The sequence below is a fragment of the Rattus norvegicus genome, chromosome 10 (genome assembly GCF_036323735.1).
Source record: "Rattus norvegicus strain BN/NHsdMcwi chromosome 10, GRCr8, whole genome shotgun sequence".
In the NCBI taxonomy this organism is placed as follows: Eukaryota; Metazoa; Chordata; class Mammalia; order Rodentia; family Muridae; genus Rattus; species Rattus norvegicus.
In genome coordinates, this window is record NC_086028.1 from 13,228,895 (window position 1) to 13,363,224 (window position 134,330).

General features: G+C 49.7%; 10 protein-coding genes and 1 long non-coding RNA gene across 51 annotated transcripts in view; 3 read left to right on the plus strand and 8 right to left on the minus strand.

Moving 5' to 3' along the window:
- LOC120095041 (vegetative cell wall protein gp1-like) overlaps positions 1 to 244 on the minus strand; it is a 3,150-nt gene extending 2,906 nt beyond the window's left edge. Inside the window, exon 1 of the mRNA XM_039087075.2 lies at positions 1 to 244. This exon is cut by the window's left edge and continues 530 nt beyond it. Within this exon, the coding sequence (XP_038943003.1) occupies positions 1 to 180 (180 nt within the window). The 5' untranslated portion in view covers positions 181 to 244.
- Positions 245 to 2,860: 2,616 nt separating this feature from the next.
- On the minus strand, positions 2,861 to 24,306 carry Grep1 (glycine rich extracellular protein 1). The gene is made up of 41 exons (XM_063270082.1): positions 24,165 to 24,306; positions 17,020 to 17,052; positions 16,205 to 16,234; positions 15,386 to 15,415; positions 15,257 to 15,289; positions 14,800 to 14,832; positions 14,664 to 14,711; positions 13,924 to 13,953; positions 13,802 to 13,834; positions 13,655 to 13,714; positions 12,911 to 12,943; positions 12,761 to 12,796; positions 11,800 to 11,829; positions 11,648 to 11,680; positions 11,503 to 11,562; positions 11,392 to 11,424; positions 10,464 to 10,493; positions 10,325 to 10,375; positions 10,123 to 10,152; positions 10,001 to 10,033; positions 9,854 to 9,913; positions 9,419 to 9,448; positions 8,025 to 8,060; positions 7,876 to 7,908; positions 7,587 to 7,616; positions 7,476 to 7,508; positions 7,351 to 7,386; positions 6,885 to 6,938; positions 6,504 to 6,536; positions 6,373 to 6,408; positions 5,897 to 6,028; positions 5,708 to 5,752; positions 5,324 to 5,365; positions 5,176 to 5,208; positions 4,162 to 4,221; positions 4,040 to 4,069; positions 3,889 to 3,948; positions 3,606 to 3,683; positions 3,329 to 3,373; positions 3,179 to 3,232; positions 2,861 to 3,039 (listed from the first exon to the last, which is right to left on the minus strand). The coding sequence occupies exons 5-41, from the start codon at positions 15,273 to 15,275 to the stop codon at positions 3,014 to 3,016; spliced, it is 1,578 nt and encodes a 525-aa protein (XP_063126152.1). The 5' UTR covers positions 15,276 to 15,289; positions 15,386 to 15,415; positions 16,205 to 16,234; positions 17,020 to 17,052; positions 24,165 to 24,306; the 3' UTR covers positions 2,861 to 3,013.
- Pkmyt1 (protein kinase, membrane associated tyrosine/threonine 1) lies at positions 23,911 to 34,690 on the plus strand. 4 transcript variants are annotated; one of them, XM_063268549.1, is made up of 9 exons: positions 23,911 to 24,152; positions 29,668 to 30,780; positions 31,740 to 31,832; positions 31,940 to 32,233; positions 32,875 to 32,981; positions 33,109 to 33,281; positions 33,469 to 33,626; positions 34,287 to 34,364; positions 34,441 to 34,679. In XM_063268549.1, the coding sequence occupies exons 2-9, from the start codon at positions 30,503 to 30,505 to the stop codon at positions 34,550 to 34,552; spliced, it is 1,293 nt and encodes a 430-aa protein (XP_063124619.1). In that variant the 5' UTR covers positions 23,911 to 24,152; positions 29,668 to 30,502; the 3' UTR covers positions 34,553 to 34,679. The 4 variants fall into 4 exon arrangements, with proteins under 4 accessions (XP_063124619.1, XP_063124618.1, XP_017452548.1 ...); XM_063268548.1 differs by having other exon boundaries at positions 30,298 to 30,780; XM_017597059.3 differs by having other exon boundaries at positions 31,740 to 32,233.
- On the minus strand, positions 34,665 to 38,343 carry Paqr4 (progestin and adipoQ receptor family member 4). Of its 3 annotated transcripts, none has more exons than XM_039085852.2 (3): positions 37,799 to 38,343; positions 36,072 to 36,293; positions 34,665 to 34,859 (listed from the first exon to the last, which is right to left on the minus strand). In XM_039085852.2, the coding sequence occupies exons 1-3, from the start codon at positions 37,962 to 37,964 to the stop codon at positions 34,849 to 34,851; spliced, it is 399 nt and encodes a 132-aa protein (XP_038941780.1). In that variant the 5' UTR covers positions 37,965 to 38,343; the 3' UTR covers positions 34,665 to 34,848. The 3 variants fall into 3 exon arrangements, with proteins under 3 accessions (XP_038941780.1, XP_006245933.1, NP_001017377.1); XM_006245871.5 differs by having other exon boundaries at positions 34,665 to 35,957; positions 37,563 to 38,343; NM_001017377.2 differs by having other exon boundaries at positions 34,665 to 35,957; positions 37,799 to 38,279.
- A 748-nt stretch (positions 38,344 to 39,091) lies between these two features.
- On the minus strand, positions 39,092 to 43,209 carry Kremen2 (kringle containing transmembrane protein 2). Of its 2 annotated transcripts, NM_001395107.1 has the most exons (10): positions 43,056 to 43,092; positions 42,684 to 42,852; positions 42,267 to 42,441; positions 41,463 to 41,554; positions 41,263 to 41,387; positions 40,943 to 41,096; positions 40,286 to 40,618; positions 40,081 to 40,206; positions 39,918 to 39,999; positions 39,092 to 39,692 (listed from the first exon to the last, which is right to left on the minus strand). In NM_001395107.1, the coding sequence occupies exons 2-10, from the start codon at positions 42,772 to 42,774 to the stop codon at positions 39,482 to 39,484; spliced, it is 1,389 nt and encodes a 462-aa protein (NP_001382036.1). In that variant the 5' UTR covers positions 42,775 to 42,852; positions 43,056 to 43,092; the 3' UTR covers positions 39,092 to 39,481. The 2 variants fall into 2 exon arrangements, with proteins under 2 accessions (NP_001382036.1, XP_063124620.1); XM_063268550.1 differs by having other exon boundaries at positions 42,684 to 43,209.
- Positions 43,210 to 46,716: 3,507 nt separating this feature from the next.
- 9530082P21Rikl (RIKEN cDNA 9530082P21 gene like) lies at positions 46,717 to 47,641 on the plus strand. Its single transcript, NM_001134569.1, has 2 exons — positions 46,717 to 47,190; positions 47,280 to 47,641. The coding sequence occupies exons 1-2, from the start codon at positions 46,815 to 46,817 to the stop codon at positions 47,309 to 47,311; spliced, it is 408 nt and encodes a 135-aa protein (NP_001128041.1). The 5' UTR covers positions 46,717 to 46,814; the 3' UTR covers positions 47,312 to 47,641.
- Positions 47,642 to 50,337: 2,696 nt separating this feature from the next.
- Flywch1 (FLYWCH-type zinc finger 1) lies at positions 50,338 to 70,061 on the minus strand. Of its 10 annotated transcripts, XM_063269299.1 has the most exons (11): positions 69,862 to 70,060; positions 68,432 to 68,529; positions 67,229 to 67,380; positions 63,012 to 63,088; positions 61,573 to 61,930; positions 60,779 to 61,195; positions 59,300 to 59,758; positions 58,819 to 59,082; positions 54,726 to 54,989; positions 53,727 to 54,056; positions 50,342 to 51,395 (listed from the first exon to the last, which is right to left on the minus strand). In XM_063269299.1, exons 5-11 carry the CDS (start codon positions 61,823 to 61,825, stop codon positions 51,379 to 51,381), a joined length of 2,004 nt encoding a protein of 667 aa, XP_063125369.1. In that variant the 5' UTR covers positions 61,826 to 61,930; positions 63,012 to 63,088; positions 67,229 to 67,380; positions 68,432 to 68,529; positions 69,862 to 70,060; the 3' UTR covers positions 50,342 to 51,378. The 10 variants fall into 10 exon arrangements, with proteins under 10 accessions (NP_001385721.1, XP_063125369.1, XP_063125375.1 ...); XM_063269305.1 differs by lacking the exon at positions 67,229 to 67,380 and having other exon boundaries at positions 68,432 to 68,525; XM_063269301.1 differs by lacking the exon at positions 67,229 to 67,380.
- Positions 70,062 to 74,451: 4,390 nt separating this feature from the next.
- Flywch2 (FLYWCH family member 2) lies at positions 74,452 to 82,783 on the minus strand. Of its 13 annotated transcripts, none has more exons than XR_005490045.2 (4): positions 81,954 to 82,110; positions 77,105 to 77,533; positions 76,920 to 76,981; positions 74,454 to 74,638 (listed from the first exon to the last, which is right to left on the minus strand). XR_005490045.2 is itself a non-coding variant. In XM_039087079.2 (4 exons), exons 2-3 carry the CDS (start codon positions 77,424 to 77,426, stop codon positions 76,271 to 76,273), a joined length of 375 nt encoding a protein of 124 aa, XP_038943007.1. In that variant the 5' UTR covers positions 77,427 to 77,533; positions 81,954 to 82,110; the 3' UTR covers positions 74,454 to 74,638; positions 76,248 to 76,270. The 13 variants fall into 13 exon arrangements, 11 of the variants coding, with proteins under 11 accessions (NP_001386528.1, XP_038943007.1, XP_017453077.1 ...); XM_039087079.2 differs by lacking the exon at positions 76,920 to 76,981 and adding an exon at positions 76,248 to 76,323; XM_017597588.3 differs by lacking the exon at positions 76,920 to 76,981 and adding an exon at positions 77,639 to 77,701 and having other exon boundaries at positions 81,954 to 82,106.
- Positions 82,784 to 90,129: 7,346 nt separating this feature from the next.
- On the minus strand, positions 90,130 to 91,479 carry LOC134480759 (uncharacterized). Of its 2 annotated transcripts, none has more exons than XR_010055534.1 (2): positions 91,341 to 91,479; positions 90,130 to 91,246 (listed from the first exon to the last, which is right to left on the minus strand). It is a non-coding gene; the product is annotated as an uncharacterized LOC134480759 (long non-coding RNA). The 2 variants fall into 2 exon arrangements; XR_010055533.1 differs by having other exon boundaries at positions 90,130 to 91,281; positions 91,341 to 91,473.
- Srrm2 (serine/arginine repetitive matrix 2) lies at positions 91,165 to 124,443 on the plus strand. Of its 10 annotated transcripts, XM_063268912.1 has the most exons (17): positions 91,329 to 91,466; positions 93,088 to 93,209; positions 97,671 to 103,798; positions 106,557 to 106,827; positions 107,684 to 107,791; positions 107,960 to 108,124; positions 109,106 to 109,183; positions 109,570 to 109,632; positions 109,880 to 109,912; positions 110,205 to 110,255; positions 111,415 to 111,507; positions 112,206 to 112,395; positions 114,828 to 121,408; positions 122,120 to 122,407; positions 123,501 to 123,614; positions 123,716 to 123,823; positions 123,933 to 124,426. In XM_063268912.1, the coding sequence occupies exons 4-17, from the start codon at positions 106,586 to 106,588 to the stop codon at positions 123,940 to 123,942; spliced, it is 8,124 nt and encodes a 2,707-aa protein (XP_063124982.1). In that variant the 5' UTR covers positions 91,329 to 91,466; positions 93,088 to 93,209; positions 97,671 to 103,798; positions 106,557 to 106,585; the 3' UTR covers positions 123,943 to 124,426. The 10 variants fall into 10 exon arrangements, 9 of the variants coding, with proteins under 9 accessions (NP_001264083.1, XP_063124982.1, XP_038941781.1 ...); NM_001277154.1 differs by lacking the exon at positions 97,671 to 103,798 and having other exon boundaries at positions 91,165 to 91,466; positions 123,933 to 124,443; XM_039085853.2 differs by lacking the exons at positions 91,329 to 91,466; positions 93,088 to 93,209 and having other exon boundaries at positions 102,660 to 103,210.
- A 75-nt stretch (positions 124,444 to 124,518) lies between these two features.
- On the minus strand, positions 124,519 to 129,590 carry Elob (elongin B). 4 transcript variants are annotated; one of them, NM_031129.3, is made up of 4 exons: positions 129,282 to 129,324; positions 129,043 to 129,177; positions 127,620 to 127,725; positions 124,523 to 124,692 (listed from the first exon to the last, which is right to left on the minus strand). In NM_031129.3, the coding sequence occupies exons 1-4, from the start codon at positions 129,282 to 129,284 to the stop codon at positions 124,580 to 124,582; spliced, it is 357 nt and encodes a 118-aa protein (NP_112391.1). In that variant the 5' UTR covers positions 129,285 to 129,324; the 3' UTR covers positions 124,523 to 124,579. The 4 variants fall into 4 exon arrangements, with proteins under 4 accessions (XP_063126026.1, NP_112391.1, XP_063126028.1 ...); XM_063269958.1 differs by lacking the exon at positions 124,523 to 124,692 and adding an exon at positions 126,598 to 126,744 and having other exon boundaries at positions 129,282 to 129,590; XM_063269957.1 differs by lacking the exon at positions 124,523 to 124,692 and adding an exon at positions 126,720 to 126,744 and having other exon boundaries at positions 127,511 to 127,725; positions 129,282 to 129,590.
- Between the last annotated feature and the right edge of the window lie 4,740 nt (positions 129,591 to 134,330).

Here is a 134,330-nt window from a genome sequence, read left to right on the forward strand (position 1 = left end):
CAGGGACTCCGCGGGCGGCGAGGTGGGCGGCAGGGACGCGCGAGACCGGCTCAGGCGAGAGTGCAAGCGGCCGCGGTCGCGCCGCGGGTGCGAGCGGGAGCGGGACCACCGCGCCGCCAGCTTGGCCGCCGCTGCTACTCCAGGACCCAGTGCACGCTGCCCGCCGCAGCCTATGAGCATGGGCTACGAGTCCGCTAGGTCCGCCCGGCCTATTGGAGTCGCCTGCAACGCATGCCAACCAAACACAAGCTGGTGCGCTTGCTGCCTCGGCACCCCAACCAATCACCGTGTCCCGCCATGCTCCCGCTGGTGCATACGCGCCCTGGGCGCCCTCTCCTGGTCGGACGGTGCTCTGAGAGGCTGCAATCTCCAGGCCGTGTGGCACCGGTATTGAATGAGTCGCCGCTCCGCAATTGTTGCTGTTTGTACATGGTGACTCTGAAATGATGCATATTTTCATCCCGTTTTCTGTTTTGAGAAAAGGTGCCCCAGGCTGGTATCAATAAGAAGCTCAGGATGCTGTTGCACTCGAGGTCCTCCTTCTTCCTCTTCTTGGGTCTGGGATTACAGACCACCAAGTGGGTAAAGTTACTTACCTCCAAGCCTAAGACTGAGTTCAATCCGGAGATCCACATAGTGGAAGGAGAGAACCAATTCCTATTAGTTGTCAGAAACTAGAGCGAGCGCGGAGGGTGGCGGCGGTCCCGAGCTCAAGCCCGGCGGTGTCCCCAAACCCGTGTCAGGAACACAGGTACACATACACTAAAAAATAAGCAAAATGTAAATAAAAGCACTCAGATGCAGTGTTTTGGGTTGAGTGTGCAGCTCTGCTGATGAAGTACTTCCGTAGGTGTATGAGGCTCTGAGTCCAGAACTCAGCCCCACGCAAAGCAGGTATAATGTCTGTAATGCCAGAACTCAGGAGAGATGGAGGTGGGAAGATCAGAAGAAGCTCAAGGTTGACCTCAACCACATAGCCAAATTCAAGGTTAGTCTTAGCTAGGTGAGATCCTGAGAAGGGAGTGGGGGAGATTGGTGGCCATATGCAGTATATACGTTAAAGTTCCCAATAATTCTGAATGGCAAATGGGTGGGATTCTGGTAGAGAAAGAAAATAATAAGTAAATAAAACTCAAGCCTGTCATTCTAGCACTTGGGGGTGGACACAGGAGGATCAGGAGACCCAAGACTGGCCTCAGCTATACAGCTAGTTTGAGTCTGCCTTGAACTGCCCAAGAATCTACCTCAAAAATGAAATGAAACAACAAAAGAAGGAGCAGAAAGGAGAAAGGGGACGATCTCTGCAAAGTCTGAACTGGAGGGCAGTGGTTAGACGGTTCCGTGGTTAAGAGCACTTGTTGATCCTGCAGAGGACACAGCGTTCAATTCCCAACACCCACTGGGTGTCTCCATGTCTCATCTGTAACTTCAGTTCTAGGGGGTCGGGTGCCCTCTTCCAGCCTCCCAGAGCTGTAGAAGGAAAATCATCCGAAATGGTGAGAAGGAATGTGTCCCTGGGAAGTGCTGCCCAGAAGGAGCCAGGGCAACAAAGATAAAATATAGAATTAAGAGGGTGTTAAGCCAGGAGTACCAGAGAGAGATGTGTGCTAGCTGCTGGGAGGATTAGAACTGCCCAGCCTTTGAGCTACTCAAGGCATATTAAAATTAACTGGTGTGTGTGTGTGTGTGTGTGTGTGTGTGTTTCATTTGAGAATCCAGACACTGCAATGAGAGTGAGAGACCTGCCAGAGCAAAGCAGTTAACTCTGTAAATACCTCTACAGCTCAGGAGTTCAAACCAAGCCTCAGCTATACAGCAAATTAGAGCCAGCCTCTCTCACTTATGTAACTGTAAGATCCTGCCTCAAAACAAAACAAAGACAAGAACAAGGAACCAGAGCACGGCTGACGAGCCGGCTTGGCCTGGGATCCTGACTGCAACCTGACTTTGAGGTCTGGAACCCACAGTAGAAGGGAGAACTGGCTCCTGGAAGTTGTCCTCTGGCCACTACTTGTGAGCAGTGCCTGCCATTCACGCACCTACCATCACAGACAAGCCACACACGTGCAAGAATAATAAGTCAATTAAGCTAGGAAACATTTTTATTTGAATCATTGTTTCATGTGCATGGGTATTTTGCTTGCATGCCAGTCTGTATGCTATGTGCATGCGGTACCCTTGGAAGCCAGAGAGGGGGGCTGGATCTCTTGAGTTACAGACAGTTGAGAGTCACCATGTAAGGGCTGAGAATTGAACTTGGGTCTTCTAGAAAAGCAGCAAGCTCTTAACCACGGAGCCATCCCTCCAGACCCCAACTTTTTTTTTTTTTGAGATAGGATCACACCATGTAGCCTGCGCTTAGCCTTGAAGTCTGAATTCCCATGCCTCAGCTTTTCAGTCTTCCTGCCTCCCCTGTTCAGGTGGATGGGGCCATCACACCCAGCCTCTTTAGCAATCTTAGCAAATGGATTACAAGTTAAAACAAGCTATAAAGCATTCTTTTGCATGGTGAAAAACAAAAACAAAACCCAAACCTCCCTACATCCTCCACTTCCAGGACTGGACCTCAGAGTGTGACCCCATTTCAGTGCTGGAGCACAAACCCAGGGTCTCGAGCATTCCGGGCAGTACTGAGGTACATACCCAGTTGAAAGACCCCTCAGTTGGCATTATTTTTCTCCATTAGATTGTGACCAAATGACACCCCTCCCTTGGGACAGGTTTTATGTCTGTTTCGTTGTCTTCCGTTTGGAGGCCTCATCACCGAGCCCATTGTCGCTTGATGGGCGGATGATGATGAACGGAGGTGCCCTGTGCCACCCTCCCTGAAGTCGGCATCCCTCCACAGCACACAGAGGCAAACGGGGAACCATATAGCTTTTATTAATACTTCAGCCCAGAGGAGACAGGGACAGGGCAGTGGCCTAGGCAAGTGTTGAGAAGATCCTCCTGCTGTGCTTCTCCAGCCAGGCTGTAATGCAGAGACCCTCAGGGTAGGCAGGGAAGCTTCCATTCAGCATTCCCCAGAGGGGCAGTGTCCTGGGGAGAGGCAGAACAGGGTGGGGCACCGGTGATGTCTAGGGTCGATACTCAGCACTCTAAGGCCTTGGAGCCTGCTATCCCTGCCAAGGTCTGGGACACCTGGGAGGAGCTTATGAGCCACCAAGACTCCTCTTACCTCTGTAACCATTTCCCAATGGGCTCTTGGTATATGTCTTCAGTTCAGGATCCCCTACAACATGGTCCACGAAACAGGGATATGTGTGACACCAGGGACGTCTGCCTTCCCAGCTCCTTCATCCCAGGCTCATAAAGATGCTCAACTCACCCAAATGCTCCAGACGCAGCTCTGGCCTCAGCTGCCCATAGGGCCCTGGAAGGGAGGGGTTACGGTTGATTAACCTCATATCCTCCAACTTCTTCTTTTCCTTCAAACTTCAGTGCAGAGTTCAGGCTGGGCTCAGGGCCTCCACTTAGCCTTATGGTACCCTCATGCCATTCCCTTAGCTATGGGTATGTGCTCCTCCCCATCCCCCAGCGCTGTGTGTTAGGCCTGGACTCAGGGCCCACCTGCCTACCCACCCTTGTTCACATACCCCACTTACCTGTCTGGATCCCAAGGCCTGCATATCCATATTCTGGCTTCACTCCAGCCCCCCAGGGCTGGAAGGCCCCAGCCTGACCTGCAAGAGGAGAACTAGTGTAGGTACACCATCCCCCCAGAACTGGGTGCTCAGGAAGCCCCAGTCCTCGGACTTTGGAACCCTCTTGACCTCCCTTGCTGGGTGGTGGTTGTTGTTATTGTTGTCGTTATCACCATCATCATCACCACCACCACCACCATCATCATCATCATCATCATCATCATCATCATCATCAATATTTTACCATGTCTCTCAAGGGTTGGAACTGTCGCTTTAGGGTAGAGAAGAGTCTCCTCCCTGAGTCCTGCAAAGGATCAACTCGTTATTCCTATCCGACTGTTTGATTACGACCCATCCTCTTCCTCATCGTTTCTGGTACCCTGAGCCCAACTCACCATTACTAAAGCCGTTGGCTGTGGGGAACCCTGGAGGATGAAAGAGAAGGTTTAGAGGGGGCAGTGCTGACGACCTTCCTGTCCGCCATCTCAGTCCCCAGTCCCGTCCCCTCCCCAAGCACCTGACTGCAGAATCTCTGGCAAAATTCCAGCTTCCAGAGCTGCATTTCCATAATGGAAACCTGCACGAGAGAGAGTGAAGCAGGGAGGGCCAGAGCAGGGCAGCCCAGTAGCCAGCTCTCAAGCAAGGCAATACAGAAAGATCAGCTCAGCTTGCAGAGGCAGAGCGCCCCTTGGTGGTGTAGGCGTGTAACACTTGGGAGGCTGATGCTGATGGGTAAAGCCCAGGTGTGCAAGCCTGAGTGTGATTTCTAGAAGCCACACAAAGGTGGAGAGAGATGACCCCATAAAGTTATCCTCCGAGCCCCATATGTATGTCAAGGTACGTTCACCACTCATAACAATACATTTTTGAAAAGAGTGAAAAGGCCTGGTGTGGTAGTACACGCCTTCAATCCCAGCACTCAGGAGGCAGAGGCAGGCAGACCTCTATAGGTTCCAAGCCAGCCTGAGATCCAGAGTGAGATCCAAGACACCAGGGCTATGTAGAGAGAACCTGTCTCAAAAGACCAAAAACAAAACCTGGTGGTGGTGGTGGTGGTGGTGGTGATGATGATGATATAAAAAAAAGTTTTTTTAAAAAAAGGCTGGGATAGTGTTGGCTACATTCACCCTGACCACTCTTGTATTCCCAAGTTCAACTTTCCCACTGTCACCTCCAGGAAGCCCTCCCCGACTTTCCTTCTCAGCAACTTTTAGAGCTGCTTTCTTCCCAGTTTCCTTCACGTCAGGCAGGGTCACCACTGGCCCTGGCCACTATCGTGGAGGCCTGGGTGTTGGGTGAATAAGGAACAGAACAGTGGTGGCACATGCCTGTAGCCCCAGTGCTCTGCAGCAGAGGGGCAGAGGCAGGCAGAGCTCTACGAATTTCAGGCCAGCCTAGGTAGTGAGATTCTGTCCAGACAAACACAAAAGGACGACAAAGACAGAAGGGGCCGGAATAAATAGAGAGGGTCAGAGGGTCTGCCCTTAAGATAGACTTGCTTGAGCCCAGATGGCCATTTTGGAGGGCTCACCAACTTTCTGCAGCTTGAGGCCACCATGGAAGCCTGAGGGGAGAGAAGACGGTGGGTCAGATGTGACTCTGGCCTTTCCCTCCCCACTTTTGGGAGGTGGAATGAAGAGAAAGAGATATAGGGGAGGGGGAGGAAACAGCCTTCTCACCCAGTTGTGCTCCAGCTCCATAGCCATCGGAGGGCTGGTAACCTGTGGAAGAGTAGAGGTCAGAGATGGAGGGCAGAGACCGTGTGATCTCCTTAGGGGCCACATTTCACCTACGGAACCTTGAGGAACAGGCAGGGACTGGCCCCGTTTGCATGGAATAGAAACTCAGGAAGACCTTAGCAACAAGAGACTTCGAGGGTAGACTGTAGGAGGGCCTTCCTGGCTTTAGGGTCCCTGAGGCAGCTTGAGAACAGGGTGGGGTTCGGTCCCCAGCTCCGAAAAAAAAAAAAAAAAGAGAGAGAACAGGGTGGTGGATGCCCAGATACCCAGAGACAGGCAGAGAGGACTTGTCCCTCTGAGATTCAGGACTTGGGACATCCATACCTGCTTTCTGAGGCTTCGGTCCCCACTGAATGGCCGGGGTTGGTGCTACAACGAGGAACACAGAAATGAGCCCAACACAGTGCCTCTCTGAGCTTCAGTTCAGCTATGACACCAGAATATGTAGGCAGGCCCAGTCCCTCCCAGAGCCACATGCCTGCTGGTACCGCCTACCCCAAGCTCCACACTGACCTGGGAATTTACCATTCTGCACTGGTGGTGGGAGCTGAGATTTCAAGCCCCAGCCACCTCCTTTATCTGAAGGGACTGTCGTGGGGGGCCCGGGGAGGAATTGTGGTGGAGCAATGCCACCATTGCAGGAACCTAGATTAGAGAGAGACAGAGAGAGAGAGAGAGAGAGAGAGAGAGAGAGAGAGAGAGAGAGAGAGAGAGAGAGAGAAGGAAACTGGTTGCAGGTAGCTGCTTGCCCTGTGCCTCTCAGGACACCTGGACCAGGACAAGCCTTGGTTTGCAGTGGCTCCGAGGACATTCCCACCATTCTCAGGAGACATCTACTAGGTGAGAGACAGCCCAGCTTCAGTGGTCCACACTGCTCAGGGGGATAAGGGAGCTCACATAGGCAAAAGGGTCTTACTGTCAGCCACCCAACACCTCTACCTCCTGGCCATGCCATCTCACCCCTCTCTCAACTTGGCTGGAGCACTCACCTGGCTGGGCTGCCACTCCATTTCCAAGGTTGTATCCTAGAGAAGAAAGAGGGTAAGGGAGGGGCAGGATGAGGTGGATCTGCAGGGAGGGGCAGGGACAGGAGGCAGAGGTGCAGGGGTCTCTCACTTGCCTGCCTTTGGAAGTTTCATACTCACTCCCAGGCCTGGGGGAGACAGAAAGAATTGGTCAAAAATACACACACACACACACACACACACACACATACACACATACACACACACACACACACACACACACACACACACACACACTCCCCAGCACTCACCTAGTGGGATTCCCAATCTGTACCCTGGGAGGAAGGAAGACTATGAGGACGGGGTGGACATTAGGGGTGGGAATACCAAGGGAGGCAGGAAGAGAGACAGAAAGGGTTTCACTTGGCTTCAGAAGTTTCCCAGCCTCTCCCAGTCCTTAGATGTGCAGGGGACAGGGAACCCCACCTTGCCCCTGCCCCTTCCCAATTGTACATGAGGTGGCTTGTTCCCCTTACCTGGCCGTAGCCCCTGGCCTTGGAAGGTTCTAGGCCCCAGCCCATTTCTGTACCCTATGGGGAAAAGTGGGGTTACCCCTCCTCTAAAGACCTTTCTTCCCATCTCTATCTACCCTCTAGCCTACTGCACCTCCGCTCTGCTTCCTGCTCCGTAGCTGACAGGAACTGCAATGTCTATTTGGCAGAAAGAGTCTGCTTCTGGTTTTGCAGAAGCCATGGGGTCCCTCACATAGGGCCTAGAGTGAGTATCCATCTGTTTCCTTTTCTCCACCTTCCCAGCCACCACCCCACCCCCAGCCCCTAGTACCAGTTTATTACCGTTCTGAACTGGGTGGAGCTAAAGTTAGGGAGGAAGGGACTTTAGACTCCTTAAAGACTCAAGCCAGAAACTGGAGACTTTTTTGGACTTGCCCCTGCTGACCTGAAAGGGGACAGTGTCAGAGGAGCCAGACACAAGCTCCCTTACCCAGCTGGACTCCAAGGCCATGGCCATTCCAAGATCCTGGGAATACAGATGGAGGGGACATTAAAAAGGTGACAAGAGGGTAGGGCTTGTGGCCAGGCAGAAACACAGGCTAGAGCTGGGCTCACCTGGTTTCTGAGTCTTCAAGTCCGTTCCATAACCTGGAAGAAATACAGGGTACAGGTGAGAGCTGCTACATTCCCTGCCTCTCAGCCTCATAAGCCTGACCCTGCTCCTACCTTGTCGGTAGCCATTTTGAGCAGCAGGGGCTGTGAGAATATAGGGAAATGACATCAGTGGACCACAGAAGCCGAGGCCAGAGCGAGGGGTCCCTTAGCGTCCCTTACCTCCTTCCCCAGCTCCAGGATCCCCACCAGTTCTACCGATTTATATACTCCCTTCCGCTTTTCCACTTAGGAACTAAGGTTGACTTCTCCTTGGAGTCAAGCACAGAAAAACCACTCCCACCATGAGCTTAAGGACCAAGGACGGTGACAGAGACAGATAGAAAGGACAGGTTCTCCTCACCTGTCTTCCGAAGCTTCCCACCTACTCCTACATCTGTCAAGAAACACTTGTGTCAGAAAATCCCCTCAACCCCCTGTCCTCCTGATACCTGCCCTAGCCCTTCTCTCCCTCTGCCTGGTTTCCCAACACTCGTGCCCAGAAGACCACACCTGGCAGGGCGTCCAGTCCATTTTTGTTCCCATATCCTGGCGAGAAAAGGGAGTGGGGTGAAATGGGGCCCTCAGGAGGAGGTAATCTCCAAGACAGGCAGGGGAATGAGAAGACTTTCCCCTCCCCTGGACTCCTAGGTGTCCAGCTTGGGGGCTTCATACTCCTTCCAGGTCTATGAAGGAAGACCGAATCCGAGCCTCAGGATAGACCACCTATCTGTTCACCACTCAATCAGGCCTGCGTGGTCCCAGCTCCAGACCTCCAAGAGGCCTGTCTTTGCCTAAGGCCTTCACCAGGTCTTCACCTGGCTGAGATCCTGTTCTAGGAAAGGCCCCAGCGCATTTCCAGAGAGATGGGAGTGGAGGTGTGTGTGGATTCAAGAGTGCTTGGTCAGGGCACTCTGTTGGTTGGTTTTTCTCAACTCGACACAAGCCTAGAGTTTCTGGGAAGAGGGCCTCTGAACTGAGAAAATGCCTGCATCAAATTAGCCTGCCTGTGGGGCACTTTCTTGATTGCTGACTGATGTGGAAGGGTTCAGCTCACTGTGCACAGTGCTGTGGTCCTGTGTACAAGAAAGCAGGCTGAGGAAGCCAGGAGGAGCAAGCCAATAAACAGCACACCTTCAAGGGCTCTGCTCCAGTGCCTGCCTCTTTCCTGCCCTGTCTTCCCTTTATGAAAGACTGGGATCAGGACATTGAAGGCTAAATAGAGCCTTCCCTCCCTACGTTGCTTGGTGCTACTTTTATCATGGTGTTTTTTTGTTTTTGTTTTTGTTTTTTTGTTTTTTTTTGTTGTTGTTGTTTTTTCTATTCTTTTTTTCAGAGCTGGGGATCGAACCCAGGGCCTTGTGCTTGCTAGGCAAGCGCTCTACCACTGAGCTAAATCCCCAACCCCCGTTTTGTTTTTGTTTTTGTTTTTGTTTTAAGATTTATTTTATTTATATGAACACACTGTAACTGTCTTCAGACACACCAGAAGAGGGATGGTTGTGAGCCACCATGTGGTTGCTGGGGATTGAACTCAGGACCTCTGGAAGAGCAGTCAGTGCTCTAAACCACTGAGCCATCTCTACAGCCCTGTCATGGTGTTTTACCACAGTAATAGAAACCCAAACTAAGGCAGGGACAGACTCAAAGTAGACAAGGCCCACCTGGCTTCTGGGGTTTCCTGCCCTCTCTGAAACCTGTAGGAGACATGCACAGCTGGTGAGCCCCCCCCCCATACACATATAAAAGACTCCCAGTCGGGGTTGGGGATTTAGCTCAGTGGTAGAGCGCTTGCTTAGCAAGTGCAAGGCCCTGGGTTCGGTCCCCAGCTCCGAAAAAAAAAAAAAGAAAAGGGAAAAAAAAAAAAGAAAAAAAGACTCCCAGTCCCCCGGAGTCCCTGCCCCTACCTGCTCCAATTCCATTCTGGGCTACCAGGCCTGTGTGAAGGAGAAAATAGGATTTGGGGTTCAGCAGAGGAGAAGGGGAAGGTTTCCTCTCCCGAACAAAACTAGGAACCTAGAATCCTGGCTCTCGGCAACCCCCTAAATCTTCCCTTCTGTGGCCTGGAAGGGGAGCACAGGACACCCCAGATTGGGTCCCTCGGGTTCCTATCTCACCAGGCTGGGTTCCCAGTCCAGCCCCATTCCCAAACCCCAGGGAACATCAAGGAGCCAGCACTAAACTTGGGAGGAGACAGAGTCACTGGCAGGAGTGACTCTCACCTGCCTTCCGAGGCTTTGCTTGCAAGAGAGAGAAGTGGGGAGCAGTGAGGACTCAAGAAAGCCTCCCTCAGAACCCTAGCGCCCTGGCTCTGACCTCTCCCAGTTCCCTGGGTCCCTCACCTGGCTGGGCTCCAACTCCTGGGAGGGCCTCAGCTCCTATTCCGTTCCCATTGCTGAACCCTGGGAGACAGCAGAAAGGCGTAAGGGAGTCCAGGCTATGTGGGGTGAGTGGGCTGTCCACGGACACTGGCACAGGGCAGACCTCACCTGGCTTCGGAGGTTTCATGCCCTCACTGGTACCTGAGAAAGACATAGGGAGCAGATGAGGAACTGAGACCTCCCCAGAGCCCCAGCCTAAACACCCCAACCCCTTTCACTCCTTCCTTTACCTGGTCCATGGCCATTCTGAGCTGGGGGACCTATGGGAAAGAGAAGGATGAACAAAGGACAAAGTCCCCACTTTAAGGCCAGGTGAAAATCTAGGGCACCTGAGGACTTCCCTAATCCTCCTCCTCCCTGACTGGCCTTGCCCCTCAAAGCCCAGGAGGGAAAAGCAAGTTATAGGCATGGGGAATACACCCCAGAGCCCACCTCCATCACCTGGCTGGGCTCCCAGGCCAAATCCACTCCTGTTCCCGAATCCTGGGGGCACAGAAGGGTGTGACTGAGGGGAGGGAAGCTAGGGGCTCCAGGAGAGATAGACAGAGAAACAGGTCAGAACAGGGTTTACCAGATTTCTGGGACTTCACAGCTTCGTAGCCTGGAAGAAAAACAGATCAAGGTGAAGGACCTACATTCCTATTTTGGGACCTCCCGAGGAACCCGGCCCTGCTCCTGCCTGGTTGGTAGTTATTCTGAGGCACAGGGCCTAGTAGGGGGAAAGAAAGAGACTCTGAATGTCAGGCTCCTCTCTGCCCAATCCTGGAGCTCTGTCGCAAGCCACCCACAGACAGCTGTCACACGTGTGCTGGCACCTTGTACCTTTCTTGTTTTCCTTGCTCCATCCTGGAGCATCGAGGCCTAGCACCTTCTCTATGCCCTAGTGGCCTCTGGGTAGTCAGACCCTCACTGCATATGGCAGCCATGCCTGAGCTTCTGTTTCCCCTAGGTCTGGGTTTTGGCAGTCCCTCACTTTCTGTCCCTCTTCTGTCCTCTGCTGCTTCTCGGTCTCTTCCTGGCTTTTCCTGGGTCCCTTTCTTCTGTTCATGCTCTAGAAGGTGATGGTTCTGTCGTCTGTGGTAATGGGCCTTTTAACCTTCTTCTTAGGTCTTGCCTCTCTAAAGCTCTGGAGGCCATATCCACTTGCCTGGGTCCTTCTTTGGGTATCACATTCAGTCAAAAAAAAAAAAACTCTCCCTCCTCTTCTTCCTCTTCCTCTTCCTCCTCTTCCTCCTCCTCCCCCTCCTCCTCTCTTCCATCAATACTCTCTCCTGCCTTGTTGTTCCCTCAGCTGTTTCTTGAGCCCACAGCATCTTTCTGTGGACTTCTCTGCAGTGTTCCTCAAGTTTTCACCAATTTTTAGTGGACCACAGCCTACTTCCTAGCTTCTACTTCTGTTCTAGAATGCTTGGCTCTTGTGATCTAGCCTCAGTACCATGCTGCAGGCGTGGTTTGTTGACGGAGTGTTGGCTGTGTGGGGTTAAGCCAGTGGGTCTCACCTGGCTTCTGGGGTCTCAGTCCTCCTCCAAGGTCTGGGGAAAAAGAGAGACTTTTAGGCCTCCACATTAGCACTCCCATCCAGGGGTGCTTGGAACATCACCGGGCTTCACCTGGTTGGGCTCCAGTTCCCGGGATGGTCCCAACTCCCTGCTCATTTCCGTTTCCAAGTCCTGGGGAGACAGTGAAAAGGAATGAGATTGGAGTCTGGGAGGAGTGCAGCTGTATATGAACGAGAGTGGGTGCAGTAAGTGTCACCTGGCTTCTGGGCTTTTCCAACCCCTCCAAAGCCTGGAAGAGAGAGATGTAGAGGTGGGTGCCCCCCTCTCTGAGGCAGCTCCCTTCCAGAAACTTAGCCAAGGACACCATGCATCTAACCCTCTCCCTGCTCCCCCACCCCCACCCCTTACCTGCTCCAAAGCCGTTCTGAACTGCAGGACCTGATTAGGAGAAGAGAGAGTTGACACAGGAACTGTGTGGATGCACCTTTTTTTTTTTAAAGATTTATTTATTTATTTTATGTACAGCATTCTGCCTGCATATGTGACTGCAGGCCAGAAAAGGGCACCAGATCTCATTACAGATGGTTGTGAGCCACCATGTGGTTGCTAGGAATTGAACTCATGACCTCTGGAAGAGCAGTCAGTGCTCTTAACCACTGAGCCATCTCTCCAGCCCAGTGGATGCACCTTAAGGTGTGTGAAGCCACAGCTCAGCTTGCTCTCGGCTTGGTCTGCCTTGCCCGTGGACCTGTTCTTCTGCTTTAAATCCCTTCCCAGTTGGATGTTCGTTCGTTCGTTCGTTTGTTTGTTTTTGAGACAGGGTCTCACTGTATGTAGCCCCCTAACTGGTCTGGAACTCTCTCTCTCTAGAATAGGCTGTCCTTGAACCCACAGACACATGTCTGTTTCTTCCGTGTGCTGGGGTTAAACCTTTGTTTTGTTTTCAGGACAATGTTTCTTGTAGCTGAGGGCCTCTAACTCATATCAGCCTAGGGCGAAGAGGGTCTCTACCTCCCAAGTGCTAGGTTTACAGACTTGTACCACCAAGCTCGTCCTCGTTACTCAGACTAGCCTGGGATTCGCCATGGCTCCCTGGGACTCTTGATTCTCCTGCCCTGCCCCCCCCCCCCCATGGAGATTCCAGGTGTAAGCCAACATGCCCTGTAGGAGCTTTGGCTCTTGACCTATAAAGTGAGCCCCTCAGCCTGTGTATGAGTTGAACGTGGGCTCCATGGTGTCCATAGGACTCGACCTCAGGCCTGGCTGAGGGATGAACTTGGAAGAGAGTGGTCAAGTGAGTGAGCTCCTAGAAACGCCGGCTCCAGGTCCCCAGGCAGGGCCTCAGACATGCCACCATCACCGTGCTTACCTGGCTGTGCCCCCAAGGTGTTTCCATTGCCAAATCCTAAGGAGAAAAGTGGGTGTGAGCAAAGGGTTTGAGGAGGGCTTGGGAGTAGAAGGTCTCAGGTGGGTGGGGACACAGCCAAGAGGACAATGGGACAAACAGGGGCCTGCTCACCTGCCTTCTGAGGCTTCGCACCAGCTCCCAAGCCTGGGGAAAGACCCAGGGAAACTGAGCCCTGTGCAGACCGTAACTACTCCTATTGTCCAAGAAATCCATTTTCTTGTTTCTTTTTCTTTTCAGTACTAGAGGTTAAATTTGAGGCTCTATGCACACCAGGGAAATGCCCTTCCCACTAAACTATATCCCATAACTTTATTTATTTTAATCTATTTTAAAGTTCTTTGACGATTTTATCCATGTATTTAATAGATTTGGTTATTTTCTTACACACGCACGCACACACACACACACACACACACACACACACACACACCTTTACCTTTTTGTTCTCTTTCCACTATTTTGGGACAGAGTTTTTCAGGGTAGCCTTGGCTATCCTGAAACTACAGCCTGGCTGTAGACCAAGCTGGCCTTGGACTCAGAGATCTGCCTGCCTCTGCCTCTCAAGGGCTGGGATTAAAGGTGTATACCGCCAATTTATTTTTATGTGTTTATTTACTGAGAAAGTCTCACTATGCAGTCCTACCTTGCATGAAACTCTCTCTACATACATATATTAGACTGACCCAGAACTCACAGAGATCCACCTGCCTCTGCCTCCTACGTGCTGGTATTAAAGACGTGTGCCACACCAGGAACCAAGAGTCAGCTTTTGCTCTCTCAATCCATGATTTCCTGATTTCCCTTCAATTATCCCTTACCCTCATCTCCAGAGCCCCAGTTCCCTGGTTCCCTCACCTGGCTGGGCTCCAACTCCTGGGAGGGCCTCAGCTCCTATTCCGTTCCCATTGCTGAACCCTGGGAGACAGCAGAAAGGCGTAAGGGAGTCCAGGCTATGTGGGGTGAGTGGGCTGCCCACGGACACTGGCACAGGGCAGACCTCACCTGGCTTCGGAGATTTCATGCTCTCGCTGGTACCTGAGAAAGACATAGGGAGCAGATGAGGAACTGAGACCTCCCCAGAACCCCAGCCTAAACACCCCAACCCCTTTCACTCCTTCCTTTACCTGGTCCATGGCCATTCTGAGTTGGGGGACCTGTGGGTAGAGAGAGGCAGAGGCTACAACCTGGCTGGTATGAGGCTAGACCACTCTTGTGGAATCCTACCCCAGACATTTGTGTCCGAAGCCCTCAGCAGTTCTCTTAGGGAGCTAAGAGATCAGCACAGGAAACCATCCCTAGACTGGGCACGACTTCTCAAGGCAGCCAGTGAAGGGACCTGTTCTTGGGGGCTAAAGCACAGACAGAGCTGGGACAAGGAGAGCTGGAACCTAGAGATGACAGAGCTGAGCTGGGAGATACAGCATCACAGGGAGGAAACAAACAACAAACAAACAAACAGACAAACAGAACTGGTGCAGAAGGCACCTGGTTTCTGAGGTTTCGTGCCCCCTCCTGGCCAGAGAGAGACATAACAAGATTGACATCCTGTCCTCTTCACACCCCTGCTCCCCCACAATCCCTGCTCAGTAACTCTCACCTGGCAAGCTTCCTGCCTTAGGGGATGCACTGATGCCCACGCCATTCCTGCCATTAAATCCTGGGGAGAAGGCCGCGGGGCACGGGTGGGCATATTTGAGGAACACAGGGAACCATGGGAAAGAGATGGAGATAAGACATGGGTAGGGAGGAACCTCAAGCCCCCATCTCTGAGAGTTTCTCTCCTTCCAGGCCTGGGCTGGTAAAAAGCCAAGCCCTGCCTTTGTCCAGAACCAGCGTCTTTCCTTTTGTACCCAGTGGTCCTTACCTGGCTGAGCTCCCACTCCTGGAAAGACTCTCAGCCCAAGTCCATATCCTAGGATGAGAGAGCCAGGAAGAAGAATAAAAGGGTGTGGGGGGGGGCACCAGGCTGAGAGAGGAACAGGCCTGGAGACAGCTCTCACCTGATTTCTGGGGCTTCACAGCCACTCCAAAGCCTGAGGAGAGAGGGGGCCGATGACTGAACCCCTGGGACCAAGCCTCCTCCTGGGCTCTCTGTTCTGTATCTATTGTGAACTAAGGTGGTGTCTGGGGCCCAGCTAAAGCAGTGGTGAGACAGGGTGTCCTGTTCTCCCCTTCCTACATCTGACGCCAGAGGCTGCCATGCCTCCTGTCTGCCTTCCCTAAGCCAGCAGGTCTATCTTCTTGAGGCTCAGGGGAATAACTTAGTGGCACCGTACCCCCAAACAGGAACACCCCCCATTTTCCTACGGAAAGTTCCTGCTTCTAGAGCAAGGCCATTACCAAGGTAGGGTTGTCAGGGAGGCACATTTTGGGGGGGGCAGAGGTGGGGAAGGTCTCAGGGATATACAGGGAGGCTGCAGAGGTGGGGAGAACAGGCAGCAGCTGAGGAGGGCTCACCTGGCTTTGGGGGTTCCATACCGCCTCCAACACCTGAGAAAGAGATGAAGGTCAACTGAAGGTCACAGGATTCCCTCTTCCTAAGGACAACCCTTGATTTCTTTCTCCCCATGGCAGCCCCACTTCTACCTGTTCCATAGCCATTTTGACTTAGAGAGCCTGTGAGGAGAGAAAGTGCAGAGTTGAGGAAGTGTGGGGTCCCAGCTGAAGTGGGGGTGTGGGAGCCTTGAAATTCTTCCCTGAGATTAAACTAGAAACAAAATATCTTAAATGTCTCCTCAACCACCAGTTTGCCTCAGAGACAAGAGAAGATCTCAGATGCTGACATCCTCCCACCATCTGATGCTCGCCTTGCTGGGGGGTTCCTGAGTCTCCTGGTTAGAGATGGGAGAGTGTGAGGAAGAGAGACAGAAAGGTGGAGAGCTAGGCTGGTAAAGCTCACCTGACTTTAGAGGTTTAGCATCTCCTCCAAAGACTGGGGGAGAAAGAAAGCATGTGAGTAGCTAGGGGTACCAGGCTGAGAGTCTCCTCAGAACTACCCATTACTTACATAGTCATTCTCATCAGTGGGTCGCCCCACTTTCTGGGACTATGCTTAGATCCAACCACGTGAAGAAGAATGGGTATCTACCCAGTACCCAGTGCCCATTTCTATATCCCTACCTTCCTCTGGGAGGAGGGGATGGAACAGTCTTACTCTGCAACCCAAGCCGGCCTGGAACTCACACTCTGTAGTCCAGGCTCACTCACTTGAGCTCTCAGACACCTTCCTGCCTCAAGTTTTGAGTTTGGGGTTTTACTGGTGTGAAGCACCACACCCAGCTTTCCACAAGTCTGAGATGTTTGATTGCCTGTATCCTCTTTCTCTGCTGCTGTCTTGACCTCCTTTGTTGGGGAGAGAGACCAGAGTGTCCTGGCCCTGGTTCCTGAGTTCTCCCTTCATCTCACCTGTTCCCAGGCCACCGGAGGGGCTGTATCCTGGAGGAGAAATGAGGGTTTAGTTTAGGGACACACAGCAGGGCAGGAGCCTCTGGCCCACTCTGCTTATACCTCTGAAGACTTAGTTCATACATAGCCATCTGGCCTGTTGAGTGGGGAGAATTGAGAAGGGAACCAGGATGCCGAATCTCTGCCTCAGTTTCCCCTCTGGCCACAGGAGGTATAAGGACAGAACCGGGGATAGTCTAGGATTGGGGGACTGAAGATTGTTTCCTGGCATGGATGGGGTGTCCAAGTTATACCCCTGGATATTTGAGGGTCAGAGCGCACTTCACTCTCCTATTCACTGTGTTAGGGCCCTCCCCCACCCCCATCCTCATCTATGGATGCTTCCTGTTCCCTCTTCTCCTCTTCATTCAGTCTCAGGGATCCCTCCTCCTACCTTAGAACTCCATAGGCCCCCTTCATGACGCTCGGTCCCAAAGTCTTGAAGCCTCTCAGCTCACTGGTCCCCCTCCCGTTCCACTCCAGCACTCTGCCCTTGGATGCTGCCAGAGCCTCCTTCCTCCCTGCTGTCCCAGCCCCCTCCAGGCCCCTCCTTCAGGGGCCCTGTGTTCTCAGGGTCAACCCCCCCAACTCTCCCAAGACGATGAGTTTCTGAGCTCCACATCCTCAAGAAGACATTGCTACTGCTGCCTGCTGGGAGGAGACTCCTCGCTCCCCTGGTCTTCATAACTGGAATCTCAGAGCTGAGGAATCTCTAAGGGAATATCTAGAAAGCTCCAAAGGTCCCTGGGGTCAAAAGTGTCCAGAGGGCCACTTACCTTTCCCCAGGTTGGGAGGGAGTCGGGGAAGTCCTAGGGAAGCAAAGGGTACTTATTATTCAGGGCTGTGATCTCAGAAACTGAAAGGAGATAAGACTCAAACCTACATCTGCCTCCAGTGCAATGCCCCCAAAATCTGAATTCTCTGCTTGCCCAGGCTCCCCTAACCCCAATGCCCACCCAACCCTGATCATGCTGGAGCTCAAACTTTTGGGAGAGGGCTTATGTACCCCGGTCTAGCCTCAGACTTGCTCTGTAGTCATATAGCCATGAGGTCAAAAATGATCGTGAACTTCTGGTTATATTGGAAACACTACCAACTGCATTCATTCCATCCCCACCCCCCCAGAAACTAGTCATCTAACTCATGTTCTAGTCAAATCTCAGCCCCAGTTACAGCCTGGACCCTCCTGAGAAGCCCACCCTCACCGCCTTGCAGGCTCTCAGAAGTCAGGCAGAGCAGGAAGAGGGCAATGGGAAAGACCCAGATGCCCATGATGTCCAGAGAGTGGGAAGGCTCAGCACCCTTTGGGCCTTTAAGCAGCCTTACCGGGATATTCCTCAGGTCCCCAGCTGTGAGGGGCAGAGACTCTGCTTGTAGACCCCAGGAGGCCAGTCGGGGGGGGGGCTCCCCCCTGGAGCAGAAAAGGCGCCTGATCTTCTGGGCCTCCCTATAATGTACCCCCTCATCCATCATTGGTGCTGACAGCTGGGATAGGCCTCCCTGGGGCTCCTCCACCCTGTCAGACTGGCACCAGACTGGAAGGGTTCAGATGTTCCCCCAGCAGCTGGAGAGGAGCAGGCTGGCACTCTAGGCTCAGCCTAAACACAGCTGTGGGAAAGGTGGGAGCAGGGCCAGAGATCTGAGCATAGCTGGTCCAGAGCCCTAGGAAAGTTAACTATGTTACTAGAAAGGCAAAGAGGAGATGCAACAGTGTATCAGAAGCTATCCAACCCTGAGATATGTGAACTCTTCACAAGAGACTTGCTCTTATCCTGGCTGATTTCCTCCATGGAACGCTAGAAACAGATCTTTCTGCCCCTAACTGAGGACTGGTTTACTAGAGGGGCACCCCAATCTCCAATCCTCATCCTGTGTTTCTCCTCATTCCCCATGGGGGGCAGTGGCACACAGGGACAAATTACTCAGTTTTCTGCTGTCTTCTCTTCTTTGTCCAAATTGACTTTAGGGGTAAACTCAGGATCTGTTGCTTAGGATGGATGGGGCAAGCTGTGTGGGTGCTTAAGGACTGGGAGCACCTTTCATTCTTGGGGCCTGGGCAGTTGAACATGGAGCTGGGCTTGCTTCAGGGGGCCTGGCAGATTGTGCTTAGGAGAGGCAAGCCTGGGATACACAACGATGGTGTCTGGCTAGGAAAGGTCCCCACTCATAGCAAAATGAATCTGTGGACCCCACTGAGCTGGCTAAGGACAGCATTGACTCAGAACCTGGACCTTGGACTCAAGTCCAGAAAGCCCCACATCCTGTCTGTCTGTTGGCTCTTCTCAAACTTCAGGCCCTCCTGGAGCTTCTGGCTGAGGAGGCCACTTTGCCAATGCTGGCTTCCAGACAGGGTGGAGGTCTGGAGAGCAGTAAGGACGAGACAGTGGGGACCTCTGAGCCCACCACACTTTGCAGCCAGCAGCCAGCAGACTTGTGCTCAGCACCCTTCACTCATAGGCAACCCCAGTACCAAGCTAGCTCTATAGATCACTCCATTCTTGGACCTCCTGAATTCAGGGCTATGCCCCACTGGAAATATCGCCCTACTCTGGACTACTACAGACACGCATTACATATGACCAGTCCCGTGGTGTCTCTCTGTCTTCTCCCAAAACTTCACCTTTTGTGAAAACCAATGGCAGGGTCCCTTAGCCCAGCACCTCAGTACAACAGCACCCCACTTGCCCATTTCCATCCTGCTTGGAGGAAAATGGACTGTATCTTCCACTAGTCACCGAGAAGGATGCAGGTGTGTTCTGGCCCCAACCACTACCTTCGAGTCCAGGACAACTGGATAGAAAGAACGTTCACGCTACACTGCCTGCAAGGCCATGGACACTGGTTCCTTGGTTTTCCTGATCGATTTCCCTGAAAGGCCAGCTCAGTGGGTCCTAGGCAGGGTGGTGAGTTGACCTTGGACCTTGAGGAGTCATATGGCCTTTCTGAGGCTGAGTACTGGCAGTAAAAGCCAGGGGCCAGGGCCACTGGGGTTTCTTGTTTTGTAGGTGGGGAAACAGAGGCGGAGAAGGAAAGGTTTTTGGTCCAAATGGTACAACTCCTAAGTTGGCCTAGAGTCAGATCCCAAACACTCAAACCAAGGGGTTTTCTCTCCTGCTCTAAAACTTCCCCGCTCTCCTGAGCAGGCCCAGGTCCAGTTATGTCAGTAAGACTCAGAGCTGGGGCAGCTGCAGGCCCCCTAAGCAGAGCCAGACATACAGACACACAGTACTCATTGCACGGCGCCAGGGAGGTAGAGGGAGAGATTCCAAGGGGCTACACGGGAGGTACTCTGACTGCCTGCTTGGCCAGTGCCAGGCTGCCTGGGAGCTGGCACAGCCCTGTGGAAAATACCAGCCAGTCTTGGTCCTCAGGTCAGCTTGATGTCTGCTCAAGCCCTGCAGAATCACCACACCAACTCCATCCAGGTAGTCTAAGAACACAGAGTTGGGAGCTCAAACCTGCTAGAGCACTAGTCTGGGCTGCTGAGCACCCTGAGCTGAAGGGGACAAGGGACAGAGTATCTAAATATCTAAACAGGAGAGGTATGTGGCAGGGATCAAGGGCAAGGAGATAGTAGCTGCTGGATATGCAGGACTGATGTCTAGGACAAATGTTACTTAAAATGGCGGTCTGTGTTAAAGGATTCCCTCACAGTTGTTTAACCTCCAGCAGCACCTGTGAGGGTGGGAATTTGGGAGGACAGCTGGAGGCACAGTCAGGCGCCTGTGTGCAGACACCTCCTGTACCAGCAGCTGTGCTGGTGCCCCTCAGCTGCCCCCCTCCACCCTGTGTCGGCAGCTCTTTAGGCTGGATCTGAGCTTCCGATTTCCCTTGGCTGCCTTTGGGACACCTTCCCAGACATTACCCAGTTACCCACAAATGGGTAAAGCTGACCTCTATTAACCTCCTCCCCCACTCCTGTCAAGTATTAGAATTGTTGCAACCGTGAAATGTGATATACATAGAGAAGCGAGCATACACTAGACAGAAATATACACTGTAACAAATGCTCGCAAACACTATGCAACAGAAATAGAAGGTAGCCAGTTCTCAGAAGCCACAGTCAAGGCTTCCTTCCGTTCTCCAGGGTTCCATTAGAGGATCATCTTTGCCTTCCTTTCTTGTCACTCCACTCCTTTTGTGATCCCATCTGAACAAGAGAATCTTCCTAAGAGTCTGGAAGTGTGTACAGTTCTGTACTTCTGTTGTGGTGAAGTGCCACACTGGCAGTGCTGGATGAGGGGTGGGGCTTATGGAAGAGTACCTAGAGGAGGTTTGAGGTCTTCAGTGCAAGAGTCCTAGTGTTTTGTTTTTTGCTTTTGTTGTTGATGAGACAAGGTCTCTACATGTAGTCTTGGCTGGCCTGAGACTTGCAATGAGATCTCTGAGATCTGCCTGCTTCTGGCTCTGAGTGCTGGGATTAAAGGCATGTACTGGGGCTGGAGAGATGGCTCAGCCGTTAAGAGCACCCGACTGCTCTTCCAGAGGTCATGAGTTCAATTCCCAGCAACCACATGGTGGCTCAACCATCTGTAAAGAGATCAGATGCCCTCTTCTGATGTATCTGAAGACAGCTACAGTATACTTATATATAATAAATAAATAAATCTTTAAAAAAAAAAAAAAAGGCGTGCACTGCCATGGCCAGCTAAGAGTCCTGGTTTGCTTTTTAATTGGATATTTTAAAAATTTATTTGCATTTCAAATGTTATCCCCTTTCCCTGGTTTCCCATCCATAAACCCCCTATCCTCTCCCCCCTCCCCCTAGAGTCCTGGTTTTGATCCCTTTGGGAACATGCCTCTGTCTGTTGTCTGTACCATTGCAGCATGGGTAAAGGTGACTCCCGACTTACCCAGCAGCTGCTCTTGCCTTGACCGATGCAACCTGTGGGCCCGTTTTGCATCAAAGGGAGAGAAGATTCTTACACTAGATCAGTGGTTCTCAACCTTCCTAAAGCTGCAACCCTTTAATACTTCTGCTTCATGTTGTGGTGACCCCAACCATAAATTTATCATTGCTGCCACTTCATAACTGTAATTTTTCTACTGTTATAAACTGTAATGTAAACATCTGTGTTTTCTGATGGTCTTAGGCAACCTCTGTGAAAAAATCGGGGTCGGGATTTAGCTCAATGAGGGTTGGGGATTTAGCTCAGTGGTAGAGCACTTGCCTAGCAAGCGCAAGTCCCTGGGTTCGGTCCCCAGCTCAAAAAAAATAAAATAAAATAAAATAAAAAAATAAAAAGATCGGTAGATGGTTCTAAATGGGTCGAGACCCACAGGTTGAGAACACTAGTGGGTCTCACCCATACTGATAAAAAGCACTAAACCAACTTTGGCGGATATGTGTGTGTGGGGGGGGAGGGGGTCCTCTGCTGCTTCTCAGTGTTAACTTTCACTTTCTAAACCAAACTTGCTTGCTGGCTCTAGTCATGTTTTCTTTTTCTTTTTTTTTTTTTCCTTTTTCTTTTTTCTTTTTTTCGGAGCTGGGGACCGAACCCAGGGTCTTGCGCTTGCTAGGCAAGCACTCTACCACTGAGCTAAATCCCCAACCCCCATGTTTTCTTTTTAAACCAATGAGACCATGAACCTGGGCAGAAAAGGGCAGACCTCTGATCTGCCTCTCTGCCAACAAAAGCGATTCATGTACATTTTCTCAGTTAGCACTCATTCCTTCAGGTAGGGAGGAGCTATTATTCATTTTACACGTGTGGAGACTACAACCTTCAGCTCCCTAATACAACATCTGTACACTTTTACCTGTAACCGCTACTAATTTATATTGATTGCATCTATAGTATGGTCTTTCCCTGCAGAGTGCGATGTTGACTGCTGCCGTATGCCACTGAAACGGTTTTATGTCTCACTGTAATGCTGGGGATGGAACCTAGGGCTTCACACCCGCTAGCTACCACTGAACTGACATCCTAGCTTTTTTACTCCCTTTTCCCTTGCCTTTAAGAAACAGGGTTCAAATTGCTAAAACTGCCCCAGGGTTTTGAGACAGTGTCTCACTATGTAGCCCAGGCTGGCCTGAAGCAACAACAACTTCTCCTCCTTCTCCTTCTCCTTCTCCTTCTCCTTCTCCTTCTCCTTCTCCTTCTCCTTCTCCTTCTCCTTCTCCTCCTCCTCCTCCTCCTCCTCCTCCTCCTCCTCCTCCTCCTCCTTCTTCTTCTTCTTCTTCAGATTTATTTATTTTATGTATAGGAGTACATTGTAGCTGTCTTTAGAACAGGGCTGTGAGCCGCCATGTGGTTGCTGGGAATTGAACTAGAGCCTCTGGAAGAACAGTCAGTGCTCTAAACTGCTGAGACATCTCTCCAGCCTGCCTTCCTTCTTCCTCCCCTCCCTCCCTCTCTCCCTCTTCTCTTTCTCTTCCTCCTCCTCCTCTTCCTCCTCCTTCTTCTAAAGGGCCTGGAACTTCTGATATCTATTATGGTAGCCTCAAACTAAAAAAATTCTCCTGCCTTAGCCTCCCGTTCCTCAGTGCTGGGGTTACAGAGCTATATACCACTATACCCAACTTTTACTTATCGTTTATTTGATTGATTTTAAGATAGGGGTCTTGTTATAGTGCCCAACTGGCCTCCAGTTCCTGGGCTCATGTGTTCTTTCTGCCTCGGCTGCCTCCGTGCTTGGGGTATAGGCATGTACCATTGCAGTATTTTTAGTTATTGTGTTTGTTTGTTTATTTGTTTGTTTTAATCATTATGAATTAGACTTTGAGGAATGAATAGTTAGAAGTGGGCAGGGCCTGTCCAGAAAATGGGGCCGGCAGAAAGTAGTTCTAAATAGTTGGAGAGGGACCTGCCTGGGGTCCTCAACAGGGACTAACCCAAGTCACAAGGTTCTGGCTCTCGGAGACGCTAATGCAAAGGGAAGGGCTTGGAAGTGTGCTGCTCTTGATCTTGGGTCTAGGTAGGGCCTGGCCTTCCTTCCTAAGAGATTGCCAGAACATTTTAGGGAGACTGGCTGTAAAGCATGATACCTCACTTCTACATGAAATCGATAAAGGTCCCTTTCCTGCAGAAGCAAGCTCCATCCCACGTTTGCTCACGCAGGCCTTCTGCAGAAATCATCTTAGGTTCCTTGGCTCCACGTCTCGAAGAGAGGTGACAATCTCAAGCTTGGGAATGCCCAGCATATACCGGCAGTTATGAGGGCAGGAAGAGACTGAGAGGGGTCTGAGTTGAACACTAAGTTCAGAACTAAAGGATGTAAACTGCCTCAGAAGTAACTGAAGTAAGGAGACTCCACCTTAGACGAGGCACTCTCAATCGCGATCCTGTGGTGAAGAGAACAGGTATCTGAATGTGCAGAAGATCATGCGTAACGGACATTTGATTGAGCTGCCCCAGTGGCAACTTCCTGAGGAAATGCCCCTTTTATGGATATGAATATTAAGGCAGCCAATGGAGAGCAGCGGGTAGGAGGACCATAGTTTGAAGGCCGACAAATGTCCGGAGGACACCGACGGGTCAAGGATCATTCCCACCTGGTCTCTAGGACTAAGAATTTAGCTACCTAGTCGGCAATAGTCCCCGAAGAGGTGCGCCTGCGCAGGGAGAGCGCTTGGCCAAACCTCGGGGGCGGGGAGACCTCGGTGCGCACGCAGGACGCGAGGCGGAGCCAGTGCCCCGGGCGCCTGACCGGCTGTACCAGGAGGGGGCGGGGCCACAGACGAGCCTGGGCGGGGCCTCGAGGCCGGTTTGGAATTTTTGGCGCGAGCTGGCTCCGCGCGCGTTCACGGGCCGTTCCCCTTCTTGGAGGGTGCTTCGTCCTGGTGTCCAAAGGCCCCGCTGCCCGATCCCGGCCTGCCTGGCTTCTGCGAGGTCCCCAGCGGCCTCCGCCGACCCGGAACCTGGGACCTCGCTGCTGCGCCGCGCTGCGCCCCGCCCAGCCTCCCCAGGTGAGCCCATACCCGAGTGAGATCTCCCGGCCGCGCCGCTCTTCTGCCCGGCGCCCTGGCCCGCGCTCCTGCTGCACTGCGCCCCGTGACGGACCCCCAGCCTCCCCTCAGTGTCCGGTCGCACCCCTGCAGCAGCCCCACCCCTCCCTGTTTGTCACGGGCTCGGCTAGCCCTCAGATGACGCCAGGTCAGCGCTGTCGTCCACGCCCCGCCTACTTCCCCCGGGCCCTCTGTCCCTTCCCACTGGGTCTGCCCCTCTCCCCCCCACCCCCCGCCACTCTCTGGGAAGAGCCCCTTGACCTAGTGACAGCCTGTCTACGCAATTGTTTGTCAGAGTTCCCCAGCCCACTGAGCGAATTTAGCAGCGGCCCTGCACGAGAGGAACTCAGTCTAAGCTAGGTGGTGGTCATCAGATGTGTCCACAGCTCAGTAAGGGTGAGGCCCCTGGAAACCTCGGAGGTCTCCTGGCTGACTGGTGGCTCAGGACCACTCTGGACTCAGCCAGGACTCCACTACCAACCCTTTTCACCCCATAAAGGCTGTTTGACCAGGCCAGAGGTATTATAATGTAAATGACCAGTGACTTTGAAACGAAGATGACATTAAGAGGAGAGAGCCTTTCTGGCTGAAGACAGAAGGTGATGGACTCCTAGGTGCTAGGCATGGAGTCTGTATTCCTTCTTCCTTTAAAAAAAAAGTCTTCTTGTTATTTTTTTTAACATATGGGTATTTTTGTCTGTATGTGTGTTTGAGCACTACGTTTGTGCCTAGTGCCACATAAGTCAGAAAAGGGTGTCAGAACCTCTTGGAATTGGAGTTGCAGATGCTTATGATGTCAGTGTGTCAGAGAAACAAACCTGGTCCTTTGGAAGGGCAGCAAGTACTCTTACCACCCACCCCCCTTAAGGTTGTCCCTTCACAGTTGTAGGTTTAATTAATCAGCATTATCATGGATCGTGACAGTCTAATTCCTTCAAGAAGACCTGGGATGGGATTTGTGTTTGTTATCTGGGGGTGAGGGGGCATCAAACCCAGGACCCTGATTGTGCTAGGCAGGTACTCTTATCACTAAGCTAAAGGCCACCTCTGAGATGGGATTCTTGAAGTAAATAGAGCCATAACAAGAGAGCCTTCCAGCCAAGCCTCTTAATTTAAGTACCTAACCTAAGTAGTAATTTGATCTACCCAGCACCAGAGGCTAGGTGTGGCATCTTTTGATACATTGTGGCTTCCCCAAAAATGGACTCTTTCTGTTGCTTTCTTACCTTTGTTTCAATTACAACATTGTAGCAACCTTCTGCCCCTTCTGTCCCCCGGGCACACAGTTAGTTAACTGACACGGTTACACTACTATACTTGAGTCATTTCAACTACTATCTAAAGCACTGATTAAGACAGCAGTTAGCATTCATGCTAGACACCAGTCTTAAGTCCTTCAACGTTCTGTATGTCCGTGCAGAGCAGATTTAGGGCCTGGAGTTAGATTAATAAGTTAGTTGGTTTAGCATTTGCCTAACATGAATCATGCCCTAAGTTCAATATATAGCCCCACATGTAGTGGGACATGGCTATGATCCTAGCTCCATAGAGATGGTGTCAGGAGGATCAAAACATCACAGTTTTCCTTGACTGCACAGCCAGAGAGCTTGAAGACAACCTACACTAGAGAACCTGTCTCAAAACACAAAACAAAACAAAAATAAATCTCAGATTTAGAAAGCGCAGATGAAAGCCTGAGGTGTAGTCCTGCTAGAATGCTTTCCTGGCATGTTAGCCCCTTGGTTTGACCCATAGTGACTAATAGCTTTTAAATAACAGTTTGATCCATAAATGAATAAACATCCTAAGAAAGCATATATATATATATATATGTATATATGCTTTATATAATATATATGCATATGCTTTTTATATATAATGTATTATAATGTATATGTGCATATATATATATATATATATATATATATATATATATATATCCCCACCCCTGGTGAATCTGGGGCATCCATTCCAAGATCAAACACTAATATTTCTGTCCTTGAATGTCAGCTAATGGTGCTAGCTCATGCTTGTAATTCTAGCACTCAGAAGGCTGAGACAGGATGATTGCTTCAAGTTCAAGATCAGTCCAGACTACATAGACTTTTCTCAAAACAAAACTATAAATTTCTGGGTGAGAAAACTAGATAAAGTTGATTTTTTTTTCCCCTGAAGTAAATTTTTTTTTTATGTAGCTACCCAGTTGTTGAGAAGATTCTGCTTTCCTGTTGGATTGTTCGGCATCCTTTTTGAAATAAGCATTTCCAGCTCTCTGGAGGTTGAGGCAGGAGGCTGCTCAAAGCCAGCTTGAACTACATAACGAGTCCTGTCTTGAGGGGGAAAAAACACAAAACAAAAAAAAAAAATTTTAAGACAGGGTCACTCCGTGTAGACCTGGCTGTCTTAAAACTTGCTTTATGGGCTGGAGAGATGGCTCAGCGGTTAAGAGCACCCGACTGCTCTTCCAGAGGTCATGAGTTCAATTCCCAGCAACCACATGGTGGCTCACAACCATCTGTAAAGAGATCCGATGCCCTCTTCTGGTGTGTCTGAAGACAGCTACAGTGTACTTATATATAATAAATAAATAAATCTTTAAAAAAAAAAAAAAAAACAAACTTGCTTTATAGACTAGACTGGCCTTGAACTCACAGATCAGCCTGCTTTAGCCTCCCAAGTGCTGGGGTTAAAGGTGTGTGCCACTGTGCTCAGCTTCAAAGAAAAAATGATTTAACCACAAGTTTTAGAACCCTTAGTTTACCCCCTTCATCTTTATGCAAATAAACTTTCTTGATTACTGTGGCTTTGTAGAAAGTTTGAAAATTTGGAATTATGAGTCTTCCAAATTTAGTCTTTTACGAGAGTTTGACTGGAAGTGGGCTGCTCAGGTCTCCTGAACTCACATACAAATTATAGAAGCAACTTGTTATTTTTTTTCCCCACTTTCATTTTTCTGAGACAAGGTTTCTCTTTGTAACCCTAGCAGTCCTGGAACTCCCTCTGTAGACCAGGCTGGCCTCAAACTCACAGAGATCCGCCTGCCTCTGCCTCACAAGTGCTGGGATTAAAGGCGTGCACCACCACCGCTAGGATGCTCATTGCTTTCAGTGATGAAGCCATCTGGGATCCTAGCGGGGATCCGGGATTGTACAGTGTGAGCTGAGGAAAGTCTGGTAACACTGTAACTGTATACCAGTCTGCAACTTCAAGACCATTGCAGTGAACAGGTCTCCCCTTTTAGTTAGGCCTTTAGTTCTTCCTATGTGCATGTGTGTGTCAGGGTGGGCGGGGGTCTCTGCAACCACTAGGGCCTGCAAAGGGTTGATCTCTGTGAGGCAAAAAGAAAATCCAGTTCAACCCGACTCAGTAGCTGGTGTTGGTTCAAACTTTTAGAATTTGACACTGGGTAGTTTATTATTGGTATATTTAACTATAATACAGTTTGGAACGGGCTTCCTGCTGTAACAGAATCCCCTCTGTACAAGGAAGCATAACTAGATCAAAACTCCCCTCAGTTCTGTAGATAGGCTATATGTGTTATCTTAAGGCCTAGGGGAGGAACTGAGCTATTAGCCACCTCCATTCTGCTTGGGGAAGCCTGGGGAGACAGGTGTGGCCAGGCTCTCTAGCACAGGGATTAGACTACTAGTCACCTCTATTCCTAGCCTTCTGAAAAGACAATGATGTGTGTTGAATGTTCTTGGTGTCCCTAGTGCTGACTGTGAGTGCAAGGACATCTGTGCATAGGTCCATTCATTTTGGTTTGGGTAATAGGGATCAAACCAGAGCCGGTCACATGACAGGGAAGTGCTCCTCCGCTGAGCTAGTGAGCTACATTTCTTCTCTTGATCTTCTTCCTCCTCTTTTTCCTCTCCCTCTCCCTCTCCCCTCCCCCTCCCTCTCCCTCTCCTCCCTCTCCCCTCCCCCTCCCTCTCCTTCTCCTCCCTCTCCCTCTCCTCCCCTTCCCTCTCCCTCTCCCCTCCCCCTCCCTCTCCCTCTCCTCTCCCCCTCCCTCTCCCTCTCCTCCCCCCTCCCCCTCCCCCTCCCCCTCCCCCTCCCCCTCCCCCTCCCTCTCTCCCCCCATCTCCTTTCCTTTTTTTCTAGACAGGGTCTTACTATATATGTAGCCCTGGCTAGCCTGGATCTCTCTGTGTAGACTAAGTTGGTCTCAAGCTCATAAAGATTCTATGCCTCCTGAATGCTAACATTAAAGGCATCTGCCATCATGCCCAGCAGTTCCTCCTAGTTGCTTGTTTGTTTTGTTTATTTTATGTATATGGGTGTTTTGCCTGAATGTATCCTGTGGTTTTTTTGTTTGGTTGGTTGGTTGGTTTTGTTTTTGTTTTTGTTCTTTTTCGGGGCTGGGGACCGAACCCAGGGCCTTGCGCTTCCTAGGCAAGCGCTCTACCACTGAGCTAAATCCCCAACCCGTATCCTGTGTTTTATAAGTGAGTGGTGTGGGTGGAGGCTAAAAGAGGGTGTCAGATTCCTAAGCAGCCATGCCAGTGCTGAAAATTCTAGACGAGCAGTCGCTCCTCTTTACTGCTCAGCTACCTCTCCAGCCCCTTTTTTCTTCTTTTTGAGACAAAATCTGGATACTTGGGTTTTAAACTCGTGTTGGTCTTGAATTCTATCTGTAGCCAAGGACAGCCTTAAACTCCTTATCCTTTTGCCTCTGCCTCCCAAGTACTGGGATTATAGGTGACAGTCACTGTGCCCAGCTCCTTTCACCCCTCCACCTTACTCTTTTTTTTTTTTTTTTTTTAGATTTATTTATTGGGGACTGGAGAGATGTATCTGGTGTATCTGAAGACAGCTACACTGTACTTACACATAAAATAAATAAATCTAAAAAAAAGATTTATTATGTACAGTGTTCTGCCTGCATATCTGTCTGTACAACAGAAGAGGGCATCAGATCCCACTACAGATAGTTGTGAGCCACCACGCGGTTGCTGGGAATTGAACTCAGGACCTCTGGGAGAGCAGTCAGTGCTCTTAACCACTGAGCCATCTCTCCAGCCCTCTATCTTACTTTTTTAAACAGTATTGTCAGATATGAACATCTCAGTATTTCAAAGTCAAGTTTCCCTGGGCACAGCCTCAGGGCTCTGTTTAACAGATTGCCTCTACCCTGGGCAGTATATCTAAGCTGGACTGTGGGACAGTGGTGCGCTTTTTCCTGGCTAGCCCTCTTGCCTTAGAAGCAGAGTGCTGGGCTGGGGATTTAGCTCAGTGGTAGAGCGCTTACCTAGGAAGCGCAAGGCCCTGGGTTGGGTCCCCAGCTCCGGAAAAAAAGAACCAAAAAAAAAAAAAAAGAAGAAGAAGAAGCAGAGTGCTGAGACATGCCGAGGCCTCTGGCATCCCTCACTTGCCTCGTCTAATGTGCAACTCTCTTCCTGTGAATGAGCTGGGGCTGGAACCATGGGCTTCTCACCCTGCTAGCCCGATGTCGAACTTCCATCTTGTCTTTCAGGAGAGAGAAGAAAGGTCTTGGCTAGTCTACCACTCAACTGAAAACCAGCCTCTGCCCTGTGGAGTTGCTGAGAGACTGAGTGATGCCGAGAGCCTGCTCTTCCAGGCAAACACTAACTGTGACAGGGAGCAGAGGCAGCAGAGCCTCACCTCCGGGCCCTGCACACAGCCGGCGACCATTTCTCCACATTCTCAGCAAGATTTGCTAGATTTTCTTCTGTAAACCCTTCACTTCTCTGTCTGTAGTACTACATTCAGAGACTTAAGATGAATAGTTCCCCTCTATTCTATTTCTGAGGAGAAGTCCCCAGGTCTCATATTAAGTAGGGATATTCTAGAGGAGAATCAATTCTAGTACGATAACTCTGAAAATAGAAGAAGGAAGTTTTGGAACTCAGAAGTTGTTTTTACTGTTTTAAACTGGTGATGAGGGACCTTGGGAGAGGCTTCAGGGAGGAAGGCTGAATGGACAACTGTGGGGCTGCCAGGCTTAGAGTTTCCCTGCCGAGTATGAGGCCCTCAGGGATCCAGGGACACAGGATATGGTCCTGACTTCGTATAAATGCCACCTCCCAACCTCAGATGGCACTGATACAGGTGTGTGATGGCCTGTCCTTTTTCTTCTCTGCAGGTACTTGTGTCCTATACAACCTTCATGCGGACAATAGAACTTGTGTGTAGCAAAGAAGTGGCTCTCTTGTGGGCCACAGGATCCAGCTCTGTCTGAGGGGACACCTTGTGCTCTGACCCTCTAGCACTGACCATGTCCATGCCCACTGAGGGCACCCCACCACCCCTAAGTGGTACCCCCATCCCAGTTCCAGCTTACTTCCGACATGCAGAACCTGGTTTCTCCCTCAAAAGGCCTGGGGGCCTCAGCCGGAGCCTTCCACCTCGGCCCCCTGCCAAGGGCAGCATCCCTGTCAGCCGTCTATTCCCCCCTCGGACCCCCGGCTGGCAGCAGCCCCAGCCCCGGAGGGTGTCTTTCCTGTGCGAGACCTCAGAGACGTTGCAGAGCCCTGGGTACGACCCGAGCCGGCCAGAGTCCTTCTTTCAGCAGAATTTCCAGAGGCTCAGCCGACTGGGTCATGGCTCCTATGGAGAAGTCTTCAAGGTAAATGAAGGGTGGTTTCCCAGGCTTCTCCAGGGAGCCTCTGCCGTGGGGTCCCCTCCCCCATCGGTGGGATAGTGTCCTAGGCATCCTGCTGCCCTTTTTCTCTGACAGCCTGCCTCTCTAGGGCTAACAGCCACTTCCCCATCCCAAGATTAAGTGCCTCCGAGAGCCGCCTCGTGCACACTGGCCTTGTGTCCAGGCCCTAGCACAGCGCACAGCAGGTCTCCGCTCTGCCTAGAGATGGCTGTGCTGGGCTCCATGACTGGTCTGTCTGACTGGAGCTGATCCCAGTGCCCACCACAGTCCCTAGGCTAGCAGGCTCAAAAGCTGTTCCTTCCCCTGGTCCATCATCATTTTCTTTTCTATTAAGATTTATTTTATACACACACACACACACACACACACACACACACACACACACACACTGTAGCTGTCCTCAGACACACCAGAAGAGGGCACCAGATCACATTACGGATGGTTGTGAGCCACCATGTGGTTGCTGAGAATTGAACTCAGGACCTCTGGAAGAGCAGTCAGTGCTCTTAACCACTGAGCCATCTCTCCAGCCCATTATTTTCTTTAATATGATTTTAATTTTCCAAGTATATATCTTGTGAAATAATAGCTTTCCTTTATGCAAGCATTACATGGAAGCAATTTTATTTCAAAGGCAAGCAGCCCAGGCCACGGACCAGCTTTCCTCAGCAGTGGAGAGCTCAGACAGCAGAGCACACTGCCACGTTTGGGGACTGCTATATCCTCTTGGCACTAGACCGGTCAGAGCATAGGTCTAACCTGTTGCTGGGTCTCTGGTGCACCGTCCTGCAGTGCACATGCGTCCAGTTATCATGCAGAGGTCTAAGGCTGACATGTATTTCCCTATATTGTGCAACTGTGACAGCATTCTTTGACTGTCACCACCCCCCAAATTCTGCTTCTGGGCAACGCTTCCCTTCCAGGTGCGCTCCAAGGAAGATGGGCGACTCTATGCTGTTAAGCGCTCCATGTCACCATTCCGAGGCCCCAAAGATCGGACTCGTAAACTGGCTGAGGTAGGCGGCCACGAGAAGGTGGGGCAGCACCCACATTGCGTGAGACTGGAGCGGGCCTGGGAGGAGGGTGGCATCCTATACCTGCAGACAGAGCTCTGTGGGCCCAGCCTGCAGCAACACTGTGAAGCCTGGGGGGCCAGCCTGCCAGAGGCCCAGGTCTGGGGCTACTTGCGGGACACTCTTCTGGCTCTGGACCATCTACACAGTCAAGGCCTAGTTCACCTGGATGTTAAGCCTGCCAACATCTTCTTGGGCCCCCGGGGCCGCTGCAAGCTGGGCGACTTTGGACTACTGGTGGAGCTCGGTTCAGCCGGTGCTGGCGAGGCCCAGGAGGGAGATCCTCGCTACATGGCTCCAGAACTGCTGCGGGGCTCCTATGGGACAGCTGCAGATGTGTTCAGGTGAGGCTGGGATGGGGACTGTCAGCCCTTTATTGGTAGCTGATCAGCAAAAAGGGACTGCCCAGTAGAGGAGTTCTTTCCTGGCACTAGGGCAGGAAGGCATTCAGGCCCGGGAGGTGCTGCCCCTCCCTGCTAGCTGAGAGGTTTCCAGAGTAAGCATCAGGCCTGCCAGAGGCCCCTTTATGTTGTGCTGGCCACTTCCTTGCAGCTCCGTGGCTGTGCTCCAGGACAGGGAGAATAATGAGGCAGAGGGACTTGTCAGGTCCACAGTTGACATCTGGGACTACAGCCAGGCCCAGGGTTTTGAGTCCATACTGACTTCTACTACCCTGTGTCAGTGTGTTCTGCATACGACTACAGAATGTTGATGCCAGCCCTAATAAGCATGGAAACCAATTTGCATGTCAGTGTGGTTCTGATGGACTCTATGCACTGGGTTAACTGCTTGAATGTGGGGTCCACATTTCACAACACAGGGAATTGCTGCTCACTGGCCTTCCAGGGCTCTCTCAAAGCTCCTCACGTCTCACTAAGGTTTATAGTCGAAGAGAACAGCCCTTTCCCACCTAGATGCTGAGTAGGACTTGGATCTGCATCACACAGCTGACTGCCTCTTTGTCTTCATGCCCTGTCCTTCCTAGTCTGGGTCTCACCATCTTGGAAGTGGCCTGCAATATGGAACTGCCCCACGGTGGGGAGGGATGGCAGCAGCTGCGCCAGGGATACTTGCCGCCCGAGTTCACTGCTGGTGAGTGGGGGTTCAGAATAGCCAGCTATCACAGCTCTGGCAAGGGGTGGCAAGTACTAGGGGGCGCCATTGCAGCAAGGGCCCAGTCAGTACCCTGACCCCTGACGTGGCCCTGCCTCATTGGCAGGTCTGTCTTCTGAGCTGCGTTCTGTCCTCACCATGATGTTGGAGCCTGACCCCCAGCTTCGAGCCACGGCTGAGGTCCTGCTGGCCTTGCCCATGCTGAGGCAGCCACGTCCCTGGAATGTTCTGTGGTATATGGCTGCAGAAGCCCTGAGTCGAGGTTGGGCCCTGTGGCAGGTAAGCCTTTATGTGCTGGGCTATCCTACCTGTACCTTGCCTAGGGGACCTTCCTGGTCTCCTGAGGCTCACTTCTTCTGAACTTACGGTATGGATCGGGTTGTCCTTGAACTCATCTTCCTACCTCAGCCTCACAAGTGCTGTGATCTGTCACAGGCTTGGTTTCTGAGGCTCACTTTTTCCTTAGGCTCTGGTCACTCTGCTCTGCTGGCTCTGGCATGGCCTGGTTCATCCTGCCAGTTGGCTGCAGCCTCCAGGCCCACCAGCCACACCACCTGGCTCTCCACCATGCAGTCCCCTCCTGGACAGCACCCTCTCCAGCAACTGGGATGATGACAGCATAGGGTGGGTGAGAGAATCCTGGACACAGGGGTGGCATCTGTGTACATCACTGGTCAGTGCAAGGGGTCTTAGGCCCTATGCAGAAGGTGGGTGAATGGGCCTCTGTCACACTCAGGGGACAAAGACTGCCAGTGTAGAGGTAGCTTGTGGTCTGTGTGGGCAGCTGTGACATTCAGTGCAGGATTGCAGTCCCACCTCTGCAGAGGCCACCCCAGTTCAGATATAAAGTGCTGTCTTCCTCTGAGTGGATGCCTCCCAGCATCTGGTAAGCCCTGCCTGAGAGAATTCCCTTGCTCCCAAGTGTCTGCTAGCCAAGGGAGAGTGCATATATAATTAAGAAACTGCTGCAGTGAGACACCATGCACTCTCAGGACTCCTCCCTTTATAGTGCCATTCCCCGCACTCCGAAAGCTCACTCTAACATAGCAAAATGCTAGAAAAGCTTCATTTAGCAAAACTTGACACCCAGCTCAATTGAACCTGAAAAGGGACAGAGCTAGCCCGTGAACGTGGTCAGATGGGAGGACTTGTCAGCTGCCAGTGTTTATTTCAGTTATGGCCTTGTTCCTTCACCAAACAGGGGCCTGGAACTCAGAAGGATCAGAGCTGTTTTTATCCTGCTTTGCCCAATCCTCAATGCTCTGCTTGTCCTCTTTCTTGTAGCCCCTCACTTTCCCCAGAGACCATCCTGTCCCGGATCACGAGGAGAACCTCTACCCCTCGGGGCAGGTACACACCAAGGTGAGGAGGTGAGCCAACTGTGGGCGGTCAGAGTTGTCTGTAGGATCCATGTCTTACAACTCTTTTCTCCCCCAAGGGATGTCCTGGACCTAACTGATATGGACTCAGAGCCTCCAAGAGGTCCCTGCCCCACCTTTGAGCCAAGGAATCTCCTCAGCCTGTTTGAGGACTCCCTAGACCCAGCCTGAGCCACAGGCCCAGTCAGCCTTGGTGCTTTTAAACCTCTGAACTTCTTGCCCACCTCTCCCCCTGAAACTTCTGTATCTAATAAAAAGTAATGAGTCTTGGGAACACCCAAGGTTGCTCATATGGCAACAGAGTGCTTCTTGTCCCTTTATTGATGTTGCCTAGGGTCTTAGGCCTTTGGGATGTCTGGCTCTGAGTCGATCCCCTGCTATAGAGTGCCCTTGGGCCAGCAGGCTGGAGCCACCCACTGTGTAGAGGTTTCCTGAGCAGACAAGTCTCTGATGGGCAGGTCAGTCAGTCAGACCATGGCTGTGAAGAGATGAGTTGTTGGTCCAGTGAAGCCTGAGTCCAACCCCTCCATTCCACATCTGCGCCTTTTGCCTAGGAAAAGCAGCAGCTCCCCTCGTGTCTCTTGGTCAGATAATACAAGCAGGACCAATGCCCGCTTGGTTCTGAGAGAAGGTCCTGGTCCTCTCCTCTGCACCCTCACTGCAGGAATGACAGGGACAGCAAGATTCTGGCTGCTGAGAGGTGTGGCATGCAGAGCAGGAAGCTGGAGATCAGGAAGCGGGGTCAGAGAGGCTAGTTCAAGAATCCAGGAGGTGTTGGATGGGAGCAGCAACATAGGGGTAGTGGTTCTGGGCTGGAGGCTTGGTAAGTTGGCAGGACTCAACTGTCAGAGACTCACAGGTCAAACAGGGTAAATTGAAAAAAAAAAAAAATGGTTTCCTTCTAATGACGGCAAACCAGTATGCTGGAGGGAAGATGACAAGGAGAGGGGTAGCTGGATTTGAAGGCCTGGGTGCAAGAAGAGGTTAATCCATGGGGAGGAACGAAGAGTGGTCTCCCAGCTAGGAAGTCCCATGTGCTGGTTCTTCCAGGGAACCAGCCCCTTGCAGACCAGCAGGAGGAAAGGTGGTGTAATTTGTCCCAGAAAGCTGTGGGCAGGCCAGTTTGGCAGCTAGGAGGCAGCTCAGTCTGGGGGACAGGCATGGCGCGCAGCCCAGAGCAGGTCAGGCACAACCCCAGCATGGAGCTGGAGGATGGAGCCCACGCTCAGCAAGTGCATGATTTGGTGGGAGTTGCCCCAGTAGTCGAAGCGGCCAGGCCCCCAGCGCTCTGGCAGGCGTGCCACATTCACCAGCCCTCCCAGCAGAGCCAGTGCGTCCATGCGCAGGTAGCAGGGCAGGGAGCCTGGAGCCCCTGAGCCCAGCCCCACTCCACGGGCCCCAAACACCAGCAGGCGGGCCCCAGCTTGCCAACCAAAGGCTCGAAGCCGGGCACTGGTGGAGGGGGCAGTGAGGGCTCTCCAGCCGGCTACACCTGACAGTGCAGTGTAACCCATCAGGGCAGCTGGGCGAAGCCAGGGTCTGCAAGCCAGAGTGCAGTGGATGATGGGTAGGGCCCCTGCAGAGAGAGAGAGAGAGCAGAGAACGGATTTAAGTCCAAACTAGCTGACCTTCCCAGCCCGGGGCTCCCACCAGTGGCCCTTGCCTCCACCTTCCTGGGGCCCAGGCTCACCAAGGGTGTTGACAAGACAGACTCCACACATATCCAGGGCAAGGAGCCGGGTGTACACAGGACTGCCTCCCTGGTGGCACATGAAGAGGTGATAGAGCACAGAGGCTGCAGGGGGCGCCAGGCAGGCCACACAATGTGTGCCTCCTAGCCAGCCATCCTTGCCCAGCTGACTCCAGGGCATGGTCATTGGCACTAGCACCAGGAAGCCCAGCAGGGCTAGCCCTAGACGGGAGGGAGAGTTATACATCAGACACATTCAGCGTAAAAGGAGAAGCACATCCACAAAGGTATCCGTGGGAGCCAGGAAAACAGCTTAGTTGGTGAAAGCTGTTTAAGCCTGACAACCTCAGCTTGATCCTGGACTCCCCGTGGTAGGAGAGAACCAATCCTCACAGATCGTCTTCTAACCTTCATTCCTGGGCAGAAGTACACCCACCCACCCAGTCATACACCAATATATAAATGTTAAATAAACATAAAGACCCAAAGCGGCCTGACTATGGAGAACAAAGGGAAGACGGAGCAAGGCAGAATTCAGTGCTGTTGCCTGCCCACACAGAGGCAGGTCTTGTGGGCTACAAACTTTCAGAAGGGATCCTGTCAGGGTGGAGGAAGCAGAGGCAGTGAGCCCCACTTTGCAGGTGCAGAAACAGGCTTGGAGTAACCCGTCCCAGCTGAGCCCAGTCAGTAGGCAAAGCATAGAGGATGATGAACCAGGGCAGCCTAATTCCTACCTAAAGCCACAGCTCCTCCCTGCCTCACAGGCTAGACCAGGTCTGTCTGTCTGTCCTGGAGTGTCTTCAGAAACCTGGAGAAGCATGACCTCAGCCTGAGTTCTGATTAGGACAGGAGGGACATACCAGCCTCAGGGTTACTTAACACTGTCAAATGTCCAGGCAGACGGAGGCTTTGGGTCTTTGTTTTCCATAAAGAAAGCAAGCCAGAAAAGGCCAGAAGGAGGGGAAAGGACTGGGAGAAGCCTATCCTATCTCCACTGGGGTGCTTTCAGGAAGGAGCTCGGTTCCTCCCAATGCTGGCCTTTCTTGGACATTCCCACCGTTCCCCACAGGCAGTTGGCAATGCCTGGATAGAAGACAAATGCAGGCATGAGCCCCACTCTTGGTGGGGGTCTGACTGAACAATAGCGCTCTTCCTCTAGAGAAAAGCCCGATTCTAAACCTAGCTGGCTCTAGTTCCCTCTCCCAGCTGGGGCGCCTCAAGGACAGGCCAGGGCTGTGTCAGCAGAGCTCTAGGGGCCCGCAAGAAGTGTGTTTGGGGGTGGGGGTGGGGAATGAGCCACCAGGCGGAGCCCCACGGTACTGCTCTGGTCGCGGGGACCCTAGGCTACCGCGAGGAGGGGCTAGGGTCAGACAGGGGCGGTCTTCTTCTCTCTGACTCCTCCTAGCCAGTGAACACCCATCTCCAGGATGAGCGCTGGAGGGGGAAGGTGCCCAAAGCGCAGGATTACCAAGGGGATACCAAGATTCTTACCTCTAGAGCTCAGCCGGATTAAGCTGGCTCCCATTCTGCTCCCCTCTCCTGCCTTGGGGCACTACTGGGAAAGCAGAAGCTGGCAACGAAGCCTGGGACAATGGCAGCTTTGTCACCACAGCGCCTGACCCAACCAGGGCAGGGACAGCCGAGGACTTGGGCTTAGGGGGCTGCTGTGCTCCCAGGCAAGGCGGCCGCGAGTGCAAGAAGCATGAATCGGGGTGCGGCTCACCTACCGTGTGTGTAGATGTTGCCCAGCTCGTTGTGTAGGTAGAAAAGACTGCGCAGGCAGCCCGAGCCGCTGCTGGCCGGCCGGTAGCCGGTCAATACGAACTTATTGAACTGCAGGTGTGGCGGCGAGCTAGCCCAGTCCAGAAGACGCGGCCCGGTCAGGAACGCCATGGCCTCACGCACTGCGGCCGACCGGCGACCCTCTGCTCCTGGATTTCCTTCTCAGTGGAGCTGCAGCGCTGGGAAGCTCATCCCGATTCACCTCCCGCTGTCCGGTCGCCCTGCCGGGGTCAGCCGGGGGTCCTGGCCCCCTTCCCTTACACGCTGCGCACGCGCGAGTTCGACGCCCCCGCAAGGGAGAGGAAGCTGGCAACCCCACTGTCGGAGCTCAGTGCATTCAGCTCCACCGTGGCAAAGCGGCGGAGGGAGAGCTCCGGAGGGCCGCAACAGCAGCCGGGCGTCTCGCCGCAGCCCTGAGGACGGGCGCGGCCGGACGCCGGAGGGGACAGCAAGCTCCACCCCGGCTCCTCGCCCCCGCCACCCTGGCTGTGTTTCGCGCGCTAGATTCCTGACGTTCACGTTGCAGGGACCAATGAGCACTGCGGGCGGGGATGCTCCGCCCCGAGACCGCCCAGGCCTTCTCTTTAACATATGCGGTTCCAGCCTTCTTTGCTTGGAGTGGCTATTGGCATGGGACGCTATGTTCTTCGTCGGGCTCCTCCACTGGAGGAGCCTTGGGTCTACCAACATTTCACACCCCGACTTTCTTAATGACCTTCAGGTTGTCGCACCTTTGGGCACCTACCTCAAGTATACAACCTGGCTACCCAGCTCAAAGCTCACAGTCAGACACTGTCCAAGGTGCTGCTGGCTAAGGCCCCCTTCAGATGAGATCCGAGCAGCACCGGCTCGCACCCACTTTGGGGTATATTTCCATCAGCGTCTAAGACGTGTGGTGCACCTGGAGCCCTTAGCGAGGCCCAGCCCTTCCGGCTAGGCTGCTTCGAGCTTGGGTTCCTCCCAACTCATTCCCTGTTATCGCCCACAAAGCACACCCTCAGCCCTGCCCAGTACAGGAAGGAACGGGCAAAGGCAGGAGAAAGGGAAAGTCCCATGGTTCCCTTCTACTCTGGCAGGGACAAGGGAGGCGCTTCTTCCTCATAAAACTACCCACGGCCAACTTCCACATCCTCTCATGAGAAAGCTCACCTTGTGAACACCCAGCATCTCACCTGCAGCTCCCCTGCCCACACCCTTATCAACATAGGTCTTTCCTCGTGCAAAACACTTGAAGCCTCTACCAAAATAGGCCTTTTATTTAAAGTCTATAGTGAGTCTTTAGGTCACTTTTGTTGGCCCCTAACCTTTCATCGAGGGCAGCAGTCCAGGACCATCCCCAAAAGAGGCGCAAAGAACCCTGAAACCAAACACCACCCATCGCATCAAGGTCCATGAATTAGGGTGTTGGATTCCCCTTGCCCTTTGGCTTCAGCCATTTGTACCCCAAGGGTCAAGCCAAGTTCCCAAAATAGCACCGGATGCTTCCTGTCCGATTTTTCTGGTCTCCCTGAGATGACCAGAGACCGAGCTGCCTTTAAAGGGGCACAAGGTCGAGGTAGGGTGCTGCATAATATCTCAGATGTCCATCTCGCTGGCAGAAGAGGTGATGGACTCACGTACGTCTGTGGTCAGAGAGCAGAGACGAGCGAGCGCAAGGAGCTCTGGCTGGAGGCACTCAGGGGCCGGTAGCCCGCAGCAGGACCCTCAGCCTGAGAGTCCCCTGGGGGACAGGGCAGGGCCACCCCTCGGGGCCGGCGGTACCACACAGCCCAGCTTCTCCCGGGGCCCCGGGAAGGTCCCATGGCCAGAGACCCTTTTCCTGGAGCCAGCAGACAGCTCCTAGAGAGGGAGCAGACGTCAGCTGGACCCAAACCCAGTCCTGCCTCTAACATCCTGCTCTGCCTGCGAACCAATTCTCCCAAGGCCTTGCTAACTCAAGAACCCAGGACCTTCCTAACTTTGTTCCCCAGCCCAAGCTTCCCACCAGAGACCCCACACCGAGGCACGAGGCCATCAGGTGCCCAGTGCGGGCTCTGCCCTCAGGCCCTGCCCCAGCGCCCGCACCGTCGACGCAGCAAACGCAGTAGCGACAGGAGCAGCAGCAGCAGCAGCACAGAGATGGCCATCACGGTGGAGAAGACTCGGGCTGCGGGCACAGGGGTGCGATGAGGACAGGCCTCTGAGAAGCCACTCCATGTTTAACTCCCACCTTGCAAATCAGCCTCACCACCTATGGAAGCCTGTGCCGCTCCAGGCTTGGGGCTGCAGCTCACGTTAGCCCCATCGGGGTTCCCTGCGAGAGTCTCAGCTGAATCCTCTGGAGACGCTCTGTCCTCCACTGTATCCTGCAGCCCTGCGGAGAGAGGTGTGAGGTGAGGAGACCAGGAGTACGTTTATGTAGGCGGCAGTAGGAGGACCGGTCCCTGGCTCACCCCGGTAGGTGAGCGCGAAGCCTTGAGCATGGCCTCGTGCGTCGCTGCGGAAGGTGAGCAGCAGTGCAGCAGTGCGCAGGTGCAGCGGCCCGGGCGGCGGCGGATGGGCGCCGTCGAAGGCACGGAGCAGGTTGCCAGATGAGGCGTCGCGTAGCTCCAGCCGGTCTCGAGAGTCAGCCAACTCGAAGAGGCGGAAGGTGAGCTCTAGCACAGCGCCCAGTTGGCCCAGTACCCAGCTGCAGTTCCGGTCTGGTCCATACTCATCCGGAAAATCCGGGGAGTAGATGACACCCTGAGGAGCCGTCCAGTTTCCCTGGCAGGAACCCACAGACACTGTGGGCAGAGCAGGCAGTCAAGAAACAGAGGCCAGCCTACCTTTCCAGCGCAGAGTTGCGGATGGAAAGACTCCCCTTTTCACGCTAGGCCTCATTCCCGCCCCAGTATTGCCACTGCCCAGTTTCTTAGGCCCCGCCTTCAGACCAATTCCTAATCTAGTGCTGGCTTAGCATCAGGTTCAGCCTCACGCCCACTACAGATCCTGCCTCTTAATCTCCCTATCATGCACGCCCCACTCCAATAGGTTTCCCCGATTTCACTCCTACGGGGGTGGGGGGATGGTACACTAGACTCCACCCTTCAATCTGGTCTACACCTCACCTTCATAGATACCCAGTCGTCCATCACCTCCACACAGTTGGCCTGGGTGGCCAAAACAGATCTGGTCACAGTCGGTGGCAGGGGCTGGACGTCCCCGGGCCAGGTCACTTTCAGAGCCACAGAAGCAGGCATAACCAGCCTCCACGCCAGCCAGCTGGGAGCACAGACTGGGTGACCCCAAAGGCAGGGATGGTGGATATGGGTGAAGTAGTGGGGTGGAGGTAGGGGTGATGAGGGTCAAGTTTGTTATCTGTGTTGGGAGCTGGGTAGGGTCCTGAGGTCAAGGTCAGGGGTCACTGGTCTGGGCTCTAGGACAGTACCTGGTAGCCCTTCATGCGGCAGAATCGAAGGCACACCTGGACTGTGAGCTTTGTGGAGGTGCCACTGGGACCACTGAGAGCAGGGGGTGCCCCAGAGTCTACGAAGCAGCCCAGGTACCCAGGCACTGTGGAGGGAGCAGAGTCAGAGTCTCATCTCTGAAAGTGACCCTCAGGCAGGGTGGGCTCTTGAGCTGACTCACTGTGACACGTGGGGATATCACAGTAGCGCCAGTAGATGCCTTCTTCTGTCTCTGCCACATAGCACCAGGGCTGCACATCGCCGTCCGGGTTCCTGTGTTTGGGAGGAGGGTGGTGAGAAGCCTACTATCCGGCCTATGGTCTAAGCAGTGTGTGTTACAGAGGACACGCTTCTCTCTGTCGGCACACATTCTCCACCGGCTCCCAAAGGAGACGTCTCTATAAGAGCCTGGAGGGTTTTGTTTGTTTGTTTGTTTGTTTGTTTGTTTGTCTGGTTGTTGTTCTTGATCTCATATGAGAGCCCTTCCACCACCCCACCCCACCCCCGACTTCAATGGGTCCTCACTACTCTTGCATAAAACTGGTGCAAATGATAAGCTCTAAGCTTTGTGGCTGGGCAGAAAAGTGGCCTCCACATCAGCCACTGACGGATGATGCTCCAGAAGAAAACTGTGACTTTGAACTCCTCACATGGCGGGTTGTAGATGCTGCTCCAGCAAGTAGGGCAGAGCCAGTGAAATCACTCCAGAGGCGGGTCCAACCAGACTCGCATCCTTGAAAATGTAAACCTTTTGTTCTGGCCCTGACTGGAGGTTTTGTAGAAAACTATCACCTAAGTCCCACATAGCTTTAAAACAGGGTTTTTGCAAACCTTGCGAACCTCGTATGAGATAGGGCCCGCCCCTAAATCTTTCCGACTCCTCTTTGCCCCGCCTCCTGCCACCACTGGTCCAGCCTTGCTGAAGCTCACCCTCCCTCCCACCCCCTCCCATCCACCCTCCCACCCATCCACCCCCGCTCCTCACCTACAGAAGTTGTGCGCACCCAGCCCCCAGCGGCCCTGGGGATCGCTGGCGCTGCTGTAGCTGTGCTGCTGCGTCTGGTCCCAGAAAAGACAAGGGCGTCCAGCTCCGCGCGGGCCGGTGTAGTTCTGGTGGCCGCGGTAGTCAGCGCCGTTCACCTGGAAGCATTCGGACAGGCCTGCCCGGCAAACCGCGGGATCTGGAGAAGTCTGGACACTCACTGAGCCTCCTCACTCGTCACCCAACTCCTGCCTGGTCCTAGCCAGTACCCTCCAGTTCCCATCCCCGAGGGGGCCTTTGGGCTGCTCAACTGCTCCAAGGCGCCTGCTTTCCCGCCTCTCCAGCTTTGGGACCCATTCTCTGGGCACAGAAGCCCGGGAGCGAGCAGTGACGTTGGCCTGACCGCCTTGCCTAACTCACCTGGACTGTGCAGGCTCCCTGCTGAGGCCCCGTGCGGCGGCAGCAGCAACGGGAAGAGGAGGAGGAGGCCCTGCAGATCTGGTGTCCCCATCTTCCCTAGCCAAAGAGAAGGTGCCTTGGACGGAACACGGCCTGGGATGCCCACGGGGTCTAGGGTCTCCCAGGTGACCTGAAAGGCAGGGGGCGTTGTCCTTTGATCTTCTGTCCTGATCTTACTTTTGTCAGCGTTGCCCGTCTGGGACCAGGAAATATCTTCCCGGGATCTCTACCCGGCTGTCGCTCTTCAGGGGTCTCTAGGGAAGGTAACTGGCCGGAGGATGATCTCAGGTTCGGCCTTCTGTCTCTGGGCCGTGTCTGGGCCCCCACACTCACCCATCGAACTGTGCCTTGCACCTTGAGACTCCCTCACCCAGGTCTCTAAAGCACTGCCTCCTGCCCCCCTTGTGTCCCTTCAGGTCCCTCCCCTCTTGTCCCACACCCCTAGGGAAGACTGGAAGCCCCGCCCGCGACTGGAGCGCAGGCAACAGGTCCAGACGCCTCCCACGCCTATCCCCGGGACCCCCACCGTCCCAACACATGCCTTTCCACCCTTTCTTCTTTCTTTTCCATGGTCGGTGTGGGTTCTATTGAGAGGGTATGGAAGGACAGAGACTAGGTTAGCAGAACTCTAGAAGACACTAACGGGAGAGTTACAGGGTTCCCTCCCCGCAGCAGCACCCAGTCAAAAGGAACAAGCACCCTGATTTAAGTACGCGCGCGCACTCCCATTCAATCCATTCATTCATTGTAAGACGCTCACACGCACATCTTCCCGGAATCCTCAGGCTTCTGTCTCCCCAGGTCCCGCCGCGGCTGACTTGAATAAGAAAGCGCCACTCCCTGACCCTGATCTCGGGAGACAGACTGGAATCGTGGACTCTCAGTCCACGACAGGCAGGGGCAGCTGGTGTCTGGGGAGGAAGGCAGCTGCGCCCCCGGTTCCAGCCCGCCCCCTCTCCCGCTTCCATTTCTCCCACTCTCTAGGACCCCAGCCCAGGCTCTCCGGAGCCTTGCCTTGGCGGAATTCCCCAAGCGGTGCCCCCCACCTGGCAGGGGAGGGGGAGGGGAGCAGGCCCAGGCAGGCGTGGGGGGAAATTCCCCGCCCCCTCCCCCTGAGCCCGACTCCTCCGAGTCCTCTGATCTCCCAGTGCTGCCCCGGGGCTTGGGGGGAGGCCAGCGCAGGTGCGTGGGAGGGCGGGGGCGGGGAGCAGGGGAGGGAGATGGGGGGGGAACTCTACGCAGCCCTACCCAGTCCAGACCCCTTGCCCATCAGACCAGCCTGCCCACCCTTTACTAACCCGGCCCAGCTCTGACAGTCCTGAGCTTTTTTTTTTTTTTTTTTTTTTTTTTTTTTTTTTTTTGGTTCTTTTTTTTTTCGGAGCTGGGGACCGAACCCAGGGCCTTGCGCTTCCTAGGTAAGCGCTCTACCACTGAGCTAAATCCCCAGCCCCAGTCCTGAGCTTTTATAACACGCGTCCTGAAGCAGATGGAGAAGCAAGATTCATAGAGAGGATTCTCAGGGGCAAAAGGGCACACGATAGAGATCAATGATTAGCTGTGGGAGACCTACAGTTGTGTAGTTGATGCCCCAATGCGAAGGTTCTTGAGGGGTGCAGGGAGTGCGACGGGAGGGGGGTATTCCAAGGAGATGGACAAGCTTAGGTTGTAGGCTAGTGAGGGGTGTCTCCTCTGGTTGCTCGCTCTCCAGCCAAGCTGAGCTTCGACCCAGGAGTCCCCCTCTTGTACTGACCCTACCAGAGCCCTCCAGACATCTAACAAGGCCGCCCCAAGAAGACCTGTCTTGGGTTTTCCTTCGCTTTCCACCTGAGGGCAAAAAAAGGTCGAGGCTCTGTAGTTCTGTCCCCTCACGTTTGATGTGAGAGAGTCAGTCCTGTGGAGGAAGAAGCAAAGAACAAAAGTGAGCGTTCAGGGCCTCACGCATGGCAGAGTTGGCCGAGGAACAGTGGGCCTTAAAACAACCCTCCACAGTTTAAGATGGATCTGCCCAATCCCGTCTCCTGCAAAGGGACAAGAGCGCTCAGTTACCAGGCTGGGGACACTTAGTGGAAAGAGGAAGAGTGTCCCTGCCACTTGTGGAACCTTTGAAAGGTAAGACAGGCTTCATGCCCTGCACCCCTCGATGCACACACTTCCCCAGCATTCCATACTCAGCCCTGTGCAGGCAGCAGCCTGTTAGCATTCCCAAGGCCCTCGGGGAACAGTTGCACCTCCCCATTCTGCAGATCCATGAACTGGGGCTCAGGGGCCCTTGGCAACCATGGGCTCACTAGCTATTCAGTGTCGAAGCCCGGTTTCAAGCAGAGTCTGATCTAGGTGTTAGGCACTGATACCACTGTCCCTATCCACATCTTTGGGGTTCTCTAACTCCACAGAACCATGTGCTATAGAGGGACACCAGATATCTCTCTCTGTAGGAAAAAAAATTCTTATATATTTTAGACAGGGTCTCACTTGTAGCCCTGGTTGGACTGTAGAGCTTGCTGTAGTCGACCAAGTTGGGCTGGAATTCATAGAGATTCCCCTGCCTCTGCCCCCCAGAGTGCAAGAATTAAAAGCATGGGTCACCGTGCCCACTTTCCAGTTGTTTTTTTCCTGGACCAGAGGTCCCATTACTTTTCCTTTTTGCTTTTAAAGATTTATTTGTTTATTTTAATGTGGGTACACTGTCACTCTCTTCAGACACACCAGAAGAAGCATTGGATCCCATTACAAATGATTGTGAGCCACCATGTGGTTGCTGGGATTTGAACTCAGGACCCCTGGAAGAGCAGTCAGTGCTCTTAACCACTGAGCCATCTCTCTAGCCCCCATTACTTTTCCTATGCCTCCCATAAGGGCTGCAATCCCACTGCAGGCTCCCCTGTAGAGCTTTTTCACAGTTGGGGAAACCAAAGTACTGAAAGTTAGTGTAAAAAAAAAAAAAAAAAAAAGAAAGTTAGTGTAGGGTCACAGTGCCTAAGCCTGACGCTCGTGGACATAGAAGTTTCTTGGCCTGTTATTTCCTCAATAGATTTGCATGCACAGACTTGTCATGTGGGGACAGCAGAGAGAAAAGAACAGATAATTTGGACATGAGGGTGGGTGGCCTTTTCTTGTCTTTCCTTGGAAGCACATGATATCAGATTTGCCCTGCCCAGTGTGTGTGTGTGTGTGTGTGTGTGTGTGTGTGTGTGTGTGTGTGCATTTGTATAGGCACATGTGTGTGCACATATGTGTGTAAGGGTGGAGGCATCAGGTGGCATTATCCCAGGAAGTTTCCCAGGGTACATCTGAGCCCATCTCATTTCTTCTTGGGAGTCCATCAGGACGAGAGTAGATCCCAGTGCAGAAGCCCACCATTCCCAATCTGACATCTGGGTCTGAATCACACCTTCCATGAATCTTCCTTCCCTGGTCACAGGTCTTATGAAAGACCTTGTGTGGGTGCTGTTTGCTGCTTTGGATCTCTAAAGCCTATTGCTACCCCATGTCAGTCTCCTGAGCCTCGCTCTTCTGTCTGCATCACCGCCTGGCCAACTGTGAGAGGGCAGGGCTTAGCACTTGCCCCAGCGTACTGGGAGCATGTGTGATTGTTACTGAGGCCGGAAATTCCAGACCATCCTTACCTTCATCGTAACATAAGTTGCTGCTGGCTTGTCATAAGTGCTCATAGCCTCTGCAGGGCTGGGAAACACTTAGCCACAGATATCCTCTTGACTTTGTCCATCTACTGTGAGATCAAAACATTTCTTGAGTTACCTCTACCTCTGTTCTCCAACTGGAAAGAGCCTACAGGGATGTCACAATTGGGGAAATGGACACAATTGTGTCCAGCCGTCTTGCAGCAGGTTGGCCCTCTGAGAGGAAGGAGGGTAGCGACTTTTGCTAATTACATTTGCCTCCAGCCTCCAGGGGGCGCCAGAGAACTCTGTTGCCGTTGTGGTTGGTGATTCTGAGAGGTGGAGTCAGTTCGTCTGCTCCGCCCATGAAATTCTTCTGAAGGGGCCTCTCAGGAAGGGCGGCTATGGGTCATACTAGTTCTTCGTTGCCCCTCCCTCACAGGAGTCCTGGGTTTCACTTTCGAAAGATGCGATGGCTAAACAGAAAGGCCCTGTTCGGTCACTTGCAATCAGACTAGACCTTGTGGTTGCTACAGTGACTGACCTGACAGGGTATCGGGTGTGGGGACCTCTGGGAAGAAGACTGAGAGCCTGGAGGTCCAATAGTGGTTGTCGAGGAACCAACCATGACTTGGTTTCAGAGTCCACTGGTTTGGAGCAGAAAGGTAGGAATTCCACCCGGCCCAACCTCCCTTCCTGCTTCCCCAGACCCCTGACTCTGTTTCCTCTTTCCTCAGGAAAATTATGGCACCAGCTGGGAGCTGCAAATGCCCTTGGGGGTTCCAGTTGCTGCTGGAGTCCTAGCCCTTCTGGCCCTCTTGGCATTGGCTTGTTATTTTCTCAGAGAGGTATCTTCCTTCTCCTGACTCTATGCCTCTTGCCCACAGCCTTCTCCTTAGAAACTGCTCCCCTTTCTCATGACTCTCTCTGTGCCCAGGCCTGGAAGTGCAGATGGAAACTTTGCCATGAGGGCTGGACATGTTCTCCAACTGGAAAGAGCCTACAGCTTGTCTTCGTCCACTGCCCAGATCAGGGCCGGCTGGGGACCCTCTCTTCAGAGCCCCATGGCGCTCCACTGCCTTCTCCACTGTCCTTCTGAAGGCCCAGGACAGCTCCTCAGCCTTGGGTCTGGAGTCCCCCATGTTCCAGAGGAGGTGGCTGTGTCTGCCAGGCCCCCTGCACCTGTAACAGCTGTTAGTGTGGATAAAGGGTTGAATCCATGTGATAATGTGGGGCGAGGGGTGGGTTCTCACCCCACGGGTGTGGGGCATGAGGGAGAGGTGACGCTAGCAGAAGTGTTTGCCTTCTCTTGTGACGGCACTGAAACTTTCTCTCCCTAAAGTCACCCTCAAGAAGCCAAGGCTCTGGCTACTCCATCTTGCCCCGTTTTTCTGGGGGTCAGGCCTTGACCCAAGGGGAAGCCATGAGCTAGAAGCAAAAGCCCAAGGCTCTCCAGAGTGGCCAATGAATGGCTCAGCAGGCAGAGGGACCTCCCCTCAGCAGTCTGACCTCCTCTCCCAAAAGCTCTGTCACTGCCCAGACAGTGCTCTTGGTTCTCGGGGCCTCGGGTCTTGTGTCTAAGCTGGCTCCTTCCTGGGACCACAGCAAGGCCCACTGCAATCTCACTCTTTGGAGCCCGTAAGATCTCTTGGCTTGGCCCAGGCACCAGAGAAGTTGGGGCCCACTGAAGCAGATCAGGGGTCCCTGGCTGGTGAGCACGAGGCCCGTGGAACTTCCCAGGTCAGGACACTGCTGCAGGTTACCCCCCTGTGCCCACTATAACCTGGACCCCTGAGATCGCCTAGCACCACTTGATTACTTTTTCCCGGGCTTCCCTGGGTCAGGAAAGGTGAATTTAGTAATGGCAGTAGGTCAGGGTCTGTCGGGCAGAGTCTGGAAGGGACTCCTGCCCTAGGAGATGCACGGGGTCACGAGCCAGTTCTCTGGAGTGTAGACGTAACCCTGTATGCACCAACACTCTTCTCTGATTAGGCCACGCTATGTGGAGATGGTGGAGGGATTGATGCAGATTAATTATAGTCTCTAATTAATTAAATCGTCTCTGAGTTAAGTAAGAGATGGGGCCAGGAGCACTGGGGCACAGCTGTGTGCTCAGCTAAATGTGGCAGGTTGAGGCAGCAGGATGACTTGAGGCTAAGACATCAAGGTCAGCCTAGATAACAAAGCACAGCACTGCCTTCGCTCTCAGTGGGGTCTGCTTGGCTGGCCTGGAACCTGGACGGCGGATGGCCTGATTTGGTCAGTGAACTTTCTGGAGTCTAGATTCTGCCATAGCTGCACAGGAGAGGATGAGCTAACAGCCTTGAGTGTGGCTGTGTGACCCCAGGCAAAGAACACTGTTCAGCCCTGGCAGAGTCCTGGTTCACCGAAAGCCATGAGCTAATGCATGAGTTTTTGGCAGCTGACCTCAGTAATTTGTTCCAAAGCAGTAGTGTGCGCTGGACAGGACAGGAGGGTGGGCTTGAGGGCAGTGAGGAGTGAGACAAGTGTGGGTAGAGCACAGTTGTCTAGGGCTGCAGGAGAGCCTGCTGAGCTTCTAACATCCTCCTTTTGGGGCTGGAGAGGTGGCTCAGCAGTTAAGAGCATCCAACTACTCTTCCAGAGGTCCTGAGTTCAATTCCCAGCAACCACATGGTGGCTCACAAACATCTGTAAAGAGATCCAATGCCCTCTTCTGGTGTGTCTGAAGACAGCTACAGTGTACTTATATATAATAAATGAATAAATCTTAAAAAAAAAAAAGAGCACTGACTGCTGTTCCAGAGGTCCTGAGTTCAAGCCCCAGCACCCGGTTACATGGTAGCTCACAACCACCCGTAATGGGATCTGATGCCCTCTTCTGGTGTGTCTGAAACTACAGTGTACTCACATACATTAAATAAATAAATATATCTTTAATACACTCCTTTTCAGCAGGAGCACCTGCTATGGTCAGGTAGGTTACACTGAGTCTATTAGAATCCTCCTGAATAAGAACAGAAGATTGGTCTCCCGAGAGTACTGGATAGCTTTTGGCCTTCCAGAGCAAGAGACTCTAGGCTGAGGCAGGTGGAGGAAGGCCTAAAGCCTGTGGTATCCCAAGTGGGCCCTGGAAACATCCTAAGTACATCTCTGGTATCTGGTCCTTAAGTCAGGTAATCATACCTGACACACCCAGCCGGGGAGAGAACTCCATGGCAGGAACTGTGGAATCTGCATTGGCAGGTTGAGGCACAAGTAGGTATGGGAGCTGCTCCTGTCACAGGGCGAGTAGCTGGGCCCCAGGTGAGCTGGAAGCAGAGGGATGAGGATGTATTAAATCCCCCGTTGCTGGGAGGTGGTGGCACATCTTTAACCCCAGCACTCCGGAGGCAGAGGTGGGTGGGTCTCAGTTGTAGGCCAGGCTGGTCTGCAGAGTGAGTTTCAGGACTACCAAGAGGTATTACTTACACAGAGAAGCCAGGTCTCGAAAAACCAAACCCAACCCCACTGTTGAGTTTTTGCTTGAAATCCTCTCTTCTCTACCTACCCAGTGCTGAGGTTGCGGACGTGTACACAGGAGTGCTGGGATTCTGACTCAGGTACTTTACTGAGCCGTTTCTGCAGCTCCCAGACCCTCTCTGACTGGAGACAGATCTCAGGTGGAGGCCCAGGATGACTGGCACTCAGAGCTGGGTAACAGCTAAGATGAAAAGTGGGGGTTACCTGCCCAGAAGGTATCCAGGGTCTCCAGAGGCAAACCTGGCCTTTGCTTGGGTATCACTTCCATTTGGAGCTCACTGTAACTCATTCCCATGAGCTCAAAAGAACTCAAGCTGAGGGCTAGCCTTCTCTGTGGCTGGGAATAGAGCCTCAGCAGGTCCCCTCCAAGTCTTGATCTAGGCCAAGCAAACACCACTGCCCAGGATTTACCAACCCCCCATGATGTCCCCAGCATTTGGCAGAGACGACGTGTGGTTTTGTGGCAGCACAGACAATTACTGACACACAGCAGCTCTGTACCGTGAGACTACATAGGGTTTATTGAGGGAAGCAGATGAGCAGAAGCCAGTGGTAGGCACCAGGCCATTACTATCCCACAGGGGTGGCTGCTCCATGGCTTGCTTGCTAAGGGAGAGGAGCATGCAGCTCTGAGACAGGGTGAGGACAGCTCTGGCCAGGGGCAGCACACAGGAGATTCTGCATTCCCAGGGACACTAGAATGCCACTGCTAACATGGCTCCTTAGTCCTGCTAGCCTCTTCTACAGGAGGTGGGCTTGATGCCACCTACTGACCTTGTGTATCATGTGACACTAGGTGGGCAACTCTCGGTGGTGCTGCTGCCACCAGAGCATGCCTACCTGGTGTCACCTCCTCCTGACCTCTGGGCTGGCGCCCAAGAACTGTGGACATAGGTTTAAGGTAGCAAAGAACACAGGATGCAAAGTCGGCCAGGAAGGTACAGCGAAGCCTTCAGCCTGGCCTGCTCTGCCACGGTCAGGGCTGGATGTGCCTTAGTAAGCAGCAAGTGACAAAAGACCAGGAAGGCCTCACACCTGTCCCTAAAAGATAACAAAACAAAACCCTGCTATGACTTGCACTGTCTTCAGAGAGTGGCAGGAAGTCCCCGTACATATCCTGACTTGGGATGACTTCCATTTTGCTGAAGTTCATGCTCACTCGCACAGGGTCACACCCCACTGGAAAGCTCAGACAGCATGCTCTGAAAGCAGATGGTGCTGAGGCCTGGACAGCAGAGTGGGCAGAGGTCTATCAGTCCACACACACTTCTCCACAGCTCAGGTCACGGTGAGAGCAGCATGGGGCAGGCCTGCAGGCCACCCATCCGGCTTGGTTACCACCCAAAGTCCAAGCGCTCCTCCGGGGAGACCTCTGAGGAAATGTGACGGTCCTGGGTGTTTGGAAGAGTGGAAAGAGTTGTCACCAAGCGCATCTGAATGGATGGGAACGCCTGTGTGGATGGGAAGCATCTGGGGTGCCCGCTGCTCCTCTGTTGTTCCAGAGAAGATACTGCAGCAGGACTGGCTGATCGGTTTTAGCTCTTTGATTTTCCTGATGACAGAGAAAGGTGCATCATTACAAAGGTTTGTTTAAGCCAGGCATGGTGGTAATTTCAGCACCCAGGAGGCAGAGGCAGGTGGATCTCTGTGAGTTTGAGGCCAGCCTGGTCTACAGAATGAGTTCTAGTATAGCCAGGGCTACACAGAGAAACCCTGTCTCAAAATACAAACAAAACACTAAAGGTAATATTTGCGGTCTGAGTTATTTTGGGGTTTGTGTGTGTGTGATCGACTGTATCTCACTATACAGCTGAGGCAGGCTTGGAACCGACCATGTGGCCCAGGGGGGCAGGCCTTCAGCACATCTCGGCCTCTGTGGTGCTAGGTCTGCAGGTATGCTCCAGTTCTTCCTCAGCAAAGGTAAAATCAGTTCCCTGTGCCTGGAGGCTGTCCTGAGAGCCAGCAGACTTGTAGATCACCCCTAAACAGCTTTTGGGGTCACAATGATAGGATTGGCTGGGCTGGGTAATTCTGACTCACTGAAGCTAGGGAGCATCACCAGGACCACAGTCAATTTAAGGAGGAGCCACTCCCAAGACGGCTCCTGCTCTGATCCCTTCTTACATCACTGCTGTAACTTGGATCGCTCCTGGAACAGTTTTGTGACTCTGGGCATTAAATGCAGGGTCTCACACTTCCTAGGCAGGTCTTCTCCCACTGAACTTCCACTTCCTCTCCCTGTACTTCATTAAATAAATCATTGAAGTTGTTTTCATACACACAATAGCCTGTGGTTATTTTATTTATTTATTAAGACAAGGTCTTTCTATGTTGACCAGACTGGCTTTGAACTCATAGAAATCTGCCTGCCTCTCCCTTTGTGGTGATGGGATTAAAATCCTATGCCACTATACCTAGTTCACTACTGTAGTTTAGATTTCTATTTATATGTCTATCTATATGCTACATGTGCCCTCAGAGGCCGGAAGAGGGTAATGGATCCCGGCAAGTGGAGTTACAGATGCTCGTGGGTGCCATGACATGGACTGGGATCCCAAACTGAGTCGTCCATTAGAGCGGCAAGCTCTTCGAGCCACCGTGCCATCTCTCCAGCCCCACGATTCTTTTTTTATTCTTTCCGGTGATACCACCTTTCTCCCCTGTCACTGTTTTAAATGTTTACTTTTACTTTACACGTATGGGTACTTTGTCTTCACAGCACATGTCTGCCTCCCGGACGCTGAGCTGGAGTTACAGCCAGTTGTGAGCCGTCATGTGGGTGTGGGAACCAAATCTGGGTCCTCCGTGAGAGCAGCAAGTGCTCTTAACCCTGAGCCGTCTCTCCAGCCCCAGTACATGCTTTCTTGACCAGGAATCGAATCCAGGCCATGTTGGTAAGAGCACACACATCTGCAATCTTAGCACCTGTGAATCAGAATTCAAGAATGTCCTAAGGGGACTGGAGAGATGGCTCAGTGGTGAAGAGCACTTGCTGCTCTCACAGAGGACCTGGGTTCAGTTCCCAGCACCCGTGTGGCAGCTCACAACCGTCTGTAACTTAAATTCCAGGGGCTCCAAGTCCCTCTGCTGGACTCCATAGGTACCAGGTACATATATGCAGGCAAACACTCAGAACAGAAGCAGATCTTTGAAATGGAGAGATACACATATGTGGCCAGGTGGTGGCGATGCACACCTTTAACCCCAGCACTCAGGAGGCAGAAGTCTACAGAGCGAGTTTCAGGAAAGCCAGGGCTGCACACAGAAACCTTGTCTCGAAAAAAGAAAACAGATTGTTCTAAAATATATTGTCAGTTTAATGCCAGACTCTGTGTGTGTGTGTGTGTGTGTGTGTGTGTGTGTGTGTGTGTGTGTGTGTGTGTATAGTTTCAAAATAACAGCACATTTGTTTATAAGGTAATCTTTTTTTCCCTCTATTTTTAGCTTTTTTCAAGACTCTGCTTTCTGGAACTTGCTCTATAGACCAGATTGGACTTGAACTCAGAAATCTGTCTGCCTCTGCCTCCCAAGTGCTGGGATTAATGGCATGAGCCACCATCACTTGGTGCAAACTTAATTTTCAATGAAATGAAATTATTTGCAAACTTTATGTGTGTGGCACCTGTATTCGAATGCACAACATTATTTGCATTCTTCTGGGGGTAGTCTATATTTTTCATCAGACCTTTCAAGAGACAACAACCTCTAAGCATTGAGCTGTTTCGGAATAAAAGAGAAAGATGGGTTTGGAAAGAGAGCTGGGTGAAGGTCCAGAGAGAAGGAGGTACGGTTTCACATCAACAGGAAGGGAGCAGGAGAAATGAGAGGTAAAGATTCTAGAAAAGCAGAAGTTAGGCAAAGGCCCTGGTCACCCAGTGTATACCTTTCTTCTTCTTCTTCTTCTTTTTCTTCTTGGCTGCACTGGGGGCCTTCTCCCTCTCCCGGGCCTTCTCCCTCTCCCGGGCCTTCTCCCTCTCCCGCTGCCTCAGGGCCTCCAGGCCAGCCAGGTCAGGGGAATGGCAGTGGCTTCGCATCACCATGACCCGACGGCCCTGGGTAATGGCGCGGCTGCGGCAGCCCAGCCGAGCCTGGTCCCGGCACATCCAGTACACCTTCTCGCCGGCGGCCTTCTCCTTCCTGTACAGGAAGGACTCGTACACCAGGAAGCGGCCTCCAAGGGATGTCTGCAGGAACTCCAGCGGCTGCACGGGCTCTGTAAGGCAGAGGGACCTGTAAGTGAGCCCCACTGGAGCCCCAGCCTTTGGCAACAGGGGACGTGGCCTCTCTCTGCACACTGTACTCCCAGGAGGATCTACTCCCTTTGCCTACTCCTCAGGGCTCTGGGGACTAATGATCAGACATGGCCCTGGCACTCTCTAGTACGAACGTACGTGCTTTCCTTTCCAGGGCTCCAGCGCTGCCTGGGCTATCCCTGGAGCTCTGCTAGAAGGCTCACCAGACCCTATGCTTGCTGGGGTCTCCCTGACAGAGGTGTCATCTGGTATTTGTACCGGGGGCCTGTCATTCCCCTGTCCACCAGCTGGCCACAAAGCCATTCTCAAAGTTTTTAACGATGCTAAAGTCAAAGGTCACGTGACATTGGGGGTGTGGCCAGAGAGAGCATGTGCAAACAGAAGCTGGAGCAGAACAGGCCCAGGGAGAAGACAATAAGGAAGATAGCTCCAGACGGGATTGGGGCGAGGGTGCACTCCTGCTGACTGACAGCCATATCGCCCCTGGCCCACCACCCCTATTTTTTCTAGAGCTAGGGTCTCTTGGCAACAGCAATCAATCACATGGTAAAATTGGTACCTAAAGCACAGATCCTGGAAAGGGGCTGGGGTGCTACAGGGCAATGAGAAGCCACACTCCCTCCACATACCTGGGCCTTCCCAGTGGGTCAGGTTAGGGAAGTTCTCCCTCTGCCGCAGGGCTTCCAGGCCACCCATGTCTGGTGGGTGGCAGTGCCTGCGCATGACCATCACCCGCTGGCCCTGGGTGATGGCGCGGCTGCGGCAACCCATGCGTGCCTGGTCCCGGCAAGTCCAGTACACCTTATCGCCGGTCGCTTTCTCCCGCCTGTAGAGGAAGGACTCGTACACCAGGAAGCTGCCCCCCAGAGGGGTCTTCAGGAACTCAGGCCCTTCTGTATAGAAACAAAAGAATCAGGGAAGGGTATGGGAGCTAAACCTAGCCTTGTGTGGGAAATGTTTCCATTTCATAGCCAAGAACACCCTGCTCACAGTGAGATAGCCCTGTGTCTTCAAACCCCATAGTACCCTCAGGGACCAGCGTCTGCTTGACCTGAGGCTGGAGACTGGCTAGGCCAGGCCCTGCTGGTGATGATAATTGAGGAAGGAAGTGGGTTTTGTTTGCTCTTTTGTACCAGGTGCCCTCCAGACTAGCAAGCAGGTCTCCATAGCCTCAAGAGTGAGCTGGGGTCGAAGCAGGTCAGAGCTGAAGAGGGGAGTTTTGAATCCCAGACTTAAGGCCTGTTCGTGTATTTAGGCTGGGTGTAGGCTTGAGCTGTGGGGGAAGGAGGAGCCTGAAGGACAGCCTGGCCTTGTCCATAGGACCCTCTTACCCCTGCCTCTTGTCCTTTGACCAGGTACGAGGGCTGCTGTGGTGGTTTTAATAAAAATGGCTGCCATAGGCTCATAGACTTAAAAGCTTGGTCACCAGAGAGTGGCACTATTAGGAAGGATTGGGGGTGTGGCCTTGTTGGGTTTTGAGGTTTCAGGAGCTCAAGCTAGACTCTTTCTCTTCCTGTTGCCTGTAGATTTAAACGTAGAACATTCAACTACTTCTCCAGCACCATGTCTCTCTGTGTGCCCCCATGTTCCTAGCCAGGACAATAATGAACTAAACTCTAACTGTAAGCCAGCTCCAATTAAATGCTGTTTTTTATAAGAGTTACCATGGTTACAGCATCTATTCATGCCAAAAGAACACCGACTAAGGCAGAGTTGGTACCATGGACTCATGTATTGCACTGACAGTCTGTTGTGGTAAAAATAAAAAGGGCACGACCGGTTCCTGTACACCTCCGGTTCTCTAGTTCCACCTCCAGTGGGCCACTGGAGCTAGTGTTAATTTATCTCAGCGCTCCACGATACTCCCAAGTACTTTCTAATCTGATGTCATTCCAATGAGGCACCCTGTCAGGTCACCCTGCCCTCACTCACAGCTCTCTTGGCTGGTTTCCACCACGCCAGGCATACACATCCCAAATCTGTGGGGGGCCCGGTGCATCCTGCCACCATACACTTTTTTTTTCCCCTTTTCTTTTTTTTGGAGCTGGGGACCGAACCCAGGGCCTTGCGCTTGCTAGGCAAGCGCTCTACCACTGAGCTAAATCCCCAACCCCGCCACCATACACTCTTGAACTCAAGTCGCCACATGAAAGAATACATCACACAATATATCTATCCTCTGATCCAATTGATGAGATATAACTTGCCCATCTAGACAACACAAAATCCTTAAACACCCATCCCTTAAGAATAGTCATAACAACCTGTAATATGCGCAGAGAAGAATCTTAACATCTGCCGCCATGTTCTCTCAGCTGCCTCCTCTCCTCCCTCGCTCTGGCCTCCTCTGCCTCTCTAAAACTTTTCTCCTGCCCATCCTCCCTTCTCATCCAATGACAGGCCTCCTTCTGTCCTGTCCTGCCTTCATCTGCATAATGTCATCAACCTACAACAGTCCTGACCACGCTGCTTGTTGGTGGGAAGTGGACCTTGGGACCGTGCATAAGGAAAGCATGGGCCATGCTGGTAGAAACACGGAAGTCAGTGACAGACTAGGGATGACAGAAGCTGAGGAACAGCCCTGAGAAGCTGAGGGCTTCAGTAGAGGCATCTGACTCTGGAGCTCCTAGAAAGGTGGGGAAGGAGGCCAGGAGGTGAGGGCCACCTGCAGAGCAAAGCCTCCGGGAGGGAGGGAGGCCGGGAGGACAGCAGACTTCAAACGGAGGAGACTAAGCCTGTGGCTGTGGGGAGTGGTCCACCTCTTTCCACAGTGGAGAAGCCCTGAGATTAGAATGCTTGTCAGGAAAGCCCTGGAGAGCCGGCAATTAAGCAGCTAAGAGCACAGGCTGCTCTTCTGGAGGACTCGGGTTCAGTTCCCAGCACCCACGCTCACAACCATCTGTAACTCCAGTCCCAGGGGGTCTGATGCCCTCTTCTGGTCTCGACAGGTACCAGGCACAGAGTCTGTGGACACCAGGCACACAGAGGGTACATACACATGCATACAGACAAAACAGCTATACACATGAACATTAAAAGAAAAAAATGGTTTTCGGGAAATAAAAATGGTGCAGTACAGCAGCAGAATCAGCAGAGGCAGTGGGGCTGTAAACTGGTAAGGATGTAGCAAAGTAGCCTGGTGCTCTCTCACAGCCACACTGCCTAGCAAGGGTACAGGGAAATTACCAACAGCTTCAAATGAGCAGGGTCTCAAATGGCTTCTCCAAGACGAGAGGCTCAAGGACCTCCCAAACCAAAAGAGAGGAGGGGACCAAAATAAATAAATTAATTAATTAATTAAAAAAATCCCAGAGACAGGGCATCTGGTCAAGGGAATCCAGGTGATAGCCAGGCCTGGCTTATCCCCAGGCAAGGTCGCAGCAGGGCCAGCTAGCTTTGGGGCTGCCTGTTGATGTGATGTAGGCAGCAGAGAGGGATGGGGCAGTGATGGCTCCTAGAAGAGTCTGCTAGACAGTGGAAGAGTGCGCAGGGAGGAGAGGGCACACAGGGAGGAGGGAGGGTATAGGGAGGAGGGATGTGCAGGAGGAGTTCCAGCTCAGGAGGGCAGAGCTTGGGAAGATCAAACGGCAGCTATGATATCAAGATAGTCAAGAAAATCACAGCGCCTGCTACTAAGGCTGTTGGTTCAATCACCAGAGAGAAGGGAGAACTGACGCCTACACATTATCCAATACATGCATGCCATAGTGTGCATGTGGGAGCGCACACACACACACACACACACACACACACACACACACACACAGAGGCAGATCTCTGTGAACTGGAGGCCATCCAGGGCTACATAATTGAGACCCTGCTTCAAAATACGAAACAAAGGGCTGGAGCGATGGCTCAGTGATTAAGAGCACTGGCTGCTTCTCCAGAAGTCCTGATTCAATTCCCAGAAACCACATGGTGGCTCACAATCATCTGTAATGAGATCTGGTGCCCTCTTCTGGCCTTCAGGCATACATGTAGGCAGAATGCTGCATACAGAATAAATAAATCTAAAAACAACAACAAACCATAAAACAACAACCAAAAAATAAACAAAAAGTCCAAAACCTACTAAAAAAATATAGCAAGGCTAAATTATTTCCTCTGGCTGTAAGTCAAGGAAATTGGAAAATGGATAAATAGAATGTATGGGCTGGGAGTGAGGGCCAGGCCAGGCATCGCCATCTCTCTGTGCCATAGAAACAGGACAAAAAGGAAGTGAGGATGATGAAGTAACTCAGGACGCTGAACACTACAGGCCTGGAAGCCTGGTGAGCACAGGCTGATGGTGAGCACAGGCTGAGGAGCTGAGTGCCGGCCTGCTGTGACACTTTCTGGACAGCTGGACATCTGAGTGGGCAAAGCTAGGATTCCGGCATGCAGGTGTCCAACAGACCAAGCTGGAGAGACTCGGCTCTCCCAGCTCCCAGACCGTGACATTGCCCTGTGGCTCTGCACTGTAGGACCCACACTTGGCAGCCCCTACTGATAAACTCCTAAAGTGTCAGAGGCCGGGAGATCAGGTGTCAGGTGCAGGCCTGGAAGACCAGGTAGGCAGCTGAGGAGAAGCCTGGGAGAGCCACACTGCAAGAGTCATACCCAGATGGGCACAAGGAGTGGGAGGAGCACAGAAGAGAGGACTGTGACTTCCAGATATTTATACAAGGAAGGAGGACAGGATGTGCATAACAAGAGAAAAAGCTACAGGGTCTCCCCAGGTACCTGGGCCATCCCACTGAGCAGGGCCTGGGCGTTTCTGCCGCTGCCTCAGAGTCTCCAATCCTAACAGGTCAGGTGGGTGACAGTGGCCTCGCATCACAGTCACCTGCCTGCCCTGGGTGATGGCCCGGCTGCGGCAGCCCATGCGTGCCTGGTCCCGGCAAGTCCAGTACACCTTCTCTCCGGCCACTTTTTCCCGTCTGTAGAGGAAGGACTCGTACACCAGGAAGTTGCCCCCCAGAGGGGTCTTCAGGAACTCTGGGCCTTCTGCAGGGAATAGCAAAGGCAGTTGGAGGTGGGAGCAGAGGATGCATATTAAGAAAGCACGTGTGTGTGTGTGTGTGTGTGTGTGTGTGTGTGTGTGTGTGTGCGCGCGCGCCCGTGGTAGTGAGGGATATATAGGTAGGTTGAGAAGGCTGGCTACCCCCCCTCCCAAACTGAGACTACCAACTCTGGCCAGCAAGTCCCCCAACATAAGACTCACTGGGGTCCACATCCTGGTCCTCCTCCTCGGGGGATTCCTGCAAGGGTTCCTGCTGCTTCTTTGCTCGTTTCCTGGACCTGGATCTACTGAGAGTCAGTGTGCCTGGCCCTCTGCGGTAGAACAGGCTGTCCACCCCTTGCAGCAGTGTGTCTTCAATGTCATCACAATCCTCCAGGTCCCCAGCCCCAATCCGCCTTGCCTGTATCTTCTTTATGGTCTTCTCCTGCTGCCGCCGGGCCTGCAAGCCTTCCATGTCAGGTGAGTGGCAGTGGCTGCGCATCACCGTCACGCGCTGGCCCTGGGTGATGGCACGGCTGCGGCAGCCATGGACCGCATGTTCCCGGCAGGTCCAGTACACCTTGCTTCCTACTGTCTTCTCCCGCTTGTAGAGGAAGGACTGGTGCACCAGGAAGGTCCCCCCGTAGCAGGTCTTCAGGAACTCAAGAGGCCGATACCGTACTGGAGAAAGGACCCAGGAAAGTCACTACACCTGGGACAAGAGTGCAGGGGTTCCACGAGGAACCTCCATGTGCTTTCCTCCCAAATGTTGGCATATTTCCCTGAGCTGGGCATGTGTGAAGCCCAAACCATTCCCACCAGGCTACCCAAGAGGAACAAGGGTTCCTTCTCCAGGTCAATGAGATTCAGTTCACAGTTCACACCACCATGGGAGGGGCCAAGCAGGGCTCTGATTCAGCAGATTGTGTTCTGGGTCACTCTTGTCCATATTTCTCTAGGGTTTGTCTAAAATTTTGTGTCTAGTTTTGTGTTTTACCGTGTGTAGAATTAGACCCAAGGCTTCCAGCATGCTGGGCAAGTGCTCTGTCACCAAGTAACACCCCTCGCCCCTCCTTTTCAATAATGTAGACACACCGTCAAATCCTCTTAACAGAAGCTCACTGGAAGAAGCTCCCCTCCCACCAGTGCAGCCGCCCAGACCCTCAGATCCTGTGGGTGAGGAGACACTGAGCCGCCTGGAAACCACCCCACCCACTCCACGCAGGCCCCCTCTCACCTAGCCAGGCAATGCAGAATATGACAGGGTTTTCATCAACCCACAAGCTCTACAACAGTCCAAGTTGCCACAACCACTTCAGGCACAAGCTCCAGAGACCCCAGACTTCATGGGAATTCTGAGGCTGCAGCCCTTTACCTGTGCGAGTGGGACTGGAATTTGAACCTGGGACTCAAGGCCAAACCTTGCACCTGGGAACCCTGCCCAAACTTTATTCCAGAACCACAAAAGCCTGCCCATTGATATACAGAATTCTGGGCCCCATACCGGGTTCTGTTACAACAGAAAACTTGAAAGGCCCAGGATCCCCAGACACAGAGTTGTCTGACCTATGGTGACATGAATGTGTTTATATTTTTGACTGAGCACTTTTTGAGAACCCATTTGAAACCCCACATTTTTCTTTGGGCATGAAGACTCTAAGGATTCTTTCCTACCCCTGTGAGGGGAGGATGTGTACTCACCCACTCCTGGGGTGGGGCGTTTCTTGGGAGGCAGGCTCTGCAGTGCCAGGGAGCGGTACCCCTGCTCCTCCTCTGGGGTTTCGATGCTTGGCTGAGGGGTGGGTTCCGGCTCCACAGGGTACAGCCACAAGCTCACCCCATCTCCTTGGCCTTCAGTGCCCGAGCTGGGCAGCTTTTCCTTCTGGCGCCTTTTCTTTCCCAGGCCTTCCTTTTCAGGTGGGTGACAATGGTCCCGCATCTCTGTGACTCGAAAGCCACGAGTGATGGCCCGGCCCCGGCAGCCCAGCTCTGAGTGCTGGCGGCATTTCCAGTACACCTTGTCCCCCACGGCCTTCTCCTGCTTGTAAAGGAACGACTTGTGCACCAGAAGGCGGCTCCCAGATGGGGTCTTCAGGAACTCCAGGGGCTGGGGGGCAACTGGGGGCATGAAGAGTCGGGATTAGCTTCTCTAGAGCAAGGCTCAAGGTCAGGGCCCTGGGGATGGGACTCGGAATAGGTCAGGGCACTGTGGGCAGAATGCTTTATTGGGCTCCTAGCTGCCAGGCAAGCCCAGGTTCATAGATGCTCTTGTGATAAGGGGAGGATTTAAGGAGTTTGAGAATTCTGCGTATAGCTGCAGTTCTTATGAGCCTGGGGGAAAGGGCCTGGTGCCCAGGACACTGAACGTGCTTAGAGTCTAAGAGGCTCCACTGGAAGGAGGAGTGGGGTATCCAGTCCCCTGGGGTATGGAAGGAGGTAGGTATGCAAGTTGACAGATTTGACGGAGCCAGGATGGCAGGGCCGGGGAATCTCACCTGCATCTACCCTACTACGTTTCCGGTGAATTATCCGTCCCTGCTTCTTGGCCGGCAAGGCCTGGAGGGTGTTGTTAGGTAGGGTGGTGGTGCTGGACGTCTCCTGGGACATGACATCTGTCGGCTTGGGTTTCTCCTTGTCCCTGGCCGGGACCAGACTAGAGGACTCTTGAGGTTTCCGAGCTCCACGGGATGGCTCCTGGCCAGCTCTCAGGCTCTCACCCTCCTGCTCACTGGGCTCAGGCAGGGGCATCCTGGGACCGAGAGCATGGCCCTCAAGGCCACCTTCAGCCCTCTGGCAAATGGGTCTCTCCTCTTCCTCCTCCTAGGCCAGAATGTGAGACTCAGAGCCTCGGTCCTAGGACAAGAGCCAAAGCAGTCAGTGGAGGCCCCTGGGCCTGGGGTTCTAACAAACGGACCAGGGATGGAGCCTGGGGGACATGGAACTTGCTTGGTGCCCTGGGGCTGAGAGGCTGCAGAGGGAAGGGACCAGCAGGAGCCCTGAGCCAATGCACTATCAGTGCCTTTCCTGACAGCCCCATCCAAACCTCCCTGTACAGCAGTGAACACTGCCCAGTAAGTGCCTCTCCAGGGCTGCTGCTGCTGCCGCCATACTAAGTTACTGAGCTTCTACCTTAGAAGCCCCAGCAATGTCCAGCACAGACCCCTTCCTTCCAGCATCAGTACTACATGGTGACCATCTAATAGGATAAGTAAGGACAGAGGTACTGACATGCCTGAGAATGAAGAGGCCAAAATCCCACTGTGCCTGCTCAGATGCCTAGGTGCCTACCTGGGCTGTCTTTGGTCTTGTGCCCTTTACCTCAATGCTGGGCACCTGTCACGAAGAACCCAGGTCAGTGAGTCCTGGTACTCTGCGTGTCAGAGGGCTGACGCCTAGCCCAGGAAAATGTGACCCTCTGGGCTCACACAGCTTAACGTCTGACCTGCCCTGGAAGCCTCAGCTCAGCCAGAGTGACCTTGCAATTACTGTTGCTGGTGTTGCCCTGGCTGGCCAGGCCTCCAGTCTGGACAAAGACGGTCAGATCTGGAGTAGCAGCCCAGGGTGGGCTGACCTTCCTGTATCTCCTGAGTAATATGGAGTTAACAAGGCATCTCACGGGCTGGAGAGATGGCTCAGCGGTTAAGAGCACCCGACTGCTCTTCCAGAGGTCATGAGTTCAATTCCCAGCAACCACATGGTGGCTCACAACCATCTGTAAAGAGATCTGATGCCCTCTTCTGGTGTATCTGAAGACAGCTACAGTGTACTTATATATAATAAATAAATAAATCTTTAAAAACAAAACAAAAAAAAACAAAAAAAACAAAAAAAACCAAGGCATCTCACCTTTTAGGAGAGCCATTAAACAAGATTGTAGCACACCAGTTTTAGATTCTCTACTTTAAAAAAAAAAAAAAACCTTAGTGTTACACACCTTTAATTCCAGCATTCAGGAGGCAGAGGCATTCAAATCTCTGAGTTCCAGGCTAGCCACGACTACATAGTGATACCCTATTTAAAAGAAAAATTAAAGATTTATTGTTATTAATTATTGGGGGGATTTTTGCTTGTTTTTGAGACAGGTCTTATTATATATTTCTGGCTGTCATGGAACTATGCAGATCAGGCTGGCCTTGAACTCAAGATCAACCTGCCTCTGCCTCCCTAGTATTGGGATTTAAGGCTATGCCACTATGCCCAGCAAATTAAGATTTAACTTGTGCGTGTGTTCTCGTGTGATCAGATTCCCTGGAACTCTAGTCTCAGGTAGTTGTGACCCACTGATTTGGGTGTAAGGAACCAAATTTCTGTATTGTGAAGAGCATTTTATCGCTCTTAACCACCAAGTCATCTCCAGTCGTATTTATTCATTTTACAGGGTACCAGCCTGTGTTATGATCCCAAGTCCTTCCACTCAGGTGTACAGGCAACTAGATATGGCGAATCACACGGGAATGACCAACCCTAGCAAACACCTGGAGTTCCATCACACATGAACAAGGAATCCTACCCTCACATGTAAAGGACAAACAACAACAACAAAGAAACAAAAACAAAGACAGGTGAAGAGAGAACGAATGGGCTAGGTGGTGGCACACGCCTTTAGCTCCAGCACTGGGGAGGCAAAGGCAGGTGGATCTCTGAGTTCAAGGCCAGCCTGGTCTACAGAGCAAGTTCCAGGACAGCCAGGGCTACATAGAGAACCCATCTCGCAAAACTGAAAACAGTATAAATATGCATGAGTGTGGCATATAGGCCAAGTGGGGTCTGAGGGCACCAACCAGGGCTGAGGAGGGAGAGCAGGAAGGAAGTGTTTAACTGGGATGGGGGATACATAATGCACACATGCCCATGAAACATGATTAATAATGGTTTCAATGGTTAAGTTTCATACCGTGTTTCACCACACATCCAAGAACCACCTGTCGTATCCCATTTCCCTCCCATCACAGGCAAACAAGATTCATAATTTCTGAATAACTGGTTATGTTCCCCCCGCCCTGCCCCCATGGAGAATTTCACAGTTCTGAAGGAGCTGGGAGATCGAGTTTAGTGTCTAAGTGCTTGTTCTCCAGGTGTGAGGCCCTGGTTCTATCCCCAAATACAACACCTGGGGTTTTTTCCTTTTGTTTTGTTTTTAGTTCGTTTGTTTTTGGGTTTTGTTTGGGGGGGGGTGGAGACAGGGTCACTCTACAGCCTGTCCTGGAACTCCTATACAAACCAGGCTAGCCTCGAATTCACAGAGATCCTCCTGCCTCTGCCTCCCCAATGTTGAGATTAAAGGCATGCAATACCATGCTTGGCTTCATTAATACCCTCAGTGACAGAGGCCAGTAAGAAAAAAAATCAGTCACTGGGCAGTGATGGCCACACCTTTGATCTCAAGAGACAGAGGCAGGCAGATCTCTAAGGGTTTGAGGCCAACCTGATCTACAAAGCAAGTTCGAGGACAACCAGGGGTGGTACACAGAGAAACCCTCTCTGAGGTGTAGGGGAAAGAAAAGAAAAATCAGGGGCTAGAGAGATGGCTCAGCGGTTAAGAGCACCGACTGCTGTTCCAGAGGTCCTGAGTTCAATTCCCAGCAACCACATGGTGACTCACAACCATCTGTAATGGGATCTGATGTCCTCTTCTGGTGTGTCTGAAGACAATGACAGTGTACTCGAGACAGTGACAGTGTACTCATATAAATAAAAATCTTAAAAAAGGGGGCTGGAGAGATGGCTCAGTGATTAAGAGCACCGACTGTTCTTCCTGAGGTCCTGAGTTCAAATCCCAGCAACCACATGGTGGCTCACAACCATCTGTAGTGAGATCTGATGCCCTCTTCTGGTGTGTCTGAAGGCAGCTACAGTGTACTCATATACAATAAAATAAAATCTTTAAAAGAAAAAGTTTGCATATTTAAAAAAAAATCTTAAAAAAAAATAAGAAAATCAGTCTCTCAGGATTTGTTCATATAAACAAAGAGAGTGGGCCAAGGGGCTGGAGAGATGGCTCAGTGGTTAAGAGCACTGACTGTTCTTCGAGAGGTCCTGAGTTCAATTCCCAGCTCCCAGCAAGCACATGGTGGCTCACAACATCTATAATGGGATCTGACATCCTCTTCTGGTGTGTCTAAAGACAGCAACAGTACTCACATAAAATAAATCTTAAAAAATTAAAATAAACACACCAATGGGGTTTAGGGATGGAGTTCAGCTGGAATGCTTGCCTGATGACAGGAAAGCCACTCTTAAGCCCAGACCCAAACAAATCGAATGATGACAGAGTTCACTCCGGAGATTGAGGCCAGCCTGGGCTACATAATCAGATCTTATCAAATAGAAATCAGGACCAGAGAGATAGTTTGGCAGGTGAAAGCTCTAACTGCCGGAAACCACATAAAAGCAGAACTGATCCCAGAGCTGTCTTCCAACCTCCATGCAAGTGTCATGTTATGAGACCCTCTCTCCCATCACACAAACACAATAAAAAATAAAAACCAGATAGAGAGTGTAAGATGTTGGCATTCATGTTGGTGGGGATGTGGGTGTTCTCTAATGCTGTGTGGGTTTGGTCTGTTTACCTTTGTGTCTGTGTGTGAGTATATACACACATGCTTGAATGTAAGTGTGGGCAAGCGCATCATGGCGTGCATGTGGAGGCCCAACAACCACCTCGGTGTCAGTGTCTCCTTCACCTCATTTGAGGTAGGACTTCTCACTACTGTGAAGGAAATGCCAGTGAGCTCATGTGTGAAGAGTCCTGAGCTCCTCCTGCCTCCCGCCTCACCACAGGGTTGGGATTACAGATGCTTGAGATGCCGCACCCACTCTAAGTGAACGCTATGATACAAACCCTCGTCCTCACGCTTGCATGGCTGGAGCCTGACCACCTGGAACATGTCTCCAACCCCATTTCAATTTAAAAAACAAACTAAATTACCTTTTATTTATTGCCTGTGTGCATGTGTGCATACATTTGCTTATGTGTGACGGCACAGCGCACAAAGGTCAAAGGGGATGCCACGGGCAATTCTTTTTTTTTTTCCCCCCCCCCCCCGGAGCTGGGGACCGAACCCAGGGCCTTGCGCTTCCTAGGCAAGCGCTGTACCACTGAGCTAAATCCCAACTCTGTCGGGCAATTCTTTACGGCTGGAGAGAGTCTGGCTATCTAACCAGGCCCTCGGCTAAGCAGCAAGCCTTTATCTGCTGAACATCAGTATTTATTGGTTTAGGATTACTACTATTTTCTGTTTTGAGACCAGGTCTCATTTTACAGATCATGCTGTCTGGAACTCAAGGAGAGCTGCCCAGGCTGGCATCAAATGCATTAACTGGCTGTGACTGGTCCTGAATGCCTGCTCCTCCTTTCTCTGTCTCCAAGTGCGGAGAAGGAAGGACTGCAGATGTGCCGCTGTGCTCTGCCTTGTACAGTTTCCTTTGCCTGATGACTTAGGCTTTAATATGCTCATTTTGTAACACCGACCTCTCACTCATAAAGACTGTGAAGAAAACAGTGGTTTCAGGTCAGACAGATGTGAACAGGGCACCCAGAGTCTAAAGTTTGCCGTTTTCCCTCCTACCTCTCCTCCTTCAGCACTCAGGTCACAGCGCTGGGTGACTATGGCACTCCCTTGCCTGCTCCGACATGTGGCCGTGCTGGTGGTCACAGCTGCTCAGGGCACAGCAAGAAGCCCTGCAATATTCGAATTTGCCAGTGCCTTTCAGACATAACTAGGTCCAATCCCTAATGACTGACTAAAGCCTGAAAGTCAGATGCCTCTCTTGTCAGCTAACAGCAGAGCAACAGTTAACTTCACATGGGAGATAAACTGTACTGCCAAGCTCCTCGCTGGACAGGAAGCCTGGGGTCATGCTCCAAACCCTTTCTGGCTAATCTCACTTGCAAAGTAGGAAAAGCGGTGAACGGGAGATGGCTTGGTGGGTAAGGGTACTCGCCGGGGCTGGAGAGATGGCTCAGTGGTTAAGAGCACTGACTGCTCTTCCAGAGGTCCTGAGTTTAATTCCCAGCAACCACATGGTGGCTCACAACCATCTGTAATGGGATCTGATGCCCTCTTCTGGTGTGTCTGAAGACAGCGACAGTGTACTTATATATAATAAATGAATAAATCTTTAAAAAAAAAAAAAAGAAAGAGTACTCACTGTACAGGTGTGAGGAGCGGAGTTCAGTTCCCCAGCACCGATGGAAAATCGGGTCACATGCCTGTCTATAACTCCAGACTTGGGGTGCACAGCCAGGCAGATCTCAGGAACTTGCTGCCACCCAACACTGCTGAAATTGTGAGCTTCAGGCTCTGTGAGAGAGTCTGTCTCGTAAAATAGGATGGGAGACCCACTCCTGGCTTCTTCCTCTGACCCCTTCCCCCAGTAGCAAATGATATACTGCAAGTGAGATTCACCCACAAACATAAATCGTTTCACAACGATTCTTCACCCAAGCTCAACATGGTCCTGAGCTAAGGAAGACGGAGGTTCTGTTGTTTATTGTTAAAACGAAGTCCTGAGGACAGCTGTGGTAGCATATTCCTTTAATCCCAGCAATGTGGATTAAAGAGAGGCAGAAGGATCTCTATTAGAGGCTAGCCTGGTTTATCAGGGAGTTCCAGGCTTGTCAGGGCAGCACAGTGAGACCCTTCCACAACCAACCAATAAACAATAACAAAAACAAAACAAAACAAACAAACAAACCACTTTACTGAGTGCAAACAAACACCCCAAACAACTCCCTCCTGAGGCAAGCATGGTGGGCCACACCTATAATCCCAGCTACAGAGAGTCTGAGGTAGGAGGCTACCTGAGTCTGGGATCTCAAGATTATTTTAAACAACACAGCACAATCTTGGCCTCAAAACTTTCAATTAGAATTTTTAAAAAGTGAGAAATGTCCTATATGATTTCAGTGGCTCCTCTCCTAACAGCCTCTTCCGTGAGTAGGCGTAGGCAGAGCACTGTACTTGGTTAATAGACGCTGTGGTTACATCACAGACTGGACACAGTAGTATTCAGCTTCCTTCCATTACATCCTGGCAGTCTGTGTGCAGGCATCAGTCCCGGGACAGGAGAAGGTGGTAACAATCTCCAGACCTCTTACTGTGGACTTTCACAAGCTCTGCACTGGTGACATTCTAGACCTGATCTGATTTCACTGTGATGGGAGGGCAGGGTACGATGTTTGTTGGCACCTTTGCCCTTTATGAACTAAATAAAATCCACTACCAAGTCACTGTGGAACCAATACTCCTGGGTGTTTTCTGGTGGTGGCGAGGGATGGGACAGTGAATGGAGGATACTGTTCCAAGGCAATTTAGCAACGCAGAGACTGCAGCAGGACGTGGTGGTACCTACCTTTAATCCTGGCACTCAGGAGGCAGGGGGTGGAAGATCTCTGTGATCGTGAGGCCCACCCAAGGCCCACAGATCAGGGCTACATAGAAAAGCCCTATCTTGAAACAAACAAACAAACAAACAAAAAGGAATAAGGCAGAGAACGACAAACAGCCTCTGTGTGAATGTACACACACACACACACACACACACTCACACACTCACACAAACACACACACACACACACACACACACACACACAGAACAATAAGGAAAACCCACACCAGACATGGGAAGCCAACTGGTATATTTTCCCAATCCTCCTAGATCAGAATCTTGGCTAGATGGACTCCTTTACCTAGCCTGATATACCTCTGTATGTGATCACAACCGTCTTCCGTCTGCTTTCCTGTAATGAAGGGCTTCCTTCCTCACTGCCTCTCTCTTCCACCCAGCTAGATCTAGACCATGCTCTGATGCTCTTCACCTCTGACCACTCCAATTCTTTCCAAGAGTACTGACAACCTGACAAGTTACTCTTCTTAACAATTAAGCTTCACATCCCTCCCCCTGCAAAAAGCCATCTTCATCTGCATCGGTGAGCATATATTATCAGCTCTCCCCTGCTTCATATGCTGTTTTTTTTCCCCCACGTCAGACTAGTGGCACTTGGAAGAACAATGAGGTAAACATATGTGATTCATACCAGAAATCTAAACCAAGCCCAGTAACGGTAAGGACCCTGGAAATCAGAGAAGTTAAAAACAAAACAAAACCACCACCACAACAAAAGGAACTTTCATTGGAATGGTTATCTGATTGTAGGGTAAGGAGTAAAGGAGGGTTTAAAGCTGTCAGATAAACTAGGTCTAGAATCAACGGGGTTAACAAGTCAGTCATTTGGAATGGAATGGAACGGAACAGAAAAGAATGAATTAGAACAGAGCCTGAATAGATCTGCGTCATGTGAGACTGGTACGCGGCTCTCTTTAAACTTGTGATTCACGAATCTATCTTCAGGCACAGAATATATACATAAAACATATTTCTCAGTCTAGAATGCGTCACAAAGTTTGAAAGCCATAATGGACAATCTATAGGCTGAACTAGGAGGGATAACAACCGGCAAAAAAAGTGCAAGGTCACTGGGACCTGCAGCCGCCAAGGATGGGCCGCGACGGAGGACAGAGCCGGATGGACACGCACTTGGTAGGGTGGACACAGTCCAAGGAAGATGGGCGTATGTGTGGTCCCGGATTTAGGGGTGTTAAGAACCGTACAGGGGTCGGGTGGGCTGATAGATCAGGTAGAAAGGAGGCGCACAAGGAAGCGCCCCAAGTCCGGGCTGCAGAGCTGGGGCCCCTCCCCAGCACCGGGTGCGACCCTAGGTTAGTCGGACCAGGCATCGCTTCGCTGGCCCGACCCTCCCGCCCGTAGGGGCCCGTCCTCACCGACGGCAGCGGGCCCTGCCTCTCCGGCGGCTGAGCCACCCGGTCCTTCGTGTAAATGTCCGCTAATGGAGGCGCCGGCCTAGCAGCCGGTGCTGCTCTAAGAACCACGACCCCGCCGCCCGCTCCCGCCGCCAACTGCCCCCTGGGGAGCGAGCCCGTGCCCGCGCGCGCGCGCGCGCCCCCGCGAGACACTGGCTTGGAAAGCCTAGACACTACGAGCGAGCATGCGCGGCAGAGGCGGGGAGCCATTCCTGAGGCGGATACCATTTCTCCGGGTCTTCTTTGCGCAGTGTCAACCTGACACCCTAACCAATCAGAATCAGGGGCGGGTCTAATAACACGAAGAAGGCCGGACAACTCCAGGTCGTGCTACTGCATCCGGGGGGCGGGGCGACAGGTGAATTTGTTTTAGGGATGCAGGCTGGGTGTCATCACTGAAAGGATGCCGGCGGTGTTGATAGCGAGAACAGGACCTTTTACAGGATTTGACTGCATTCTTACGAAGTTGCAGTGTTGGCTTAAGTGCGTCTTTAGGCCTGTGACCTTCAGAACTTTCTTTTTTACGTTTTAAATTTTGTATTTTATTTATTTTATTTTTTTGAGACAGGGTTTCTCTGGGTAGCCCTGGCTGTCCTGGAATACTCTCTATAGACCAGGCTGTCCTCGAACTCAGAGATCAGCCTGGCTCTGCCTCCCCAACACTGAGGAGTACTGGGATCAAAGGCGTGTACCACCACCGCCCAGTCGTCTTCATTCCTTTCTTTTTTATTTTTTAAAAGACATACGTCTGGGGGTTGGGGATTTAGCTCAGTGGTAGAGCGCTTGCCTAGCAAGCGCAAGGCCCTGGGTTCGGTCCTCAACTCCGAAAAAAAAGAAAAAAAACATACATCTGAAATTTTAAATATATTTTTTTGTGTGTGTCTGTCTGCATGTGTATCTGTACACCATGTACATGTCTAGTGCCTATACAGGCCAAAACATGTGGGGGGCATAGGATCCCCTGGAACTGGAGTTACCCTGAGTTGTGAACCACCATGTGGGTGCTAGACATCAAACCCGGGTCCTTTGGAAGAGCAGCCCAATGGTCTTCATAACTGAGCCATCTCTCCAGTTCCCAAGAACATTCTTATGTAGCACATTGAAGCCCTTAAAGATCCTCCACTCCCAACCCAGGACAATCTGAGATTTGAAACACTGACAGTAGCTGAGCACAAGTTTAAATAAGAATCCAGGAACTGGATGTGCATGGCACAAATGAAACGGAAGCAGGAGAATCAGGAATTCAAGTCCATCCTCAGCTACATAGTGAATGCAAGGCAAGCCTGGGCTACATCAGAACTGGGTCTTAAAAATAACAGGCCTTGCGGTCCCCAGCTCCAAAAAAAGAAAAAAAAAAAAAACACTATGGGTGACCAAGTAAGAGAAAGTAAAGGGTTTTCCTCCCAGAAATCTAAAAGCTAAAAAACAGGAGAAAAAAAAAAAACTGGCGAAGCCTGCTGTAGAGAGGTGAACCTGTAATCTCAGCATTGTGGAGACAGAGGCAGGAGAATGAGGCCATCCTGAGCTACACAGTGAGTCCTGGGAAGCTGATACTACGTAGAACGTCTCCAATGTTAGAAAGATGGCTTAGGCAGTGGTTCTCAACCTTCCTAATGCTGGGACCCCTTAATACAGTTCCTCATACTGTGGTGACACCCAACCATAAGATTATTTTCGTTGTTACTTCGCAACTGTAATATTGCTATTTATGGACCATAATGTAAATACTTTTTGGAGACAGAGGTTTGTCAAGGGGGTTGTGACCCACAGGTTGAGAAACACTGCCTTAGAGGTTCTCAACACTTAAATTGCTCTCGCAGAGACCAAAATTCTAGGGAATCTGACACCCTCTTTTGTCCTCCTCTAGAATCAGGCATGTACATGTTATTGACACATGCATGCAGGCAAATGCTCATACATATGAAATAACCTGCCTCCAATAACTAATTAATAAGTAAATATATAGACAGATAGACAGACAGACAGATCTTTGAAAACAAACAAAACTGAGTGTGGTGGCTACATCTGCAATCCCAGCCCTTAAGGATTTTAAGACAACCTTAAAAACAGTAAGGGCAGTGATAATTTGGCCAGGTATGATGGTCCACACTTGGGCTCCTAGCTACTTGGGAGGTTAAGGAATAATAATCAGGAGTTCAAGGACACAAAGAGCCCTAATTTAAAAGCCAAATCTTAAGAATAGGCATGGCGATTGCTCACCTGCAATCCTAGTATTAAGGAGGCAGAGGCAGAAGGATTGCTCCCACAGGGAGGGTGTTCTGCCTTGTACCTCTTTTCCTGCTTTTAACACTGCTGAGAAGTCCTGGGATTAGCCGATTTTCACATTTGCCTTGCTGTCCCTTCACCTCAGAGTTGATGAAACACCAGCTTCAGGCAACACAGGCCTACTGCTACCCACACGTCTATTCCACACGTGAGGAGAAGCTATAAACCCTCTGCAGTTTGGTAATCTCCAATCTGGGCTCTCAGCTCTCCTTCCCGTGTACTGTGTGCTCCTTATGGTCTCCACACTGGGAAATTCAGTAGCCCAAGTAGACAGAGATCCCTTCCCTGGTAGTGTTGATTTATGTGGTGTGGGAACGGGGCAGGAAATGGGGGCAATAAATCTAATATACCATACGGTGCGAGAAGCCACGTGCACTTAAGGAGCCCTTGCTCCCGCAGTCTGCAGCGCAGAAGTGAATGAGAATAGTCCAGGACCGCACTCCAGGGGGCGCTCACAACCCACACACCTTAGAGATGCTGGTCTGGCGCGAGCGAGCGCCCCCATCTGTGTGGTAGCCAGAAACAACTGTGAGATAGAGTCTCTGGGATGGCGATATAGGAGTATTGGATAGAGCCGGTCACTCTAGCCCATAGGCTACATACAGAGGCTGGAGGAAAACAGACATTTTCACACAAAGGAAAGGGTAGCCTTGTTCCCTTCTGACCCCTCTTCTCCCGTGCTTCCCTCTAGTCATTCACCCAACTCTGTTGTTCTCAGGCCTCCTCTGTGTGTGTGTGTGTGTGTGTGTGTGTGTGTGTGTGTGTGTGTGTGTGTGCATGTGTGTGCAGGGATCCTTCTGTCTATGAAGTCTGGGGTTATAGGGCCCCACCACAGCACCATATTTTGGTTTTTTTTTTTTTAAAGCATGGATGCTAGAAATCCTGTCCTCACAATTGAGCAGCAGAAGCATTTACTAACTGAGCCAGGTCCTTTCCCCCACCACTTCAGTCTCCTAAATACTGGAATAAAGGGATAACTACCACACCCTGCCCAGGTCCAGTTACCAACTGACAAAACCAGACGACTACTAGCATACAACGAAAGAGAAACCACAGTGGGTTCTATTCTAAAGAGCATTGGGACAAAACAGCTAGCTTCCAGGATTGGAACAGAATAGCGATATTACAAACAATAGCCCTTGTGGGGTGGAGCAACCACTCTGTGGTTAGGAGCACTGACCCAGGGCAAAATTAATAAATTAATAAAGGATTCTTAAAAATTAAAAAAAAAAACCAGCCCTGTAAAAATAATACACCAAAATGGCAGGAGAAAAATGCGCCAACTCTCTGTTTCTGAGGCAGTCAGTTCTGAAGATACGTTTGGAAGATAGGGCTTCTGCATCCTACATTGAAAAAGATAACATTTTTCATACTCAGGAGTGGTTTTCAAAGAATAAGGACTGTGAGTAAAAGAGCTGGAGTCCAAAGCCTTCACCCTTTAAGTCTCTGGGAGTTCCCAACTTGGGGATTAGAAAGCAACTGTGCTTTCCTTTCTCTCCAGTCCCCGTGTGTGCATGTGTGCTCATGTGTGTGCGTGCGTGTGTGTGCGTGTGTGTGTGTGCGTGTGTGTGTGTGCGTGTGTGTGTTTGTTTTGCACTCTTGTTAGGGGCTCACACTGTGTGTGTGATCTCTTGGGTAGCCTTGCACTCTTGTGAGGATTCTGTGCAGATCCTTGACAAAAGTCAGGTGCAACTCATCCTTCCTCAGTGGTGCCTATAGGAGGGAGGCTGGGGCTCTGTGCCAGGTCAGAAAGGACAGTGGCTCACGGCAACCTTGGAGGATTCAGCTAGAGGAACTCTGAGGCCTCTTGTGGAGGGAAGGGTCAGGTCAGGCAGGAAATCAGGTTGTCCTGGGTCCAGGGAAGGAGCTCTCAGTGCCCCATTTCAGCAACACAAAGACAAAGACTAGGGAACCACTCTGAGTTATGTCAATAGCTCATTTTCCAGCCCAAGGGAGTGCGACCACGAGGCTAGGAGTTGGAGGCCTCAAGAGAGACTGCACCAGGTCTAATGGTCAGGCCAGGCGAGTCTGGGATAGGAAGGGACGTCAGAGAGGAAATTTCCAGAGTGGTGGGGTCAGAGCTGAGCATCAAAGACCCAAAGTTCTGCTTTATACCTACCTCAGCCTAGCAGTGGTGTCGAATGCTGACAGTCCTTGAAGTTGGAAGGCAGAGGCAGGCGGATCTGAGTTCGAGGCCAGCCTGGCCTACAGAGAGATTTCTTTGAATGAGAAATCCTATCTGGAAAAACAAAAACAAAAACTACCCATGGTGGGAAACAGCAGCTTCTTTTATTTTCTCTTTCTTTTTTGTTTCTTACTTAGAAAAGTAACTTATGCAGCAGCAGTTGCCCAGGTTATGGAGAAGCGCTGGGGGCCTTAGGGAGTGCAGTGGTCTCCACTGGACTTGAAGACGACCCTCCTGACCCTCCATTGTCTTCTGGTCCACCTGTATCTGGGAGAAAGACAGAGAGGCCAACTTGGTAACAGAACAAAGGACGGCTGGCAGAGGCTGGCCCTGGACTCCTACTATTCTTCTGTAAGCTGAGGGCCACTCTCACCCTAGCATCTTAGGGGTCAGCGTAGGACTAGATGGCTTTGTTAACTGACTTAGAGAACTGCCACAGTGAGAACACTATTCCTCAAAAGCCACAAGCCTAGGGTCACAAACTTGTGACCTTTCTTAAGTCGTTTCCAAGAAAAAGCTGAGCAGGAAGTGATTGAATGGCCACTACCTGGCCAGGGGTGGGGCAGAGACAGGGAGGTCTGCTTGTAGGACAGCAGGTTGTCCACTGATCAAAAGCACCTGCCCAGCACAGCGCTGAAGGGGGTGCCATCCTTCCTTTGTCTGTCATCTGGAGAAGTGAGTTTTGTTCCAGTTCTCACAGAAGCCAAAGCACGGTGGAGCCTGAACTTACAGAAGCAAGGCAGGGTCTCCCATGGTTGGAAGGGCCCCACATGACGGCTCTATACCCAGCTCTTGTGGGAAGACCGCTTTCCCAGCCAGAGTCCATCCCTCTCCTTCTGTGCAGGAGGCCTCAGGGTAGTGACACTAAGATCAGTCTCCTGTGGGGCTAGGAGACCCCTTTCTCTACCCCTGTGCTGGTGAGAACCAGGTGGGAGGATAGGAATGCACCCAGAGCAGGATCGACTATGAAAACACTCACAAAAAGATAGCTTACCAAGGTATTCCTGGACTGCGCCGTACTGCTCATGCTGTGAGTAGGAGGCTGAGGATCCTTATGGTCCCCAAGAAACTCTAGGCTTGTAGCTATATGGGCATCCATCTTGGCTTGCCTGAGATTTTAGACCCCTAATGGTGGGGATGGGCTGTGTGACTATGAAACTCTGACTTTAGGGCATCCCATTAAGTTTCTCCCTTGCAGCCCAGCTATCTGGTGGTAGCACGGGGGCTTCCCCTCCTTTCTCTTGCTGGTTGAGCGCATGGGTGATCCCCAGGGGTCTCCTGTGCAAAGGCAGAACATGGAAGCCCAGGACTACGGCTTTTCTCATCCCCAGCATCTCAGGGCCTGACTGGTGCTGCTTCTGTTGTGAAGAGATTGATTCATGTATCTGCCGCTGACTTAACCCAAAGGTGTGTTGAGTTACAGTATCTCCTGCCTCAGGCCTGGGGGTGGAGGGGGAACCGCCAAAGACTGATGCCCACCCTTAAAGGTAAAAGTCATACAAATGGACAAGAAGGACAATGACAGAGATGCTCACATGGACGACAGCCAGAGAACACACAGGAATTGTCAATCATGTGCACATACGGAAAGACACATACACACTAAAACACACAGGTTAGGGACAGTTCAGCTTCACCCAGGAAGGTACCTTGTACCCTCCCTGGGCCTCCAGTGCTGTGGGCCTAGAGCTCTCCTTCTAGCTCTAGTGACTTTGGGGACTATGTGTGCTGGCACTTCTGTGTATAAGTACATCCTGTGGCCATCATCTCTGCCATCTCTGCCTACCTCAGCCCCACCCACCAATTTCCTGACACTGATGAGTACTGAAGCTTGGCCACTTGCTGTTCCCCAATCCCTTGAATGCTCAGAGGATACCTGCCAGTCTCTTTTGTTTGTCCTCAGCCAATCGGTCTGCTACCTGCCACCTCATTCCTCCCATAGTCTGAGCTGGCTGTAGAGAAAGGCACAGTTTGTTTCCATCACCCACCGCCCACCCAGTCACATTGGAGGAAGGGGCAGAGCATGGTGGAGTGACCAGTAGGACTGAGGTTGCCTGTCGCCTCCCCTCATGTCAACACTGTAAAGCATGAGGAGACAGCGCTGAACCTTCCCAGTAAGTCCCATGTCCCCATCGACCTGCAACTCCAAAGGCTACCCCTTTGCTGCCTCCTGACAGTTCCCTGAAGCTCTGCCCTGTCCTTTGTGGAGGCTTCAGTGTAGGTGAGGCAGAGGAGACAGAGAGGGGAGTTCTAGTGCCCAGTCAGTACGCAGATGCAAGTCTACAAACGTGACCACACTGACTGTTCCTGGCTATGAAATGCTTGTGGAACGTGTGGATGGTGGACCTCAGGCCTTTGGAAACACCCATATGTAGCTAAGACCCTGAGAGTGGTCCACAACCTGCTGCATGCAGTTCATGGCAGCAGGCCCACCTCAACCTCTGACACTCCCATGAGGAAGCAAGGCAGGCACACCGTACGGAGGGGACTCTTTATGAACTCAAAGGGGCAAGGACACTTGGCAAGCCTAGAAGAACCCCAGGCTCACCAAGAAATGCGCAGCCAGCACCCGTACGCTGTGCCCTCCATTTCCCACCTGTGCTCAGAGACCTAGAGAGGCAGGCAAAGAGAGCAGCAGGGACTCTTAGAACTGGAGCCAGATGCCTGGCCTGTGGCAGCTCTGGAAGGGCCCAGCTATCTTTGAGGGGGCAGTGCCAGCTACAAGAGCCTCACCCAGGTTCGGCTTGCTGCGCTTCTGTTCAGGCTCCGGGGGAGTTGCTTCAATGGCCCGTTGAGCCTCAGGATGAGTCTTGAGGAGGGCCTTAGCCAAGGTGGCCGGGCCTGGCACTCCCAGGGACATGATGCAGTGCACTCCTTTACGCTTGGCCCCAGCCACTTTGGCGCTGTCTTTGGAGGCTGTCAGCAGGACCAGTTTGGAGAATTTTCTGGGCTTCCTGGGGGCTGCTGGGACCACATCTGTGCCAGGCTGAGGAGCTGGCTCCTGGGTGGCCTTCATGCTCTCACCCTCCTGCTCACTGGACTGGGGCAGGGGCATCCCAGGACCAACAGCCTGGCCCTCAGGCCACGCTCAGCCCTGGCAGATAGGTCTTGCTTTTTCCTCCTCCTCCCTGGCCAGGAACCTGGGAGTCCAGAGGCTCTGCCCTAAGGGAGGAGGCAAAGCAGTCAGAAGAGGAGGATGGGGTGCTACCAAATGGACTTGGGGTGTAGCTTAGGTTGATAGTGGGAATGAGTGATTTCACTCCTTACCAGTTTACTATCTTGTCTGTTCATGAACTCATTCCCCTGCCCCAGTGGCAGTATATTTAACATCTAAAAACATATAAGATATACTTATTCACAAGGTAATTTCCCCATTAGTCCATTACTCAAAAGAAGAGGGTCTCCTGGGCACTGTAAATGTCAGACAATAAAATACACATGAGTGGGCTTGGGGCAGCTCCATGGCAGTGCTCAGATACAGCATGTGATAAGGTCCTGTTAGAGCTCCAGAACTTCAAAAACAGCTAAGCAACAATCAAATAGGATGAATGCAAACCACTAGAATAAAAACAAGCATATTAAAATTAGGGGTTGGGGATTTAGCTCAGTGGTAGAGCGCTTGCCTGGGAAGCGCAAGGCCCTGGGTTCGGTCCCCAGCTCCGAAAAAAAGAACCAAAAAAAAAAAAAAAAATTTAAGAGCAGGTATGTATGGTGGTAGACGCCTTCAATTCCAGCATGTAGGAAAAAGAAGCAGGCAGATATCTGAGTTCGCGGCCAGGCTGGTCTATATAGGGAGTTCCAGGACAGCCAGGACTATTTAACAAGTCCTTGTTCAAAAAGCAGACAGACAGACAAACAAACAGAATCCTACTTTTAGGCTGGGGATTGCACAGCATTCTAGTGGTCAATCCACAGCATGGGGGTGGGCTGGGGGGGATCTTGTTTCAGACTTATAAACACAACACAAGTAGGCAAAGAAAGAAGTGACCCAGAGTGCTGGGGGTATGGCTCAGCGAGCAAAGTCTTGATGTGCAAACATGAGAACCCAAGTGGATACCCAGCATTCATATAGAAAGCCCAGTGTGGCAGCCTGGGACCCTAGCAGATGGGGGAGGGGAACAGAGTCAGGTAGACCCCAGGGGATAGTTTGCCTGTCAGTCTGGCCAAAACAGTGAGCTCTAGGTTCAGTGAGAGAAGACCAAGTGGACGTAGAGGAAGACACGCACACACGCTCAGGAGAACACACCTGAGAGCATAGACACTTGCACATCACATGTATACACACACTACAGCACACATGCACACACACAACAGAGCGGCCCAGAAACCTCTCGGAAGAATTGGTATGAGGAAGTGGTCAGGCACCCTGCCCCCACTGGCCTTCCTGCCCAAGTCCAACAGAAAGCAACCTGAGCCAGGAATGAGATATGAGTTCACTTTTGACCTTCAGTACTGGAGCCCAGTGACCTCCCTTCCAAGAATTACCATCATCCGGTTCAGCGGTTAAGAGCACTGACTGCTCTTCCAGAGGTCCTGAGCTCAATTACCACAACCACAAGGTGGCTCACAACCATCCGGAATGGGATTGGATGCGCCCATCTGTGTGTCTGAAGTCAGTGACCCTCATATACATAAAATAATTTGCCTGAGCTAACTGGCAGATAGCTGGTCCACCGGTGAATCAAAGTCAACATTATCTGTGATGAGTCATACCTGTGCTATCCTGGGATAAGGGCCTTCACCTCTGTGGGACCCTAGGTCCCACATTACAGGTTGTTCTGCAAAATGCCTGGCTAAATCTCTTCAGATCTGCCAAGATTGTAAACAGTGCCTATGGTCTGGGGTGAATTTGGGGTGACAGTCAGAATGAGAGGTCCCACCTTTCACTATCACGTCAGATTGTTTTTGAAAGACATTTCTATTATTTTTATGTATATTATGTATGTCTGTGTGAGTGAATGTCTTCTGCACAGGCTCCCTCTGAGGCTAGAGGAGGGTGTCAGATCCCTTGGAGCTGAAGTTACAGGCAGCTGTGAGCTGCCTAACACGGGTGCTGGGGACCCAACTTGGGGCTTCTGGAAGGGCAGCAAGTGCATAGGGCTAGAGAGATGGCTCAGTGGTTAAGAACACTGACTGCTCTTCCAGAGGTACTGAGTTCAAATCCCAGCAACCACATGGTGTCTGTAATGGGGGTTGGGGATTTAGCTCAGGGGTAGAGTGCTTGCCTAGCGAGCACAAGGCCCTGGGTTCGGTCCCCAGCTCTGGAAAAAAAGAAAAGAAAAAAACAAACAAACAAAAAAACAACTGTCTAATGAGATCTGATGCCCTCTTCTGATGCATCTGAGGGCAGCTACAACAGTGTGCTTATACATAAAAAAATGCATAAATACATATTACATACATGAGCCAGGTTTGAGCCAGGTTTGGTGGCTCACACGAAATCCCAGTTGTCATGCATTTCAACTTCCAAAGTGGCTGAGGAGACGTGTTGCACAGGCCTAAGACATGAGTCCAAGTGCCCACCACTTATATAAAAACCTGGCTGAACAACATGGCTGAACATGTCTGAAACCTAGCACTGGGAAGGAGAGACATTCAGATCCCTGGGGCTTGCTGGCTGACCAACCTGCTGAGTCAAAATGGGAAGCTTCAGGTTCAAGTGAGCCACTCTGTCTCAAGGGAATAAAGTGGAGGTGGGAATGGGGGAGACACGTACTCAATATCCTCTTCTGGCCTTTATGTGCACAGAGACATTATACATCTTCACACACACACACACACACACACACACACACACACACACACACACACCTGCAAAAAGAAGTGAAGCCAGAACTGGTGTAGCCCAGTTGAGAGCTTGCCCACATTCACTGCCCAGCCTTGCAGAGTGAAGCAGCTCTCATGACCTTGGTCGTGACTAAGGATACCCAGACCCAAGACAATGAGCAGGAGTCCTTCACATCTTAGGTCTGTGAGCAGCAGAATAATGAGTCCTGAAATGAGTCCTGAGATGTCCAGTCCCAGTAGCTAGAAGCTGGTTCGGTGGTGGTATACACCTATAATCCCAGAGGTAGGAGAATTGGGGGTTCAAGTCAAACCTACTTTTAAGAACCTGTCTTCAAAACAAGGGTTATCAAAATGGCTTAGCAGGTAATGGTGCTTTCTACCGAGCCTCAAGACCTGAGTTTCCTCCCAGAATCCACATTGTAGGAGAGAGCCAACTCCTACAAGTGGTCCTCTGACTGCCACAGGGCACATGCACACAAAGGACCCAGGGTTGGGGGCTGGATGGCTCAGTGGTCAGCTGCTTCCTTCTCTTCCTGAGAACATGAGTTTGGTTCCCAGCGGCCACATCAGGAAGTTCAGACAACCACCTGTCCACCTCAGAGGACACAGTGCCCTGTCTGGCCTTCACACGTGTGGCACACAGACGCATGAAAATAAAAAGGAAAGAGAAAAAACTGTGAAAATGTGATCCGAAGAACAGGAAAGACAAAGCTAGAGGCAAGGTTCGTTATTTGAGAAGGGGCTTTGAAGATGGAGGAAGGGCAAGCCAGTAGGTTTCTAGAAGCTGCAAGAGGCAAATTAAATGTTTCTCTTCTAAAGCCTGCTGTATTCACCCTGCTGTGTAACACTCACATCTGACTTCAGGCCTCTAAAGCATATGACAATATGTCATTTTAAGTCATAGATTGGTGGTGATTGTTGTTTCGGCGGCCACAGACCAGTTAAAAGTCCAAACTCTTAACTGATGAGGCCCTGCAGGCTTAGAACTTCAGCTGTCACCCTGGGGTGAGACAGAACTACCTTCATAAAGATGAGAATGAAACGCGTTCTCACTGCAAGGACAGGCCCCTTACCCTCTCTGGGCTGGTTTGATCTGTGTCACAGGAGATGCCAGCATCAGATGAAGGGTAAGGTCTTTGAACTCAGGTTACTAACAGCTGCTCCCACTGCCCTGCACAGTCCTGGAGAACTCTAATTGGACTTCCTAAAGAACCGTCTGACACTAGGGTGTGCGGGGCACACCCCACTTTCCACAGAAGAAAATGGCAGTAACCCTCCACTCAGGTCAAGAACTGTATAATATGCCGGACATAGTGAAACTTCCCCGATATGGGGGTCCCAAATAAGGGTACCTCCCTTCCCTAATCACCATGACTCAGAATGGTATTTTCCACCACCCTTGCCCCGCTCCTTGCGCCCCTCCTACCAATGTCTCAGTCTCTGGAGCATCTCCCCAGCTCCCAGCCGTCAAACTCTGCTACTGGGACATGGACCCCCACAGGACATAGGCAACAAAACTGCAGGGGATAAGGATGGGCACACCAGGCTGGGGGTAAGGGCGCACTGGGGGTGTGTGTCCCAGATTGGGGATGTCCAGGGGTAGTGTGGGTTTATAAAAGCGAAGTATGGAGAAAGGAAGAGCCTCGCGGATGGCCGACAAGAAAGCGGTCTGAATCTGGGGGTCGGGGACAGAACCAGGGACCCCTCCTAGCACCGGTCCCAGATCCCGGGACCGCCAGTCTGGGAGTCGCTTCTCGAGCCAGGACCCTCCCGCCCGCTGGGGGCCCGTCCTCACCGACGGCAGCAGGCCCTGCCTCTCGGACGACGGAGCCGTGGCGGGTCCCTCAGCCTCAGTGCTTTGGGCCCCCGCCTTGGCTCCCGCCGTCACCTCAAGCTAGGGTCACGGGGCGAGCATGCGCAGTATGGCCATGAGGGGGCCCCATTCCTTTGTCGAATTCCGCCTATCCGGATATTACCTTCGCTGGGATGAGTAGAACGCCCGGTGAATAGGCGTGAGGGGCGGGTCCATTACCCGCGAAGGGGGCGGGGCCGGTAGGAATGGAGCAACCTGGGTTTAGGATCCCTGGTATGGTTTACTGACGTCTTCCCATTTACTTCCCCCAGTATTTGACTCTGACTCCCTGAGGAGGAACCTGGGATATTAATTTAAAGGTTTTTGTCTGTTCCGTCAAGGGAAAGGAAATGTGTTCTTCATGGAAACTAACTGGATTATTCAAATACCCCTAACTGCGCAGTGTCCTTGGTCATTAACCCAGCCCTCGCCCATTGGTCAAGCATTCATCATTTGTTCAGCCTTCGCCCATTGTTGTAGTCACTGCCTGCTGAAATAGCCGTGGCTCAATGACTTTGTCCCAGCACCTTTCTACTGTGGAGGTGGAAGCCGGGATGGCTCAGGGCGCTGCTTTCTTTCTGTATTTGGCGTGCTCGCGAATCCTATCATCCTGGGGTTGCCGGCCCTCACCCACCTGCAGTAAGGCTATCCCCCCCTTTACTCCCACATGGTCCTGGCTCCGCAGTTCCTTGGGTCCCACCCTCTTTTCTGGTTCCCTTACCTCCATGGCTCTATCCTTTCTCCCGAGTCAACGTCATTTCCTGGGCCTTCATGAATTACATCATTTGCAATCTATCATAGTCTTGATTGTTTCTAAAATTATGTCATAATAATATATTATATATATGTTAAAATTGTATATTATATATAATCTTCATATATAAATCACTGATGTCACGCCTCTCTCTCAAAAGAACAAAACAAAGGGTCCAATGAGGGGGGCTCCCTTTTAGATAGCTGGGCTCAACCAGTCTCTACAGCACTTGCTGCCAAACCTGGCTCACCCACGTTTAATCCCTAGGACCCACATAAAGGTGGAAGGAGAGAAATGACCCACAAACCCATGACCACACATAAACATAATCAAGGGCTAGAGAGATGGCTCATGGATTAAGAGCACTGGCTGCTCTTCCAGCACCAATATGGCTGCTCACAATGATCCAGAGCCCCTGGAACATAACTCCAGTTCCAGGGCATCTGACGCCCCCTTCTGGCCTCCGTACATCCAAGCAAAACACCCAAACGCAAGTGTAAATAAATATTAAATAAAAATTGTGGAAGCTATTTTCAAAACATGAAACCAATAAAGATCTTGTATTTAAAAAAAAATTAGGGCTGGGGAGATGGCTCAGTGGTTAAGAGCACTGACTGCTCTTCCAGAGGTCCGGAGTTCAATTCCTAGCAATCACATGGTGGCTCACAACCATCTGTAGTGAGATCTGATGCCCTCTTCTGGTGTGTCTGAAGACAGCTACAGTGTACTTATATATAATAAATAAATCTTTTAAAAAATTAATTAACACAAACACACACAGTAGCATATGACCGTACTCTCAGAGATAGCAGGACTGAGAGTTCAAAGCCAGTCTTGACTACATAGGAAGCTATTAGAGGAAAAAATATTTATGTACATTTTATATTTTTTCAATAGTCTCTCACTATGTAGCTCTTGAACTCACAACAGCCCTCCTGCCTCAGCATCCCAATTTTTACCAGTGGCTAGCTAGGGTCTGGGCTAGATGTATCCAGGTTCTTGGTTCTTTTTTCAGGGAATCGACATGAAGACACATGTGCAAAGGTACCAAGGAGATCTTATTCAAAGCGAAGAACGGCTCAGATGCACTGTAAATTCTGACTGCAGGTCCTGTTAGTGGAGCTTTCTTTTGTGGGGTTCAGTAGTTACCAGATTTGTACTTTGGGTACTCCTCTATTTTGATTGGTAGCTTCTGCTCATCGTGCAACTGATTTTAAACATATGCATGCCCATTTACAGATAGGTCTAAGATGCGAATAGAGGATTTTTCCTAAATGTTCACTTGAGAGATACACTTTGGCTTGTTACACTTCGTCATGGGTTCTATGAGAATGTCCTCCATGAGCTCCTGTATTGGAACACTTGGTTCCTAATTGCTGGTGCTGTTTGGGGAGAGTTAGAAAGTGTGGCCATAGTGGAGAAGGTATGTCACATGCAGCAGGCTTTGAGAGTTTAAAGACTTGGGCTGGAGAGATGGCTCAGTGGTTAAGAGCACTGTCTGCTCTTCCAGAGGTCCTGAGTTCAATTCCCAGCAACCACATGGTGGCTCACAACCATCTGTAAAGAGATTTGATGCCTTTGTCTGGTGTATCTGAAGACAGTTACAGTGGACTTATATATAATAAATGAATAAATCTTTTTTTTTTTTCGGAGCTGAGGACCGAACCCAGGGCCTTGCTCATGCTAGGTAAGCGCTCTACCACTGAGCTAAATCCCCAACCCCATGAATAAATCTTTAAAAAAAAAAAAAAAGACGACAATGCGGTCTCTAGCTGTGGGTTGTCTTGGTGTTGTTTATATTTTTATGTTAATTCTGCTTCCTCAAAAGAGGTTGTCCCATAAGCAATCGATCACACACTCATGATCAGGCAATCTCATGTGAACCTTCTCCCCGTTTTAACTGGTCAATAAATGCTAGAGCCTGTGATTGGCCAGTGGAGGGGAAAGGTGGGACTGGAGGTTTGAGAGTGAGAGCAGGTAGAGAGGGAGAAGACGACAAGAGAGGGGAAGGAAAGAGGACTGAAGAAGAGGAGGAAGAAGAGAAGAGGAGAAGGAAGAGGAAGCTATGATGGAGCAGAATCCCATGGCCAGGAGAAAGTGCAAGTAGCAAGGGGTCTCATAGCTGGTGACAAGTTAGTATAGTGCTAGATCTGACCAATCTAGGCTTATAGTTTATAATTATAAGAACTGGATTGTGTGGTTTCTATATGGACTTATTGGGGTTGGAAATTCCAGCAGCAGCCTCTCTGTGGTGCTCATGGTTGAGAGGTGAGCTCTCAGCTTTCTGTTCCTGGCGCTATACCTGCTGCCATGATTTCCTGCAGCAGGAATCTTCTGGAAATTTAAACCCAGACCAACTTTCTTCTACAAGCTATCTTGGTCCTGGTGTTTTATCACAGCAATAGAAAATTAACCAATACACACATGCTCCTAAAACAAGTTCAGGCTGTGTCTTAGTTAGGGTTTTATTGCTGTGAAGAGACACCATGACCAAGGGACAACATTTAATTGGGGTTGGCTTACAGGTCAGAGGTTCAGTCCATCATCATCATCACGGCAGGAAGCATGACCATGGCAGCATGCAGGCAGCAACGCCCGTGGAGAAGAGCTGAGATTTCTGCATCTTGATCCAGAAGATCTGCAGCCAGGAGAGCACTGCATGTTCCACACTGGGTAGAGCTCGGGCATAAGGCTTCACACTTCCCCTCCAGCAAGGCCACACCTATTCCAACAAGGATGCATCTCCTATGATCTGTGCATATTCAAATCACCACAGGCTGGATCATTCCTCCTACCAGATGTATGTATGTATGTATGTATGTATGTATGTATGTATGTGTTGTGGTTTGCCCTGACGTTACTGTATTTTGATGCTAATTCCACTGCCCCAAGGACAGCTGCCTAGTCAGGAATCAGGTGACTTCACCAGAGCCTCCCTAATGAATTTGTAAAGTACAGGTGAAGGGCAGGTACAGGATAGAAGGAGGCCTGTCATTGGAGGAGAAGGAAGGATGGGTGGGAGAGAAGTTTGAAGGAAGAGGAGGAGACTAGAGAAGAGACAGGACAGAGGAGAGAGAGAGGGTGAGAAGTCATGGCAGGTGATGTTAAGATTCTGCTCTGTGTATTTACAGGTTGTTATTAATGTTCCTAGGGATGGATGGTACCGGGCTTTGTATGTTTAAGTGGGCAATTAAATCTTATCAATTGGATCTAAGATTATTGTGTTGTGTGTTCTTTTATGTGAGGGTTTGAGTGTAGGAAAGTGTGCAGCTGGGCTGTGTTTCTGCCCAGATGTCTAGCAGATATCTTGGGACGCCGAGGTGTAGACCTAGCGGGGTAAAAGACCACCATTACTTTTTTTTTTTAAAGATTTATTTATTTATTATATATAAGTACACTGTAGCTGTCTTCAGACACACCAGAAGAGGGCATCAGATCTCTTTACAGATGGTTGTGAGCCACCATGTGGTTGCTGGGATTTGAACTCAGGACCTCTGGAAGAGCAGTCAGTGCTCTTAACCACTGAGCCATCTCTCTAGCCCTACTTTTTTATTTTTATATTTTTACAACAACATGTATGTATGTATGTTTGCATGTAATACTGTTGAATAGAAACTGTACAAATTTAGCCAGGTGTAGCAGTGCATGCCTTTCCAGCACCTGGGAAGCAGAGACAGATAGATGGATCACTGTGAGACCATTTCAGGATAGCCTAAACTACATAGAGAGACCGTGTCTCAAACGACAACAAACAAACCAACCATACAAGTTTGATAGTCATTAAATAAGAAGAAACATTTTATTATTTAGAAGGGCCTGTGCACTCAGAATGCAGATGGGCAAAGGTTTCAGACTGCCACGTGCATCATTAGGGGCTGGAGGGATGGCTCAGAAGGACCGGGGTTCAATTCCCATCACCACACAGCAGTTCACAACTGTAATTCCAGTTCCAGGGGATCTGACCACCTCACACAGACATACATGCAGCCAGAACGCAAACGTACATAAAATAAAAATAAGTAATAAATTGTTTAAAAGTAAAAGCATGTGTATAGCCCAAAGCAAGTGGAATCTCAGATTGGTAAGCTAGTCCTCATTCCTGTGTACTTCACAACTGTGAGATTACAGGTGTATAATACACAGAAATATTAGAGCCATCTTCCCTCGGCCCCTTTAGACCATTACTTTTTTTTTGAGATAGGGTCTCTCTATTATGTAGCCCTAGCTGTCCTGGAACTCTCAAAGTACACCAGCCTCAAATTCACAGAGCTCTGCCTGCTTCTGCTTCCTAAACACTGGTGTTAGAGGACCACGGCACCGCACCTGACAAACTCTTTATTATTGAGGAATTCAAAGAGATCTAGTCACATGACGTTAACATTTGTCATATAGAGTCTTAAATGGAGACATTAAAAATTTATTCATTAAAAATAGTAGGGCTAGGGGCTGGAGAGAGGGCTCAGCAGCCCTGACTGCGGGGTTGGGGATTTAGCTCAGTGGTAGAGTGCTAAGGCCCTGGGTTCGGTCCCCAGCTCTGAAAAAAAAAAAGAAAAAGAAAAAAGAAAAAAAAAAAAAAAGAGCACTGACTGCTTACTCAGAGGTCCTGAGTTCAATTCCCAGCAACCACATGGTGGCTCACAACCATCTGTAATGGAATCTGATGTCCTTTTCTGGTGTGTAGGAAGAGAGTGACAGTGTACTCACATACATAAAATAAATAAATCTTAACAAAACAAAAACAAAAAACAAACAAACAAAAAAAGTGGCCCAGGTAGAACTTGGCAGTCATATCTCAGGTTATTGGCAGGTAAGTAGACAAAATAGCATGGGGGGTTGATGTCTTCCCAGCCCTAGTGCTGTAAAGGCTTATTATAAACATAAAGGTTGTGTGTCTTTTATCTGGGAATTAAATGACACAAGGCAGGGTAGAAATCCCCAATTGAGAGTAATTATTACCAACAACACTGTTCACTCCAGAAGATTCCCCCTCAGAGGCCAGAACTTAATTATATCCACTTCAGTGTCCACAGCAAGGCACACTGTGCAGCACCATATTGCTCTTGGCTATTTCTCTCTCTGGCTATGCCTGCCTTGGGCTCCCAGCTGCTTAGAGCAACACAGGCAGCTGGATGAATCAGGACTCCAAGGGCGGGGCAAGCATTCTACTACTGGTTTTGTTATCTTTACATTTTTTTCTTTGTTGTTCTAATAGGATCTCTCTGATCCACCTATACTGGCCTTGGACTTGTGATCTTCCGGTTACAACTCCCAAGTTGCTAGGGTTATACACCCCTGAGTTCTTACCGACACACACACAGGAAAGGATTTGGGGCCTTCTGTTCTGACTGGAGACACAACAAGGAAAAACCCTCCCAACCCTGACAGTCAGGGGAGTGTGGAGTCTTCTGGACAAAACATTACCATATGTCATCAGTGTCCAGTACAAGAGGATTCTAACCTTGCCCAGGAGCTAAAGCCATAGAAAGTTTCAATACCCTTCAGGCTGGGCTCAGGGGAGGTGGGGATTTGCTATGGAGATCAATTGAAGCCATGGGTCAACTGAGCCCGCCTGGACTGAATGCCATGGTAACATCCCTCCCTGATCCCTCCTGAACACAGCAGTTCCTCGAAACCAAGAAAAGCCTACACATCACTAATATACCTTTAGTTTGTCTTCTTGAGATAGGGTCTCTACCCTCCCAGGTGTATGGTTACCATTGTTCGGCGCTGGCTTACTCACCATTCTACCGCTGTGAACATACACACAGCTGAGACAACTCTCATAGGAAGCCTGTAACTGGGGGCTGGTCTACAGTTTCAGAGGGTTAGCCCATTAGCATCATGGCAGGGAGCATGGCCGCACGACTGGTGTTAGAGTAAGTAGAGATGAGAGCTACAGACTGATCCATAGACAGAGAGAGAGAGAGAGAGAGACAGAGACAGAGACAGAGATTGGGCCCCGTATGGGCTTTTGAAACCTCAAAGCCCACTCCCAGTAACACACTTCCTTTGATAAGCTTATAACTCCTTATCCTTCTAATCATTTCAAATAGTTCCACCCCCTGGTAAACAGGCATTCAAATATATGAATTCTATTCTCATTCAAACCATCACAAACACCATGGGGGGGGGGAGCGAGCTTAACACAAGATTTATGTGTTGTAGGCAAGATCTCTATTTAAAAATGTTGCTTTTAGTTCTTTAGAGATAGGGTCTCATGTTGCCCAGGCTGGTCTGAAAATCTTGTACCAGAGGCTGATCTTGAACTCCCGATTCTATTGTTTCACGTACTGAGCGTACCTTTCACGTCCTGAGAGTACACACTTTCGACCACCTGTTAAACACCACCTATTGGCCTGCAACTCTCTAGGTTATCCACCATGGCCTGGAACTTTCCAAGCTCCTAGCTTAGCTTCCTGAGCTTACAACATGAGATTACAACCACTACTGGCTTTAGTGTTTTTGTTTGTTTGGTTAGTTGGTTGGGTTTTTTGTTTGTTTTGTTTTTTTCTTTTTAGAGACAGGGTTTCACTCTGTGGCCTAGCTATTCTGGAACTCACTCTGTAGGCCATGTGGTGGGAAGAGTGACCCTAGTTCTCAAAATGTGTCCTCTATTCTGTACACATCACACCCAGGCCTCGATATTCAGGAATACACACACACACACACACTCCATGGTCTTCAACCCTAATTTATTTGTGTGTGTGGGTTTTTTTAAGATTTATTTATTTAGGGGCTGGAGAGATGGCTCAGTGGTTAAGAGCACTGTCTGCTCTTCCAGTCCTAAGTTCAATTCCCAGCAACCACATGGTGGCTCATAACCATCTATAATCAGATCTGGTGCCCTCTTCTGGCCTGCAGGAATACATGCAGGCAGAAAGCTGTATGATGTATACATAAATAAATGTTAAAAAAAAGATTTATTTATTTATTATATGTAAGTACACTGTAGCTGTCTTCAGACACACCAGAAGAGGGCATCAGATCTCATTACAGATGGTTGTGAGCCACCATGTGGTTGCTGGGAATTGAACTCAGTACTTCTGGAAGAGCAGTCAGTGCTTTTAACCACTGAGCCATCTCTCTATGCCTATTTGTGTTTTTTTTTTAATGTTAACTTGTACAAAGAGAGGTAAATAAGTGTAAAAGAAATAAATAAAAGCAGTGAATTAAAAACTCACATTTTTGTTTGAATTGAATAGCACAAGACTGTATTCCCAGTCATTCAGGAGGCTGGGACAAGAGAATTACAAGTTCATGGTCAAACAGAAGACATCTAGTGATACACTATGTCAAAATAAAAGGTTAAAAGAAAAGGCTAGACATGATGGTGTGAATGAAAATAAGTATCAGATTCCTCCTAGATATGGTTGAGGAGAATGTTTTTATTGTAGATATGAGGGGGAGAATGGCTAGAGGCATCTGGAAAGATCCAGACTGAATCTGGCCATGAGGGGAGAGACAGAGGGACAGAGACCAGGAGAGGGAGAAGAACCAAGAAGCCAAAAGAATGGAAACCAAGAGAGTTCCTGGGCTGGGCTATATAGGAATGAGAAGATGGGGAACATAAGGGGATCTCAGGGGCTGGAGGCTTTAGGATACAGAGTGGCGAGGAATGCTCAGAGAAGCCAGGACTCTAACAGGTGCTAGTTTTGCTGAGGGGCTTGACGACCCTATTAGCTTTGATAGATTAGTAGCCACCTCAGCTCTTTGTTTCTCCTGTAATCCCAGCGTTTAGCAGGTTAAGAGGATGGTAAAGCCAGCTTCCACTTACTTAGCAAGTTGGAGGCCAGCCTGGGCTGCCTGAAATTCTGTGTCCAAAACCAAAATCAACCAAAAAAAAAAAAAAAAAAAAAAAAAAACCCAACACATCACAGTGGTAATGTATTAACACCCTTAGCTTCATGAGACCCTGTCTAAAAACGAAATCCCAAAAGTAAAAGTAATAAAGAAGTAATATTAACGACATGTTCGTGTGGAAAAATCAAGGCATCAGTATTTTATCCCACCTCCAACCCCACCCCATTTTTACTTCTATTTCCTCCTCTGCCTCATGGCCTGTCACAGTGTCACTCTAGGATGGTGGCTCACTCCTGTAATCCTAGCACTTGGGAGGCAAAGACTGGAGGAGCGTGAGGCCAGTCTGGATTTCTAGCAAGCACCAGGGTAGCCTGAACAGTTTCAAAAAAATAAAACAAAAAACAAAAAAACCAAGCGACTGTGAGGGACTCCGGAGCCCGCATGCTCCGGCTCTCATGGCAGCTGGAGCAGTTGTGCCTTTGTTCTGAGCGCCCGGGTCCGCTGTTTGAGAGTCTAGGGCAACCCTGCTCCAGCCGGTTCCCCAGTCCCTGAGTCCTCCTTAGGGCGACAAGGAGGCGGCTGCGGGGGTCCTGGGCTTCCGCTAAGCGTTGGAGGAGGAGGAGGAGGAGCAGCGGCAGCAGCGGTGGCTCGCCACACTGTTCTCAGCTGGAATCCATTAGGCCTGGAGGATTTTCGAGAAGAGGAGGCTTGGATATCCTGGAGATAGACCCTGGGAGGCAGCGTCTCCCTTTACTAATCCCGGGAGTGCAAAGTACCTCTGGGTTGTCGTTCTGTCAGTCAGCTACCTGGAAGCTACCTGGAACAGGAATCCGGCATTTTCACATCCTGTTGTTGCAATGCCACCAGTGTGAGTCCACTGAGGAAGAGCAGGACAAAACGAGGTACTTGGAATGGGCTTATTTCTGGTGGGCAGAAAGGGATGACAGAGTTAGTCACCAGGGCTCAAGAGAGTGTCAGAGTGGCACTGTGTGTCCTTCACTTGTAGTGCTGAGACCGCCCCCCAATCCCTGCCCTCCACCCCACCCCTCAGGATGCACAGGACCCATAGACCAGTGCTCTGAAAAACAGCCTGCTCCCAGTCGAGGGCCCAGCCCGACCTGCACTAATCTGGTGACATCCTCTAGGAGGAGCAAGAACAAAGCCAGAGGTTATCAGTTCCTGCAGTGCAGAACACTGTTCTCTGAGCACAATGGCCTTTGTCGTGTTTTTGTCGATATGTATATGTGTGTGTGTGTGTGTGTGTGTGTGTGTGTGTGTGTGTGTGTGTGTATGTGTGTGCGCGCATGTGCAGATGCCCACAGAGGCCAGAGGAGCTGGATCCCTCCTGGGCTAATATTACAGGAAGTTGTTACTGGGAACCAAATTCTGGTCCTCTGAAAGAACAGTGTGTGCATGCCTCCCTCCCGCCCCTAGACGTGTGGTTTTTGAGACTGGGTCTCATAATGTAACATTCACTGGCTTAGAACTGTGCAGACCAGGCTGACCTTAAACTCATAGAGATCCACCTGCCTCTGCCTCCCAAGTGCTGGGACTAAAGGCCTGCGCCACCACTGCCTGGCACTGTTGTCATCTTGATCAGAGGGGCTATGACAGTTCCCCAGAAACCCCCAAGGTAAGATCTGAGCCTTTCCTTCCTGTCAGCTGTTTTTGATTATTGTGTTATTGTGTGCGTGTGTCAGCCTTTTGAAGACAGGGTTTCACTCTGCGCCCCCCCCCCCCCCCCCCCCGGCTGTTCTAGAACTCACTCTGCAGACCAGGCTGGCCTCGAAGATCTGCCTGCCTCTGCCTCCCGAGTGCAGGGATTAAAGGTGTGCACCACTACCACCCTGTTGATTTTGTTGTTGTTACTTTTTTTAAAAAAAAATTATTATTTTTTATTTATATGAATACACTGTAGCTGTCTTTAGACACACTAGAAGAGGCCATTGGATCCCATTACAGATGGTTGTGAGCCACCATGTGGTTGCTGGGATTTGAACTCAGGACCTCTGGAAGAGCAGTCAGTGCTCTTAACCACTGAGCCATCTCTCCAGCCCTGTTGTTACTGTTTGAGACTGGGTTTCTCTATGTACCCCTGACTGTACTGGAACTTGCTCTGTAGACCAGGCTGGCCTCCAACTCACAGAGATCTGCCTGCCTCTGTGTCTCGATAGCTGGGATTAAGGGATTGCACTAACATCACCAGGGATGTGCCAGCTGTTTTATTACTCTGCCCCAGCTGCGTGTGGTCTCCGTGTCTCAGGAGGTAGCATGTGTATAGGTGGAAGGTTAACTGACGTGGGGAACCTCATCTAAGCTGCTGGAAAGTCATCATCAAGGTTGGGGTGAGATATTTGTGTAGTGAAGCTGTTTCAGGGTCACCCATACTCCCATAAGTAGCCTCTCTTTCATACTCTGTAGATAAGCTCAACAAACTAACTGGTTCAAATCACCCGATTTTGGTACTTTAGCCTGTCATTGGTGCCTGTTCCGGGCAAGTTAACTTTGTTTTCGTCTCCCCAGGAAAGTTCCTGAAGCACTTCCTGTGTCTGACCATTGTCCCTCCAACACGCTGTAGTGTGACTTGGGTCTGTAATCAAGCGAACGGAAGGGAGGGCAGAAGCCACCAGGCAGACTGTAGACAGGTACGTGCTACTATGTCTTCCTCCGTCTCTTGTTTTGTTCTCAGGCATTACTGAGACCTGGTATGTGTGTGCGCGTGCACACACGTGAGCACCTGGGGAGACGCCGGAGGTCAACCTTGGGTATCATTCCTTCGGTGCCACCCGCTTTGTATGTATGTGTGTTTTAAATTTATGTGTATTTATTTTGTGTGGATAAGCATGTGGAGGTCAGAGGACAGTTTGTGGGACTCAGTCCTTCCCTTCCTATGAGGGTCCCTGAAACAGAACTCAGGCCACCATGTTGGTTAGCAGGTGTCTAACCCACTGAGCCATATTGCCTGCCCTCCTTGTCTTCTGAGACAGGTCTCCCAGTGGGATCTGAAGCTTGCTGATTAGGCTTGGCTGGCTGGTTGTTAAGTCCTAGGGGCCCACAGTCTTGACCTTCCAACTGTTGAAGCTACAAGCGGGCACCATCATGTCTGGCTTTTGTTTTTACCTGGATTTTGAAGCTTGAATTTGGTCTTCCTTCTTGCACAGCAAGCACTTTACTGGCTGAGCTGTTTCCCCAGCCTCCCCTTTTCCTTTTAGTAAAGGCATTAGTCACGGATTTAAGGTCTGACCTAAATTCATGACGTCTTCTTAAGACCCCTTAATTATATACGTTTATATACATATATATTTTTTTTTCTTAATTATATCTGCAAAACCTGTTATCTGGGGCCAGACTACATGTCTGGGTGGACATACGTTTTGAGCAAGACTGCTCAAACTGCTTTACTGCATGACGCAACTTTTCAAATGAAAACTGAAAGCACATTTGGGAGGCTGTGGGGAGGCTGAAAGGAGAGCAGTGACTCGGGGCCAGGGTGGGTGGTGGCAGCTGAGAACCACAGAGAGACAGGATGAGGGATAGCTGCCAGTCTTCTGGTCTGTAATGTTATAACCCAGCCAAACAGAACTGACAGGAGCGTATTTGGGGAGAAGGTTATGTTTTACGTTTAAAACATTTTATTGTCATTATTGTGTTTTGCATGGTGTGGTGTGGTGTGGTGTGTGTGTGTGTGTGTGTGTGTGTTACAATGGGTATATGGAGGTCAGAGGACAATCTGGGAGTTGGCTCTCTCCATCCACCATGGGGTCCTAAGGATCAAACTCAGATGTTCAGGCTTAGAAACAAAGCAGGATCCCACCAGTCCCTCCTTTTTCTTTGTAGAAAGACAAGAGGAAAATAGCTGAGAGGTCCTGGGATGTAGGTCAGTAGTAGAGCACAGGAATACACAAGGCCTGGGCTCAGTCTCTGGCATTCTTCTCACAAGTGAGGACAAAGGACTTGAATAGATTTCCTTCAAAGGTAAGAAAATCTCCAGCACGTCTGATTTCGTTAGTTCTTGGAGACGGCTAGTCAAAGCTATCGTGGTAGTTGGCTACCGACTATGGCAATATGGAGATGGCTCAGCAGCTTACGATGCTCTTCAAGGTTTCCTCCATCACCTACATTTGGTTCTCAGAGTTAGGATCCAGGGCCTTCTTCTGGCCTCACATTTGTGGTAAACAGACATACATGTAGGCAAAACACTCATAATACAAGTACATCTTATATCAAAACATTATAGTAGATCATTGGCTGGGCAGGTGGCTCAGAAGAGTGCTCAAGTGCCCAGTGTACACATGGCCCTGATGTTAGCCTGCGATGAGGGGGCGAGTGCAGATTATATCATTTGCACCTACTGGAATGGCTACTATAAAAACACCAAAATATAAAGATCATCATGTGAGACAACAGTTCTCCTCTTAGATTTAAGAAATGAAAAACGGGCTGGAGAGATGGCTCAGCGGTTAAGAGCACTGACTGCTCTCCCAGAGGTCCTGAGTTCAATTCCCAGCAACCACATGGTGGCTCACAATCATCTGTAATGGGATCTGATGCCCTCTTCTGGTGCGTCTGAGGACAGCTACAGTGTACTCATATACATAAAATAAATAAGTCTTGCTAACATACCACTTATTTAGCGTACTAACAAAAATTCACAAGTATTACAACTCCCTCTGTTGGAGAGGCTGTGGACAAGCAGCCCATTCATATTCTGATAGTGGAAACTGAAAGGAACCTTGTATCACTCATAAATGCTTATGCTTGCTTACCCGCCTCCTTCAAGATGGTCATTCCAGGGTTGGCTTCCGTTCATTCGTTTTTTTTTTTTCCTCCGTGCTGTAGACCAAATCCATGCATATTAGATGAGTTCTACCACTGAGCCTCGGCTTCCAGCCCTGCGTCGTTGCTTGGAAACACTTGGGAGTCATTTCTCTCTCACACATGCTCTTAGTATACTGCCTACCATGACGCGATGCAGCCAATGACTGGGGGCCTCATCAGAATCCGCACAAGGCCACCTGCAGCTTCAGCCTCTAAAGCTGGGATCTGAACAATTGTAAGGTTGCCTGCAGTGTTTCATAGCCCTAAGGAATAGGAACTAATAGACCTCTGTGATGTGATTTTGTTTTTTGGGTTTCTTTTTCTTGTTTGTTTATGTGAAGTGCCCAATGTGAAATGTGTTTAGAAGGCACATCTGAATAATTATTCATCAGTACTGAGAGGCAGACATGGAGGATGCTAAGTATACTTAGATCATGAGGTCACAGTGACACCTCCAGTTCTAACTAACATTGCCAGGCTTGCTCCATCCCTCTACCTGTGCATTTGTGACTCCCTTCCCCAAATATAAGACGCTGGAGAGATGGCTCAGAGGATAAGAGCCCTGGCTACTCTTTCAGGGGTCTGGAGTTCAATTCCCAGCAAACACATTGTGACTCATAACCATCTATAATGAGATCTGCTGTCCCCCCCCCACCCCTACCCCCCCACCCCCCTACCCCCGCAGCCAAGGACCGAACCCAGGACCTTGCCCTTGACTAAGCTAAATCCCCAACCCCATCTGGTGCCCTCTTCTGGCCTGCAGATATACATGCAGGCAGAAAGCCGTATACATAATAAACCAATCTTTTAAAAAAAGAAACCTAGTTTCCATCTTCCGGATACACTTCTACTTTGCTAGAAATATAAAAAGTGGCTTCAGGATTGTACTCAATTCTGGCATGGGCAAGAGGAAATGCTTATGCAAGAGTTCCATACTTGCTTTTGTTTTTTGGTTTTTTTTTAATCTTAAGGCTGAGGACATACCCTGTATATACAGTATTTACAATTTGCTCCATAGGAATAGAGGTGTGTACTAGCATGCCAAACTACACACAGATATTTAAATAGATTAATGCCTTCCCACATCCTCTGTTCTTTTCTTGGAAGCTGAGCCTCCAGGCAGCAGTGTGCTGATTCTGATGAGGGTCCTCCATCATTGGCTGAGTCACATGGTGATAGGCTACTGCTATAGGCTACTGCTTAGTATAGGCTATACTAAGAACATGTGTGAGAGGGAGAAATGACCTCTAAAAAAATGGAGTCTAGAGAGGCTGGACTCCCTTGATCCCTTCTGAGGATCCACCCGCAGTTGACTTACAAATCTTCTTCTAGGGCAGGTGAGATGAGCGTTTAAAAACATTTGCCGGGCTGGAGAGATGGCTCAGTGGTTAAGAGCACTGACTGCTCTTCCAGAGGTCCTGAGTTCAAATCCCAACACCCACATGGTGACTCACAGCCATTTTTTTTTTTTTTTTGGTTCTTTTTTTCGGAGCTGGGGACCGAACCCAGGGCCTTGTGCTTCCTAGGCAAGCGCTCTGCCACTGAGCCAAATCCCCAACCCCGACTCACAGCCATTTGTAATGGGATCTGATGCCCTGTTCTGGTGTGTCTGAAGACAGCTATATATATAATAAATAATACTTATATATAATAAATAAATAAATAAATAAATAAATCTTTTTAAAAAATTTGCCATTCAGCCTGATGACCTGGATTTCATCCCCAGGAGTCACATGGTTAAAGCTGCCCTCTGACCTCCACATGCATATGTAATCACACACATTTTAAAGTAGGTGTGAAAAAAAAACAAAACGGGTTGGGGATTTAGCTCAGCAGTAGAGCACTTGCCTAGCAAGCGCAAGGCCCCGGGTTCAGTCCCTAGCTCCGAAAAAAAAAAAAAAGGAAAAAAATTAAAACAAAACAAAACAAAACAAAATAGGAAGCTGGTACTGAGCCTGACACCTGAGTTTGATCTCTCAGACCCATTTGGTGAAGAAGAGAAATAACTGCAAATCCATGGTACTCATGAGCCTTTACATGTAAAGATACACACACACTAAAGAAAAGTAGAAAACTATTCTTAAGCTGCTTTTGTCTTTCTCCTGAGACAGGGGTTTCCTATGTAATACAGGCTGGATTCAAACCTTCTGTGTGACCCAGGCTATGCCAGAGTTAGACCCTCCTCTAACTTAGGGTCCTGAGTGCTGGGGTTATCAGTGTGGGGTTATCCCTGGGCTATACCTTTTACTTTTCTTCCTTTCTTTTTAAAACAATATCTTATTCTGTAGTCCAAGCCTATCTGGGACTCACAATGCAGACACACCTGGCTTTGAACTCATGGCACTGCAACCATCCCGCGCCCTGCTTCCTAGGTGGCGAGATTACTGCCGTAAGCCTACATTTGTCTACGCCTCAACCTTTGAAGATCCTGCCACATCTGAATACCTCCGGTCTGGGCTCCAATCCATGAGTCTTTGGGGGAACTCATTTAAACTACATGCAAACCAAAGCTTAAGGGCAAACTAGAGACCTTACAGCCAAGAACCTTGGTTGGTAGTGAATGCTTACGCCTCATCTCGGTACTTGGGAGGCTGAGGCAGGAGGATCACTGGCTGTATAGTGAGTTCCAGACAAGCCTAGACTACAAAATGAGACCCTGTTCAAAACAAAAGCCCAGGGGGAGAAAGGAGGAGAACTGGTTGATCACTTGTGACTAAGTGATTTAGAGTTCATGTTAGCAGTCATGAGACTGACGGGAAGCACGCGATTAAACCGATGTGGTAGCATCCTTTCCTGTATCTTCTTGCCTAAAGTGTGTTGGGTGAACATAACCTGACCATACGTACACCAGACAAACCAACTGAAGGAAATTCTATTAGTAAATGGTCAATGTTCTTTTCCTCTGTTTTTCTATTCTGAGATAAGGCAAGGCCTTGCTATAGAGCCCTGGCTGGTGTGAAGTTTGTTGCATAGACCAGGCAACTTCCATTTTGTGTGCCCTTCCTGCCTCTGGCTGTGAAGTGCTGAGGTTAGAGACATGGGGCACCATTCTCAGCTTTAATACTTTACAAAACGTAGTCACGTCAATGTCACGAGTCGAACAGTGGAACTCTTGTACTTTAAAAGGCATGACAACAGAACTGGGTGAAACTGTGTATGTGGAAGCATTTGGAAAGAGCCAGCAGGGGGATTAGGAGTTTAAGGCAACTCTTGGCTGCACAGGAGGACTTTGTCTCCTCCAAACAAAAGAACAACAAGAAGAACATTAGAGTATTGGGCATGGTGACACACACTTAGGAGGGGGAGACAGAAGAGAGACAGGAGCTATAATCCTAGCATATTTGTGCTCTTGTGGTATAACATATTAGATTCTAATCTAATTAGAATTTTGAGCTTCTGTCTCAAAATAGACAAGTGGTGGCACACACGTATTTTTAATTCCAGTATCCAGGAGGAAGAGGCAGGTAGATCTTTGGAGTTTCAGACCAGTCAAGAACATGCAGCGAGACCTTGTTTCAAAGATAAAGAGTTGATAAAGTATTTGCCTTGCAAACAGGAGAACGCAAGTTCAAACCCCAGAACCTGTATAAAAACGCATTAGGGAATAGTGGTGCGTATATGTAATCTCAGAACTGGGAACTCTTTAAGAGTTCACTGGCTAGCCATCTTGGACTATTGGGTGTTCAGGTGAGCAAAAAAGCCTGTCTCAAAAAAGGTAGCGCTTGTCCTGTTTTGTTCTGGTTCTGTGGTAAGCTAGTGCTGGTACCTACATGGTGGCAGAAGAGAACTCACTCCAGTAAGTTCTCTGATCTTCATGTGTACACTGTGGCAAATGAATGTGTGTGAACAAAGTAAAAATTATTACTTTTAATTTTTTTTTTTTTGAGTCAAGTTCTCCTTATAGCTTTTGTTGGCCTGGAACTCCCTATGTAGATCAGGGTGGCCTCAAACTCATAGATGTGCTTGTCTTGGCCTTCCTCATGCAGGGATTATAGGCATGAGCCATCACACTCAGCTGTGTGTGTGTGTGTGTGTGTGTGTGTGTGTGTGTGTATTCCCTGGGCTCCATATACACACATGCACATGCACTAGCACATACCTGTGAACACATGAGTGTTCAGTAAATTTAAAAAAGACATAACTGTGTGCAATGCATGCGTGCATGACTTTTCCTGAGAACAACAAATATCTATCTACTCTAATTAGGGCACCAATAGTGGGCCAAATAAACGATTCCACCCAAATTGCGTTTGGTAACCAAGTAATTTATTGGTGTTATAGGAAGATGGGTAAGGACTCACAGAGTGCTGGTGATCTGGGCAACTGTGTTACAGCACACCCATTCTAGTGTGGACAAGGACACATGGCAGTTGCATTGCTGGCCCCCTGCCCCGTTTGCAGGCAAAGCCATTAGAGACTTTCTTCTTACCTAGCAGTTGTTTCCTGCCTGTGTACTTTGGAGATGGCCTCATGTTGTGAGCTTTGTACATTTTGTTAAGGTGTTGAGTCTTAAGTACCTTCCACCAGGAGGGGATGTTTTAACTCAGAAGAAATAATTAAACAGCCCAACTGGTTCAAAGCATGCTTCTAATGAATATATATATGATTAAAACAAATAAACTCTCAGGATTTGTATGTCAAAAAAAAAAAAGTGAAGGTTTCTCCAGAGAATAATCATCTGCATAATCTTTGTAAATAAGGTGGATTTTTTTTCTCCTGTTCTTCCTTTGTTCCAAGCTCTTAAAGCCACTAAGCAACATTGTTCTATAGCACCATCATCAAATTGGATCTATTCTTCTATGTCAGAGTACTGCCCTTCACCAGCAACAGATCTCTGACTATATTTGTTTCTTTGGTTCTATCTCACTGTTCAATATCCTTGGCTTCTTCCCTCCACCGTGTGAACCACTCCAACCGTGGATCGGCCTCTAGTACAGCTGTCACCAATCCCTTCTAGTGAGAGGAATAAGCTGTTTTGAGCAGCCCAGTTATTTATAATGTTTCACATAAATCGAGTGCATCCCATATGAAATCACGACCTCTTTAAACTGGCTTAGATCTGTTATTTCTACAGGACTCCATCCTATCTCATCATAACCCTGTTCCACATCATTAGCAGGCACATGCTGGGACTACTGGGAAAGCTGAGGGTGATCTGTAACCCAGGGCCACCTCTGCTCTAATTCTGGCTGTGCACTTGGTTTGAGATTAGCCCTTCTTTTGAAACGAGCTGTTTCATCAGATTGTCCTCCTGCTTTTTCAACTTTGTTACTGACCTGACCACCTACCAGCAAGTTTCTTTCCACTTTTCCTCTTGCAGGAAACTTGCTTCAATCTCCACCACAACCTCTCCAGTTGTGCCACCTTTTCAGAGAAGAGAGAGCAGAGTGACCCCTTTTGTTTTCCCATTTCAGCCATGTTTTGTTTGTCAGGCTCCTCTATTTCCATCTGTAATTTTTCCAACTGTTCAGCCAGTCTTTCAACCTTTTTTGAAACAAAATATATGAAGAAGATTTAAAAAAAAAAAAAAAAAAGCCCAGAAAATCCCCTCTGGGAGCAAATCAGGGGATATCCCAGGGGTAGTAACGGCAATACATTTTTTGCTTGCCTCTTGAAAAAACAATCCATTTTTTCGCCCCCTGACACTTCCTCTATGGCATTTGAAATCAGATTCCCCATGTTTACTCTTAACTTTTGAGCCCCACAGTGAGGAGCCACTAGTAACTAGTCTTTGCTACTTTATGGGTTCTTCTTTTACCCACCCTTTATCCGATAACCCTTACCCTGGTTTCACCTACTATCGCTAGATAGTATAGAAAGGAAGGGGGAGCAGGGAGGGAGAGAAAGAGATTTTCTTTCCTTTTGTTTCTTCTTTGATCACAGCTAATAACAAACTGCAAGCCACCCTGAAGACCAGCAATCCTCAACCATGACTCTCGGGGCTCTAGTATTTTTATATACTCTCTGAAAAGTTCCCAGAATTATAAATGTCACACAATCCCAGAAATTATCTGCAGCTGGCAAAAACATGCTTCTGCTTGTGTATGAGACAAATCATAGCCCACACCTCCATAGCTGGGATTCAAACCCAAACATATGCATACATATCTGTGTTTTAAAGAATTTTCACCACATCCATAGATTATAACAATGCTTCTGCGTTACATTTATTTACTTCATGTATGTGACTGGGGGCTTGGAGTTGGTGTCGTGCCACACTTTAGGAAGTCAGAGGACGACTTTGCCCTGTTCTCCCACCTTACGTTAGGTTTAGCTCCTTTCCCAGTTGAACCAATCTTGTTAGCCTACATTCCTGCTGCTATTACTGTTGAGAGAGTACCTGAGTATATTCTTTTGTTGGTAAATTGAAAAGAAACAATACCAGATCTCATTTCTCATACTCGAGACTGCTGAGCTCGGTACTACATCTGTTAAGGCCACCTGGCATTAGCTTGAAGGCTACAAGGCCAGCTTCTTACAGCTCTGCTTCCTGGAAGAAAGCTTCCCGGCCACCTTTAAACAGCCCTAGAAAAAAAGGACTTTTAAAAATTAATGGGAGTAGGCTGGAGTGAAGGCTGAGCGAGATCTTCGCGCTGCTCATTCAGAAAAGCTAAGTTTAGTTTCAGCACCCACCTAAACTGGCTCACAAGCCCCTTAACTGAATTTCCGGGGGATCCAGTGCCTTGAACCTCTATAGGAACTGCACTCATGTGCACCCTGAACAGACAAACATGCATACATTTCATTGTTAAAACACTAAGTTAAAAGAAGACGAAAAGGAAGACAAAGAAAAATGATGAGCAGGGAGTGTAGCTCAGTGGTGGAGCCCTGGCTACCAAGAATGAGGCACTGGCATAAACTCCCAGAACAATATTATAGGCCGCAGGAAAAGGAATTGTACTCCTGACACATCCCTTCACATGGCATAGATTCTATAGGCGAAAAGAAATCACTTAGTCTCTTTATCCAATGGTAAGAGAGAGTATTTTTTAGTGGTCTACCATCCCCACTTCAGCTCGGTCTATAGAGGTGAAAACTGGACACCACCAGAGTGGTTTGGCTTTTGCTTTAGAATCCGGGTTCAAGTGGTTCCAAAGCTGTCAGGAGGCTTGACTCTGAAGTACCTCTTCCTGAGAGCAAGAATCGGTGCTATGGGCCCTCGGACTCGTTAAAGAAACCCGCGGACACCGTGAAGAGGTAAAGCTGCTGAGCCACTGCCGCCCTACACAAGCACACAAAATGGCGACCCTGCCTGGTGGAGGCGTTGCACGATTTTTTTTTTTCTCTTTAAAACCGAACTACAACTCCCAGAACTCTGTGCGCGGAAGGCGTACGTCTGAGCTACTCTCCCCTGTTGGGGGTTGCGGCCCCCATACCCCTCCCCCCTCCTACAGAAAAAGATTTTTCAGCAGACGTTGCAGCTTCGGTACGGAGCCACGCCTTTCCCCGCAGTGCCCGACGGGACTCGGGGATTTTCGATTTCGCAGTCAAACGTCCCTTGCGCCTAAGAAAACTATACTTCCCTGTGTGGCTTCAACGCCTGCGCACAACGCACTACGGTTCCCAGAGGGCCCAGCGGCTCTCGTGATTGCGTGCTGACGCACTAGGTCGTGCTGACGCGCAACGCTACCCAGGCGGGGTGCGAGTGGCGCAGTCGAAGCCCGCTGCGGCCCCTGAGGAAGCGAGGAGGCGGCGGTGGCGGCGGCTGAGGCGGGTGGACCGGCGAGGCGGCGGCTTCAGACTCCTTGGGATTCGAAAACTTAAGCAGCAACTGCGGCAAGACCTCTGTCTCGCAGGCGGCGGCCGGAGGCAGCGGCGGCGGCGGCGGGTGAGAGAAAGGGAGCGCGCTAGCTGGGTGGGGGAGGGGCGGCGGGCTCCGCTGAAGGCTAAAGCGCGGGGAGAACGGCCCAGGCCGCCGCGCGCACGCGTGCTCGTCGCCTCAGCCGGCGCGGACGCCTTCTCTTTCCTTCCTCCCCTCCCCCGTCGCGGTTCCCGTCGCGCGCGGCCTTCAACTTCTCCGCCCCTCCCCCACATGACAACGGCGCGCGCCGCCGCCTGTTCTCGTCCGCGCGCCCCCGATGAGACAGCATTGCGCGAGGCTGATTCTCGCCTTTGCTCTACCTGGGGCTGAGGAGGCCATCATTCCGCGGTCGCCCTCTTCCGTCTTTCAGGTGGCGGGGAGGGGGCGGCAGCCGGGGCACTTGGCCCTCGCCCGAGCTTCGGACCTGTTGGTATTTCTACTCGATCAACCCTGGCCTGGGGCCCTGGCCTCTGCCAGGAGCCTGAGAAACGGCTAGAGCCGCACAGACTGCGGGGCGCCGCGCGACCCCCTCCCCCATCCTTAAGGCCGACAATAGACTGGGCGGCCCAGTGGGTGCTGGGAGGCCTTGAACTTTAGGAGGCCCGGGTTTAAACGGTTCGTCTTCGTTAGTATCAGAGGCAATGAGTGTGTGCGAGGTGGCGCGGGTGGGGGAGAAATCCCCAAGTCTTAAAAAGTAAGGACAATAAAACCGCGAAAGTTCAGTCTGCGTGTGTAAGGAAGACCAGTGTGCTCCTTCCAACCTTGCTGTCTATTTTTCACGAGCTAGGACCTCTAGTCTTCGTTGTCCAGGCACGTACTGTGTAGATCAGGCGGGCATCGAACTCGAGATCTGCCTTCCTCTGCGGGATTAAAGGCATGAGACACCATGTCTGGCTCCTACCCTGCTTTTTTAAAAAATCTCAAATATTAAAGCTAGGGAGCCTTTTGGAGCTTTTTGATGGGGGAAAAAATTCTTTTTGGCCTGGCTTGTGTCAGCCATCGCTTGGCTATGAAATTCTTCCTTGCCGTTCCCATTTTACAGTTTTTAAAATTACAGTTAAGGAGTCAAAAGTAAACTGTTGCCTTTTCTCTGTGGTAGTGAGCTTAGGTTACAGGATTTATACTGTAGCTTGTATGTTTCACGGTACCTACGCAGTTAAGCCTACGCAGTTAATAGTGTCTCAGCTCTGTTTTTTACTCAACGTCCTTTTCCTTGATCATTGCATTTCTCTAGGTAGCTGTTTCTTGAATATCTTAGTTAACTAATTTTTTCCTCCCTTGCCATCTGTTCTTTGAGAGGCTTGCATACTTTGGGCTCCTGTTTTAAGTGCTTCCTGGTTTTACTAGTTGTGGCTTCCCTTTTAATGTTTTGAGCACTGTTTTTGGATGCTGGGATGTAAGTAAGCTCCCCCACCCCCTTTAGCTCTTTCCTGAAAATTCTCCAAAACTGATTTTAATATATTTGCTTAGCTATCATTCTTCAGGTAGTGTGGGAGGCTTTTTGTAAGAAATGGTGGAAGTATGAGTGAGTGGTTAGAAGGACTTTTAGAAGTTTTTTTGCAAAGGACACAAGATGAGAAAACAATATAAGCCCCAGATTAAAGGAGGAAAGGATTGTTTTTTTTTTTTTTTTCCCAAGACTATTAAGAGTGGTTGTTGGAAGATACTACAGAAACATTAGATTTTTTTGGCTGTAAAAAGGTTTTGCATTTCTTAGATTTAGCCTTATCTCATATTCTTGACTCTACTAGATTTACCTTTCTTGCTTTTAGTTTTCTCTTGTGTTAGCTGTTGAGATTGAGTAGGACTTCGGTTAGGCTTGAGGGGATGGCATGGGACAAAAGAACATCTGGGTGTTTGCTTTACAACATTTTTCTTTTTCACACTTTGGTCACATATCCCCATCCCCACTCCCAGACTAGTTTTTTTTCTGTGTAGTCCTGATTTTTCTGGAACTTGCTATATATACCAGATTGGCCTAGGACTCAAGATCCACCTGTCTTTGCCTCCCAAGTTCTGGTGCTAAAGGCAATGCCACCAGAGCCTGGCAATTAAATGCCGGCATTGATATGATACTACTTCAAGAATTTTAGTCCATCTCTCCTCCATCTCTTCCATCTGCTTTTACTAACCTCTACTTTATCCTGTGTGTGTGTATGGGGATGTGTGGGTGTGGTGTGTGTTTTGATGCTAGTTTTCTTTTCCATGTTTGAGAATTTATTTTGAAGAAAATGTGTTGGAGGAAAAAAGTAAAACATATATAGTGAGGAGGGAATAGAGATTGAGTACTACAGTCCAAAAAACTGGAACTTGGGAGTTCTTAGTACTGCTGAGCTTGGAACAACAGGAAAAGTTAGAACCTTACAGGATAAGTGTTAAATTGAAGAAAAGCAGGACTTAGAAAAAATGAAGTGCCAGAACAGGGATGGATTGATTGATTGATTGAAAGTCAACAATTTTACATTAAAGATATGGAATTTGAACATTTCTGGGTACTTTTAGAGAAAGAATGAAAACAGTTGGAGCAGAGAAAGAATTTGTGTTCAGGTTGAGTTGAAAACAGGCAATATTTAACAAGAGCAGGCCAGACTTGGAGGAGCTACAAGTCATGTGAAAAACCTTACTGAGAAGGAAACTACAATAATAAAATCACTGTAGTCAGTAGGAGCTATGAGTATTTGGAATCAAAAAGATGGCTCATCTTCCCCATGTGAAGTATAAGCTTACATATCCATGATTTCTGTGTTTTTGATGTGCATGCTTGCCTGTAGTTTGGGTATGAGACTGTATAGACACTTGGTTTATGTTAACTAGCCAGTTTACCTATTTAGATACCTAGGACTGTTTAATCCATTTTGTGTTTGTTCAAGTTAGCTTAAATATTTATTTTCTTGGAGGAGACTTTGAAAATGGACTTGGGCTTTTATTAGGTGATACTGATCATGGTGTTTGTTGTGCTATTTGGAGGACTTGGTTACCAGTAGCTGCATTCAGAGTGTTTGGTGAAGATACTGTTTGTGTGTATTGTGGCCAAAGAATGAAGGGATAGTGTGGAGAGAAACTGGATTCTTGTTTTTTTAGAGTAGCGAAAGGGAAATATAAGTACAAAGAATGGCTTAGAATTTGAAAGTACATTGTGAGAAAGGGCTTAAAAGTAGATGGTGAGTGGAAAGGATGAAGTGTGGGGAGGATAAAGGGAGGGATTTGTTTGTTGACTAGTGCAATGAGGAAACCTCATTTTGCTAGTGGAGATTCAGTGTGAGACTATGTGTTGAATTAAGGACTTAAGTAAGAGAGCCAGGGATGTGGGAGATGTGGTAAGTAGTTAGATTGGAGGTAGGAGCCTGACTGGTGTCTCCCCGCTCCCCCTCAGGAGCGGTGGTGCCCCCTGGGCACAGGGCCATGTACAACGGGATCGGGCTGCCGACGCCCCGGGGCAGCGGCACCAACGGCTACGTTCAGCGCAACCTGTCCCTGGTTCGGGGCCGCCGTGGTGAGCGGCCTGACTACAAGGGAGAGGAGGAACTGCGGCGCCTGGAGGCTGCCCTGGTGAAGCGACCTAATCCTGACATCCTGGACCACGAGCGCAAGCGGCGCGTGGAGCTGCGATGCCTCGAGCTGGAGGAGATGATGGAAGAGCAGGGGTGAGGGAATGGGTGGGGAGAAGCCAAGCACTGATTGAGTGCTTAGTTTGGGTGTTAGGTGGGATGTGTGGAAAGAAACTAGAGCTGGTTGAAAGAGTCTTAAAGAGGAGTTTGTAAGGGAGAAAGAAAATGAGCTTTTGAAGAATTGAGGCATGGGTCAGTGCATAGTTAGACGTCAGTGAAACTGGAGTAGTAATAGCACGTAAGAGGGTCTGAATTATTTAGCTGGATTTATGAAGGGGAAGGGGGACATGAATGAACAAAAATGTGCTGTGCGGGAAAGGATAAGTTGTAGAACAGCTAGGTAACCTGATAAGTGTTGTTATTGGTAGGAAGAGAAAAGTAGGTGGATTTTGAAGGATTGCGGCTGTGGAAGGTGGTAAAGGCAGAAGATCGGAATTGAAAGGGAATTTGAGTAGAGGATATTATGAGTTGTCAGAGAAGTGAAGTTTTGGAAAAGGAGCACATTAAGGGAGAAAACTGTTTAGAGCAGTGGTTTTCAAACTTGAGCAGTGGTATCCTTTTATACATTTTGTCTTCCTTGAAGTCCCAGGAAATAAAAAGATCTATTGTTGAAGTTGGAAAGGAGCACTGGGAACTCCACCAGCAAGCCGTCCTCTCTTGGCACCTGAATTGTAGCATGTTTAAAATCCACTGTTCTAGAGAGCATAGTGTAGAGAAGGAAGGAGTGTTGTGGAGAAAGATCAGGAAAACTTAAACTATTCGAGTAATAGTACAAAGTACTGTGTGCATGGAGAAGGAAAAAGGACTACCCTGTTGGAAAAGGAAGCAACTAAAAACTGGGACTTGGGAAAACTCTGGTCATGCTCTAACCTTGAAGGGATTTATCCTTCAGGTACGAAGAACAGCAAATTCAGGAAAAAGTGGCGACCTTTCGACTCATGTTGCTGGAAAAGGATGTGAACCCTGGGGGCAAAGAAGAAACCCCAGGGCAGAGGCCAGTGTGAGTTGTTTCTTTGGGATCTATGCAGTAACAACTACTGCTGACCTTTCTCTTTACCTGGGTGGGACTCAGTTTTGCCTTCATCTTCCTTAGTCCCTAGCCTAGCTGTTTTTGACTCCTTCTCAGAACTAAATTCTGAATTAGGGCTCTGTCCTTTGTTCTCTCCAGGGTAACTGAGACCCATCAGTTGGCAGAACTGAATGAGAAGAAGAATGAACGACTCCGTGCTGCCTTTGGTATCAGTGATTCCTATGTGGATGGCAGTTCTTTTGATCCTCAGCGACGTGCTCGAGAAGCTAAGCAAACGGCTCCTGAGCCTCCCAAACCATACAGGTACTCAGGAGAGAACCTTAATCTGCTTCCTAGTTAATTATTAGTCTATTATGTATTATTGCTAGAAGACTATTTCTAAACTTTATTAATTTATTTGTTTGTTTTTTGAGCCAGTCTCAACTATGTAACTCTGGTTGTCACTGGAACTATGTAAAACAGGTTGACCTAAAATCACAGAGATCTGCCTCTGCCTCCTAACTGTTGATATTAATGACATTTCCTTTGCCTTGACTCCTGGCTTATTTCCATACTTTTAGATTTTGTTATTTTTGAGCCCTTTTTTTTTTTTTTAAGCCATATGTGAGTCTCTTGCTTATATGTATGCTTTTGTGCTGTGTCCCTGGTGCCCCTGGAGGCCAGAAGAGGGCATTGAATCCCTTGGCACTAGAGTTACAGATGGTTCAGAGTCGCCTTAGTGCTGGGAATGGACCCCTGGAAAAAGCAGCTGGTTCCCTTTACTGCTTATCCATCTCTTCAGCTCCTATTTTCTTTTTCTTTTAGGAAGAATTATTTAAGCTGGGTGTTGTGGTGCACACCTTTGATCCCAGTACTCCAGGCAGATACTAGTGGATCTCTGAGTTTCAGTACAGTCGGGGTTACATAGTAAGACCCTGTTTCAAAACAATAATAAAACTACGTGACACATGACTTTTAGTCTCAGCATTTCGGGGGCAGAGGCAAGAGGATATTTGTGAGTTGAGGTCACCTTGCTCTGTAATAGGTAGTTCTAGGACAGTCAGGGCTTTCTATATAGTGAGACCTACCTTGAAACACACACAGAAGCACACCCAGGACTTACATCTCCCCCTCAAGACAAATTTCTCTTTGTAGTCCTGGCTGTCTTAGAACTCACTGTATAGAACAGGCGGGCCTTAAACTCAAGAAATTCACCTGTCTCTGCCTCCCAAGTACTGGGATCAAAGGCATCAGATTCCATTTAGAAGTTTGCATTGGTACTAGAATCTCTTTGCCTTTTCTCAGTCTTGTTCGAGAGACCAGCAGTTCTCGATCACCAACTCCAAAGCAAAAGAAGAAGAAAAAGAAGAAAGATAGAGGACGGTAAGTTGGTTGGAAAGTTATACTAGTATCCAGGGGGAACCGCCTGTTTTCGGGACTTCTAGATGTTGAATTTGCTTTCAGATAGCAGAGAATCAAATTGCAGTGTTAGTTGAAGAGGACAAAAATTACTTTTCAGGTTTCAGCTGGAAGGAATGTGTGTACTTAGTGGGAAATGATTGACTATATGTAGCCCAGCCAAAAAAAAAAAGGTAGCAATATTTTGGATTTGAATTTTATGTTTTTTGATTGAATGCAGAAGTGAATTAAGAGTAGCTGTTGATGCTTTTGGTTTTTTTCTGGTGCTTTTGAAGCATTTTTGAGAATTGTAGGTATGATAACCAAAAGGCAGTCAAATAGAATGATTTTTGCTTCTGAACCCATTTTAGCAGGTCAGAGAGCAGTTCTCCTCGACGGGAAAGGAAGAAGAGTTCAAAGAAGAAGAAACACAGGTATGAGATAAAAAGTTCTTTTTGTTGTTTTGTTTTTTAAAATGACAGGGTTTCTGCATAACTTTGGTTTTCCTAGAATTCAAAATATAGACCAACTTTAATTTGTCAGAAATCTGTCTACCTCTGGTGATTAAAGAAATGCGCCACCACCTCTGGCTAAGGTGGAAGTTCTTGGGAGTGATTGGAGGTAGCTTTTAAGGGGAAGGGTAGGTGTGAGTTACTAATTTTCTCTATTTTTCATAAATAGGTCAGAATCTGAGTCCAAGAAACGAAAACACAGGTAAGAAAGCTCTTAGGGGCGATAAAGAGTGGCACATGGGAGTGGTGAGTTACTGTGTGATGACTTCATTTTACTCTATTTTTGGTCTATAAGATGTGTCCATCTCCCCTAAACTCCCCTTTGTTTTTAGTAGAGCACAATTTTTAACCTACTTGTTATCAAATAATACTTGGTCCATCTTTAACCTATTTGTTATCAATAATAATTGGGCTGTTATTTCCAGTTCACTTCAGATTCAGATTTTACTACTATTTTAAAAATACTTTTTAAGCAACATCTCCTTCTTTTCTAGGTCTCCTACTCCAAAGAGCAAACGTAAATCAAAAGACAAGAAAAGGAAACGGTAAGTGTATTTGGAAGAAATAGAAAAATGACTCCCTTGTGGGGCAAGGGTTGAAATCAGTTGTGCCAGGGTTGGGGATTTAGCCCAGTGGTAGAGCGCTTGCCCTGGGTTCGGTCTTCAACTCCAGAAAGGGGAAAAAAAGAAATCAGTTCTGCCATCGATTGACTGATAGAGAGATGGGTTGTTGAAGAGGAAAACTCAGAAACTAAAACTGAGTGGGTTCTTTGGATCAGGATGTAAAGGCCCTTCCTACCAAAACCAGAGTTTTATCCCCTGGGACTTCTGTAGTGGAAGACAGAATGAACTCCTGTAACTCGTCTTCTGACTTTTACAGACTTACTCAAACTGAATGTAATTTTAAAGATTTACTTATTATATGACTATACTATAGCTGTCTTCAGACACCAGAAGAGGGTATTGGATCTCATTACAGATGGTTGTGAGCCACCATGTGGTTGCTTGGAATTGAACTCAGGACCTCTGGAAGAGCAGTCAGTGCTTTTTATCCACTGAGCCATCCCACCAGCCTATAATTAAAAAAAAATTTTTTTTAAAGACTTCCTTATTTATTTTATGTATGTGAGTACACTGTAGCTGTCTTCACACACCAGAAGAGGGCATCAGATCCCATTACAGATGGTTGTGAGCCACCATGTGGTTGCTGGGATTTGAACTCAGGACCTCTGGAAGAGCGGTCAGTGCTCTTAACCCCTGAGCCATCTCTCCAGCCCTAAAAAAATATGTTTGACAGAGGGTCTTTTTATATAGTTCTATTATAGAACCCACACTGTAGATGAAGCTGACCTCACCTCTCAGAGATTGACATGACTCTGCCTCCCAAGTCCTGAGATTAAAGGCAGGACCTACTATGCCCAGCCAATTTTTTAAGAAAAGATTTACTTATTTATTATATATAAGTACACTGTAGCTGTCTTCAGACACACCAGAAGAGGGCATCAGATCCCATTACAGATAGTTGTGAGCTGTCATGTGGTTGCTGGGATTTGAACTCAGGACCTCTGGAAGAGCAGTCAGTGCTCCTAACCACTGAGCCATCTCTCCAGCTCGCCAATTTTTTTTTTTTTTTAAAAAGAAATTAGTTTGGAGAATTCATGATAGGTATGACAGTCTCCTGAGCTTTGTGGTGGTTTTCCTTCAGGTCTCGAAGTACAACACCAGCTCCTAAGAGCCGTCGAGCACATCGGTCAACTTCTGCTGACTCTGCTTCTTCCTCCGATACATCTCGTAGTCGGTAAGGGGTGGTCCAGGAGGAATGGAGGGAGAGGGAATGATGGGTTAATCAATTTAATATTTATTGAGCGCCCACGGTGTGCTAGGCGCTGCACAGACCATTCCGAAGACACGGTCCCTGCCCTCTAGGAGCTGACAGGCTAAAGCAACAGGATGGACAGACATATACATTTCCCCTTGTCTTTTTTATTTTATTTTATTTTTATTTTTGTTTGTTATGATGTATATGGACTACCAGAATAGGGCGGGGGTGGTTTGGTGGTGTCTGGGGGAGGAAGGAGTCCTTACCCTGGCTTCCTTAATCGGGGAAGGCTTCCTGAAGGAGGTGGGCTCAGAGGTGAGTTATGAATGAAGTGGGTAGGGAAGGGCCTGGGTGGAGGGTTTGGGTATGTTGGAGGGTGGGGAATAATGGGGTAGAGGGACTTAAATTATTTGGGATTATATTGGGAAGAGATAGAACAACAAAAGAGGACTCATTTGCATCTTTGAAAATGAATTTTCATGTGACAAAAAAGGTTTTTTGTTTGTTTTGTTGGTTTTTTGTTTTGCTTTTTGTGTTTTTTGTTTTCATTTGTTTTTTGTTTTTGGAAAGAAGGTTTTACATATAGGAAAGTGGATTGCCAGCTGGGGGTGGAGGGGGTTTTCTGTTCTTCCTTGAGCTGATTTTCCTGGTCTCCCCTGCCCTTCATTAACTCACAGGTCTCGAAGTGCTGCTGCTAAAATTCATACAACATCCTTGACTGGGCAAAGTCCTCCCCTTGCTTCAGGGCATCAAGGGGAGGTAGATGCACCTAGTGAACCAGGTGCCACCAACATACAACAGCCTAGTAGCCCAGATCCCTCTACAAAGCAATCTAGCAGTCCTTATGAAGACAAAGATAAGAAGGAGGTATGTTCTGAGTTCGTTGGGTTGCAGGGTTTTACTCAGGGTTGCACCTTAAATGGGCAAGTGTTGTAAATAGTGTAGAGTAGCTTATTAAGAAGAAATCTTATCCTTTAGATTGTGGTCAGGTTCAGAGATCAAGGTTGGCAAGCAGCTATAGAAGGCAGTAAGTGTGTGTGTGAGTGGGTTGGGTGGTGGTTTCAGAGAAGCATACCGATAATATAAGCAAATATGAAGATTTTTGGACAGTTTTCAAAGAAGATAGAATGAGAGAAAGGAGAATTCTCTGGGTTAGAACTCAGCAATGTGGATAAGTTTAGTGGTGCATGATGTCCATCTGTAAATATTCTATAAACAACTGCTGAGAAATATTTGATTCCTCATTCAGTTACCAAGTCCTTTTACATACCTGCAAGTACTTAAGAGGACCTACTAAATTGTGAAGTCTTCAGAAAAACTTCAGTGGATATTAGTAGGTTTTATATCAGTAATTTGTTTATATTCATACAGCGATACAAAAGGTTTTATTTTTTTTTGAAACCAGAACATTTATTTTATGACTATTAAAATCCTTAAGATGAACTGGATGCTACAACAGCTAAAGTGGCCCTCTTGGGTTGATGTGTTATTCCTTCTAGGAATCCATGTCTGAATCTATGACAGTTTTAGGCACGGTAGTGCTTTGTCTCTAATTCTTGAATCCAGTTAAACTTCCTCTTGCACTTGGCAGAGTAGCCACATTTGCCACGGGTCAACTTCTGAAGGTGGTGGTATGCGCCTTACAGCTACAGGAGCGGCACAATGTGTTTGTCTAATTGTGACACTCTATAAAGGATGATGTTTTCTTTTGTTATCTTGCCTCTGCCCAACAAAAGATTTTTTTAAAAATATTTTAACTTTATTAAAGTATATATTTCCTTTTTTATGCTTGTCATCAGTTATTAAATTTTTCAATCCTTAGACATGTTGCCACCAACATAAAAACATGAAGGAATTATCTTTTTAGTAGTTCCTGTTTTATATCTTCTAGATCTGTGGCTGATTGTTTCTACTAGATTCAGTAATTAGTGTAACTTAATATCTCCCATGTTGTGGCTTATTTAAAGATAAGTTACAAGTTGATCATTTCAGAAAACTTAGCTGCTTGCTATAATGCTTTGGTGTTTTCTGTAATTAAGGTGGTTTTATGGTTTGGCCTTATTTGTGTAAGACCTTAGTAAATTAATTTTTGTGTGTATGTATGAAGGGAAGGCGTATGTTATGTGTGCTTGGAGGTCAGAGGACTTATGTATGTGTTCTGTGGATTGAACTCTGGTTAGCAGGCTTATGTTGCAAGTGCCATCTCATTGGCTGTTGGTCAGTATTTTTGTTTTTGAGACAGGGTCTTACACAGGCCCTGGCTGTGCTGCAATTCACTACATAGTTCAGGCTGGCCTTGAAATCACAGAGTTCCACCTGCCTCTGCCTCCGGAGTACTGGAATTAAATGCATATATATGGTCATGCCAGGCCCCTCTTGGAAAATTTTGACATAAACCATACTCTTTAAAACCTTGTGCCCATTTCTGATATTTTAACTTAAGTCAGTCCCCATATTCAGGTATAAAGTTATTGTCACCCAAGGTGCTTTCTCTTTTTGTTTAATTATATCTTTTTTGGGTGGTGTGGTAGTATTCATTTGTAACCCACACATACTGCCAGACTCCTTCCCTTGAAAAGGAAAAAGCGGGGCTGGGGATTTAGCTCAGTGGTAGAGCGCTTACCTAGGAAGCGCAAGGCCCTGGGTTCGGTCCCCAGCTCCGAAAAAAAGAACCAAAAAAAAAAAAAAAAAAAAAAAAGAAAAGGAAAAAGCATGCAATGGAGAGGATTTATCTGATGAATTCAAAACACTCATCAAAAGATATTGACTAAATTTAAGAGAACAGTGCACAGAGTGAAAAAAAATTAACAAGGAAGATAATAAAAAACTGGGAAATGACTCAGGCGAGTAATTGGTATGCAAGTATGAGGCCTGGTGTCTCATCTGTAATCCCAGCATGCAAAATGGAGACAGGGCTATCTGTCTATAAGGCATATAATCAGGTTTTGCCCCCTGCTACCTTATTTTCTCATTGTAAAAAAATGCATTTATTTGTGTGTGTGTGCGCGCGCGTGCACATGACAGGTGCACATGTACGGGTTATTGAACAACTTTGAAGAGTAAGTTTTTCTCTTTGCCACTAAATGGGCCCAATGGTTTGTAGCCAACTAAGCTATCTTACGGACTCTTTATTAAGCATTGCATGTTATCTTGTTACTGAGTGCAACTATGGGTAGGGAAAGTCAGTATGGTATAAGAGGTATGTAGAGTAAATTTTTATTAGAAACTGTTCATATCTTACGGGTAATAATGAAGTTTTGGTGTTTTATTACTATTCCCACTTTTCTTTTCACTCTTAGAAATCTGCAGTTCGACCTAGCCCCTCTCCGGAAAGGAGCAGCACAGGGCCAGAACTACCTGCCCCCACTCCGCTCCTTGTTGAGCAACATGGCGACTCCCCACGACCCCTTGCAGCAATCCCGTCCAGTCAGGAGCCAGTTAACCCCTCATCTGAGGCTTCCCCAACCCGGGGCTGTTCACCACCTAAGTCTCCTGAGAAACCTCCCCAGTCATCTTCCTCAGAGAGCTGCCCACCATCCCCTCAACCTACCAAACTTTCTCGGCATGCCAGCTCTTCTCCTGAAAGTCTTAAACCCACACCAGCTCCTGGGTCCCGTCGAGAGATTTCTTCTTCACCCACCTCTAAGAATCGCTCACATGGCAGAGCAAAGCGGGATAAATCTCATTCTCATACCCCTTCTCATAGAGCAGGGAGGTCTCGTAGTCCTGCCACTAAGAGAGGACGATCTCGGTCTAGAACCCCCACCAAGAGAGGTCACTCTAGGTCCCGGTCCCCTCAGTGGCGAAGGTCACGATCTGCACAGAGGTGGGGAAAATCTAGAAGTCCCCAGAGGCGTGGCCGATCAAGGTCTCCTCAGAGGCCAGGCTGGTCCAGGAGCAGAAATACCCAGAGAAGAGGCAGGTCTAGGTCAGCAAGACGAGGCAGATCACATTCTAGATCTCCAGCCACTAGGGGCAGATCCCGATCTAGAACGCCAGCTAGAAGGGGTAGGTCTCGGTCTAGAACACCTGCCAGGAGGAGATCACGATCCAGAACACCTGCCAGACGCAGGTCTCGGTCTAGAACACCAGCTCGCCGGGGCCGGTCTAGATCAAGAACACCCACTAGGCGCAGGTCTAGAACACGATCACCAGTTCGAAGGAGGTCTCGAAGTAGATCGCAAGCCAGGAGAAGTGGCAGGTCTAGGTCCAGAACACCAGCCAGGAGAAGTGGCAGGTCAAGGTCTAGAACACCAGCCAGGAGAGGGAGGTCACGGTCTAGAACGCCAGCCAGAAGAAGTGGTCGATCTCGGTCTAGAACACCAGCCAGGAGAGGGAGGTCACGGTCCAGAACGCCAGCTCGACGACGATCTCGCAGTAGAAGTCTTGTGAGACGTGGAAGATCTCACTCTAGAACACCACAAAGAAGAGGACGATCTGGCTCATCCTCAGAGAGGAAGAACAAATCTAGAACATCACAGAGGAGAAGCAGATCCAACTCAAGCCCAGAAATGAAAAAATCTCATGTTTCCTCAAGACGGAGCAGGTCTCTTTCTTCACCAAGATCCAAAGCAAAATCTTTGAGGCGAAGCCTTTCAGGTTCTTCTCCATGTCCTAAACAAAAGTCACAGACACCAACTAGGCGAAGTCGTTCTGGTTCTTCGCCACCTAAACAGAAGTCGAAAACACCACCAAGACAGAGTCGTTCAAATTCTCCTCAGCCTAAAGTAAAATCTGGAACACCACCAAGATCAGGATCTGTAACAAACATGCAGGCTGAAGAATGCTCTACAACACCACAGAGACAGAGCCATTCTGAATCATCACCTGATGGTGAGGTGAAATCAAGGACCCCATCAAGACAAAGCTGCTCTGGGTCTTCTCCTCGAGTGAAATCTAGCACACCTCCAAGACAGAGCCCATCTAGGTCATCATCTCCACAACCCAAAGTGAAGGCAGTAATATCACCAAGACGAAGAAGCCATTCTAGCTCCTCTTCTCCAAGTCCTAGTAGAGTGACATCTAGGACACCTCAGAGAAAAAGCAGATCAGTATCTCCTTGCCCCAAGGTAGACTCTAGATTGTTAAGACATAGCCGTTCTAGATCCTCCTCACCAGATACCAAAATGGAACTGGGAACGCCACTGAGACACAGTCACTCAGGGTCTACATCACCGTATCCGAAAAGTATGCTCCAGACTCCACCAGATCAAAATCTTTCTGGATCAAAGTCACCCTGTCCCCAAAAGTCTAGGGATTCACCAACAGGAAGCTCTGGATCTTTTTCCCTCTGTCCAGGTGTAACCCCTAGTAGTATATTACCAGGAGAGAGCAGTTTTAGCTCCTCATTTGTGCAACAGAAAGGACAATCTCAAACTTGGCCAGACACTTCAAGTCCAGAAGTTAGGCAGATGCACTTGGAGTCTCCATCGCTGCAGAGCAAATCTCAAACATCTCCTAAGGGTGGTCTTTCCAGATCTTCATCTCCAGTAACTGAGCTGACAGCCAGATCGCCAGTAAAACAAGATAAAAGTGAACTATCAACAGATCCAAAGTTGAAGTCAGGAATGTCTCCTGAGCAAAATAAGACTAAACCTGACTCTAGCCTATATCCTTTAGTAGACTCTAAATCTCTTCTGGTACAGAGCAGATTGGAGCCTTCTGAATTAAAAGAGAGACTAGGTTTAATTGAAGAGGATGTTGCATCATCGTGTGTACTAAGAGACAAATTTAGTCCTACACAGGATAGGCCTGAGTCCTCCACAGTGCTGAAGGACACACCTAGAGTACTGTTAAAAGAAAGAAGTGGAGCTGGGTCACCTCCAGGCACAAGAGACCAAAAAATTTTGTTGCCTAATTCAAGTCAAGATGAATTAATGGAAGTAGAAAAATCTGAGCAACCTTTAAGCCAAGTTCTACCCACTTTATCTCCAGAACATAAAGAAATGTCTGCAAGTAACTTTGAGTCATCTCCTGAAATAGAAGAAAGCCCTGCTGTATTGTCTACACTTGATCAAAGCCAGTCACAGCCTTCAAAAGCAGCAGAAATCCCTGCAGTAGCTTCATGTTGGGTTGGGCCACAAGTTTCTCCAGAACATAAAGAACTATCTCATTCTCCCCCCAGGGACAATAGCTTTGAGTCATTAGAGTTTAGAAACTCAGGCCCTGTTTTAGAAGTAAATACTGATTTTTCTCCTGAGGTTAAAGAAGAATTGAATGGACCATTCCTTAATCAAACAGAAACAGATCCATCTCTGGACATGAAAGAACAGTCAACAAGGTCCTCCAGGCGCAGCAGTTCTGAGTTATCCCCAGAAATAGTGGAAAAGGTAGGAATATTTTCAAGTCAGAGTGTATCTTCACCCCTACTTGAGACTGTACAACAAAGAACACCTTCCAGAGAAAGAAGTAGTTCTGTGTCTTCTCCTGAACTGAAAGATGGTTTACCCAGAACCCCATCTAGGAGAAGCCGGTCTGGGTCTTCTCCAAGACTTAGAGATGGGTCTGGGACTCCTTCTAGGCATAGCCTATCTGGATCCTCTCCTGGGATCAAAGAAACACCTCAAACCCCATCCAGGGGACGAAGTGAATGTGACTCTTCTCCAGAACCTAAAGCATTGCCTCAGACTCCTAGAGCCCGAAGTCATTCTCCATCGTCCCCAGAACGTAATAACAAGAGTGTCACCCCTCAGAGAGAAAGAAGTGGGTCAGAGTCATCAGTAGAACAGAAAACTCTGACTAGGACCTCCCCTGGGCAAAGAAGTCGATCTGGGTCTTCCCAAGAGCTTGATGGAAAACCCAGTGTGTCCCCACAAGAAAGAAGTGAGTCAGACTCTTCTCCAGATTCTAAACCCAAGGCTCGAACTCCTCTCAGACAGAGAAGCCACTCCGGATCATCTCCAGAGGTTGACAGCAAATCTCGACACTCTCCTAGGCTCAGTAGGTCTGGCTCATCTCCTGAAATGAAAGAAAAGTCAAGAGTGCTACAGAGGGCTCAAAGCGGTACTGATTCTTCTCCTGAACACAAGATACCTGCTCCTCGGGCCCTGCCCAGGCGTAGTAGATCAGGTTCATCAAGCAAAGAGAGAGGCCCTTCCCCTGAAGGAAGCAGTAGTTCTGAGTCTTCTCCAGAGCATCCCCCCAAATCCAGAACTGCTCGAAGAGGCTCCAGGTCCTCAGTGGAGCCAAAGACAAAGTCCCGCACGCCACCTCGACGCCGGAGTTCTCGCTCATCTCCTGAGCTAACCAGGAAGGCTAGAGTCTCTCGAAGAAGCCGGTCTGCCTCCTCATCACCAGAAACCCGTTCTAGAACTCCACCAAGACGCAGAAGAAGTCCTTCAGTATCTTCACCAGAGCCAACTGAAAAGTCAAGGTCTTCAAGGAGGAGGCGCTCAGTTTCTTCTCCCCGTAACAAGACAACTTCAAGGAGAGGCCGGTCTCCTTCACCCAAACCTCGTGGACTCCAAAGATCCCGATCCCGCTCACGTAGAGAGAAAACCAGAACAACCCGACGTCGAGATAGATCTGGATCATCTCAGTCAACATCACGAAGAAGACAGAGGAGCCGGTCTAGGTCACGGGTTACTCGGAGACGGAGGGGTGGCTCTGGTTACCATTCAAGATCACCTACAAGACAGGAAAGTTCCCGAACCTCCTCTAGACGCAGAAGAGGCCGCTCCCGTACACCCCTGACCAGTCGGAAGCGATCTCGATCACGCACATCACCAGCTCCTTGGAAGCGCTCTAGATCTCGAGCCTCACCAGCTACTCATCGGCGATCCAGGTCCAGAACACCCCTGATCAGCCGACGTCGATCCAGATCTCGTACCTCACCCGTGAGTAGGAGACGGTCAAGGTCAGTGAATAGGCGTAGATCTCGATCAAGAGCATCTCCAGTGAGTCGAAGGCGATCCAGGTCCAGAACACCACCAGTAACTCGTCGTCGTTCAAGGTCCAGGACACCAACAACTCGCCGTCGCTCTCGTTCTAGAACTCCACCAGTGACTCGCAGAAGATCCAGATCCAGGAGTCCACCAGTAACCAGGAGACGATCTAGAAGCAGAACTTCACCTGTTACAAGAAGAAGATCAAGATCCAGGACATCCCCAGTCACCCGGAGAAGATCGAGGTCTCGAACATCTCCAGTCACCCGTAGGCGGTCCCGTTCCCGAACCTCTCCAGTGACAAGACGCCGTTCCAGGTCCCGAACTCCTCCAGCCATTCGGAGACGCTCTAGGTCTCGGACACCACTGTTGCCACGCAAGCGCTCTCGAAGCCGCTCACCACTTGCTATCCGCCGCCGTTCTAGGTCTCGTACACCTAGGGCAGCTCGAGGCAAGCGATCTTTAACAAGATCTCCTCCAGCCATCCGTAGGCGGTCTGCATCTGGAAGTAGTTCTGATCGCTCACGTTCTGCCACTCCTCCAGCAACAAGGAATCATTCTGGATCTCGGACACCTCCTGTAGCACTTAGTAGCTCTAGAATGAGCTGTTTTAGTCGTCCTAGCATGTCACCAACTCCTCTTGACCGATGTAGATCACCTGGAATGCTAGAACCCCTTGGAAGTGCTAGAACACCCATGTCTGTGCTCCAGCAAACTGGTGGCTCAATGATGGACGGTCCAGGTCCTCGGATTCCTGATCATCCAAGATCATCTGTTCCAGAAAACCATGCTCAGTCTAGAATTGCACTTGCCCTGACAGCCATCAGTCTTGGCACTGCCCGGCCACCTCCATCCATGTCTGCTGCTGGCCTTGCTGCAAGAATGTCCCAGGTTCCAGCTCCTGTACCTCTCATGAGCCTCAGAACAGCCCCAGCTGCCAACCTTGCCAGCAGGATTCCAGCAGCATCTGCAGCAGCTATGAACCTTGCTAGTGCCAGGACATCTGCTATTCCAGCATCTGTGAACCTTGCCGATTCACGAACACCTGCTGCTGCAGCAGCCATGAACTTGGCCAGCCCTAGAACAGCAGTGGCTCCTTCAGCTGTGAACCTTGCAGATCCTCGAACCCCTGCAGCTTCAGCTGTGAACCTAGCAGGAGCTAGAACACCAGCTGCATTAGCAGCTTTGAGTCTCACAGGCTCTGGGACACCTCCAACTGCTGGAAATTATCCCTCCAGTTCCAGAACACCCCAGGCTCCAACCCCCGCAAACCTGGTGGGTCCTCGATCTGCGCATGGCACAGCTCCTGTGAATATTGCTGGCTCTAGAACCCCTGCAGCTTTGGCTCCCACAAATCTCTCCAGTTCCAGGATGGCTCCAGCATTGTCTGGTGCAAATCTCACCAGTCCCAGGGTGCCCCTTTCTGCTTATGAGCGTGTCAGTGGCAGAACCTCACCTTTATTGCTTGATCGAGCCAGGTCCAGAACACCACCATCTGCCCCAAGCCAGTCTAGAATGACCTCTGAGCGTGAGAGGGCTCCTTCCCCTGCTTCAAGAATGGTCCAGGCTCCTTCCCAATCTCTTCTCCCTCCTGCACAGGATCGGCCTCGGTCACCTGTGCCATCTGCTTTTTCAGACCAATCTCGTTCAATTGCCCAGACCACTCCTGTAGCAGGGTCTCAGTCCCTTTCATCCGGGACTGTAGCAAAGTCCACATCCTCTGCTAGTGACCACAATGGCATGCTTTCTGGCCCTGCCCCTGGGGTATCCCATGCTGAAGGTGGGGAGCCACATGCCTCTACTGGGGCCCAGCAGCCTTCTGCATTGGCTGTTCTGCAACCAGCCAAGGAACGTCGGAGCTCTTCCTCCTCTTCATCATCATCTAGCTCCTCCTCCTCTTCATCTTCATCTTCGTCATCCTCCTCTTCCTCTGGCTCCAGTTCTAGTGACTCAGAGGGCTCCAGCCTTCCTGCTCAACCTGAGGTGGCACTGAAAAGGTGAGGGAATTAAGGGTTCTAAGGAGAAGGGACTCGAGTGGGGGAGTCGGGAGGGAGAAACCTTGTCACAGGCACTTGGCTTTGAGAAAGTATGGGGGACCTTGGCCTTCAAGCTGGGAGTAGAAAGAATGCTGGGTGGGGGCTTTGTGGGGAGGAATGGGACAGATAAAAATCTCCAAAGGTTAATTCTCCAGAGGATAATGATAAGTTTTCCATCTCTACAGAGGACAGAACTAGAGGAAATGGACTTAATTTTACAGCAGGAGGGATGGCAGTTAGACCTCAAGAGGAACTCCCTGGGCTGGAAGGATCTTCAGAGGTCATCCCATCCCTCTCCCTGCCTCCAGGCAGGACGGCCCCTCCCCAGCCAACCTGCACTCACAGGGGCCTCCCCAAGCTGCGGCTCTCCAAGGAAGGAGATCACCCAGCTTCAGCTTCCACATCTGAGTCCAGGGGCCTTAATCCTTCATCAGGGACATTCTTGAGGTTTAACCTTGATCCCTTGTGCTTCGGGCCCCAGCCTGTTGCTTGTGTTAGCAGAGGTTTGGTCAGCTCTGTGCCACTGCTCCAGAGAAGTGCTCACTGGCCTGCCTTCGTGGTTTCCCAGGGCCTTTCAGGCACCCCTCCCCCACTGCCGTTCCTCCAGGCCAAGGAAGGTAGGGTTGGGGTTGGGGCATCTTGTCTCCTTGTGACACCTTTCTTCTCTCACAGGGTTCCCAGCCCCACCCCAGTCCCAAAGGAGGCTGTTAGAGAGGGACGCCCTCAGGAACCAACCCCGGCCAAAAGGAAGAGGCGCTCTAGCAGCTCCAGTTCCAGCTCCTCCTCCTCCTCATCCTCCTCCTCTTCCTCCTCTTCCTCCTCTTCCTCTTCTTCCTCTTCCTCTTCCTCTTCCTCCTCCTCTTCTTCCTCCTCTTCCTCCTCCCCCTCCCCTGCTAAGCCTGGCCCTCAGGCATTACCCAAACCTGCAAGCCCCAAGAAGCCACCCCCTGGCGAGAGGAGGTGAGTGCTTTCTTGCCTGTTGTGGAAGGGGGGTTGGGGTGAGTTCTCCAGAAAAGGGACCCTGGGTGAGGTTCCTGCTGGGGTGCCTCGAGTGGACGTCTGTGTTTGGTTGTAAGGGAGACGGAGTGCCGGACTCCTCCCATTCTCCCACAGTGTTGTATTCTGGTCAAGGGCTGCACTATCCAACTGAGGTCCCAGGCCATATCTTGGGAAGTCATAGGATTCTTCTCCCTCTCCCCTCCCCTGACAAGCAGCCTGCTCCCAGAGGTTCTAGCTCTAAGTCTCCCCATTGCTGCTGCAGGGCTCTGGTCTGGCCACCGTCATCTCCTCCCGACTCTGTCCACAGCCTCCTCCCTGTCTCCCTGCCTCCACGCCATTCTCTTCCACACGTAGCCAGAGGGATCTTTCTAAAACGCACATCTGGTTACTTCCCTTCACTCCACAAATCCTTCCGGAACGCCCTGTGGCCTGCAGGATAAAGTGCCACCTCTGCGGGAATGGCGTGTGAGGCTCTTCGCCAGCTGCCCTTGCCCGCCCTGTGCTCCTCCTGCCCGCCCCCACACATGCCCCGTGCTCCGGCCATACCCAGCGCCTTGCAGTCTAAGGAGAGCCCCATGCCTTTGGACATGCTGTTCCTTCTGCCTGGGATTTCCTTGTCTGCCTGGTGAACTCGTTCTGCAAGACTGCATTCAAACAGCACCTCCGAGAAGACTGCCCTGCCATTTCCCTGTCCTGCCCAGGTCCCCATCCTTGCTCTGGATCCCCAGGCCCATGTATATCCATCCTGCTGGGCTGTTTTCTGTGTAGGGGGCATGTGTGCCTTCATTGTTGAACTCCATTACTACCAAACAAAATTCTTCCAAGGGCAGGGACTCTTTTATCTTTGCATCCCCCGCTGCACCCTTGTGCCCTGTCCACTGGGGCACTCGGTGGATGGTGTGCGGGCGGATGGGTGAGTGCGGAAAAAGGTGGGTCTGAGGCTGGCCCTGTGTGGTGTGAGGTTTGGTGGTCAGGACCTGGGTGGGTGGTCCTGAATGCTTGGCTGGTGGGTTTGGGAGGATGTGGTGCTATAGAGGCCTACTCTGCTCTCTAGGTCTCGCAGTCCTCGGAAGCCAATAGACTCCCTTCGGGATTCCCGATCCCTCAGTTACTCACCTGTTGAGCGTCGACAGCCCTCACCCCAACCCTCACCAAGGGATCAACAGAGGTAGGGCCTATAGCAGGTGCTAGCATCTTGGCTTATCTAGCCACCTTAATTTGTAAGCAAAAGATTTTGGTACTGTTCTGAGACCTAATTTTCTCTTGTAGCAGTGAGCGGGTTTCCTGGAGAGGCCAGCGAGGGGACAGTCATTCTCCTGGCCACAAGAGGAGGAAGGAGACACCTAGTCCCCGGTCTAACCGTCACCGCTCCTCCAGGTGTGTTCCTTATAAATCTGGCCCTTCTGAGAGCTAGTAGTAAGTTGGCACAGGGATATTTGTAGTGATCCAAAAAGCCAAACTTGGTGACCAGTCTTCTCTGTTCCAGGTCTCCATAATCTGGATTCCACACCTCATACTCTGGAGACATGAGTATTCCTCATTTTCCCAGAAGAATCACGGGAGGAATCTTGTATGCCTTCCCTTGAACCTTGGCAGCATCTTGAGGGGAGAGCTCCCCCCATCCCCTTTTTTTTGTTCCTGTGAAATGTTGATCTCTGTGAGTTTTTCCTGGTTCATGTGTTTTGGGGGGGTGGAGTGGGAGGGAATGTTAGTTTAGGGAGGGAAGGGCACAGCTCAGGACATCTAGGATTGTGATGATCCAGGGAACTAGTCCTCCGAATTCTAGGGTGACTGATGGTTTGGGGACTTGGTAAGTCAACACGACTTTGAAGAAGGAGCTGAAGTTGGTTGGCCCTGCTGCACCCCCTTAACAAGGTTGTAAGACCCTCCCCCCCCCAACTTTGTTTCTTAAGGCATTTTGGTTTTTTAAAATCTGTACAGCAAAAAGCAACTTTTCTGTCAAATAAAAATGAGAAATGAGTTGTCTGTAGACTTTACTTGTGGGTAAGAGCCCTTATTTAAAAACGAACAAGAGAGCCCTTATTTAAAAACGAACAAGAGGAAACAGCCAGTAGACAGCCAAATCTTTTTTTTATTGGGGGAATGGGTTTCTAGGGGGTAGGCCTGGGGCCCTCACTGCACAGCTTGTTCATTGGCACTGCCTCCAGAATCCTGTGGCTTCATCACATCTGGAAGCTCCGGAGGGCTGGAGAAGGGTTCAATACGCAGCGCTTCAAAGGTGTCATCTGTGGAAGGGAAAAGAGTTATAGAAGATTCTGAATGAGAAGTTTCCTTCCTCACTTGAAATATCCAAGGCTTTGCCTAACTGTATCTGTCCTCAGAGGCCTCTGACCCCATTACGTGTATAGAACCCAAGAATATCACCTTCCACCAAAAAGAAGTGACTTCCCTCTTTGAAACAGTCTGAAAGCACCAAGCAGGCATTATGAACGAATACATATTCATTGGCCTCTTTCAAAATACTGGGTATTACCATTGTTGTTAATTGCTTATTTTGAGTCCAGGTCATATACCTCATACTGGCCTCAAATTTGCTAATGTAGCCACAGCTAGGATTATGTGCGTATGTCATACCTAGGTTTTTTTTTAATGCAGGACTGGGGAATCACACCCTCAAGCTTCATGCCTGCAAGTAATATTTTATCACCTTTAGCCTTCCTTTTTCTCAGTGCCCACTGTTAGCACAAAACAAATGACCCCAATCCCTGTCTTTTATGCTTGTGTCCACCTGGAAACTCCCGGCTGTCAGTGGTAAAACTAGGAAAGAAGAGGGGCTTGACCAAGAAGTCAAGGATATGGACAAGGTACCATGTGTGCACTCGGACCCAGGTGCTTTCTATTAAGAGCACTATGCACAATTAACCATTCTGGCCACACATGCTAGTGGTGCAGAAGCTAAGAAACTGATCATCAGCCAAGTGGTGGTGGTAGTATACACCTTTAATCTGAGATGTTGGAATGCCAAGGTCTCATGGAGAAACTTCTGGGAATTCTGGGGAGACCAAAAAAAAAAACAACAAAAAACAAAAAAAACAAAAAAACAAAAACTGACCTCTATCACTTACAAAACTAGAAGTCTACAATGATTGTTCTTAACTTTATTATTTCCCTCATTCCTGTTACTTAAGTGCCATTTGCCAAACCTTCCTAATAGTTAAATGCTGTGTTAATAAGCTTGCTTTATCCTTCAGCATGGACATTTGAGTGGCAGAGAGGAAGGGAAGGCAACCCAATTAGGTCCAGAAACCTAATGCTGTCAGCTGCTTCCAGAAGTGCTTCTGTAAATCCTATCATAACACATTCCATTTGCCAGAAGGGTGCTAAACTTTGGTCCTGAGTCCTGTCCATATCTAATGCCGTATCAGGAGTTGTGAAAATACAAATCGCTGCCCTTAACTTTGACATAACTATAAAATTATGTTAGCTTCCAGGGTCCTAGATTTTGCTTGGAGAAAAAGGATGACTTGAGACACCACAGCTTTATCTTAGCTTAAGAAGCAGACAAACTACATTTGTTTTCCCCATAAAATTCTTTAAGGGAAAAAAAAAAAGAACCAGACAAACTGTATTTTTAGCATCAAGAGCCCATATAAAAAGGGAGCCTGTCCAGCCTGTGAATCTTCACCAGCCCTATTAAGTCTCATTGCTTCACAGGAAGTTAGTTACCTAGGGGCAGATAACTCTCATACTTATGGGACTTATGATAAAAGGATATTTGCGGAGGGCCCTACTTGGGGTGTGTATGGAGAAGGGAATTCCAGACAGGGTGGGGCAGAGAGAAATTGGCTAAACAAATGGATGTAGCTTGGTGAGATGAGATTAAGTACAAAAACTAAGTATAACTAAACTATACTTTCCCATCTTAGCCCCTGGTCAGAGTTCTTTACTTTCATGTATGTATGTTTGCCAATGAAGGTCAAAGGCATTGGGTTTTCTGGAGCTGAAATTATGGACAGTTGTAAACTGCCATGTGAGTACTGGGAACTAACACCCAGGTCCCCTGCAAGAGCCAGTAGTCTTAATTTTTCCTACATTTTCTTCCTCATATACATAGTCCAAGCCCCAGGACCACCCCTGCTTAAATTCTCAGAGGCAAAGGATACAATTATTAAATCCCTACCTGCCCCGGCTGTCCTGGAACTCCTTCCGTAGACCAGGCTGGCCTTAGCACAGGATTAAAGGCATGCACCACTGGTATACGTGATCTAACTTCCCCAGCTCACTTCACAAATCTGGTACAATTTGTCTGGGTGTGTAGCACACATCTTTAATCAGCACTAGGAAGTTGGAGACAGAGGCAGGCAGATCTCTGATGAGTTAGAAATAATTTGCTAAATATAGCCTGGCTGTATCTAGCTCCAGCCATCTAGGTGCATTATAGTCTGCCTGCCATCCATAGCATAGCACTTTATTGTCTTGGCTTCCAAGTCTGCAAAGTGAAGACAATGGCCTCACAGTACTACTAAGAAAAGATTAAGTGGGTTCGGTGGTGAACTCCTTTAATTCTAGCACTTGGGAGGGAGAACAAATTTCAAGCCAGCCAGGACTAAACTCTGAATCTAAAACACAATCTAGATTTATATATCTGTCTAAAAAAACAAAAAACGATGAGGTGTGACAAGGCCAAGTACTCAATAAATCCTGTTACATGTGGCTGGTACCAGGAAACCTGTAAGTTATTTTTAATCTCCATACCTTCTGTTTGTTCCAATTTTTTTTTTGGTTCTTTTTTTCGGAGCTGGGGACCGAACCCAGGGCCTTGCGCTTCCTAGGTAAGCGCTCTACCACTGAGCTAAATCCCCAGCCCTTGTTTCAACTTTTTAAAATTATTTATATGTGTGGGCATTTTGTCTGCATGTAAGTCTGCTCTGTGTACATGCCTGGGGCTTGAGGACACTGAAGTGGGCTTCAGTCAAGTCTCCTGGACATAGAATTATAGTTCTGACCTAGAATGGAACCCAACTCCTCCGGAAGGGAAGCCCTTAAATTGCTGAGTTATGTGTCTAATCCCCAGGCTTTGCTTTTTAACAAGGAAACAAATACCTCATGCTCTTTGTGGACTGAAAAGGCATTTCTTGAAAGCTCAGAGGAAGATAAAGGCTTCCCAAAGTTCCTCTTCTTTGGATGCTACCATCCAGGTTGGCCATCTTACCTGCTCGAAAGGCCAGGCCCACTGTGGCTGGGGCCTGTGGCCTTGCTGTCTGACTGGTGAAGCCACATTCGCCCAGAGTTTTTCCATCATCAAGGAGCTGGTCGTCCTGAAGAGAGAAGTAGGATTTGGGGAGAGGTCCTAAAGGAACGTGTCCCAAAGAGCCCATTGGTCAGGAACTTAAGGAGAGTCACCCCTACATATAAAACACATATTCTAGGACTATATCCAAGAATTTCCAAATGTGGCTGCACTGATGGTGCACAGCAGTTAAAAGCTCAGGCAGAGAATCCCAAGGACATTTTCTAGCACCCATATAGACTGGTTCACAGTTCCACTTCCGTGGATCTGATCCCTTTGGCCTCCAAAGCACCTGGACCCACATATGGGTAGGTACCACACAAAATTAAAACTCACAAGGGCTCTGGATTGGGTTTTCCAAGCTCTCTAGAGCTTGGAAATCTAATTTAAAAAGGTGGCTTGATTTTCTTTGAGAAAAGAACTCATACAGTATTTTCTCGAACTTCTGAGCCTCTGACTTCCACCTCCCAAATAGGATTATTGCCCAGTTTTTCCAACCTGGTGATCTAACCTAGGCTTCCATGCAAGCTATGTTAACACTCAACAGAGTTGCATCCCTGACTCCTAGCAAATCTCTCTTTTTAAAATCAACCTTAACCTTAAAATGGGAATTGCTGGAATTCCCATCTCATACATAGGTCAGCTGGAAGTTTTAATAACCTAGAGAGGCATAGAAAGCAGCACTAGGAACACTATGTGGTTCCTAGAACAGCAGTAGGGTCTTTCAAGCAAAAGCCCAATGGGTATGAGAGAGAAAAGCCCCTTGGAGACAGGAATCCAGGTTCTAATCTGGAGCAAAAGGTTAGCTCCCGTTTACAGATAATTAGCTCAATATACTTAGCTTACTAACATCATGCTTCTGGGAAACTTGAATCGATCGGGTTTGGGGCATGAGGTTCCAACTCCACAGCCTGGTTTACTGAAAATTGGAGCTGGCTTCTAAAGTAAAAAGGTGAGCTTGAATGCGAGGTGATTCTAGAACATCAGAAGACTGGCAAGGGTAAACACTGGTTGGGTGAATCACTGGTGGGATCTTGACCTATCTTCTAGACAACACTTGCATTCCTCGAGTTCCACCCCACCCTCTGACACTGGGATCCCGGTGGGCTCCCGGCAGGCCGAGGGTGGCTAGCAATGAATAAACACCCTGGCTCTGCCACGGCCTTCGGCTGCGTAAGATTATCGAGGCCTCGGTTTCCCCAACCGTTGAGCAAGTCGGCCTGGCAGGGCGGGGCGGCTGCCCGGGGATCCGATGCCGCTGGCCTTTCCGTACGATCAACAGACCCCCTTGTTAAGCGTCCTGCCTGGCCTCCACGCGCGCAACCGCCACGCCCGCCCCTCGCACCTTGTACAGCCGCTGCTCCTCTGGCGGCCGCTTGAGGATGCCCTCGACGATGCGCTTCAGTTCGAACACCGTGCTCGACTCCTTGGCGTCCGTAAAGATGGTGGTCTTGTGGCGCCGGATCATGAGAAACACGTCCTGAGGACGGCGAGCCCGCGTCAGCGTTAGCCCGCGGCCCCCGGCGTGGCCCCGGAGCCCCCGCCGCCCCCGGCCCCGCGCCCCTCCCCCCCGCGCCCGCTCACCATCCCGGCGGCTGCTTCTGGCTCGACGCGCCGGCGCGGCCGCGCTCCGCCCCTTCCCGGCAGCCTAAGCGCGACCCAGAGTGCTCTGCGCGGCCCCGCCCGCCCCGCCTCCCTCATCCCGCAGCCCCTCCCACGCCATCGCGGCCATCTTAAGCGATCTGGAAGATACTTCCTGTGCGTGGCCGCCATCTCGGTGTTTGGGCTGTAGGTGGTTATATGTTGAGGCCCTCACGGATCATGCTTTGGGGCGTAGGGAGTGAGTCACGGAGAGCGATTCATGCGCATCTGCCATAAACAAATTTTATCTGCAATTATGCCTGTGCACCAGTTACATGCAACGCTTGGGGAGGCCAGGAGAGGGCGTCGGGTTCTCTGGTCGTGTAGGGTGCTGGAAATCCAACCTAGCTGGCTGCTGAAACAGCAGCCAGTCCTCATAATCATCGAACCATCTCTCCGGTCCACATTTATTTATGGGTCAAGCTCATGCAGGGATTGTGAAGGGGTAACTTTACAGCCATTTTGAGATAGTTTACAATTTTTGGATCTTATCACCACTGTGTAATGTCCTCATCCAGCTTCAGGCTCGGGTCTAAGGATTTATTAAATCCAATCCAGCCATGAGTGTGTGGCCCGTTAGGAGGCAGAGGAAGCTATTGCCTTTAGAGACTGGTGCTGTAGTTATTAGGGTCAACCCTAACTAGTCTTGGCCACCTGGTCCCAGTACACCAACTAAAAAGTGTTAATAGTGAAAAGCAGGGATAGATTTACTTAATGTGGCCATAGGAAGAGGTCCAGCGATTCTCCCAAGTCTGCTGAGGAGTTCTTGAAAGGGGTTTAAACCGAAATGGAGCAAGTAAGCAGTGCTAAGCAAGGTATGGCCCACCATTTGACTGTCCTTCTACAAGATGGTATGATGAGCTGTGACATCTGTTTCAGGGCAAGACCTTCCTTTTTCCAACATGAGACTCCTGGGAAAATCCTGATTACTTGGGGACCATTGTTTTAACAGTCTTTTTTTTTTTTTTCTTTTTCTTTTTTTCGGAGCTGGGGACCGAACCCAGGGCCTTGCGTCTGCTAGACAAGCGTTCTACCACTGAGCTAAATCCCCAACCCTGTTTTAACAGTCTTGAGAAGGCTAGGTTGATTCTACAACAGACTTCAAATTGGCAGTTAAGGAGACTAGGCCTAAAAACTGGGCAAGCCCAGGCAAGTCATTTACTAGTAGAAAAAACCCCAGGCTCCAGCCTTCACACCCAGGTAATGGAATGCCACCTGTCCTGAGGCAAGGACAATGGGTCAGCAGCAGTTTCCAGACTTCCTCAATAACAGTTCCCAGACCTCCCCAGCAAGTTTCCAGCCCCCACACCCTACTGTAATGGTTTGTCCGTCGAGATGGAACCAACAGATTAACATAGAGGTCATCTACCCCAGAATTCCCTAATGTCCTTTAATTCAGGCCTGCCTGCAAGCTCACTTGGATGTCTCTATCTTGGTAGTGGGAGACCCCAGCATACCAGACTTCTGCAGAATAAAACACTCTGCGTTTACATACTGTTTGAATCCGGGGTATCATTCTTTGCTGAATCATGGACACTTACTGTGTTATAGCCAAAGAGGGGTGGGGGACACAAGGACAATGGCTCTTTGGATGATCTTTATTCTTTCCAGTACCAGGTACATTTCCTGGGGTTGAAGAAGACAGGATAGTGTCCCCTTTATCCAGGAGCCTAGGTTAACAGCCTACCTTCCCTCCTAGATTCAGTCCCCAGAGGAGTCCGTAGACTTGATTTTTCAGGCCCTTGGAACATTGATATGTGCCATCCTATAAGATCAAAGGCCTTCTCAACTTTCTGCCAGAGGTGTGCAACCATCAGAGTCCAATTTCAGACAAGACTGGTGGGTGGCTCTAAACGCCACATAGCTTTGAAGTTGTAGAATCCTGGAGAATGGTCCGTCTGAGCTTGGTAGGGAGGTAGGAACAAAGTGCTAACTAGCTGTGTTTGGAGCAAGTTTTGACGGTACTTACCAGGCTGGCCTTGAACTCAGGAGTTACCACACCTATCTAGAGTGAGCATGGCTCATTCCAATCCTATTATAATACTAAATTCGCTGCTAGAGGCATTCCCGCCCTATTTTAAATGATATGTTTGTGTGGGGTCTGTGCATTCGAGTGTCATGCTTGGGGAGGCCAGAGGTTCCCTGTAGCTAGAGTTACAGGTGGTTGTGGGCTGATGGCTGTGGGTGATGAGAATTGAACTCAAGTCCTCTGCAGAGCAGTATGTACTGTTTTGACCAATGGGCTCCTACTTATTTATGTATTTATGTATGTATGTATGTATGTATGTATGTATGTATGTATGTATGTATGTATTTAGCCTGGGCTGGCCTTGAACTCTTGATTCTTCTACCTCAAACCTCCTGACTGAGTGCTAGGATCACAGGTATATACCACAACTTCCTGTTCTTCCTTTTTGAGACAAGGTCTCACTATGTACTCCTGGCTAGCTTGGAACTCTCCATATAGTATAAGCTGGCCTTGAGTTTACAAGACTTACAGAAATCCTCTTGCCCCACCCTTTTATGATTTTAACATGCATTGGGACTGAAGAGATGAATCAGTCCCCACAGTCACAGAAATGATTGCTCTTGTAGAGTTCCCAGTGTTCACAGCAGGTGGCTAACAACTGCTTGCAACTCCAGCTCCAGGGGATGTGACAGCTCTGGCTTCTGTGGACACCTGCACTCATGCACACAGACACACTTGTCCACATAATTAATAAAAGCCACTCGGAACACAGCTTTAATTCCAGTACTCAGGAGGCAGAGGGAGGTGAATCTCTGTGAATTCAAGGCCAGCCTGGTCTACATCGTTCCAGTCCAGCTAAGGTGACAAAGTAAGACAGTCTTCCAAGTTTTCTTTCAAAAAAGTGCAGCTGCGAAGCATGATCTCAAACTGTACATTTTCAAGAATTCACCTCTTCATGTGACAAGTCTTTCTGGTATTAACTTCGGTGTGTGTGTAGTTGCTGGGAATTGAACTCTTGACCTCTGGAAGAGCAATCAGTGCTCTTAATCACTGAGCCATCTCTCCAGCCCTTGGTGAATTTTCCAATAAATACCCCTTTCTCTTTTTTTCTGTTAGACTCTAAGGGAAGCTCCCCCAGGGCTCTCATCTGCTAAAAGCAATCAAGGTCATTTGTTTCCTGTCTGCTGGCCTGGTTTGCATTAGACTGGTGACTGTCAAAACTTGCTCCCAAGGTGACCCTACAGCTTTGGGCAGTTAACCTCATCCTAATTTTTCTTTTTTTTCTTTTTTTTTGGTTCTTTTTTTCGGAGCTGGGGACCGAACCCAGGGCCTTGCGCTTCCTAGGTAAGCGCTCTACCACTGAGCTAAATCCCCAGCCCCCATCCTAATTTTTCTTAATGAGAGAATAGGAGGCTGGAAAGATGGCTCAGCAGTTAGAAGCACTGGGCGCTTTTTCCAAAGGTCCTGAGTTCAATTCCCAGCAACCACATGGTGGCTTACAACCATTTGTAATGGGATCCGATGCCTTCTTCTGGTATGCAGGTGTACATGCAGATAGAACAACTCACATTAAAACAAAAACAAAAAGCCATAAGAAAAGAGAACAGGATTGGGGGTTTAGACAGTAGTTAGCAGGTTTGCCTAGCATGCATGCATGAGGCTTTGGTTTCAGTATAGGGGTTGGGAGAATTAACAAGTCTATGAAATTTTTCTTTATGTCTTCAGACAGGGTCTCGAGTAGCCCAGGCTGGCTTTAAACTTTCTGTGTAGCCGAGGATGACATTGAACATCTGATCCTCCTGCCTCCACCTCACCTCCCAAGTGCTGGGGTTATAGAGGAATGTATCATCGTGCTCAGTTTTGTGGGGTTCTGGAGCTCAAACCTTGGGCTTTCTGAATTCCAGCAACTGAAGTACATCCCCCGGCATCAGAAAGCCCCTCTGAGACTTTCCCTAAGGGAACACTGATTTGTTATTTGAGCTAGTAGCCTCTGGCTCCTTGGGAAGCCTGTGAAATCTCTCCCCCATCGTGTGCAGCATCCCTCATTGGTCTTCAGTGCAATCCTAGCCTCCGAGTCTCCCATCCTGTCAGCTGGTGGATCAGGCTTGCAATGAAGGACTGTAGCCGCCAGTGGATCGGCTGCAGCTGATCAGAGCTTCTGGTAGTTTCAGCAGGATGGTCACAGCTTGGATCTGGCCTTGCTGTCAGAAAAGACGCAACCTAGAGACCTGAGATCTGTGCCTCACTGTCTACTACATGCACTGACAATCCACAGATGGGCTAAGAAGCCAGATAAGGAGACGTCCTTGGAGAAAGCAAGGGACATCTGAAAAGCTGACTGCCTAGGGATGAACCCTGACCTGCCACCCTGCCAGTTGTGACCAGTCTCAGGTGTGAGTTTGGGCCAATAGGAAACCCACAGCTTTGATGTAGTGGGGCAGTGCGTCTCCTCCCTCCCCTCATTCAAGCACGTATCACATAAGCTGTGGTGTTGTTAATGGGTCCTTCTTCTCTGCTCCTAGAATCTCTTAGGCTACCTGATCGGTCATACAGAAGAATTAACAGGCTGTCTGAATTGGAATTCATGACTTATATCACAGTACACCCAAGGCCCCGAGGTTGTTCTCTTCAGGGTTTCCTCGTGCACTACCCTCTTAGGCTTCCAGGAGGACTGCTTGACTGGCCCAGGCAAGGATGACAGTGGTGGTAGGTAACGGAGAAGGGCATGAGCTGATGCACTTGCAGTGACATCATGAGCAATCAGGATTTTCTCCACAGCAGCCCAGGGTCCTGCCATACACATGCACGTGGACATTTGTAGGTTGCCTTGCAATAATTATGAACTTCCCTGAGCACACTCATTCTTCATCACCCGCCAGAGGTGGGCCAGTCCTATGATTTAGTGGGCTGTTCTCAGCCTGGAGCTCTGCTCCTATACAATCTCTTCCTTGGGGCCAGTGAATACAGTCCGCAGGATTCCTAGCATTCAGGGTGAGACCGGAGAAGAGGAAGCCGGGGAAGAG

Bases quoted from the DNA above. Each gene is read 5' to 3' on its own strand.
- Srrm2 (NM_001277154.1), top strand. From the start codon at position 106,586: ATGTACAACGGGATCGGGCTGCCGACGCCCCGGGGCAGCGGCACCAAC. The intron at 109,184-109,569 runs GTAAGTTGGTTG...AACCCATTTTAG, and splicing joins AAGAAGAAAGATAGAGGACG to CAGGTCAGAGAGCAGTTCTC. The intron at 112,396-114,827 runs GTATGTTCTGAG...TTTCACTCTTAG, and splicing joins AAGACAAAGATAAGAAGGAG to AAATCTGCAGTTCGACCTAG.
- Pkmyt1 (XM_017597059.3), top strand. From the start codon at position 30,430: ATGTCCATGCCCACTGAGGGCACCCCACCACCCCTAAGTGGTACCCCC. The intron at 33,282-33,468 runs GTAAGCCTTTAT...CTTTTTCCTTAG, and splicing joins GAGGTTGGGCCCTGTGGCAG to GCTCTGGTCACTCTGCTCTG. The intron at 34,365-34,440 runs GTGAGGAGGTGA...TTCTCCCCCAAG, and splicing joins CGGGGCAGGTACACACCAAG to GGATGTCCTGGACCTAACTG.
- 9530082P21Rikl (NM_001134569.1), top strand. From the start codon at position 46,815: ATGGCTAAACAGAAAGGCCCTGTTCGGTCACTTGCAATCAGACTAGAC. The intron at 47,191-47,279 runs GTATCTTCCTTC...CTCTGTGCCCAG, and splicing joins CTTGTTATTTTCTCAGAGAG to GCCTGGAAGTGCAGATGGAA.
- Grep1 (XM_063270082.1), bottom strand. The intron at 11,830-12,760 runs GTAAGCACGGTG...TCTCCTAATCAG, and splicing joins CACCTTGGGGGCACAGCCAG to GTCCTGCAGTTCAGAACGGC. The intron at 6,537-6,884 runs GTAAGGGGAACA...TGTCTCCCCCAG, and splicing joins AGGCCAGGGGCTACGGCCAG to GCCTGGGAGTGAGTATGAAA.
- Paqr4 (NM_001017377.2), bottom strand. From the start codon at position 37,964: ATGGCGTTCCTGACCGGGCCGCGTCTTCTGGACTGGGCTAGCTCGCCG. The intron at 36,294-37,798 runs GTAGGTGAGCCG...CCTCCCGTCTAG, and splicing joins GGGCAACATCTACACACACG to GGCTAGCCCTGCTGGGCTTC. The intron at 35,958-36,071 runs GTGAGCCTGGGC...CTCTCTCTGCAG, and splicing joins CTGTCTTGTCAACACCCTTG to GGGCCCTACCCATCATCCAC.
- Elob (XM_063269956.1), bottom strand. From the start codon at position 129,470: ATGGCGGCCACGCACAGGAAGTATCTTCCAGATCGCTTAAGATGGCCG. The intron at 129,178-129,281 runs GTGAGCGGGCGC...CGCCGTCCTCAG, and splicing joins CAGAAGCAGCCGCCGGGATG to GACGTGTTTCTCATGATCCG. The intron at 127,726-129,042 runs GTGCGAGGGGCG...TTCTCTCTTCAG, and splicing joins AGGAGCAGCGGCTGTACAAG to GACGACCAGCTCCTTGATGA.
- Kremen2 (XM_063268550.1), bottom strand. From the start codon at position 42,774: ATGGGGACACCAGATCTGCAGGGCCTCCTCCTCCTCTTCCCGTTGCTG. The intron at 41,388-41,462 runs GTGAGTCAGCTC...CTCCCTCCACAG, and splicing joins TGATATCCCCACGTGTCACA to TGCCTGGGTACCTGGGCTGC. The intron at 40,619-40,942 runs GTGAGGTGTAGA...CTCTGCCCACAG, and splicing joins ACGACTGGGTATCTATGAAG to TGTCTGTGGGTTCCTGCCAG.
- Flywch2 (NM_001399599.1), bottom strand. From the start codon at position 77,426: ATGCCCCTGCCCCAGTCCAGTGAGCAGGAGGGTGAGAGCATGAAGGCC. The intron at 74,639-77,104 runs GTGAGGCTCTTG...TCTTTCTCCCAG, and splicing joins GCGCAGCAAGCCGAACCTGG to ATACAGGTGGACCAGAAGAC.
- Flywch1 (NM_001398792.1), bottom strand. From the start codon at position 61,825: ATGCCCCTGCCTGAGCCCAGTGAGCAGGAGGGTGAGAGCCTGAGAGCT. The intron at 61,196-61,572 runs GTGAGATTCCCC...TCATGCCCCCAG, and splicing joins ACGTAGTAGGGTAGATGCAG to TTGCCCCCCAGCCCCTGGAG. The intron at 59,083-59,299 runs GTGAGTCTTATG...TATTCCCTGCAG, and splicing joins GGACCAGGATGTGGACCCCA to AAGGCCCAGAGTTCCTGAAG.